Source organism: Juglans microcarpa x Juglans regia, chromosome 2D (genome assembly GCF_004785595.1).
Source record: "Juglans microcarpa x Juglans regia isolate MS1-56 chromosome 2D, Jm3101_v1.0, whole genome shotgun sequence".
NCBI classification, from domain to species: domain Eukaryota; kingdom Viridiplantae; phylum Streptophyta; class Magnoliopsida; order Fagales; family Juglandaceae; genus Juglans; species Juglans microcarpa x Juglans regia.
In genome coordinates this window covers 14,948,190-15,082,251 of record NC_054596.1, presented here as the reverse complement: position 1 = coordinate 15,082,251, position 134,062 = coordinate 14,948,190, and the positions used below count along the sequence as shown (strand labels likewise).

Below are 134,062 nucleotides of genomic sequence, written 5' to 3'. Positions count from 1 at the left end.
TGATTAATTTTTAAATACTTTTATTTTTATTTTCATAATCTCCAATAACTCTTTCATAAGCGATATTGCTTAAAATAAATAGATCTACTGCAGCAGTATTCACACCAGAATTATCAAGGTCATGTATTCACAAAAACTCATACTCAACTCTGTACATTTCAGGTCTAATAAAAAAACAAAACAAAACAGGTTAATCTCCAACGAAATGCAACTAAAAAACATCAAAACCAACTCTGTTTTCAGTATAAACAAAAGAGATATCAAACGAAAGTAAATAAATCTAACTCAAAGTTGAAACTAGGAAACCCAGTGGTTCATCCAGAGAGTGATCACATCTTTTATTTTTCTTTATTTTCCTCTGCTTGGAAGGAAGGAAAAGATAAGAAACAACAAATGGCTATAACACCAGGTGAAAAGAAGACTTGGAACCAAATCAACAAATTGTAATCGCAAGAAAATTGACCAGATCTAGACTTACAAATTGTTCCAACCAATCAACAACGAGATTTCCCAAGAAAAGCATCAAACACTCAAAAGCCAAGTCCTATTTTACAAATATTTGTAAAAAAAATTCCCTGATTCAATATGAAATTATATAAAGAACCAGGAAGATGGCTGTTGGTCATTTTAAAAGCTTGCTGATCTCCTCTGGATAATCTACGCAATATTGCATCTGTTCCTTCAATTTGGGCCCAAACTCTTTGTTGAAGCTATTGGCAACTACTGTTGCAACTTTTCCTCCACCATATCTTTGGGTGAAATCCTCCTTGATTTGCTCGAGGAAGGCAATTGGTATCTGCTGCCCAACAGCCTCAACAGCAACCACACAGTAAGTGAAGCCATTGTCGACGAGGTAATTGAAGATGTGGCCGTCGCAGTTGTAGGTGAACCTGTTGTTGGAAGCAGGAGTTTTTGAAGGCACTACAAGGCGATGCAGGTGAAGTTTTTGTTGAATTCCATGTATTCGGCTAGGATCACCGTCCCTCGAGCCACAAAGCTGTAGATTAACGACTACTGCCCCATCGAATTGATCACCTCAACCCTAACCCTAGGAAAGAGAAGTGAAAACAAAAAAAGAGAGCAAAGTCTCGGAGGGAGATAAACTCGATATCAATGGCTTGCATATCGACCTGCAAACATCTCGAAACGAAGCTATCGCGGATTTTACCAACTTCCAAAACCAATGCTTCTTGAGATAAAGAGGGAAGATGAAGAGAGAGAAGAGAAAAAAAAAACTAGAAGAAGAGAAAGAATGAAGAGACGCGAGAGAGAAAGAGAGAGGAAGAAGAGAGAGAGAGAGAGAGAGAGCTGCGGGAGAGTGGAGCGAAATTAATAAACAATTCATTTAGACTTCCAACAGTACTTTTCATATTTAGAAAGAAAGATAAAATTATTGTAGGTTATATTTTAAATGAAAAGGGTTTGGCTAATTCAATGTGCACCAACTTTTGATAAAATTGGTTAAATTTGAAGATGAAAAGTACTTTAAAGAAGCTGATGTAGATGCTCTAATGATTAGATAAGATGAATTGAGATAAATTTAAAATCCAAATTAGCCCGATCAACGCCAGCCAATATTTTAGGACCGAACCTGAAGAACAAATCTTACGCGGTTGCTTGCTGGCTGCTGCTGCATTCACAGACAAATTAGCTTAGACAAAATATCCATTCCATGTGATAAGGTTGGCCTCATGTCCAATGAAACGTAAAAATCAGTACCGCACCTAAAAGGCCTCTACCGGACACTGTTAAAAACTTAAAATAAGAGTACTGCTTCGTATATTTATAATTTTATTTATAAAAAACGTACAAGACTTAAAATTTTATTTATAAAAAACATACAAGACTTAAAATCTTCAGCATATCAATCGCTGGGAGTATCTACGCACTTTTTTTGAAAAAGTGAGAAATATAAAATTTATATGAAAAAATTGATTTTTTAACGGTAGATTCTTCTTTTTTTCAAAATGAGTACTTGATGCTTACAATCCATAATTATATTTAGCATTATTTTTTCTTTTAAGATGAACTTGATCCATGACCTCATCCTGACGACTCACCAAATTTTTTAATTTTATTTCAATAATAGTTCTACTTATCATCCTCACACACCACACTTATTTTAATTTTTTTTTCATTTTTCCTATAACATCTAGAAAGCTTTTTATAAAAAAATTTTAAGTACAATTAACATTTCTCTTAAAACAAAGGACAGACTAGTCTTTACAATTTGGAATTTTCAGCGAAAGGAACCCACGTTTGGGCTACTTGCTTGAACGCCAATACCCCAATGTTTTCCTCCTCGTCCACCTGCCTTGGTTGCTGACTGATTCAGGGTTAAAAAATGGTCTCATTTTTCTTAACAGACCACACAACTATTACTAATTTTTACAAGCATGAACACTTTTACCACACAGCAAAAGCACATAGTGCAGTTACACAATGAGCATTTTTAATGCTGCCCATTCATATTCCAGAGGGTGTTCCTGGATGGATCCATTTATATCTCAACCAAGGACAAAAAAAAAAAAAAAGGAAAAACAGATAGCATCCTGTCTATTTCATGCAGGAACTCGAAGAAGTCGAAAGTGATCACCAAATACAATTATCATATGCATTCAATCTCTAAAATCTCAAACCGTAGTAACATCAATGTTTGTGCATTTTTCTGAGCCACAACCATTTATTGGTACCAGTCCATGCTTAATTATGTGGTTCAAAATGAACATTTCACAGCTAACATTACACTGATCTAATTCTCCGAGTGTCACAATCGAATTTCGTGACAGTTGATGCAAAAAGAGGAACATAATGAACAATCCACCAACCCTCATAAAGGTACTCCTAGTCCAACCACATACTTACTTCTCAGGCATTTATTTAGATCATATCCAACTACCCAATGTCTTATTATTCGATCATATCTATTGTCACTCATGACATGTCTCCACTCTCCAGCCAGAGAATCCCCATGAAGAAGTCACTTCAAGAGAGTCCACCAAGAAGCCCTGGAAGTGATTCCGATGGCAATGACCAAGTTCATGACCAAAGCATCGTGATCCCTGGCAAACTCGCCGCCATGGATGATAGCTTTGAAAAGAAAGAACACTCATGGTAATAGAAAAGCTAGTTTACAATTGGCAATAAACACCATTTTCCCATTAGACATCCACAGCATGTTGTTTCTACAGAAATGCTAAGCTAATATGAGTTCTCTGGCATAGTATTTGGTTTTTACACATTTTCCCTCCAATCCTTTTTGTTTTCAGCTGCTTCTCATCTCTGCGTCTAATGTTATCTTCCTTGCAGGATTATCACTTCTCTAACGCCAACAGATTTATCAATTCAAGTTCAAGGAATCACCTTTAATGTTCACAAGGTAACTACCAACAACACAGAAGATACAACTCAATTTTCAAAATTCACAAAAACTCTCAGAAACTTTTTTCCAACAAGCTAAACGAAAGCTACAATCCATACCTTTCAAAAACAAAAATATATTAAGCATAAATACATGCCATCCTCACGCACGTTGGGATACCAATTTCACTCAGTCTAATTTGTTAATTAGAGGAATTGAATACCTTAACTGTGATATGAATGTATAAAAGTAGCACAATTACTTTTGTTGTTAGATAGATTTCATGGAAAATTAATGCTAAATATTTTTTTTTTCACAATTTTAAGGCGAAATTAATGCTATTTTTTTTTTTTTTTTTCACAATACCATACTTTTCCCTCAATGCTAGTTTTTCTTTGTCGGGGTTTGGATACGACTTTTTCATATCAATCGAGATGCCTAGAGGGAAGATATAAATAGCCAGAAGTATAAACTAATCTATTTCTTCCGAAACAGTATCCCTTGGTGTCAAAATGTGGCTACATACACCGATTAGAACTTCAGCCTTCGATCTCAAATATGGGGTATGACCTCAAGCTTGAAAACTTCCCAGGAGGATCAGAAACATTTGCAGTTGTTCTAAGATTCTGTTATGGTCTCCCAGTAGACTTTAATTCTACTAACATAGCCCCACTAAGGTGCGCATCAGAATTTTTAGAGATGACCGAAGAATTTGAAGATGGAAATCTCATTGCCAAGACAGAGGCTTTCCTCACATTTGTAGTACTTTCCTCATGGAAAGACACCATTACTGTTATAAAATCCTGTGAAACTTTATCTCCATGGGCTGAAAATCTCCAAATCGTGAGAAGATGCTGTGACTCAATAGCTTGGAAGGCTTCTAGAGAAATCTCAACATCCGGAGATGCAGTTAACGAAGAAGGCTGGTGGTTTGATTATGTGGCTACCCTTGGAATTGACCATTTCATTAGAATTATAGCTGCAATAAAGGCAAGAGGAACAAAACCAGAGATCATAGGTAAATGTATCATGCACTATGCAGATGGATGGTTTCCAGGTATGGACATCGAGTTAGGAGGACTAAGAGGTATTGGGTATGGAAAGAATGAGCTGCAGTTCAGTGTTTATGGTGGGAACGAGGAAGGGGGCATTGGACACAGCAAAGAGCAAAAAACAATTATTGAAAGCCTAATAAGTATACTTCCTCCTCAGCAAGAAGCTGTTTCATGTAAGTTCCTGTTCAAGATGTTAAGGTTGGCAATGGTATGTTCTGCAACACCAGCTCTGATTTCAGAGCTTGAGAAGAGAGTTGGGATGATGTTGGAAGATGCCAATGTCAATGATCTTCTGATTCCTAATTATAGAAATGCCAAACTGGTGAAGTGAGTATATTTACTTCCTCTCTCTTGTTTTGAATATTTTATTTTATTTTTTTATAATTAATAAGAGATTTTATTACCAAGAATAGGCATAGCTCAAGTACACAGGAAGTATACAAGAGAAAATACCCGTATACACTCAAGAAATTGAAAAAGACTAAAGCAAATCAAAAAAATTGTCTCCATTCGATACAAGAGCCTTAGCCCACAAACTCAAAAGTATTAAAGAAAAACTCGCCCACAAACTCAAAAGTATTAAAGAAAAACTCCCCAAGTTCTCCCATTGTGTTCTCTCTCTTCAAAACACATCCTGTTCCTCTCCAACCATAAGCACCACATCAAACACAAGGGGATCACCTTCCAAATGGTAGCAACACGTTGTTTTCCCTCAAAACCTTTCCAACAAGCAAGAAAATCTACAACTTGCTTAGGCATCTCCCAAGCAATTCCCATCCTACCAAAAATCTCATTCCACAAAATCTTGGCCACCTCACAATGAAGAAAAAAATGGTTAACAGATTCACCATCTTTTTTACACATAAAGCACCAATCTACTACACAAAGTCCACACTTTCTCAAGTTATTCATGGTCAGAATTTTTCCAAGAGACACCAACCAACAGAAAAATGCCACCTTACTAGGCACCTTAACTTTCCAAGTGCATTTCCAAGGGTAATGAAAAACACAAAGGCAGGTTATTAGCACCTTATAAAAGGAACTAACCGAAAATCTGGAATTTCCTGCATGAACCCACAGCAAGCCATCCTCCCTTCCCTGAACAATCTTTAAATCATATAATCTTCCAAAAAAATCTGAGACAACATTCACTTACCAATCATGCACATCTCTCACAAATTCAACATTCCATTGAGGATTATTATTCAAGAAAGAAAGGGAATCAGGCACTGCAACATCTTGGTCCCTAGCAATCCTGGAAAGGGAATGAAAAACATTCTTGAGGGCTGAATCCCCACACCAAATATCATGCCAAAAATGTATCCTTGTTCTATCGCCCACCTTAAATTTAATATGATTGACAAACTCCCCCCAACCCATCCTAATGGAATTCCACAAACCCACCCAATACACTCTTCTTACTTCATTAGAGCACCAACTCCCCCACATTCTCCCATATTTAACATCAACTACATTTTTCCATAATTCATCCCTCTCACAATGATATCTCCATAACCATTTCCCAAGAAGAGCTTTGTTAACGAGCCTCAAATTACGCACCCCCAAACCTCAACACGAAATTTGTAGACACACCCTATTCCAAACTTACCAAGTGAAACTTTCTTTCCTCCCCTTTACCTCCCCTTTCCGCCCCTACCGGCATAGAGAAAAGAGAAAGGAAATAAGTGGGAAGATTACACAACACACTCTTTATCAAAGTAATTCATCCCCCTTTAGAAAAGTAAAACTTTTTCCAACCAGCCAACCTTCTCTCAATCTTCTCGATCACCCCATCCCATATCAAAACAGATTTGTAAGGAGCACCCAAAGAAGACCAAGATACTTCAAAGGCAACGAAGATATTTTACACTCCAAAATGCTAGCCAAATCTGAAATATTGGACACGGAGCCCACTGAAACAATTTCAGACTTGGTTAAATTAATTTTGAGATCCGAAACTGCTTCAAAACACAACAACAAGGCTCTCAACGAATGAAGATGTTCTTGATTGGTTTCACTAAAAATTAAAGTGTCGTCAGCAAAAAGAAGATGTAATACTTTTAAGCTATTCTTTTTTTTACAAGTAACGGTAGTATAAATAAGTATAGGCAAAGCCCAGGTATACAAGGTGGTATTCAAGAGGTAAAACCTATCTAGTTGCTAGAAAAGAAAGAAGAAAATCATGTACATTTAGGCCATTAAAATCTACAGCAATAGCCCAAAGAAGTAAGGTACGGAAAAATAAAATTCTAAGATCCTCTATTGTCCGCTCCTTATCTTCAAATGTCCACTCATTACGCTCCCGCCAAATACACCACATAATACAAATAGGAACCATTTTTCACACAGCTTTGATTTGTGGAGTACCACTCGACAATACCCAGCTAGCCAATAACTCTACCACTATAGCAGGCATCACCCAATTTAACCCTAATCGAATGAACACATCGATTCTACTGCCGTTTCAATCATTCTACTCAAAGTATCCATGACTAGAATAAAAAGAAAAGGGGATAACGGATCTCCTTGTCTCAAGCCACGTGAACTATTAAAAACGCAACCGGGGTGCCATTCACCAAAATGGAGAATCTCAGAGTCGAAATGCAATGCTTGATCCACATACACAACTTCTTTCCAAAACCATATCTCCCAAGTAAGAACAAAAAAAAATCCCGACTAACATGATCGTATGCCTTTTCCATGTCCAATTTGATCAAAATTCCAGATTCATCCAATCTAACTCTACTATCCAAACATTCATAGCAATTAAGACTGAGTCAAGAATTTGTCTCCCCCTCACAAAGGCATTTTGAGATTTCGAAATAATTTGATCCAACACCATACTCATACGATTAGCTAGCACCTTGGAAATAATCTTGTACACCCCATTTGTTTTGAATAATTTGGCATTACAGTCTTGGAAAAATGGTACTTTCATCCTATCACAGAATGACATATCATCAAAAATTAGGACTCCTATAAGTAATTTTAATGACAAGGCATCGAATGATAGAATGAGGGTACCACATCAAATATACTCCAGGACTACCTAATAATTTTCCTCCAAGTTTTGTTTTTTTTTATAAGTGTTTTTCCTCTAAGTTAACAATACTTCCTTGTTAATTTTCTATATGGACTTGACTTATATATTTTCTCTCCGTACACTTTCTTTTTTCTCATTTTTGGCTGGTGATGCTGTTCATGGGAGGTTGAGTGAGTGATTCATTGCAAGTTTGAGTTGCATTCAAGTATGCCGAATGTTGTTGCTATTGATCGTAAGATATTTGAGGTTGCTAGAGATGGGCGATGGGTGACTATCACAGAAAGGGGGTAGTAGTTGGTGAGAAGTCTTCATCTGGAGTTAGCCATGGCACAGTGGTTCACCAAAGCCTTGGAAGACTGCGTGAAGGTGGGAAGGAAGGAGTTTTACTCAGCTCACAGAGATGGGGACAGGGGCCTCATAGCCCAAAGGTGCATTAACTCTCAAGGGGCATTCATGTCGTTGGTGGAGTTCAAACTGGGGGGGAGGAGAAACAGTATCCTCATTCCTGAAGGGAGGGATGGGAGGGGGTGGCGGAAATTGGTGGAGGTGTTGGAGGAGATCAGCTTCGCAGTTGGCCCTACGGTGGTTAAGACATCGGAAGTTCATCCCTCGACATCGTATCTGGCTGCTGTAAAAAAATCTTCAAGGGCTTTGGACCCATCCCATCAAATTGTCAGATGGAGAGGTAAGGCGCCGCTGCAGTCTGAAGAAGGAGTGGCCTCAGTTGAGGTCGTGGGTCAGAGTTTGGAGGGGGCTGATAGAGATATTGTCGGTCTTAATAAGGAAAGCCTTCTGCAGGTCGTGATGGAGATGTAGAAACAAATAGAAGATTTGAAGGCAAAATTAATTGGCATCAAATGGTGCGTTGAAAGAGAGGCAGAGGTGGGAGTGGGCGTGGGCTTGGGGAAAAGGGTTATGGAAGGGCCTCTGGGCCAGCAGAATGGGCCCATAACTAATAGGCAGGCCTTAGGGCCTTGGTCTCAACCGAAACAGAGGAGGCCTGTTTGGAGGAGACGTGTGTCGTCTTCCTCAGGCCCGTCGACGAGTGGGCCTCAGCCACCATCGTCGGCGAAGAGCCAGGTGGCTCCGACGAAGGCAGCGACCCCTCCGACGGTTGCTGGTAAGCCAGAAAACGCCGATAGAGAGGATGGAGGTCTCGGGGAAGTGTGCGATAGGTCATTCCGAGGAAGCGACGGCCGCAGAAACGCCAGTGATGACTTCGCCGGTAGCAGAGGCTCAAAACTGTATGGTCTCTTCCTCTAAAGTGACGCTTGCGATGGGGGGGACTATAGTGAGGCAGAATCTGCCAATAGTGGAAGAGGAGGAGACTCCTCCACTGCGCGGTGCGGCGGTGGCTTCAGCCACCCAGAAGGTGCCGATTTGCATGGTGGGAGAGTCTCCTCCCCAAATGGAGGCCCATGGCCATCCCGAGGATCATCTAGACAATATAGTCGCGCGAAGTCTCAGTTTTGAAGCTCATCCAAGTACTGAGGGGGCAGGGGTGGAGGTGATTGATGATGGGCTTTCTCAAAGTGAGGTAATGATGGTCCCTGAGACTCAATCTTCCATTAGTAATGTTGTGGTTGCATGGGAGGGTAGGAATTTATTTGGGGAGGAAGAAAGGGCGATTCCTAAGCTGCAATGGGTTTCCAGCGAGGGGGAACCGATACCGTTAAACAATGTGCTACCAGATAAGCCGAATGTTTCGGATTGGGTGTTTCAAAAGGTGAAGGATTTGCATCGCTAGATAGGCATGGAATGTGGGGGCTATGAAGAGCAGTTTATGGCTCTACTTACTGCAATTGAAGCGATCCATACACAGTCTAAGAAAACAGGGTCGAAGAAACAGAGGGAGCTCAAACGACTAACTTGGTCATTGAACTATGACAGAAGCTCAAGTCATGAAAGATCCAAAGGGAAGGGGCATGCTTATATTTTATGAAGCCGAAAATTGTGTCTTGGAACGTCCGTGGGTTGAATGAGGTGAATAAGCGGCTTCGCATAAAATACTTGTTGCAAGAATGGAGGGTGGATATAGTTTGTTTACAAGAAACTAAATTGAAAAGTGTTTCTCGAAGTCTAATACGTAGCATTTGGAGTTGCACTTATGCGGATTAGGTTTATTTAGCCTCGAATGGGGCTTCGGGTGGAATCATAGTGATGTGGGATAAAAGAGTTGTGGAGAAAATTGAGGAATTTGTGGAGGAGTATACAGTGGCATGCTCTTTTAAGAGCGTGGCAGATAACTTTGTGTGGGCTTTTGCAGGTTTATACGGTCCAAATGTAGACAATGACAAACGCTTCTTATGGGAGGAACTTGATGGACTACATAGCTGGTGGGAGCTTCCTTGGTGTATAGGAGGTGATTTTAACGTAATCAGATTTCCTAGTGAATGATCGGGAGAGAGTAGGCTACGACCAGCAATGACAGAGTTCTCAGACTGTATCTTTGATTTGAACTTGCTGGATATTTCTCTGCTAGGGGGCTCCTTCACTTGGTCAAATAATCAAACATGGTCACAGCTAGATAGATTCCTAATTTCACCGGAATGGGAGGTGCACTATTCGGAAATGTGCCAAAAGAGGCTGCCACATCTTTGCTTGGACCATTTTCCTATTATGTTGGATTGTGGTGGCATTCGAAGCGGACGTCGATACTTTAAATTTGAAAACATGTAGTTGAAAAGTGAAGGCTTTGTGGATAAGGTTAGGCAATGGTGGTCTTCTTATCAGTTCCATGGTAATCCCTCATACATCCTAGCTTGTAAGCTAAAAGCTTTGAAAAATGACCTTAAACTTTGGAATTCACAATCCTTTGGAGATATTGGGGAGCCAAAAAAATCCATGGTGGAGGAATTACAACAGTTTGAGCAATTATTGGAGGCTAGAGCCCTTATACCGGATGAGATATTGCGCAAGTCAAAAGTGGTCGCAGAATTAGAAAAAATACTATCACTAGAGGAAATTTCTTGGCGTCAGAAGTCGAGAGCTTTGTGGCTGAAGGAAGGAGACCGGAGTACTAAGTTCTTTCATAGAGTAGCTAACTCTCATAGAAGAACTAATACCATTGATATGCTAAACATTAATGGTATGGAATGTAAGGAGGCCCCTGTGATTCGTGACCATGTGGTGGACTTCTATGATCAACTGTTAACAGAGCGTGTGGGATGGAGGCCAAAACTGGATGGTCTTGTTTTTTACACTATTACGCCTCAGGAAGCCTCTTGGTTGGAAAGGCCTTTTGAGGAGAAGGAAGTGTATGATGTAGTCAAATGTATGAGTAAAGACAAAGCTCCTAGTCCAGATGGTTTCTCGATGGGTTTCTTCCAATCTTGCTGGGAGGTGGTGAAAGTGGACATTATGAATGTGTTTCAGGAAGTATTCTTGGTTGGAAATTTTGAGAAAAGCCTTAATGCTACTTTTATAGCGTTGATTCCAAAGAAGACGGGAGCGGTGGAGGTAAAGGATTTTCGACCCATTAGCCTTGTGAATGGGGTGTATAAAATTATATCCCAGGTCCTTGCTAACAGACTGGGGGCGGTTTTGAGCAAGATTATTTCGAAACCACAAAATGCATTTGTTAAGGGGCGGCAAATTTTAGATTCAGTCCTTATAGCGAATGAGGGCCTAGATAGCAGATTAAAGACTGGCTCCACAGGTATTATTTGTAAGTTAGATATGGAAAAGGCATATGACCATGTCAATTGGGACTTCCTCCTGTATTTGTTGGGGAGGTGTGGCTTCGGGCCTAGGTGGCGTAATTGGATTAGTTGGTGCATATCCACAGCCAGATACTCAGTATTGATTAATGGCTGCCCTACCGGCTTCTTCCGTAGCTCTCGAGGTCTAAGGCAAGGAGATCATTTGTCCCCACTTCTCTTTGTTATTATTATGGAGGCCTTGAGTAGGATGACATCGGCGGCGGTGATGCACGGGTTTGTGACCGGATTTACGATTGGTGATCCCAGTAGGGGTATTATTACTTTGTTTCATTTACTTTTTGCAGATGATACACTCATATTCTGTGCGGCAGATCAAAACCAGTTGAGGGCTTTGAAGGCTTTGTTACTATGCTTTGAAGCAGCGTTAGGCTTAAAGGTGAACTTTGACAAGTCAGAGGTAGTGCCAGTGGGGAACGTGAGTAATAATAGGCAGCTAGTTAGTATTCTAGGGTGCAAGGTAGCCTCTCTTCTGATTACCTATCTAGGATTGCCGTTGGGGGCTGCAGCAAGGGCCTCATCCATATGAGATTCAGTCATAGAGAAGATAGGACGGAAATTGGCAGGGTGGAAAATATTGTACTTGTCGAAAGGTGGCCGTTTGACTCTTTATCAAGAGTACCCTTTCTAACCTACCTACATACTTTTTATCTTTGTTTCAGTTGCCTGCCAAGGTAGCGGCTCAGATTGATAAATTGTACCGTGATTTCTTATGGGGTGGGCTAGGGGATGAATTCAAATTTCACCTGGTCAGCTGGGATAAGGTGTGTACACCAATCTTGTCTGGTGGTATGGATATCAAAAACCTGAGAATTTTCAATCGGGCCCTGCTTGGGAAGTGGTTATGGAGGTATAATAACGAGACAAAAGCCTTATGGAAGCTGGTGATTGACTGTAAATATGGAAGCATGTGGGGGGATGGTGTACTGAAGAGGTGTACGGGCCTAGAGGTGTGGGAGTTTGGAAACACATTAGGAAGGGGTGGGGGGATTTTAGTAGCCTTTCTAAATTGGTGTTGGGGAGGGGTTCTCACATTAAGTTTTGGAAGGACATATGGTGTGGGAATGAGGCCCTAAAGGATACATTTCCAGCTATTTTTCAATTGGCATGCAACCATGAAGCTTCAACAGAGGACCTTATGCTTCTAACAGGAGACCAAGTTCAGTGGAACGTCACATTTAGTAGAGCGGCGCAAGACTGGGAAGTGGACACCTTTGAGGCGTTTTTCAGCTTACTTTATTCCATGAAGCCGAATGGACAGCAACTCGATAGGCTGTGGTGGACGCCTACGGGTGAGGGCATTTTCTCAGTTCGATCATTTTATAAGTCCCTTTCCCAAGTTGCCAACACCCCGTTCCCATGGAGGAGAATCTGGAGAAATAAGGCGCCTCTGAAAGCGATCTTCTTTACTTGGACAGCAGCGTTAGGGAAGATTTTGACTACCGACAATTTGAGGAAGCGTAGTCATTCTAGACTGGTGTTGCATGTGCAAGAGAGCTGGCGAGACAGTGGATCACCTTTTGCTACACTGTGAGACTACTAGAGCCTTGTGGGTTGAAGTATTTAGTCAGATAGAGTTAGCCGTTGTTATGCCTGCAACGGTGGTAGATCTATTGGCCAGCTGGACACTTTCGAGAGGAGCTCAACAAATCAAGGCGGTGTGGAATATGATCCCGATCTGTATTATGTGGTGTATATGGCAAGAGCGCAATGATCGGACTTTCGAAAACAAAGAGCGGTCTTCAGAGGAACTTAGAACGTTTTTTTTCCGTACTTTATTTCTATGGGCCATTGCTTTAGATTTTAATGGCCTGACTTTTCATGACTTTCTAGTTTCTCTTACTTCGACCTAAATAGGTCTTATCTCTTGTATACCATCTTGTGTACTTGAGTTTTGCCTATCTTTATTAATATATCTTTGATTACTTATCAAAAAAAATTTTTCCATATGGTTGGTGCAGTTCACCAGAACAATGCGAAATGCATGATACAGATGTTGTGCAAAGGATAGTGGAATATTTTTTGATGCATGAACAGCAGCAGCAGCATCAGAAGTCTGGGAAATGTAATATTAGTAAGCTCCTAGACAATTACCTAGCAGAGATTGCAAGAGACCAAAATCTCTCCATCACTAAGTTTCAAGTTTTAGCTGAAGCATTGCCAGAAAATGCTCGAACATGCGACGATGGACTCTACAGAGCCATTGACACCTATCTCAAGGTTACCTGTTAACTTTTTCTCATCCTCCTTCTCTTATATCTTCTTCCTTTTGGGGGAGGAGGTTAAAGCATTTTTTTTTCTTTTGGAACTCTATAATATAATATACATTTCAGACTCATCCTTTACTATTTGAGCATGACCGGAGAAGACTGTGCAAAATAATGAACTGTGAGAAATTGTCTCTTGACGCATGCATGCATGCCGCACAAAATGACCGATTGCCTCTACGAACTGTTGTCCAGGTATAGTTTTTATGAATTCTAGATCTTTACTTGCATAACACTCATGTATTTCATTAATTCATTATAGTTAATCTCTTTTATATCCCACAAAATATTGATTAATTGGTTTTGAAATAAGCTATTTCGTCAATTGACAAAAGGAGCAGACTAGATACCAAGAACTAGCGTTAGATAAAAAATGATCATCAGGCCAAATATCATCACTCCTACAAAGTAATGCCAACAATCCTTTAGAGATACGTAGTATAGAAGACACCTCTGATAAATGGCATAATTACAAAAATCTAAGATGAATTTCAATACCTCATAAAAAGGTGATCATTACGGTTCTCTAGTTCTGCTATACAACAATCTATAGCTGTTACAAGAATGCATGCCAAAAGCAAAGCACCCTGCAGACATATCAGATATAAAAGATGCAATCCAAAAAGAAAAAAGGTCTAGTCATATAGGCACTCAACATATATAAAGCTCATGAGCTCAACGTATCAAACTTAACATGTCTCATATGAGGAAGAAAGATGAGCCATGCAGGTGCTCTTTTCAGAGCAAGTAAAGATGAGGGCAGCAATGGTAGAGAAGGAGCCAGCACCAAGTGGCAATATCACCGAACAGGAGGGAAACCAGTCATCTACAGACACAGAGATCAAGACTCTCAAGGCAGAGCTTGAAATAGTAAAGATGACAATGGCAGAGTTGCAGAGTGACTACTCTGATCTACAACGGGAGTATGAAAAGCGAAGCCACAAGCAAAAGCGTGTATCGGGTTGGAGTTCCAGTTGGAGGAAGATAAAAAATTCCTTCCAAGCAAAAGTGGATGGGGATGAAACTAGAGATGAACAGCTGAGACCCAAAGCCTTCAGACGAAGGCTATCCCTCTCATAAATTGTCTACCATCAAACATCCTGTACCATAGATGCTAAGTCCATCAAAAAGCCTTGTGAGGATTATGCATACTCCAATTCCAGATTCAGTGGGTTTCTTTATCCAAGGCGTAGAGAAAGATGATTATCTGCCTTATATAATGCTAGCCCAGTCGCAAAAAATATAGCAGATGTGCGTAAAATCGGATAGACAATGAAGAAAAGAAGATCGTAATTTTGGTCATATACTATTTCCAGATTTAATGCTTCATTGGTTACATATCAAGCAAAATGTTTGATCTGTTCAAGAGTAAATTTCAAAATTAAGTTCAAATTATGTATTTTTCTGTTTTCTTCATGAGCTTATCTCCTGATAATGCCGTAGAATTTGATAAAACGTTAGGAATTGCAAATGGCTTACACTCTTCAATCTTCAATATCACCCACTTTTAATGTATACTACACAAGCATGCATGTTCCGTTAGCAAAAACTCTGAGAGAAGCACCAATCACGCATGTTTCAACAATTTGGCATCAATATCAAAAGCAAATTTCTCTTTATCAAAATCTCAATGCTCCACGATCCATCTAAAGGCTTTTCTAACTCTTCTTTAGCCTTAAATAAGTTTCTTATTCTAATCTATGAAAGGGTTCGCAAATTAAAAACCATTAAACGACCACCATCACATTGACCATTAACCTCAACAGAACCATAAAAACATACAAAATATAACCTTTCACAACATTCTACCTCGCACTAGCAGCAGACCTCATACTGCTCCACGGAAACTTGGCCACGTCGCCCCGCTGGCCGGTACGACCTCGATTGCCAAATCTCTCACCCGCTTTCTCGGCCCTAGCCTTCTCATCGAGCCAGTGTCTCTTCCCCTCGCCCTCCTCGACGACGCTCGACTTGGACTGCCTGTTCATCTGCCGCTTATCCTCCTCGATTATCCGAATCGGGTACATCTCCGGCGAGATGGAGAGCGGGTTTCTCAGAGTCACGTATGCCTTTTTGTAGTCGGGTTTTGCGATCAACAGGCCGCCACGTTTCTTCTTCTTTCCCTCCATGTTAAGGGTGCGGACCTTCTCGACCTCGAAGCCGTAAAGAGACTCGAGGACGCGCTTGATTTCGATCTTGGAGGCTGAAGGGATGGTCTTGAGGGCGATCTCTTGGATGTTGGTAAAGGTGCTGGGCATTAGCAGCTTGATTGGTAGGTTGGCCATGTGGACCACTCGTCTTCCCAATCTGCTTCCCATGTTTTCTATCTCTCTTCTTCGTTCTACTGTGTATACGGGTTTTCGAGAGGCGGTGGTGATGAGCTGACGATGGGGGTAGAGCAGTGGCAGAGCAAGGAAGAGCTCTATCTTCTACACCGTTTGCTTCGTTTTACCAAAGGACGGAGGGGTTGCATTGGGCCGGGCCTTAGCAACAGTGGATTTACAACCTGTACTAGGGCACTTTTGTAGGATTTTGTTCTTGTAGGCTGCAATCCAACCTGGCTCTCTAAAATTTTAATATATAAAGATAATTCCCAATATTTATTCATAGAAAAATGTTTTAGCAATTCACAGAATAAACTTACAAATTCAACCAAATTATTAATCTTCTGAATTGCCAGCAGCTTCCCTCGCACTATGACGGTGACAATTCAAGATTCCTTCCTTTTAACTTGACACGTGTATTTGTGATATATTGAGGTGGAGTAATGTTGATACAATATATGATTCGTGTTTTTTTTTTTTTTTTAAAAGAGTGAAATTCGTTATTAAAAAAATAATATTTTTATGTTAGTTCTAAATTTATCTACATCTTTTTAAATGCATGTGAGTCTTAGAGCACTGCTAATAGGTTATGTAAAACCTATATTTCTATAAAATTTTAAGAAATTAGTCTAAAAGTGCCATCCAACAGATGATATATTTCATCTGTAATTTCCAGTTTGCTACAATATTACCACTACATTTAGCTTGCACTGTTCAACATCACATATCATTTTAAAATCATTTCTCTCTCATCTATGTACTTTCTTCTCTACTACTGAAATTCACTTTATTTCATTTTAATCCCTTTCAGCCTATCTGTTTATTTTGCACATCTTTCCTTCCTCACAGTTGGGGTCTACTCGCTCGTCTTCCATCAATTACAATTTGTGCTTTTTATTTTCATTCTATAATCTCTTCTTTTTATTGTTTGAATTAATTTATATTTTAGTTTAGCTTATAAATTTGAATTAATTTAAAATAGAACATAATTATATAACATTGTATATGAGGAGATATTGCAAATATCAAAAGAAATTAGGATATCATTAGTAGTTAAAAAAAATATTTGAAATGAATAAAAAATATTAAAAGTATAATATTTAAATGATATGAAGAAAAAATAGATAAGTTGATGTATGGTATATTGTAAAAGTTATTATACACAATAGAAAAGTAGAATTTGATAATGTATTTTAAAGATTAGAAAGAAGAATCTATTGGGAGTGCTCTTACACACTTTAAAATTACAAATACAATTTTTAAGTGCTACAAAGGATGAGTGGGGGAGCCAAAAAGAGATATAATGAAGGCGGTTTCCCTTCGAAAATGAACTGGCAGCAAAGCCGTTGCAAGAAGTGAAGGAACAACGACAAACCCTTTTCTACGATTAGTACCTTCATAATGATTTTCTTGATAAATAAAAAATTTGAGAAGAAGGATCCTCCTCAAGTCATTCCCACAAAAATGTCTACCAATTACATAGATCTGTGTGCCAACTAGTCAAAGCCTCAAAAGAATTGTCCAATAGTGTAATTTTAGAGAAATACTCTAACTACAAAGTGATTACATAAAAATAAATCCACAAACTGATGTAATTTGTCAAATTGTAAAATTACTTTTATTGTAAAGCAATTCTGACGAATCACATAAAATCATGTTAGTTTGTATGATTACTTTTATGTAATCACTTTGGGGCTGTAGCAATCCACATAATTTTATAGACACATATTATTAGCAGGAAAGCATATTACTGACCTAATAAGTTCTTATGGACTCAAGATAAGGAAAAAAACTCATTCTCAATTAACTAGTCAACTTGTAACTAGGTATTACACAGCTAATGTTGCATGAGGCTATATGATCACTACTTTTTAAAGTGAGAAATATTATTTGTAGGATTAGGGTGTATAATTCATGTGCATTCTGTTTAAGAAAATAATCACTACTTTTTAAAGTGAGAGTTATTATTTGTAGGATTAGGGTGTATAATTCATGCGCATTCTGTTTAAGGAAAGTTGATTAATTTGTGATCTATATGAAAAAAAAATATTTTTGTAATGGTGGACCTCAGCTTTTTGTAAAATGAGCTTGCACACCTTATAATTGTATCCAACATCTATTTTATAATTGTAGGTTTTATGCAAGATACACATACAATTCTTCACAATCCTTTATACAATTATGTTTTAAATGAGAGGCAAATTAACTTATAAAATTAACATCAATTTAAATAAATACCCTCATTTAAAAATAAGATTATATAAAAGGATTGTGAAAAGAATTGTACGAAGACTATACGCTAAATATTAGTTCATTATTAAGCAATCAAACTTGCATTCTTAACTCTACCAACATGGCTTGTAACTAGGCCAACAAGAATTTACTAAAGGAGAGATTCTTTAGCTACAAAAAGTAGTTAAAGATTTCACAAAATAAACTTCACAATTTTTTTTATAAAAATAAACTTATAAACTGACGTGATTTAATATGTAGTAGAAAATCAACTCACTAACACTATTCATGAAATAGTAAAATCTAAAAAAATACTATTCATGATGTGATAACCCGGATTTAGCCAAGTCCACGTCTATTACTTTCATTATGTTTAGTCTTGGTCACTTAGTTATCTGTATAAGTTTTGGCATGCATAAAACATAGAAAGCATCAAGGACTTTGCCCATCTTAGAGAAGAGGTGCCAAAGCCACTAAGAGGCCCATCATGGGCTAGTGAAAGTCAGTCACTAAGGGCCATGGGCTTAGAGAAAACCTAGATTTGGATTTAGGAAAAACTCAAATTTGGGTTTTGGCATGTGAGGCGTCTACTTGGAAGAGGAAAAAGCTTTTAGCTTTCCCTAGAATTCTCATAATTCGAAAACTAGGGAAGAAGCTTATTGGTTAGCACATTGATGCCATGTGACCAACATGCAAACCAACATCCAAGGTACATTGAACTTGAACATGAAAGTGGAAGAAGGGAAAGAGAGAGAAGATGGTTTCTAAACCCCAAGAGCCACACGATATGCACTTGTGTGTAAATTCCTAGAAGATGCAATGATATGGGGAGCCTAAGGAAGGTGCAAAATCAAAAGCACAAGGTTCTAAGAGGCTCTAGGGTTTTGGCCAAAGGGATTACACGCATAGCTATGAAGAGCCAACCACCATTTTGCCACTTGTCAAAACCAAGTGACTTCCAAATGGTTTACATGGGGAAGTGGTGCATAGGGGAGTGCAAGGGGCAAAGTCACAACCCACGAGGATTAGAGATTTGACTAAGGTGAGATGCACTTTGCGAAGTGTCACACATGTATTCGAGATGAGAGCTTCTAGAAAGAACAAATGATTAGGAGTGGAAGAGGCACATTGGGACAAGGCAAAAACCTAGTCCCTAGGTTCGGCCACACAAACGCACGCCACTCTCCCACACCCACACGCCACATGTCACTTGCTTAGGGAACCAACACACACACCCAACCCAAGTCGAGAGGAGATGAGAGGTTTCCTAGGGAAGAGTAAGAGACCTTGTGGGGAAATGAGAAGTTTCGGCCAACACACACACTCGCCACTTGCCAAGTGGCAAGCATGCACACGCTCATCCTCCCAAGGATGATTGAGTTTTTTATGTTTTGACATTTTTAGCCATCAGATTCATTGAACCTAGATGCATGAAGATGGGTACTTTTCGAAACTAGGGTTTCAAATGAAAGGTTTCACACACCACTTGTCAATGAGACTCTTGATTTTTCCAAAACAACACAATGACGAGAAAGATGAAGGGGTTTCGACCATTGTGCCACATGACACCCAATGCATGAGTCTCTTGCATTTCCAAGGTCAGAATGTGAGAGAAGAAAAGATGTCTATAAAATGGGAGGGGCCAATGGGTGAAAGTCTTTTTGGGCAAATTTCAAGTTCTCACTCTTGCTTCTCTTCTCCTCCCACACACCTAAGCCTTTTCTCACAATTTCTCACCAACCAAGCACCATATACATACCATCCACCTTCATCCAACCGATCTCATAAGTGAAGAAGGAAGTGGTGAATCCATAGAGAAAGGAAAACGCACGGTAAGAACCATACGCCAATCTTCATCCACACACACACGACCACTTTGAGTGAAGATGGTGATGAAAGAATTTGGAACCTTTTTTTTTTTTTTTTTTTTTTTTTTTTTTTGCACATGCACATTCGAGAAAGGCTAGTCTTCTTAAGGGAATGACTAATCCACCACTAGCATTGTACACATGAGCATGAGATTTTGGAAGGGAAGAAGGCCACAACCACTCTATTGAGTTTCATTTTTCTCTATAGAGCTCGGCCTTATTAGGGTTTTGCGTGTGTCTTCATCTAATATTGTTTAATATATTTTTAGCTTACTATTTGTTGACTCTTCGGATTTTCTATAAGTAGACTCTCAACCTACTTTGTATAATGTTTGTATATGCCGCGTGAACGTTGCATTCTTATTACTATCGTATGGACTCGTTGATTGATGATAATCTCTTGCTATGTAATCGGATTTACATGATGATATGATGATCTTGTCATGCTTACTTGTTTATGATGTTTTTGGATATACTTAGGGATAGTGGTTCAAGTTATTGGCTATAACATATTTTTATGAGTCTCAATGATTTGACCATGTCCATATTTATATGCTCAGATTTAAAATACTGTTTTTCCATTTTGGTATGTGTTGCGTACTTTGCCTATGTTGTAAACTGAGTATTCGAATGTTCTAATATTTTCAAACTGTTACATGAGATGTTCAATGTTTGATTACATGATTACATGACTCACAAAATTCACATGTTCATATGGTCCATGAAAAGAAAAGTGTTACAAGTCTTATGTCTCATGCATTTAGGTTATATATTGTTTTCGAAGATAAAAGTATTACATGTTTTTTAACGATCTCAAATGCTAGGACGGAGAAATGTCCTGGTAGAACTCCTCTGTTCATTCTGAAGTATTTAAATTGGAGTGGTAACCCATGGGTCGATAAAGTATCGTCGGCGGACCTTGAATAAATCATTCTGGAAAGGATACTAGAGCGGGGTAGCACCTAAAACTAATGGGTGCCTCACATGTGTTATATGCAGTGAATGTGAAATTGCGAACTGTCGCATAAGTTAAGGACTATGACATAGTCACCACGGTCAAGTGGGCCGTTGGATGATGCGGTAACTAGTGAGGAACCAACCGTACATAGGAAAGCCGTGAGGTATCAAACTATGTGTTACAAGAAGTGAACAAGGCAATGAGCTCAAATATATGTTACATCTACATTTTTCAATGTGCAAAGATGGAAAATATGCTTTATTTAAAAGTTAAAGTTTCATAAGCCAAGTTTTTGTATCAAGTACATGCACATGCATTCATTTCATGGTTTGGCTTTATATGCATATGTTATCTGTTGTGTGGTGTGTATTTACTTACTAAATTTTTTTGAAATCTCACTTGGTAGTTTCCGCTACCATTTTCAACTCAGAATGGTAGAAGTTGTGGCAGGTACGCAAGACCTTAAAGAGCAATGAATGAGATTAATGAGCTGATAGATGACAAGTTTATTGTAGACGCTCGTTATAATTTTACTGCCGCCATATTGGAGCTCACGGTACAACGTCTTAAGGATATTCTAGAAGCCTTTAATAAGGATGATCGCAAGACTAGGTCACACAAGCCCAAAGAGGTCTCTGAGTTAAAGGAGCATATGGATTTTGTGACGGGATATCTTAAACAAGCAACAAATTGTTCTATTGAGAGAAAAGAAGTTTCTTCTAACTTAGGACTTCTTGAGCTTGAGCCCCTGCAGACAATATGAATTTTCTTGAGTGTAACTAGCAAAATGACCTTAGTGTTATTAAAGTTTTATGTATCTTAAATTACAGTTTACTCTTAGAGATCCCTGGGAGATTTCACAACATTATTTGTTTTGAAGTAATCTGGATAAATGTAGTCTTTTGGGATAAATAGTTTATGGTACCATGTTATTTTGCAAATTGCTTTAAATTTTACTTAAATTTACATGAATTTTTACTGTGATTTATTGTATACTGCTAGAATATAATAGGTGTATTGCATCTTAACTGTTATGTATGAGGGTATGTAGTCTTGAGCTACATGTCTCGACGGTTCTCACTTTCCAATCCCAAGTGGGGGCTGGGGGCGTCACACATGAATATTGTGTCATCTCTCGCTTCAAGTTTGATAAAGTTTTGGTACCAAAGATAATTGCTAAAAATAAAAATCTTTCGATGTCTTTGACCCGACAGGTAAAAATGAAAGAAGTTGCTTTCAATGTTGGCAAGTCAAAAGGAGAAATAATTTGATAGAAGAAAAGAAAAAACCACAGCTGGAGGAATTTCAGAGCACTCACAATTCTATAAAAGAAGGAATTAATGAACAAATAGAGCAAGGCGAAAAATATTAGTAACCATTAGAGAATTGTAAAGAGAGAAAACTAGAGAGAGATCCTTACGTTTATTTTCTCAAGTATCGGGTGGAATACAAGTTGAATATTCAAAGTAATGCATTCAAGAGAAGTTTAAAATCGTAAGTAATCTTATTATTTTTAATAAAATTTATATTACAAATGATTTTCTTATTGCCAAATATATTTTTTATCTAATTAAAATAGATCAATATATATTCAGTTCTTCTACAGGTACATGGGATAGGATACACCCGGGGGGGGGGGGAATCAGCTGATGTGGCATAGCTCAATATTTATTATGTCACGTCAGTCGATATATTAAAAAAAAGAACCGAAAAACCCAAAATGCGGGAAATGAAATCGAAACCCAGATGCTCAAAACCCAGCAACGAAATCCCTTCACACTGAAAGCCACCAAATCCCATCGGTCATTGGCATCGTTACCGAATCCCTTGTTGCCGTCGTTGTGGGTAGCCACTGAGCCAAATCCCATGTCGTCGTCGTTGTGGGTAGCCATTTTTTGCCGTCGTCTAAGGCTCCATTGTATGTCTTGAGCTTAAATGAGTTTATCATTTCTCTATTTTGTTTCATAAGCATCTAAGCCTAACCAAAAACTAATCTTGTTTCGTGTTTTATAGTGCTTATTCTCTTCTAATGGGAAACCTATTACCTACCCACATTTAGTGTCTTAGATGAATAATGATACTGTATTTTTTGCTCAAATTTAGTGTCAATGATAGCAGAACGCGATACATAAATGTCACAAGTGTATGTAATCCTAAAACGCTGGACTTGAATCAAGTGGATTCTACCATTAATATTGTTTTATTGGTTCTTAAATTAAAGGAGGTTCTACCATTTGAGGAGTTGACATAATAACTGAACTGAATCTAGGATTCTGCAAAATTTAATTTTCTTTGGAGAGTTGTTCCATTTACTTCCTGCAGTTTATGGTATTATTGAAACTAAAGATCCATTTTCATACCATACAGCTAGAAAAAAATGGCATTAGGATTCAACTCGATATTGATGTAGACAGAATGCCCTTCTAAGGGGCACTTGTCAAATGACATTTTACACGTGGGACATGATACCCTCAAACCCCTAGAATAGTAGCTATTTGTGACTATTTTACTCGTAGACAGTGATGATGAATTATCTACTTAAGAGTGACTATTTGTTTCAGGGTCCTAGAAAGTTATCTTTTTTTTTATTGAAAAATGAGAAGAAGTGATAAGGACATACCGTCAATTTGTCCAAACTTCACAAATTACATGCACGGTTACTATGGACCAATTCCTGCGAGGTCATCTGCTTTTTTGCCATATCCAAATGGCTACCAATATCCAAACAACATTCAAGTGGTGATGCAACTGTGTTCATGTATTTCTTTTTTTAAAGTTGGATTTTTTTTTTTTTTTTTGTTAAAGTGTAATGTCATAAATTTTTTGTTCTTTTTGTAGAATATTGGTTATCCGACTCATCTCATAACTACAAGCTCCGCTATGAGTAAAATAGTTGGTGTAGAGGAAACACCTGAGTGTAGCGAAACTGATATTCCATGTACCTCCTCTAGAGTTGAAGATGGAGAAGAAACATAGACCAGATTCATGAGAAACTAAGGATGGCACTGTTGGACATCTCAGTTAGAGGATGAAGTTGGTGCTGATACGATTGAGAAGCTAAAGTCGGGGCTGAAGTTTAATTCTTTTGAATAAGTAGTAAGTTATTATAAGCAGTATGCTAAGAAATGCGAGTTTGGAGTGATGACAAGAAGGACTGAGAAGGGAGAAGATGACAATGTTAAATATGTCATCCTTAGTTGTGCTCGTGGTAGGAAGGCCCGTATTAGGACCTTGAATGTCGCCAGACCACGACCGACAGGAAAGGCAAAGACTAATACCTTAAAAGTTGACGGAAAGTTTAGGTTGACAACTGTTGATAATATTCATAACCTCGACCTCAGTCCAAATAAATCCTGTTTCTTTTGATGTAATAGAGAAGTGAGTGACTCCATAAAAAGAGTCCTAGATACAAACGATTTAGTTGGCATCCGGACGAATAAGAATTTTGGATCTTTTGTTGTTGGCGTAGGTGGATTCGAGAACCTCCCATTTTTAGAAAAATGATTGTCGAAATTACATCAACAAGATAAGACATCTGCGACTTGGGAAATGTGGTGCTGGTGTGCTTTGAGAATATTTTTTAAGGATGTAGTACAAAAATCTTGGGTTATTTACATTGATGGATTTAGATGATGATGAGAGGTTAAAGAATATCTTTTGGGCAGACCCCTGTAGTAGGGGTAGCATATCAGTATTTCGTTGATGTGGTCACATTCGACACCACATATCTGACGAATAGATATGGGATGTCCTTTGCACCATTTGTTGGTGTAAACCATCACAGCCAGTCAATTCTGTTGGGTGCAGGATTGATATTCAGTGAGGATACGAAGACGTTTGTCTGGTTATTCCAAACCTGGTTGCAGTATATGGATGGTGTAGCTCCGAGAGCTATTATCACAGATCAGGACAGAACGATGAAAAATGCGATTGTCATTGTATTTCCAGAAAATCGATGTCGATTTTGTTTGTGGCATATACTGAAAAAAGTCCCTGAAAAGCTTAGCTCGCATGCTTCGTACAAAATGGGATGAAAACTACATTAATGAAATCTGTGTATGACATCCAAAGTGTTGAAGAGTTTGAAGAGAGTTGGGATTAGTTAATCACCATGTACAACTTGCATGAGAATGTCTGGCTGTAAAATTTTGGGCACCGGCATTCTTGAAATACGTATTTTGGACTAGAATGAGTACAACACAGTGGAGCGAGAGCATGAATGCTTTTTTTTTTACTGTTATGTTCATGCTAAGACAGACTTGAAAGAGTTTTTCGACCAGTTGGATAATGTGTTGAAAAAGAAAATTGAGAATGAAACTACAACGGACTTCTACTCATTTAGTGTCACTTTTCCATATATATCTAGATCTTCAATTGAAAAAAAATTTAAGAGTTGTACACGAATGCTAAATTTAGGAAAGTTCAATAGCAAATTACAGGCATTATTGATATGGATCCAAAATTACTTAAAAATGATGATGTTGTAAAGACCTATTACATAGAGGATGAAATTTGTGTTGAAGAGTTCACTAAGCGGGTTACACACTATGTGGACTTTAGGGAGAAAGATACAGCTACAAAGTGTTCATGTGGGTTGTTTCAGATGATGGGGATATTGTGTAGGCACATTTTGGTAGTATTCAAATGTAACAAGATTAAATTTGTACCGGATAGATACGTTTTAGAGCGATGGAAGAATGACATCAAAAAAAGATACACGTTAATCAATAGCAACTTGATGCAGGGGATCAACAGGCAGATGCTAACCAATATTGGTTTGATTCGTTCTCTTCATTGCCGGTTTCAACATGTGTTCCTTGAAGGTAATATGGTGGCAGATTGGTTAGCCAAGGAAGGCTTCTTAGGAGCCGACTTGGCTTTTTCTAATAATTGTGTTTTGCCGCGGACTCTTCGGGGCTTGCTCCGTTTGGATGTCTTAGGCCTTCCTTCTTTGAGAGTTTAGTTTTTATTCTGGTTTTTGGTAGTTTTTGTTTAATTAGTCTTTTAATAAGTTTGTCCTAGATTTGTTATAATTGGTTGTGGGCCTGATGGGTTTGCCCATGGTTCTTTCTTGTCACCACGGTATTCCTCCGATATAAGTGAGGGCATTTTTTAATAAATTTGGGATCGGTCACTATTGGACATGTGACTTCCTGCTCTTTAAAAAAAAAAAAGATGCTAACCAATATTCAAGTCTATTGAATATTTGTTATAAGATGATTACTCTTGCAGTGGGTTCAAAAAAGCATACTGTGGATGCAACATATAAGTTATTTGCAATGATTGACTTATATGGTGACAACCAAGAACCCTCATCGATGACGGTCACGGGTTCCAATGTTGGTTGTAAGGCAAAGGACACAACTACAGATAGTAGCTCAAAAAAAGTATTCAGTCCACTAGCTATGAGAGGGAAATGCAGACCCCCATCACTAAGGAGAGCATTGGAGATGGAGAAATGCATACGAAAAGTTCAAGCAAAGACGAAGAAAGCACCAGTGAAGGAGAAATGCAAACAGGTAGACTTTTTTTTACTTTACATGTTTATTTGTAATTTACATGAAAATGAGTAATTTAGTACTGCCGAGATTGACAAATGTATTTTAGTTTTTATTATTTGCTTATTAGCAAGATAGAGGAGATACACCAACCATGACGACTTGCAGGAATTTATTTGGCACTTCACAAAGTGTAAGAATTCTTAAGTAATTACATATTTTTATAGTAATGTCGATATCATAATCTTAAATTAATATTATCTGTTACAAATGTAATTTAGATTGGATGAATCACAACCGGTGCAACTTGGGATGGATGAGCTCTCACCATTGCAACTTGAGTTCGATGAGACAACCGGCATACTGAGATAGTCCAATTTTGATATTTAGAATATTTATGTGTATTTAATATAATTCATGGACAAATGGCATATTTGTGATTTTGTGGATTTGGAACAAATTACTATATTATTTTGGACGATATGAGAGTTCGTAAAAGGGTGGAAATATGAAACTTGTTACAAGTAGATTTGTTGTTTATGGAATATTATAGAGCAGTGAGCATGAACAGATTTGTGTTTGTTTATTAAAATAGGAATTGGACATCGTTACCTAGTTTGTTTTTCTTCTAGAGATTTGATTTCAATGTTTATTTGTATGTTTATTTGGAATAAGAACATATTTGTGCTTTTTCTGGGTTAGGTTCTGAAGTTGGTTCCAAGTAGATTTGTTGTTTACAGAATATTCAAATCCTATTCATATCTTAAACTTGAAGTTTGTTGTTCATGTATTTCTTCAATAGTAGGTAAAAAGAATTAAAACCAAACAAAACTGTTGTCAAACTAGCATACTTCAGTTCTCATTACACGTTTCAATTTACAGAAATTACACCATACCACATTAGCTAATATTAGACAAATTTGTCAATACATACAATGAAAAACACGTCTCAGTTACTGCCGATCACTACACAACACTAATAGATAACATGACACAACAACTGAAAAAATTCAATACACCCAGAGTAGTGTTCTTGAATGTCATATTTCAGCTTTTTGATCCCGAACCAACATCTCTCTCTTCTTGATCTCATCCACACTCTTAAGGACTTCAATCTTCATCTTCTCGATATCGTCGAGTATCTTCTTGACGTGTTTTTCCTTCCTTAAACAATTCATCATTTCTTTCTTGAAGTTTGAACTCTTCTTTATTATTATTTGCCCATTTAAAAAATTTGCAGTACGGTAATTCCTGATCATTTTATACATATAAAAATGTTCGATGTACTATATATTAATCATTTTTCACAAAAAATGTTAGATGTACAAATGATGTAGTTACCTCTTTGTTGTACTTTGGACATCCTAAGAAGGGCTGTCCGGTATTTCTTCTAGTATTTGAGTATTTCGATGTGACTTCGACCTCATAGTAGCATAATGGTTGACTCGAAGTATGTTTAGCAGAAGATGAAGAAGACAATGATGATAATGATGACATTCTAGCTTGAACCAAAATCACAATCATAAACATGAAAAACCACTTGAATATTTTGTTATGTTGCGCACAAATGCCTGCAAGTGTGTCATAAAAAACCACTTGTATCATACAAGTTTTTTAACTGTGCATTGTCAATCATAGCGTTGGATGCTTTTTTTTTTTTTTTTTGTCTAGTAACAAATAAATCAAGTTTAATTCATTCCCATGCAGACACAATATTACCAATCTGATAAAGACTCAAGTCAATTATCAATGAAATACCACACATACAAAAAGTATTAAGACTTATTAATATAGTAGTTGTCAATCAACCAACATAAAGATTTTGTAACCAACTGAAAACCTACTTCAAAAAAATATCTCAAATCCTAATACCAATTTGAGGTCAGCCAATCCAAAGGTATCCACTTCAAAATCTTTGTATCCTCAGAAGATCCAACTTACAACCACGAAAAATGACCTATTCACCAACCACTGCAATGGCTCTTTTAGTCGAAAAATTAAAAAAATGTACCAACAAGATCACAGTATTCAACAACCAACCATTTTAGTTATAATTTGAAATGCATTAAACTAAACCATTTTAGTTACAATTTTAGAGACCTAAATTAAACATAGAAAATACCTGATCAAGTATCTTCAAGAAAGTAGAAGAATTTTTTAGGGAGATTTTTTTTTTTCAAATTTGCTAATTTTGTAGGGTTTCGGGTTTTGTGGGAAGGGTGAAGACGATGGTAGGGCACGGTTGGATCCACGACAAGAAGAACCCTTCACATTCGCCGAAATGAAGCTCTTTGTGGAAACTCTTCGTGGATTAGGGTTTCGGGCTTAGTGAGAAGGGGAAGACGATGACACGATGACGATGACGAAATACGAAGAAGATAAAGTTGTGAATGCTAACTTGTTTTCATGGTGAAGAAGATGGGAAGCAAAAGTCTCGCCGTGGTGAAGCTCTTCGTGGGTGGGAAGTAGAGAGGTCACGAAGGGTGACGAAAGGGAGTGCTCGCACGAAGGGAAATGAGAGTGTTTGCTTGGGATTTCATAACTTGAAACACATCGTTTCTTCTAGCATCCACGTGGAGGCCTATGTACGCAAGGTACCCTTCCGAATGCAAATAACTTTTTTTATATTTATTTAACAATAAATCTATCCCTAAGCCGGTTTAAGTCACCAACACCACACACCGTGACGTGGCGAACCCGATCTGGTCGCCACGTCACGATTTTACACTTCCAACCCAAATGATGGGGTTCGTCCTAAGCCGTTTCATTCCTCCCGTCTCCCTCAGCTTCCCTCACTTCCCTCTGTGTGAAATTGCACTCTCTGTGAAACGACCCGCACCCAACAAGCCTTCGTCCCCGTCTCCCTCAGCTTCATTCCTCCTGTCTCCCTCAACTTCCCTCACTTCCCTCTGTGTGAAATTGCCCCTGTGTGAAATGACCCGCTCCCACGAAACGACCCGCACCCACCAAGCCTTTGTCCCGTCTCCCTCAGCTTCCCTCACTTCCCTTTGTGTGAAATCGTCCTCTATGTGAAACGACTCGCACCCACGAAATGACCCGCACCCACCAAGCCTTCGTCCTCATCTCCCTCAGCTTCATTCCTCTCGTCTCCCTTAGCTTCCCTTTGTGTGAAATTGCCTTCTGTGTAAAACGACCCGCACCCACCAAGCCTTCGTCCCTTCAGAGAGTTTCCTTCCCGTCTCCCTCACTTCCCTCTGTCCCTAACCCACCAAAATCGCATTCCATATGCGATTTCTCGACCCGTACCCAACAAAATCGCAGTGTTCATTTCTCAACATTTTGCAGGGAACCGAAGTAGTTCATTTCTCAGCATTTTACAGGTTCTGACCATTTTTCCTTTCTCAACATTTTGCAGGTTCTCCAACTCCAAATCTCCCCCCTCCCTTTTTTGCCAGTCGAAAGAAACCCTAAACAGTCAATTCTTCTCCATCATTTTCATCTGGTGCGCATCTTTCACTCCACGACGGTAAGGTCATTCTGTCCGAATGTTCACTGCAGTAGTAATGCGACTTTTACTGTATGCCTTGCTTGCTACCCAATGATGCCGAAACAATGAATTTTATGGGTAACATGTGGATGTGCTTTGATTATTGAAGTATAAATTTTTAGATATGATTAACTCATGTTAATAGTAGTGTTTGTTCAAAATAGTGTAAATAGTATAAATTTGTTCAAAATACATTGGGGTTGGGGGACTCATATCAAGTGTAGAAGAACTCCTTTTGAAAAACCTGATTGGTGCTGGTCTGACCCAGCTGTTTGGTGTTACAAAAGACAGATTTGATTGTGGGACGGCTTTGATAGAGAGACAGATTTGTTTGGTGCTGGACTTTTGAACCAAAGATGCTTACAATCTTTTGAGAGAGAGAGACAAATATATATAGATAGAGAGCATCTGTACATATTACTCTCTTTTCCCCTTTACTTTGCGTTGAAAATGAAATTCCGATGTTTACTGCGGTTGTAGTTAGCCGCGAGAGGGGTTTTCTTTGTAGTAAGTTCATCATATTGCCGAGAATGTGATCAAGTTTTCTGCTGCATTTTTTGTACTGTTTGTTTGGGCAGGCCTTGACCAATGACTCTATATCTTATTATTTGAACTCACTAAAGAACAGGGTTTTTGTACTGTTTGTAACGCTAGATGTAATTTGAGTCTTAACTCTTCACAGAAATAATGTACATCATAAATGAAGACTTTGGAGTGGACACAATCCACTCCCCTAAAGCCTAAACATCTTTCTTCTCTCAAGTTTAGCCATAAATTAGGGGAGAGACACACTAAAGGCTGCTGGAGTTGTGCTTTGGTTTGTCTACTTCATGTCCATGTCATGAGTCTTATCTTTCTCCCTCTACATTTTGAGAGGCCGAGACTTAAATTTAACAGCATTGTGATGTAAAACAGTTGAGGCCTAAATGTAATCCTCCTTTCTTTTCCAGTAGTTCGTTGGATCGCATAGTTAAATTTGAAATGTTATGTTCATTTTATCTAATCCTCTATTTCATACTTAACTCGATGTTGATAATGGTAATGCTGATAAACTTGGTGCAAACTTACTTACCAAAGTAGTAAGTGGAGTACAACTGCAAGACTAGGAAGAGCCTTCAACTTCAAGGAGGTGGTTGATTCCTTTCTCATACGAACTTGAGTTTGAGTATTCTTCCTGGAAGCTGTAAAATTTAGAAACCTCTCTCTACACTTATCTGAGTTATTTCTTTTTTAGTAGATGTAGATGATACTTCATATTCCTCTGGTACTGCTGGCAGAATATGCGCATGACAATCTTGATAAACAGTGGCACTCACAGTTTTAACTTATTATTATTATTATTATTATTATTATTATTATTATTATTATTATTCCTGTTGTGTAGTAGGCCTAAACTCAGCTGTCCATATTATTATTTGAATATGCTCAATGTTCCATTTAGATCACTTATGGCCTTGAATCAATCATCATGCGTTGATGATGAGTTGCAAATGGAAGCACCAACTTGTTGGTGTGGCTTGAAAGCCCCATTAAAGACCTCCCATACTAGCAAAAATCCTGGAAGGAAATTTTACGCCTGTCCGAAGTATAACACGATAAAGCATATTTTTTTATCATAATTTTGTATTACTTTTTCTCTTTGTCATATTTAACGTTTGCGGAATTGACAATTTGTATACAGGGAGAAGCAAGATGTCAATTCTTTATATGGACAGATATATTTGCACTAGTATAGGAGAAAATTTGCACAAAAGAGAATGCAGCTCGAAAAAGGGAGGACGATTTATTGTTGCGTGAGTATGAAGTTCAGAAAATAAAAGATAAACTAGTTGAGAGAGAGTGTGTCCTTTACAAGCAAGAGGAGAAAATTGAAAAGCAGGGCGTAGAGAATAGATGTGCACGGATATTATTATGTACTTATTGGGTGTTATCAATTGTAATAATTTTTTGTTGGCTTTGACTATAAATGTATTTTGAACAAGTTCGGATTAACTTATGTTAATAGTACCTGGTTGTATTAATGAATCCCATGTAGTATTTTTTCAAGTATGATCCTTATTTATTCACAGGCTTACTTAAAGTTCACACAAACACTCACTTAAGGTCACCCTTGTCTAATGTAAACAATTTTCAAACCTTCCAAAATAACAATATATGCATGGCTGGAACAAATAACATTAATAAATCCCATGTATTTGCATACTTACCTACGAAAAAAAAATAAAAAAAATCACAATCTTGAATACATCGATAAAAATAAATGGCCACACCCAAAATCACAAAAATACATCACAGTCTCTCAAATTGCACATAAACCATCAGTCTCCCAAACATTACACATAAAAGTTGTTTTTCCTCCCAAAATACATAATAGTCTCTCAAATAACACATAAAACATCAGTCTCCCAAACATTATACATAAAAGCTGTTTTTCCTCCCAAAATACATAATAGTTTCCCAACCTACACATAAAACATTACAAAGACAAAACTACAATTTTGGATATTACAGTCTCCCAAAATACATCAGTCTACTTGGAGCACCTACTCATTTTCAGGTGGCGTTGGTTGTGCGACAGTACTGCATTGTGTTAGAACAACAAAATCATCATTGCATGCACTGGGTATCTTAATAAATTTAAGATACCAAAAAAAATAATCATTAGAAATTACTTATGAACTAAGTGGGAAGCAATATAGAATTTATACACAGAAAAATGTATTACCTGACCACTTTCTGGAGCTTCCGACACCTCACATTGCTCGGATGTATTATCAAATATTTTCCGGCGTGTCTAAATAAATTTCAAATACAGAAATACACATCAATTAGAAAGAAATATGAAAGTTGTAGGAAGAAATATGACGTACTTAATAGCAATAAAAATTTATTACCTGTTTCTTCTTTCGCCTAGTCACAGCCTTCTCCACAGGTGGAACCTTTCTTTTTGTTGGCGGCCTCCCTTTCCCTTGGACAACATGTGGGCTTAATATTTTCTTACCCTTGTCTGTCTGCACAGTCTCTGTTACTTTTGTTGAACTGGATTCTTGTGTTAATCCTTTAAATTTATTCTCAAACTCATCCAAGTGGAGCATGAATGCAGTAGCATGGGCATCACTCGACGATACATGGGTTGCTAATTTGGAACATCGTTTCACCACAAGCTCATACCTCCCTGAATCTGCATTTTGCCGTAAGTCATCGTAGCTACTTTTTACCATTGTGTATCTTCTCTTTAAGTCCTTCCTCCATCGATCCAAGACATACTTCTCCGATAGCGCATGAATCTTATTCATCTGACAAACGTTCAATGCATGTCTACAGACAATTCCTCTCATCTCAAACAACGCACAGGTGCATTTCACATCAACCTCCTCATCGTTAAAGTAAACTGTGTAGTTGATGCTCTTGACATGGTCTCATCATCAGTGGTAATTTCATCTAAAATATCGTAGGTGGGAATGCAACCTTCCTTGCTGATAAGTATGCAGTTACATAAAATCATTCCACACACCTCTCTTTAGACTTCTTTAAATTTTGCATTCGTATACACGGCTTGAAACTGCTTTTCAATGCGGAATGTGGAGGAACATGGGATGGTTTGGTTAGACAAATTGAAATCAGCTGTCGTCTCGAGCTCTACCTTCTTCCGCAGTGCATTGTCAAATTAATCGATGAATTCTTTCAATGTTGTACTAGAATGCACAAAAGCATCGAAAAAAGTATTCATGTTTTCATAACGCTGTGTGGTGCTCATACCAGCCCAAAAAACTCCCTTAAGGTAAACTGGTACCCAAAACGACCTCTCATTGTACAACCCTTGCAGCCATGCATTTTCACCTACGTCATACTTCTGAATAAATTGCCCCCACTTCTCCTCAAATTCACCACATATCTGTGAATCATATAGGGCATTCTGGATGGCAGTTTTCAACCCTGCATCGAAGGCAGCGTGAGATCCCAATTTCTCAGGCAGTTTTCGCATTATATGCCATAAACAATATCTATGGCGAGTGTGTGGGAAGACCACTGCAATAGCACTCTTCATTGCTCGGTCTTGGTCTGTTATGATTACTTTTGGAGCGCGACCATCCATGCACTCCAACCATGCGGGAAACAACCACACAAAAGTATTTGTGTCTTCGCTTGAAATCAAGCCAGCCCCTAATAATATAGACTGCCCATGATGATTTACCCCAACAAATGGAGCAAACGGCATACCGTATCTATTTGTCAGGTATGTCGTATCGAAGGTGATCACATCTCCGAAATACTCGTACGCCGCTCTACTATGTGCGTCAGCCCAGAACACATTTCTCAACCTCAACTCCTCATCCACATCAATCACATAAACAAAATTATCATTCTGCAACCTCATCCTCTTGAAGTACTCAGTAAGTGCTTCGCCACCACCTTTACCCAGCCTTAATTGTCTGGTTTTGTCAATAAAATTACGACAATATTTTTCTTGAAACTGCAGATTCTCGAACCCCCCCGCATCAACCATAAGTGCCCCGAAATTCTTGTTCATTCGAATACCTGCCCTGTCGTTCAAATCAAGCATCCTCTGGCTGTATTCGTCTAAACACTTATGAGATCTAAAAAATCTAGACTTTTGTGGGCTGACAGTACTATGATTATGGGCAATCTCAACAGTGGTCACCACCCAACTACCCTCCACCAAGTGAGCATTTATCCGTGCCTTACAATCCGTTTTAATAGTTGGGCGTGGCCTCGAGATATTACTATGGCTAGGATGGTACTTGCCACCTTGTGCACACCCAATCGTCAAATACTTCACCCTCCCATTAGCCTCTCTCTTCATCCTTTGTGTTATAACACCAAAACCTTGTTGTTTGACATATCTCATGTAATAGGCCATAAGCTCATGATCAGTGACAAACTTCATACCAGGTTTGGGCTCCTCCTCAATTCGGTCATTATCAGAATTTTCTTGAATTATGTCATCGGCTTTTGTCTCTGCACTACTTGGGGTATTTTCAAAGCTTCCCATGTCCTCTCCGGTACTCGACAAAGGGCTATCCATTTGTTTGGGACGGATCGAGTCCTCCGTATTAGTCGACGGAGGGCATGACGTTGTTGAAAAATGTGGCATTGGTGGGGGCTTCAAGCATGCACGGTGTTAGAACGGGTAACAATGCACACATACAAAAAAAAAAATTAAGAAATGAATATACCTGGTTCGTTTGGCCCGAACTCTCCGCATTAGTCGACGGAGTTGTTGGAAAATGTGGCGTTGGTGGGGGTTTCAATCATGCACGGTGTTAGAACATGTAACAATGCACACATACAAAAAAAAATGAATATACCTGGTTCGTTTGGCTCGAACTCTCCGCATTAGTCGATGGAGTTGTTGCAAAATGTGGCATTGGTGGGGGCTTCAATCATGCATGGTGTTAGAATGGGTAACAATGCGCACATACAAAAAAAAAATTTTAAGAAATGAATATACCTAGTTCGTTTGGCCCGAACTCTCCCCATGGAATTGTTGGAAAATGTGGCATTGGTGGGGGCTTCAATCATACACGGTGTTAGAACGGGTAACAATGCACACATACAAAAAAAAAATTAAGAAAGAAATATACCTAGTTCGTTTGTTGAATATGGCCCGAACTCTCCGCATTAATCGACGGAGGGTACATGAAAATTGTTGAAAAATATGGCATTGATGGGGGCTGCAATCATCTACGGTGTTAGAACGAGTAACAATGAACACATACAAAAAAAAAATTAAGAAAGGAATATACCTGGTTCGTTTGTTGAACATGGCCCGAACTCTCCGCATTAGTCGACGGAGGGTACATGAAAGTTGTTGAAAATGTGGCATTTGTGGGGGCTGCAATCATCCACAGTGTTAGAACGGGTAACAACGAACACATACAAAAAAAAAAAAATTAAGAAAGGAATATATCTGGTTCGTTTGTTGAACATGGCCCGAACTCTCCGCATTAGTTGACGGAGAGTACATGAACGTTGTTGGATACGGTGTCATTTGTGGGGGCTGCAATCATGCACGATGTTAGAACGGGTAACAATGTAGTTCAGGGAAACAATTTAAAGTTCACACATTTCTCAACCTGGCTACCCCATGCGTATGTATATGAATTCGGATATGCATTTGGATGCATCATAAATGGCAGATAGTAAGCATTTCTTGGATAGAGAGAGACCTACAATACACAAATAAAAATACATTAACTAGTTGGAATTGAGACACATTCCTTTTATGAATGACCAATGTATCATACATGAGTCGGTGGAATTGGTGTAGAAGGCCTGGTGGTCTTTTATCTTCCTCTTTGTCCATCACGCTATTTCAACTGAGTTTTTAGATCGACATTACAAGGAAAAAAAAAGTAATCCAACATTAGATAGACATTACAAGAAAAAAACAAAGCAATCTAACATTTATTAGATCGACATTACAAGAAAAAAAACAAAGTAATCCAATATTCATTAGATCGACATTACAAGAAAAAAAAAGTAATCCAACATTAAATCGACATTACAAGAAAAAAATAAAGTAATCCAACATTAGATTGACATTATCGATAACTCTCTCATGGAATGCAGAGCAAGAGAGAGCAAAAACTGAAGGGAAAACATCTCAAACTCCCATCTCCAAAACAGATCTTACTGATGTTTTAAATGCGTGGCATTCTGCAGGCTTCTACACTGGCAAGTAAGTATCTAGTTTGATGAAAACCTAGGTTCAAACACAACTAATGCTATGTGGGTTTAAGCTTTCCTTCTGCATGGAATATTTGTGCAGGCGTAGACCCCTTATTCTTTCACTTAAATACTTCTCAAAGTTTCTAAAAAGACTAAGTTACACATGAAGAAACAAACACCAAACTATGATTTGTACTGACCCCAAAAAAATACGAAAATAAAACTGACATCACAACATAACTCCCAAGATATTTATTGCCATTTTTGTAATTCCTTCGGATCTTTTCTTTGCCATTCCTAGTCTTATAGGAATGTTGTGTTTTACACGGTCTAGCCTCCAACTCCACATGTTTAAAGCAGTAAAATGGGAATGAATCAGGTCAAGGGTTTTTAAACCAATAAGACTGGAAATCAGATCAAGGTCATCGTCTAACAACGCCCAAAGAATTAATAACACAAACTACTTTCACATTTAACAGGATTATCAAACGAAAGCAGTAAATCGTGCATTACAACAAACACCTCGTGGGAACAGGACAATGCAGACGGCGGACGGCAGACGGCACGTTGCACGCCGCCGACGACAAGCTGCACACGAACGACAGTAGAAGAGCAACAGGAACCGAGCGGGAGGAGCAGGGGCGAGATGGAGGGAGACAAATTCGAAATAGAGCATTTGAGAGAAAAAGTCGGATTAGGTTTTGAGTAAAATGCATGCGTTTTACTGTAGCATCAAGAAAAAAAGAAAAAAAAAATTCCACGACAGTGCATGGTGTTGGGTACTGTAGCGACTTAAGTATAGAAGAACTCTTTATTTAAAAGTCATCTAACTAATAATCCCGTGATAAGAAGTAGGGAGGAATCGGGGGATGTAGCAAAAGAATGAAAGATACTCCGAATCCTTTTACTTTGCATTGGCGGCTGGAATCCGAAGACTAGATTCCCATTACATATCAGAAACCCTACATTTCAAAATATTATTATATTCAGAATAAGAATATTGTGAATCTTTTTGAAAACTGGACAGAATCAACGGCCGCGATTTAATATAAAACAAAAAATTCATTGTTATTCGCGCTCTGCATTTCTTTCTCTCTCGCTCCGAGTCTCCTACTCAGATAGAGAGGGAAGCCGCCGCAGCCAGCCAGCCATGTGTGGAATACTCGCTGTCTTTGGTTGCACCGAAAATTCTCAGGCCAAACGCTCCCGGATCATCGAATTGTCTAGGAGGTTCTCTCTCTCTGTTTTTTTTTTTTTTTTCTTTTTTGGTATATTTATGCGAGCTTATTTATTTTGAATGTGGACGATTCTGGTCTGGTTCAAAATGTACACGATTTTGACGTTTGATTCTATCAACTAAGAGTATGTTTCTATTATCCCAGAGTTTTGAGTCGTAATTTGGTGACTCGTGCTAATTGAAGCCCCACCATTTCTATCACTGCATGTATTGGAAAATGATTTACCTATTTTGTACAACACATCGTTGAATGAGGGGTATTTTTATAAAATTATGTTATTTTTATAAAATATTTTACAAAAATACTCCTTATTTAATACAAAATGTCATGGTATATCATTACTCGTATTTTTTGGGATGCAGAGTATATGGTTTTTCTACTTTTATATGAGAGAATGAAATGACTAATAGAATTATTTAAAAGTGTAGGTTGCGCCATAGAGGTCCTGATTGGAGCGGTCTGCACTGTCATGGCGATTGTTATCTTGCTCATCAACGATTGGCTATTGTAGACCCAACTTCAGGAGATCAACCACTTTACAACGAAGACAAGACAGTAATTGTCACGGTAAATCTTCTTTAAGAGTAATGTTATGTAGATTGCAAGCTCTCGGTTTCAACCTAAGTGGGTAGTGTTCACGTTTCTTGAATATAGTTTAAGCTCTTATTCTCTTTGAAAATTTCAGTATACTGTTTTATAGAGAGTTGGTGGAAATCTTTACTTAATTTTTAGAAAATCTCAGTTTAGAGTTTTGGAACTTCGTTCTTAGGTTAATGGTGAGATATACAACCACAAACAATTAAGAGAAAAGTTGAAGTCTCATCAGTTTCGAACTGGAAGCGACTGTGAAGTGATTGCCCATCTTGTAAGTAATTGAGAATCTCCTGCCCTCAGTACTTGGCCATCTTGTAAGCAATGAAAAACTTAGCTGCTTATCTTTTTCAGTATGAAGAGTATGGGGAAAATTTTGTGGACATGTTGGATGGCATGTTCTCCTTTGTCCTTCTTGACACTCGAGACAAAAGTTTTATTGCAGCACGTGATGCGATTGGAATTACCCACTTTACATCGGTTGGGGTTTTGATGGTATGTAACTTTATCCTGGTATGCGGAATGTTATTTTTCTCTTGAGATCGGCATCCACACATGGTGAATTATTGAATTTTCTGCTATCATACATCAGCCAGCGTCTTTTTGTATTTATGTATTGTTATTTTTTGTTTCAACACGTTACATATGAGAGAATCAGAAAAACATTTAACGTGTAACATTCTAGAATCTTATAGAAATATCTTGGGCAATGGACTTTTTAATTCCCTTACACGATTTCCTCATGAAGCTGGTATAATGAATTTTCAAAGCATTATATGATCTTGCTTGCCTCCCAAGCTTAAGGTGCTTAGAAATATTTTCTTTATTGCTAAGTTTTATTGTTGATACAGACTTACACCGATTACAATAAATAATCTGGTGTTAGACTGGTTGCATGCTAATGCTAGTTTATTTTATTCTAGTCAATTTGGATCATATAAGATCTATCTAGTATGTTTATTACCATTCCATTTATATGCCTCTGTGATTTTACTTATATTGGTGAAGCTTTGTTGATTTTAGAAGACTGTACTTTGTTAATCTCAAATAAGGGGTAGAATGGAGCTTTCTTTTTATTCTTCTACTAGTGTGAATGACATTTTTTATTAGCTAACTTTGACCTACATTTGTCCTGTTCTTGATCAACTATTTTTTTTTGTCTATTAGCTTTATTGTTTTTGGTGTAAATTGCAATTGAGTGGTTAGTCACAACCTATGTATACTTTGATCCTTTCCAATGAATGGTCATTTGACATACGTGATTGGGAAAAAGCACAATGCTTATACACATACAGATTTTTCATTTCCTTGGATTCAGTGAGATATTAATTAGCTATAATTAAAAGTCTAATTCAATTTGGTATAATTGATGATCTAATTTATTTTGTACCTTGTTATATGTTCTTTTAAATATCTTAATCAGCATGCCATTTCGTTTTTATATATTCTTTTAAATATTATTAAGGAATGCATACTGGAATTAATGTATTGTCTTCATTTCAGGGTCAGTATGGTTTGCATCAGAAATGAAGGCTTTGAGCGATGATTGTGAAAGATTCATGTCTTTTCTTCCTGGTCATATATATTCTAGCAAACAGGGTATGCATCTATGAAGTTAATGAATAGAAAAGTTTTTCTTTCTTGTTTTTCTGATGGTAAACAAAGCATTGGGTATGCATTCTCAAAGTTGATGGATTAGCCTTTTTGTTCTGGGTTGGGCCTAAATTCTCAATCGTGTCTTGGATTTTTTAAGACAGATGTCAGCTCCAAAATTTTCATGTTGATGAAGAGTTTATTAATATCTTTAACTGAATGTTCTGAGCAAGAAAAATAAGCATTTATGCCATGAATTGTAAAATTGTTATGTGTTTTATTCTGCAATGGCTTTAACATAACTTTATTTATTTTTTCTGCATAGAAATGTCATTTATGTCGATAGTAGAAGGAATCTTTTTTGGGACAAAATGTCGTGTGTTTGTAGTTGGTGGAATTTACCTTGGTGTTTTGGAGGGGATTTTAATCTTACTCGGTTTCGTAATGAGAGGTCGGGGGATTCAGTTTTTTCTAGTGCTATGGCTACTTTTTCAGCTTTAATTTTTTATTTAAATCTGATAGATTTACCTTTAGTGGGAGGAGATTATTCTTGGTCTAATGGTAGATCTTCTTCTAGGTTGGATAGGTTTGTGGTTTCACCTACTTGGGAGGCTCATTTTTCTGGTTTGATGCAGAAAGTTTTGCCGAGATTGTGCTCCGATCACTTTCCCATTATGTTGGATTGTGGAGGTATTGTGAGTAGAAGAAGTTATTTTAAATTTGAGAACATGTGGCTAAAGGTTGAAGGTTTTGGGGAAAAGGTAAGATGTTGGTGGAATTCCTATAATTTTTCAGGCACTCCTAGTTTTGTTTTGGCTAGAAAGTTGAAATCTTTTTTTTTTGATAAGTAGCTAGAAAGTTGAAATCTCGAGTTAGATTTGATGAGATGGAATAAAGAGGAGTTTGGGTTGTTGGATATCGAGAGGAAGCGTCTTAAGGAGGAGTTGCAAACTTTGGAAGAGAAGGAGGTGCAAGGGTTGTTTTCGGAAGAGGATAGAACCAGAAAATTATGGGTGGTTTCTGATTTGGAAAACTTAGCACTAATAGAAGAGATTTCATGGAGGCAAAAATCGAGGGTGTTGTGGCTGAAGGAAGGGGATAGGTGTACCAAATTTTTTCATCAAATGGCGAACTCTCATAGAAGATATAATGCGATTGAGTTTCTTCGTGACGGGGACAGGTTGATTAAGGACCAAGAAGATATTAAGGCCCACATTGTGCATTATTATGAGCAGTTGTTTTCAGAGAATTTTTCTTGGAGACCAAAACTGGACAGCCTTTTTTTAACTCAATAGAGCAGGTTGAAGTTGTGTGGTTGGAAAGAGAGTTTGAAGAAGAAGAAGTTCTAGACGTGGTAAAGGGTATGGACAAGGATGAGGCTCCGGGACCGGATGGATTCTCTTTGGCATTTTTTCAAGATTGTTGGGATGTTGTTAGAGATGATATCATGAAGGTGTTTGCTGAGTTTCACTCATATATGAAGTTTGAGAAGAGCTTGAATGCGACTTTCATTGCTCTTATTCCTAAAAATGCAGGGGCTGTGGAGATAAGAGACTTTAGGCCTATTAGTTTAGTAAATGGCATTTATAAAATCATCTCCAAGGTGCTGGCTAATTGTTTGAGTAGGGTGATGGAGAGGATAATTTCACTATCTCAAAATGCTTTTGTGAAAGGTAGGCAGATTTTAGATTCTGTTTTAATTGCTAATGAATGTTTGGATAGTAGATTGAAGTTGGAAAAAGCTGGTATTCTTATTAAATTGGATATGGAAAAAGCCTACGACCATGTAAGCTGGGATTTTCTTGATTATCTATTGAGGAGATATGGCTTTGGTGTTAAATGGCGATCGTGGATAAAACATTGTGTTTCGACTTCAAAATTTTCTATATTGGTGGATGGAGAACCGGCTGGTTTCTTCTGTAGTTCTCTTGGCTTGAGGCAAGGCGATCCCTTGTCCCCTTTTCTTTTTGTTATGATCATGGATGCCATGAGTAGAATGATTAAAAAGGCTGTGGAGGGTAATTTTCTGTCCAGTTTTGTGGTGGGTAATGAGATAAGGAATAATTTAAAGATTTCTCATTTGTTATTTGCTGATGATACCCTGCTTTTTAGTGAGCCTGATTTGGATAATATACGTGCTTTAAGAGCACTTTTGCTGTGTTTTGAAGCTGCTTTGGGGTTAAGAGTTAATTGATCGAAGTCTGAAATTGTTCCTGTGGGTGATGTTCAGAATTTATCAGATTTGGCAAACTTACTGGGGTGCAGAATCTCTTCATTGCCTATGAGGTATCTTGGACTTCCTCTGGGGGCTTCTTTTAAAGCTGTAAACATATGAGATGGGGTGATTGAAAAAACTGAAAGGAGGTTAGCTGGATGGAAGAGGATTTTTTTGTCTGAGGGGGGGTAGACTCACTCTTATAAAAAGTACTCTGTCTAACCTGCCCACCTATTTCCTTTCTCTTTTTCCTCTTCTGGAAAGGGTTGAAAGGAGAATTGGGAGTTTATTTCGAAACTTCTTATGGGGAGGCATAGGTGAGGAAAAGAAGTATCATTTGGTTAGTTGGAAGAAGGTTTGTCGACTGTTGGATCGCGGTGGTTTGGGGATTAAAGATATAAGGGTTTTTAATAGAGCTTTACTTGGGAAATGGCTTTGGAGGTATCAATTGGAGAGCAAAGCTCTATGGAAAAATGTGATAGATGTGAAATATGGAAATTTGTGGGGAGGTTGGTGTTCTAAAGCATCTAGTGGAGCTTACGGGGTTAATTTGTGGAAATTTATTATAAAAGGTTGGGATTCCTTCTCCAATAATTTCAGATTGAAGATGGGAGATGGAAAGATGATACTCTTTTGGCATGATCTGTGGTGTGGGGATACTGCTCTTAAGTTGGAATTACTTGCCCTTTTCAGAATTTCAAGGGATCAAAATGCAGCTGTTTGTGATTTGTATTGCAGTAGTAACAATAAGGTTGAATGGAATGTTATTTCTAAAAGGGATGTTAATGACTGGGAAGTGGATGAAGTTAAGGCTCTGTTGGTTAAACTTTACAGCTCAAAACTACTCCAAGATAGAGAGGGTTGTATGGTGTGGATTCCTGCTGGAAATGTTAAGTTTTCAGTTTCATCTTATTACAGAATTTTGTCAAGCCATAGTAGTTGTGTATTCCCTTGGAAAAGCATTTGGAAAGTGAAAGTTCATTCTAAGGTTGCTTTTTTCTGTTGGGTGGCTTCTTTGGGCAAAGTATTGACTACTTAAAACCTTAGAAGGAGAGGTTTGTTTATTGTGGATTGGTGTGTTTTGTGCAAAAGGGATGGAGAATCTGTAAATCACCTTTTCCTTAACTGCAAAGTGACAAGATTCTTGTGGAACGAGTTTTGAGTTAGACAGGATTACATTGGGTTATGCCCAGAGAAGTGGTGGTTTTATTGGTAGGGTGGAAGGGTGGAAGGGTGTGAAGGGCTGTAAGAAGGCGATGTGCATTCGGAAAATGATTCCTCCTTGTCTTATGTGGTGCATTTGGCTCGAAAGAAATGGGAGATGCTTCGAAGATAGAGAACGATCTTTGGGAGATCTTAGGGTTTTTTTCTTGAGTACTTTGAGTTCTTGGGCTAAAGCTTTTGTAATGGTGGATAATTTTCTGTATCTGTTTTAGCTTTATGGTGGTAGTTTTCTTTTTGTTTATGGAAGTTGTAGGTATGTCCTTTGTATACGTCCTGTGTACTGGGACTTTGCCTATTTCTTTGAATAAAATTTATTACTTAACAAAAAAAAGAAATGTCATTTGCACCCTGATAGAAACTGAAAGTAGAGAGAAAGGGTATGATTATGTTTTAGTTTCACATGGGGAGCTCAACATTACTCGAGATTGGGCAAAGCTTTTAAAGAATTGGTGGCTATGTTTTGAAAATATATTGTACTTTGTCTTTTTTGGTTTCGGCTGTAAAAATAAAATTACTTTTAATTATTGTCTTTTTAGATTTTTTATAGATAAATCTTAGAAATTCAAACCTTTTCATGCTTTAAGTTCTTTTTGATGTTGGAAAAACTGCTTATTGTATATACTGCAACATGTTTACAGGAGGCCTTAAAAGATGGTATAACCCACCATGGTATTTGGAGAACGTACCCTCAACTCCATATGATCCCATACTTCTACGTGAGGCCTTTGAGAAGGCAAGGTCCACACTTGTTCTTGCTTAAACTCTAGATCCTTCATATCAATATAATTTACTTCTTACGTATAAAAAAAAAAAAAAAAAGCTCTAGATCCTTTGTTTTTGTTTGTGGTAATTAGTTTATCCTTTTATGTTTTCATGGTTCTTAGATGTATAAATCTGGCATTGAAGTCTTTCCTTTTGATTGAGTAAACATTATTTTATACTTAGCCTTTGAATAAAAGGTGGGTTGGGTTGGATTGGATTCTTTGGATATACGCGTGTAAATGTATGTGGGCTTTTATATATTTATGCATGTTAATCAACTCAAAACAAAGCTTTGTAGCTTTTAAGTATCACATAATAACTTCTTCATTCAGTATAACTTCTATATAGAAAAAACTTCATTTAGTATTAGATATATATTCCTTTTGGTATTGCTTTCATGCATGCAAATCCTGATTCTTAAGCGCATTACTGTATCCCTATGAATTGGAGCTCTTTCAAGGAAGATATATGGTTACCATGCAATAGAATATAGAAAGGGGGAAAAAGGGGAAAAAAGAAAAGAAAAGGAAAGGAGAACCTTTGAAGCTAATATCAAGTTCTTTATCTCAAGTTTTAGTTGTTTCGGTGAGTGGGCCATATATGAATCTCAAAGGAGAACGCTTCAGTTGTCCATATGGAGTTACCGGTTAGATAGTTCTGTCTTTTTGTGCACTACTATCTAAGTTTGACAGTTCTTTCTTCCTGGCGGTTTTGTATGTTACTGATTTTCTGTTTCAACTGGCTGCTGTGCACCTCTGTTGTTGTACTCATTGGGTTTGCAATATTTTTTTTTTTTATAAGTAAGAAATTTTATTAATCATGTAATTAGGCATAGCCCAGGTACATAGGAAGTATACAAGAGGTGAACCTAATTACATGCTAAGTGCTGTGAAAATCAACATAAAAGTCATTAAGGCTAGTCCCATTCAATACAATGGCTGCAGCCCAAAGTAACAAAAATCCCTAAACCCTTCCATTGTCCGTTCCCTGTTGTCAAACCAGCGGCCATTCCTTTTGTTCCAAGTACACCACATTAAACATAGAGGCACCACATTGTTGTTATCTTGTATCATTGGGTTTGTAATATTTCTAACTTCATTCTTTGTTTTTCACTCTCAAATCATGCAGGCTGTGACAAAGAGACTCATGACTGATGTGCCATTTGGTGTACTTTTATCTGGAGGACTGGACTCCTCTCTTGTTGCTTCTGTGGCTAGCCGCCATATGGCAGAATCAGAAGCTGCTTGTCAGTGGGGATCACAGCTACACACATTTTGCATTGGTTTGAAGGTGCTAATACTTCTCACGTTAGATAACCATGTCTGGTCCATCCTTTTTCTTCGCCTTCTTCCTTTCTCCCAGGACATGCTTTGATGATTCTAGTTACACAAATATGTAGGTGAGAAAATAAAAATGAAATTCATTTAAGAGGACAGTATGCATTGTTGTTATCTTGTATTCCAATATTTAGTTATTTTTATTTTGTTTTTCCTTTTGGTAATGTATACAGACTGATTGGACAATCTCCTAATGTGATAGGCTGTAATCACTACGATAACTTCTAGGCGATTTCATTGTACTTGCAAAATTACATGGTTAATCTCGGGTCTTATATCAATGCTGATTTAATTTGATCCTGAGGTGTACCTTTTGCCATGACATGTAGTTTTTCATTGTTTGAGGGGAATTGTCACAGATCTGGGGTTCGAATCCTTGTAAGAGGTCTACTAGAGATCAGAAAATGTTGAGAATGAACAAGAATTTTCTTTTGTTCCTTGGAGTTTTCAGCCCTACCTAATTTATACAAGTTATGAAGTGGCATTGATGTTCTTAAAACTTTGTTCGTTTACACTGCTTAAATTGTTAGTAACCAATATTCATCCCTCTGGCTAATTGTTCTGTGTTGAGTTTGCGTACTTATGACCATTATGGATTTCACATTTGAATGTTCATAAGCTTGTTAATGAATTTTGATAAAGGTGGTTATTGTTTGGCTTATGCCTTATGGCTTCCACAATGTTTTGATGTTTTGACCAGAAAACTGGTGTCTAGGTGCTTCTAGTGCTATCTATAGATATACCTCTGAAGAGAGTGTGATTTGTATTTGGTGTGTGGCCTATGTATGAGCACAGAGTGAACTGACCTGGTTATTGATGCCTTAGTTGTTTGTCTGTCGTGAAGTTTTTTGTGTCTGATGCACAAAGTTGCTAGTTTATGAGTGTTTTTGTTATGTGCCAATTGGCTGTGTTATTGTAATCGCGTCTTTATTAGGTTTATATTTCTGGATTATCTTCTATTTAATTAAATGCTAGTTTTCCATATTCTAATATTCAGGGTTCTCCAGACCTGAAAGCTGCCAGAGAGGTGGCAGATTATCTTGGAACTCGTCATCATGAATTTCACTTCACTGTTCAGGTAATCCCTTATATTTTTCTCTGGAGAAGACAGATCTATCAAGTGCATTTGAGTATTTAAAGATTAAGTGCCTTTTCTCTTTGGCATATCAGGAAGGCATAGACGCACTTGAGGAAGTCATTTACCATATTGAGACATATGATGTGACCACTGTCAGAGCCAGTACACCAATGTTTCTTATGTCTCGGAAAATTAAGTCTTTGGGAGTGAAAATGGTTCTTTCTGGAGAAGGATCAGATGAGATTTTTGGTGGTTACTTGTACTTCCACAAGGCACCTAACAAGGAGGAGTTTCACCAAGAAACATGTCAAAAGGTATCTCATGCTCTGCATCTTTTTCAGCCTTTTGTATTGTATTATTTTGTGTACATTGCTGGATTATGTTAATTGTCACGTCATTATGCCGAGTTTTTTGATGGCTTATGATATTTCTACAGATTAAAGCTCTTCATCTCTATGACTGCCTGAGGGCCAATAAATCAACTTCAGCTTGGGGTGTTGAAGCTCGAGTACCCTTTTTAGATAAAGAATTCATCAACATTGCTATGAGCATTGATCCTGAGTGGAAAATGGTATAAAACTATCTGGTTCTACACTCGGCTTTCAACTCAGTTCAAGGATACTAACTGATCAGAGTTTAATATCTGTTGTTTAAGAATAGTGGCTTCCTACCTACAAAACAAGGTTAAATGGAATTTTCTCATCATCACTAAATAGAAACCTACTACTTGATAGTGGCCTTTGTGATTGCCAATTATATCTTGAGCCTTAGTGTGTATGTTAACTTGGTACAATGTTTGATTTACCCGGGTGCTTTGTGTGCCTTCTTTTGCCATTATTCTGGGCCATTATGTTTGGATATGCATCAGTAGTTCCCTTCATTAACGTGTCTGGGTTTTCTTTACTTCTAGGTCTAAGAATATCCCGTATCAGTGGTTGATTCAGTATTGGCACCTGATGCATTCAATAGAGTACAAGGGGTCTCTAGAAAATCTATTAATTGTGCTTATAGAACTGTGGTTGCTAAGAACTAATTGTCCATATATGATATCAAAATGAAATATTGTTCTGAATTTTTTAGGTTTGAATGTTTTTCACCTTCTTTGAATATAGATATGTTAGTTACCTCCACACGTGTAATGACAGGTTAGACCTGATCTTGGGAGAATTGAGAAGTGGATCCTACGCAATGCATTTGATGATGAACAGAACCCACATTTGCCAAAGGTTTGGATACTGTGCTTTTTCTACATTTGCATCCATTGTGCAGTCAAGCCTAACACAGACTACCTTGTTACATGTTTTGTTTGTTTCCTTTCCCCTATATAGCCTTTGGTATGGTGTCTCAAAGTTTACATGAGTACCCTAAATATTTAAATTGTGTATCCAAGGAAGAATTGTTGAAATTATTCTTTTTTTGGTTATAGCACATATTGTACAGGCAGAAGGAACAGTTTAGTGATGGTGTTGGGTACAGTTGGATTGACGGCTTGAAGGATCATGCAAACAAGCAAGTATGTGCTATTTGAACTTCTGAGATTTATGATATGACACCAATTTCTTTATCAGGCCATGTTTCTATATTTCAGTTCGGAACCAGAACTGTAGTTAACTGTCTGGCGGTACTGCTCACGAAACATAAGAGATGCTTATGCCTTGGTTACAAATGGCTATTTCTCATTTTTCTATGGTATTGGCCAGGTAACAGATGTAATGTTGATGCATGCAAGCTTTATTTACCCTGAAAACACTCCTGTGACAAAGGAAGCATACTACTATCGAGCTATATTTGAGAAGTTCTTTCCTAAGGTGGGACTTTTCTTGTTTTAATTGAATGCAAGTGTTGGGTAGATTCACATGTTTGCCCCTTTTGATCAATATTTTACATTATGTGTCAGAAGTTGGCTAGCTTTAAGTGTTCGTCTATTTTGACGGTAAATGTTTTTCATTTTTTATCTGCAATTGCTGAACAGAATGCTGCTAGGTCAACAGTTCCTGGGGGTCCAAGTGTAGCATGCAGTACTGCAAAAGCTGTGGAATGGGATGCCTCATGGTCAAAACATCCTGATCCATCTGGTCGTGCAGCACTTGGTGTTCATGCAGCCGCATATGAGGAAGAAGTGGATGTCAAGAATGCCAATCTGATAAATGGCTCCCCTCAAAAACTTGAAGGGTTTGTGGACAAAGCTACAACAGTTGTTTGATTGAGGACATACACGATGTTGGAACCCTAAGGTTGAAAGAGGAACATGAAGTGAGGAACTGTTGAAGTGATGCGAACTGGAAGCTTGCGGAACTGATGAAGGGTTGGAACTCAAAACGGCAGCATAGGTTGATCTCAAACGCACCGTTTGGGTTGTGTGGGGAAAATGCACCGTTTACTAGCTTTTTGATTATGTGTTGATTCTGTAGTACGCACTATTTTATATGTACTAAAACGGTGTGTTTTATTACTGTCTTTTATTATGTAGTGAACAGTGGTCAGTTTAGGTTAATTTCTGAGAGGTTGTTACGGAGTGTATTTGAGAGAGGAACGAAGTGTAGTGGAGGAGCTTTTGAGTATTTTGAATTTGGTAGTTTGTAATGGAGGTGGGGTCCCTCGAAGAACTCGTAGCTATGAATCAGTGGCTCTTCTGAGCTTTTTATCAAACATTGTCCGTGTATTCTATTTCCTTCTCCATACAGTATTCCTTACAATATATTACGCCAAACATTACATCCAATCAATATAGAAACATTTCCTTAATATTCTCTGGAAGCAGTTTACTACGTCACAACAGATTGAGTATATTACAGAGATTTACAAGGAGGATCCTAACAAGTGGTATCTTGAGCACCATTCCTGCCAAAGTCACCTTTCGCATCAACCAGTCCATACAGATTTTACATCCATTCCTATACCACATAGACCATACAAACCACATCTCCCAAAATCCCATAAACCCAGAAATCCTAGCAAACCAGAAATCTCAACCCACCAACATACTAGAAATCCCATAACCATCCCATAATCTAAAAATTCTAGCAAATCACAGGCATACCAGAAACCACTAAGCCTTCAACCAGGGCAAACGCTACTAGATCTAAACAAATGCAGCAATAGATCGATGCCTTAGAGGAGAACCATCAAAAAACCCAAACACACTTCACCACCATCAATGAGAGGCTAGACCAACTCATTGAAATGGTTCGAATCTTGGTTGCTCATCAGGGGAACATGGCACGAGACCTGCAAAACCAGCAAGATAATGAGCAAGGGATGCAAAGGGGGGCCAAACCTAAGAGGTATTCGTTTAGATTTTCCTCATTTTGCGAGTGAAAACCCATCAGCATGGATTTTTAAAGCTTCCCAATACTTTGAATACCATCAAACCAACCCTGCCCAAAAGCTGTGTTAACCTCATATCACATGGAGGGGGATGCCTTGGTATAGTACCAAGAGGCCTTAGACACAACCCAGTTTGTGAGTTGGGAGACTTTGGTGCAGGCTATGTTGGTTCGCTTTGGACCTACCGCCTATGACGACCCTATGGAGACCTTAACTAGGTTGAAGCAAATCACTACGGTGGCAACTTATAAGGCCAGCTTTGACGAGCTATCAAGCGGAGTACGGTGTCTTTCTGAACACCACAAGTTAAGTTGCTTTCTAAGCAGCTTAAAGGATGAGATATGGTTACCTCTTTGCATATTTAACCCACACAACTTAACGACAACATTTGGATTAGCAAGAATTCAAGAAGAATACCTTAATAATGCTAAGAAACCACTGAATTTAGCAAGTGAGAAGGGGCAGTCCAGTTTCAGTAACACTTATACTTCTTATGGGAATATGGGTGCTACGGGGACTAACAACCAGAAATACAACTCTCCTATCAAAAAATATTTTTCCACAGCGTAGGATGAGAAGCGGAAGAAAGGGTTGTGCTATCATTGAGATGAAAAATAGAACCCCAACCACAATTGTAAAAAATCTAAGGTGTACCATCTACAAGGAGTGGAGGAATTGGAAGGGACGGAGGAAGGTGATGAGGAAATTGATGTGGTTGTTGAATTACCTATTGAAGGGAACTCAAAACAAAAAGGGATTGTGGTTGAACCCGAGATTTCTTTAAATGCAATTACAGGGACCCCTAGTTCTAAGACTATGCGACTCGTGGGGTGGATTGGGAGTATACAAGTGGTACTTTTGGTGGACTCCAGGTCATAGTTTTTTGGATCCATCTATTACACGGGCTGCGAAGTTGGGTGTCGATGAGGGTAAGAAGATTGTGGTCAAGGTTGCAAATGGACAAATGGTGCAAGGTCTAGGCCACTGCAGCGAGGTTAAAACAAAAATACAAGGTATTCAATTTAACCATTCTTATTATATTTTGCCTCTTGGTGGTTGTGATGTAGTCCTTGGGATGGATTGGTTTGAAACCCTTGGATCAATTGTGTGGAGTTTTGTTGAATTGAGTATGAAGTTTGAGTACTCGGGTAGAAAGGTGGAACTATTGGGGCTGAGGTTAGATGGCCTTACAATTGAAAAAGGGGGAAAAGCCTTGCGTGCTTCGATGTATAAGGGGAAGGGGCTATTTTTGCAGCTATTAGTTGAGGAAGATATTGAGAAAACTGCAATTTTGGGAAAAAATATTCAGCAAGTACTTACTAAGTTTTTCCAAGTTTTTGAGGTACCAAGAGGGCTGCCACCTTCAAGGCCCTAAGACCATAGAAATCCCCTTAAAGATGGAACTCAACCCATGATGGCTAGACCTTACTATTATCCCCATTACCAAAAATCTGAGATAGAGAAGATTGTGGTGGAGTTGTTAGAGTTCGGGGTGATAAGACCTAGCACAAGTCTTTTCTCTTCCCCCATGCTCTTGGTTCGTAAGGCGGATGGGAGTTGGCACATGTGCGTCGATTATAAGACTCTTAACCAAGTGACCATAAAGGACAAGTTTCCCATACCCGTTATTGATGAGTTGTTGGATTTGGTGGTGTTCTCCAAGTTGGACTTGAGGTCCAAATATCATCAAATCAAGGTAGTACCTGAAGATGTGGCAAAAACAACTTTTAGGACTTACGAAGGGCATTACGAATTCCTCGTGATGCCCTTTGGGTTGACTAATGCCCCATCAACCTTTCAAGGATTAATGAATGAGGTGTTCTGACCTTATTTAAGGCGGTTTGTTCTAGTGTTCTTTGACGATATTCTAATTTACAGTAAGTGCTGGACAGATCATAAGGAGCATTTGGAAATAGTGTTGGAGGTGCTAAAGAAAAACCAGCTATCTGCCAAACTGTCAAAATGCCAATTTGGAGTTGCCGAGGTAGATTATTTGAAGCACGTGATTAATGAAAAGGGGGTGATGGCTAATTCCCGTAAAGTGGCTACCATGCTAGAACGGCCTTTACTGCTGAATGTTAAATCCTTGAGGGGTTTCTTGGACTTGACGGGGTACTACAAGTTTATTAAAGGATATGGAACAATTGCTACCCCATTAACAGATTTATTAAAAAAAATGCCTTTGTGTGGAATGATAGGGCAATGAAGGCTTTTAATAAGCTAAAGTTGGCTGTGACACAACCTTCGATTCTTAGACTTCCAGATTTTTTAAAACCTTTTACTATTGAGTGTGATGCAAGCGGTAGGGGAATGAGAGCAATTTTATTACAAGCTGGGCAACCCCTTGCTTATATGAGCAAGGCATTGAAAGGTAAGGAATTTCTTTTGTCCACTTATGAGAATGAGCTCCTAGCATTAGTGAAGGCTGTAAGGAAGTGGAGGCATTATCTCTTAGGGCATTCATTTGTAGTAAAAACGGACCAGCAAGCCCTAAAGTTTCTGTTGGAGCAGCGGGTGGGAACCGTCACTCAACAAAAGTGGGTAAGTAAACTAATGGGGTATGACTTTGCTATTGTGTACAAACAAATGAAGGAAAATGTTGTGGCGGATGCTTTGTCAAGAAAAGAGGAATGAGATGAGTTAAATGAGGGATCCTTAGCTATGCTATCATTTCCAACACTCGATTGGGTAGAGGAACTCAAAGAAAGTTATGAAGGGTCAAGTGAGCTATGAGAGGTCCTAAAAACTCTCAAGGAAGGCACGGTTCCTGTCCAAGGCTATAAATTACAACAAGTGTTAATTTTAAAAAAAGGGAGAATTGTTCTTGCAGTAGAATCTGCCTTTAAAAGAAAAGTGTTGCAGCATATCCATGACCATCCCTTAGGGGGGCACTCGGGGTATTTGAAAGCCTACCACCATGCTAAGAGGGATTTTTACTGGAAGGGTATGAAGAAGAACATAAAAAAATGGGTATAGGAATGTGAAACCTCCCAAGCAGTTAAGTACGAGACAACACCACCTGCAGGGTTGCTACAACCTCTACCAATACCTCAGCAAGCTTGGACCAATATTTCTATGGATTTCATAGAAGGACTACCCGTGTCGAGTGGGTTTACTGTGATCCTAGTTGTGGTTGATAGGTTCACCAAGTTTGGGCACTTTATATCCTAATCCCATCCTTATACAGCAGTATTGTGGCTAATTTGTTTATGCTTCATCTGTTTAAACTACATGGTTTGCCCCGTACTATTGTTACTGACTAGGATCCGGTCTTTGTGAGCTCATTTTGGCAAGCCTTCTTCTCACTGCAAGGTTCAGTTTTGAATCACAGTTCAGCATACTACCCTCAAACGGATGGGCAGATCGAAGCATTAAACAAGTGCCTTGAATCCTATCTAAGGTGTTATGCTAGGATTAAACCCCAGAAATGGTCATAGTGGCTTTCCTTTGCGGAATGGTAGTATAACACCACCTATCACACAACCACCAAAATGACACTGTTTCAAGCACTATACGGCTACCCTCCACCACCACTCATATCCAATATACCCGGTACTTCATCAAACTAGACAATGGACCAAACCTTGCAAAACAGAGACCAAATTCTAAAGTTGTTAAAGGAGAATCTCAAAAGTGCAAGGAACAGGATGAAGACACAAGCAGATAAGCATAGAACCGAAAGGAAGTTTGAGGAAGGAGATTGGGTGTACCTACGGTTGCAACCGTACCGCTAGAAATCCATGGCCCATCGTCGCAATATGAAGCTCTCTCCTCACCACTATGGACCTTTTCAGGTGGAGAAAAAGGTGGGAGAGGTGGCATACCATCTCAAGCTACCGGATACTTCTCGGATCCACCCCACCTTCCACGTATCTTGTCTCAAAAAAAAGGTGGGAAGCTTGATCCAGCCACTGGTGACTCTACCTCCGGTCGACACGAATAGGGAGGTTCGGGCTGAGCCTGAGTTGAATGTAGATCGGCGATTGCAGAAGGAAGGGAGCCAAGGAATTACAGAGGTATTAGTGAAATGGAGGGGAACAACGAGAGAAGAGAACACCTGGGAGAAATTATGGAAGCTCCACCAGCTCTATCCCTACCTTGTGGGCAAGGTGCTGTGAAGAAAGAAGGAGTTGTTGGAATCTTAAGGTTGGAAGAGGAACACGGAGTGAGGAAATGTTGAAGTAATGCGAACTGGAAGCTTGCGGAACTGATGAAGGGTTGGAACTCAAAACGGCAGCGCACGAGTTGATCTCAAACCCACCGTTTGGGTTGTGTGGGGGAAAACACACTGTTTAACTAGCTTTTTGATTATGTGTTGATTCTGTAGTACGCACCATTTTATATGTACTAAAATGGTGTGTTTTATTACTATATTTTATTATGTAGTGAACGGTGGTCAGTTTAGCTTAATTTCTGAGAGATTGTTACAGAGTGGGTATTTGAGAGAGGAACGAAATTTAGTGGAGGAGCTTTTGAGTATTTTGAATTTGATAGTCTGTAATGGAGGTGGGGTCCCTCAAAGAACCCGTAGCTATGAATTAGTGGCTCTTCTAAGCTTTTTATCAAACACTGTTCGTGTATTCCATTTCCTTCTCCATATAGTATTCCTTACAATATATTACGCCAAACATTACATCCAAAACATTTCCTTACTATTCTCTGGAAGCAGTTTACTACATCACAGCAGATCGAGTGTATTACAGAGATTTACAAGGAGGATCCTAACACACGTCCGCTGGATGCAATTTTTTTCTTGATGGGATAGGTACCCGATTTCTTGGTTGCTCTTCTATTCATAGAAATATACACAAAATCTACCTGGCTTTTTTCCCCGGTTAAGAACTAGGTTATTTATGCAGTTTATTGTACCAATGGAGCGTTTTGCATTAAGATTATTTAGTTAATGACACGTCTCTTTTCTGGTATTGTGATATATATTCCAACTGAGGCTTGTGGCAGTGCAGTTCTCGCTGAACTGTTTGTTTATTTGTTAAATTGGCTTCGCTGCGGTCTGTTGCTAGCCTAGAGTCCTGTGCTTATCCTTCCCTGCTTTTTCGTGTAGCATCCAACATTTTAAGGGTAACAAGTTTCCTGTTGTACTTTCGAAAACTTGAATGGATTTTTATTTTCAGACTTTTATGATTGTAGCAGTGAGCGATTATGGCTGGTCCAAACTACTACAAACATATTCTCGTTCCTCGTGTTCTTACATTTACAATTGCGTTGACGTTGAGATCTAAACGAACTCTTGATCTTTGTTCTTTAATATCCTTGGTCTTTGTTCTTTACTCACCACCTCTTTTCATTCACACGCAGCCCAGCCCAGAAAGAGGGAAGGACATAAACAGATAAACCTTACATTCCTGTCTTCAGAAACTGACAGATCCCATAGCATGGAAGTAAATGTTGACCTAAGAGATATAATATATAGATGTTATAATTAGGGGTGTAAATTCAATCTGAAAAATCAGTCCGGACTAGACCGGTTTTACCTGTTTTGAACCGGTCCGGTCCGGAACTTATTCTTAGAATGTAAAAACCGGCCAGTTCAGGTCTAGTTCCGATTTTAGGATTTTTTAGACCGGACCGGACCCGTTGATAAAAATATATATAAAAAATAATATTTTTATTATTGTATATATAAATTTTATACAAAACATTATATATATATATATATTAATATATATAAGTTTTATATATTATGTATAAAAATAAATTTTTATGTCAAATTTTTATATATAATATATATAATTATATATATTCACATATGAAATAATTTCTTATTATAATTTATAAATTATTAAATAAAATGTTAATACTAAATCACTAAAAGTTTATAACTAATACTAATAGTCTAATATAGACTAATGACTATAGTTATACTTATAATTAATACTACAAGTTTTTACTAAAAGTTTATAACTAATACTAATATTAAATATATAGTTTATAACTAATACTAATATATAACTTATAACTATATCAATAGTCTAATATTAATACTATTATATAGTCTAATATATTAATAAAAGTATAAAACAGTTTTTTTTAAATCAGTTTTTTTTTTTTTTTTATAAACAAATTTTTAATGACAAATTGTGAAACTTACATTTTAAAAAAATTGAAAAACCGGACCGGACCGGACCGAAAACCGGAAGTACTGGTTTAGGAGGGTAACCGGTGTGTAATCGGTTTTGAAAAATACAAAACCGGTATATACCGGTTCGGTCCTAAATTTTGTCCAAAACCGGATCGAACCGGACCGGTTACACCCCTAGTTATAATACTACATACTATCAACTTTTGGAAAACGCAAGCTTTCTAAATCACATGTTCGTGTGTCCAATCCATATAAACTACACAACATGTTGCTAGTACAACACCCCCAGGATGTCACTAACAAAAAAATGGAACATAGATGATACTTGAAAGGAAAAAAACCTTCCTTTGATAATGATCTTAACATGCGAGAATAACGAGAAATCAAACCTACTGTTTCTACCCACTCATTAAACTCTTTTCCTTTTAAGCCGAGGACTTTATAGTATTAAAGAAGACAAAAACACGAGCACCTGACATACCCAGAATAACCAGTCTGAGTCTCGGAAATCCTTACCTTATCAATCAGTATGCCATCAAAATCTGCCATTTACCCGGGAAAAAAAACTGGCAATTCAATGCATGACACTTTGTATATACAGGGGTGGACATGTATGCACAACTAGAATTTGGAGCATATCATGGCATATACAAAAGACCAACTCTCGGTTAAACTTGAAAATAACAAGCGTTATTGCAAGAGTACCAGGCTGCAGCCACCTGATTAACAGCCATTACAAAGAGCTTGAAGAGCACTTACCAACGGCAAATCCCAGGAGCCTCCATTCGGCTTAAAGAAAGTATTTCCTCATGCTTTGAAGCATATACAAAGCCCCACAACTGCATTACACAAAGAAATTATGGATTTTGTTTCTTTCATTATAGACGAGACATTGTGTCAAAATTATAAACGTACCCTATTTGGAGAGAGAGAGAGAGAGAGAGAGAGATGGTACATTTCTGCATACCTCAACTTCCTTCACTTCAAAGTCTTCGGATTGTGCAAGACAAGGATTACCATATGTTTCTGAAACAGAACTTGATCCGTTCAATCTTCAAAAAAGAAGGAATGAAACTGTTACAAAACTGATAGATCGCACAGATTCCTTTAAAAAACAGAACAAATGGGGCAGAATTCTTACAGATCACCATCCAAATACAGTGCAAAGTGTCCACCTCCACCCAATGCCAGAAATTCATTGGAGCAAAGAGTGAAATAGCGATTTAAACCTGCTCATAGGCAACAAGTCATTATGCCAAATCTAGTCTTGCAAACCAAGCCAAACCAAGCCAAGTTGGTAGAAAGCCTAAATTTTGTACAACACATTACTCTTTATTATAACATGTTAACTTCATTTACAAAGCAAGCAAGAAAAACCAAATTTGAGATCTTTTCCTTCGATTTCTGAAAATAAATATTCATATTCTTATCATGGCGTCAAGAAATTTTAAATTGGAAAATATAATTATCTGAAAAAAAAATCAGAGAACTGATGCTGGGAAAAGCTAAAATGCAGTAGTAAGTACCTGTGGGGCGGAATATAACAGGATCACCGGATTTAGTCGTGAAAACAAATGTACTATTGCTTCCCTGTTCATGTCCAGGGTCAACATGTGTAGAGTAAGATAGTTAATGAAATCCAAATAATTGTCTGTTGCAGCAACCTGATATTTTCTCTCACTGGTTGGTCTTAGGGGTGCCTCAACCAAGCCACCAAATACTGCACCTTTACGGTCCCCAACCACCTTTAAGAATATTAAAGATAATGTGATAAGTGCAGAAGCTTTATCCTCAAAAGATTTATAAAAATATGGATTTAGCTTAATAAAAGAGGTCATCTTTATCAAATGAATAGTTGTTTCAAAACTACAAGCCTCTACTTAATTTGCAAAATGATATTTACAGCTGTACCAGAGAAGTCAAACTTTTAGATTTAGTAAAATCCAATTTTGTCTATGAATTCTATTACAAGGAAAACATCTCCCAGTGCTCTGAACTTCTAAATAAAATCTTCACAATTCTTTTATTTACAAAATTGCAGATAAAAACATCTAACTTTCAAGTTAATCTCCACAAAAACAAAAATCTATTTACCAGCAAACTGAGTCCAGGCCAAAGCTTGCTCCTTCTGTATAGGGTTGAAAGTGATTTGCCATGCCTCCATGTACTACCGAGGACAAAAGATATATTAGACAAAAGTATCGTAATTGTTTAGTGAAAGCAAGACCGTACAGCTTTAGCAAGATCCAATTTCATACATGCAAATCAAATTTCACACCTATAGAGCAATAACCATTGCCTCCCCTGAACAAGTGCTGGAAGCGAAGCATATAGCACCCTTCTACTTTTCTCTGAAAAAAGCAATGAAGGTTCAGAGATGTCTGGGACTTTAACCAAGTCCACAGACTCTTTCTCATTTTCCATATGTCTCATCTCAACTCCAGCAAATTCAGCATCATTCCCATCAACATTCGCCTTCGAGTCATCCTTGTGATCTTGATTTCGATAGCCACTGATCCTTGCAGCCTTGTAAATAGCTCTACTGAGCGAATGTTTCCCCCTGTAAAATAAGCTTCTCTTCCCACTGCTTTCTTTCATTACAGGGTCAGATTGTAGGTCACCTGATTCTACTTCGTCATTCTGTTCATCTGACTTTTTATTATCTCCAGACTCGGAGGATGACAACAGAGAGTAAAGAAATGCTGTAAAAGACGAAGTATCTGGCCCATCAACTATGTCCCCAGAACTCTCTTCACTAGTTGACTCTTGTTGACTTCTTTCCATCTCGCTAGCATCTTCCTGTCAAAACAAAGACTAATGATGAGTCTGAAGTTAACCTTATTATAGTTCACCGTGCAAACAAAATTAATGTTTTTTTCTGCATAAATGGTTTTGTTTGTACGTGCATCTTTGGTTATAACTTAAAACTTGAAAATTCAAATTCTTGAATATTTCTTAGCTAATCATGGATTACCAAGTTATTATTGCATGAGAACTCATTATGTCAGTATGCTCCCTAGCTTTAGGCCCGACACATTGTATGCCAATCAGAGACAAAGGACATTAGGGCTAATGCTCCCTGGGGCTTGGTCTTGTCAAAGATTTACTAGTTAAGTAGGCCTGGCCGCCTGGTACCTAGCTCAATTTCTCCATTGAATACACAATACTTGGATTTCGGACTACTATCAATTAGACGATGTTCGTATCTACAAGATTGCTTCAAATCCACGCTCAAGCTACACTCCCCAGCCATTCGATCCAGCTTGCTTCAATGCACAGATCACTTTTGTCAATCATATAAATCCATCATGGGCTAGACTCCCGTTATGGACCCTAACCATTTGTTTTGTTTATAACGAAATACCTCCCATTTTCTGTTGATCGCAAGTAAATTGCCATAACTCTGGCCCCTCTCGAGGAATACTAAAAAAACCCATAAATTCTTAGACCCTATCAGTGTTCCATCAAATAAACAAAAAGGGGAAGAAGTGAAAAAATAAATAACAACGAAAAGAAGAAAAATAAAAGAAAGAACCAAGCCTTTTCAAGGCAAAGTAGAGGGAGAGAGACTTACAGCGGCTGGAGGAGGAGGAGGAGGTTGAGGTTTGGAGGGCTTATCAGAGATGGGGTTGAGGAAGACGGTGGCGATATCGGTCACAAAGTGAACTGCTTTTTTCCGCAGCGAGTACTGTTGTCTACCCATCTTCTGATACTTCAAAAAAAAAAAAAAAGGATTAGAAATCTTCAACACGTTTATATATAATCGGGGAATCTGTATTCCCACCTTTTCCCCTTTCATTTTGGCTTCCGCTTCTATAAACTAGAAAGTTTGCCACGAGCTCTAGGATAGCATTATAACCTCTTTATCTCTCTTTTCATAAAGGCTTTCCCACTATGCGTGATGAGGAAATGACCGGAGAAGAAAGAGTATGCTCAAAGAAACATTTTCTTTTCAGCAGAGGGTACTTTTCAAAGTGATTGTTGCCACCAAACCTCAACTTTGGCATAACTTACAACTCGGTGGGTGCGTGATGGACTCGGGAGGGAGGTCTTGTAATGGACGTCAATGGCGGGTTTTCTCTGCTGGCGGTCTAGACTGCTTCCAAGTTTTCTCATCAGTCATCACCTCCTGCATTTCATTTCTATGATATAAAGGAAAACACTACTCTGCACTCACAATTGTACCGCCAAGTTGACCGCTGGTCTTTTTTTTTTTTTAAATGATTAAGAAAATAATTTTAAATATATTGATAAAATTTTTATTTTTTAAAATATAAAAAATATATAAAAATAAAAAGTAAAAAAATAAAAACCAAAAAGTTTGAGCGACACACCAGCTGTAAACGCTAGCGGCATAGTAGCGTTGCCCTAATATGAAAAGAGTAATGATATGCATCAACTGTATTCTCTACACACTCAACGTGATTTTTTTTTCTTTTCCAATACGATATGTTACGACTACAACAACTGATGTAAATAATTTTTCATATAAAAATCTCTGCGTCAGAGTGCAGGATCACGAAGACTCGAGGCCTCGAGGGTGGTTCAACGTGCAATTTTGTGTTGAATAAGTTCCGTTTTGGATACATATCTATTTATTTCATTATTATAATTTTTTTAAAATTTTTATATAAAGTATATTATATAATTATTAATTTAATTTTTTTAAATCATAAAATAATAATAATATTAAAAAATTATATTTTATTTAACTTTTAACTTTAATCTCAACTCATATCATATCAACTCATTATTCAAACGTTACCTAAGAAATGTCACTTATTTATTTATTTAAAATTTCTTATGTTCTCAATTGTTTAATTGGATTCAAGAACTCATCTTATTTCATATCATCCCATTATTATAGTTTTTTTAAATTTTCATATAAAATATAATAAACAATTCAACTTTTTCAAATATCAAAACAATAATAATATTAAAAAATAATATTCTAATAATATTTTATTTAATTTTCATCTAAAACTATCTTATCTCATCTCACTATCCAAACCTCATCTAAAGCTGCTAACTTTTCACATAGTATCTATCTCATCTCATCTCATCTAATTTAATTATTACAATTCTTTTAAATTCTTAAATAAAATATAAAAAATAATTTTAACTTTTTAAATTCTAAAATAAAATTATATTAAAAAATTATTTTATAATAATACTTTATTTAAATTTCATCTCATCTTATTTATGTAACCAAACGAAACCAAATAACAAATAAAAGTTTTTGTATTGGTTTTTATTAGCATATTATTTCTAATTGTTAATGTTGTTACTGATATAATTTTTTGTGACACAATTAATCATAAGCACAGTTATTATTAATTCATTTTTAAAATTATATTTTCCGTCATAAGCAATAAGTTTAGAATATAAAATATATATTAGAAAAATAATTTAAAATATAAATCTTAGAATAATATATATCTGGTGATTGCAATGATAGGTTAATAATAGGTTATTGAAAATTAGAAGTTTTATAATCATAAAAAGATTTCACAAATTAACATATATTTATTTCATACGTTAGATTTATTTATAATAAAATTTTACAATTCAACACACTACATCAAATTATATTAATTTATAAATTTATTTTTATAAAACTTTTTATGACCAAAACATTTTTCAACTTAGAATAGCGGTCAACTAAACTTAATGATCGTTTTTCCTATATTTTGTTTCTCTCTATATTCTTTTCCTTTAATTTGCCAAAAGTCATCAAGTATGCATTAAGTGGGTTTTTCCCCTCCGTTCACGTGGGCATGAGAATAGCAATTAAGGGAATAAGAACTAAAAACTCAGCTTAGAACAAATAAGGTCTCCCACCCGACTTATGGGTAGGCTCATTTGGACGCAATCTGCATGAGGGAACGTGTTACAGGAAATGAGACTCATCGACTTGAAGACTTCTCGAGTAGTATCCAGTTCTTGAGTGTTTGTTCATGTAGTGGGTGTAATGTATAAGGGACCCTCAATCCTTTAACAGGAGGGACATCAAAAGAGCACCAAGGACGCTAGCGGGATGAAGGAAATCGGAAAATCACGCTGCATTAATGGCATCGTTACTCGAGCTACACGCCATATTAATGACGTTATCGCATAGCCACGCCGCATTAAAAGACTCTGACAAAGAGAACAATACGAAAGACACGGACTCCATAGGGGCATATGCGATCTATCCCCCCAGACTTATGGTATAAATAACAAGTGTCAGGTACGAGAAAACTCTCTCTGATCTCTAGACTCTCTCATTTATTTACAAATTTCAAATAGAATTTATTAACTTTGGCATCGGAGACTCCCGTGCCCCAAGATCGCCTTCTTCTAGTTGCCCCCTTTCTTATCTTTTGCAAACCCAAATTCTGAAGATATGAATTGTCGGAACCTGACTCAAAGACGTGCGAAACACGATGTTAACATATGCAATGATAGGTTATTGCAATGATAAGATATTGAAAATTAGAAGAGAAGCTCAGAAGTGTTACAATCATAGAGAGATCCCATAAATTGACATGTCTTCATATAATACGTTAGATTTATTCTAAAATAAAATTTTACAATTTAATGCACCACATCAAAATATATCAATTTGTGAATTTATTTTTATAAAATTTCTTTATGCATTTTTCAACTTAGAATAGCGGCCAACTAAACTTAATGACAGTTGTGTAGAAGCATAAAAATACAATGCAAAGTATTAATATCTAACAATGTAGTTAAAACAAGAGAGAAGATGATGATGATTGTGGTATCAATGAGAAGATAATCATTTTTTAAGGAAGAAAATGGTATTTAATATTACCGTTTTTCCTATAGTTTGTTTCTCTCTATTTTCTTTTTCTATAATTTGCAGAAGTCATCAACATATTCAATGATAGGTTATTGAAAATTAGAAGAGAAATGTTACATTCATAAAGAAATTCTACAAATTGACATGTCTTCATATGATACGTTAAATTTACTTTATAATAAAATTTTACAATCTAACACACCACATCAAATTACGTCAGTTTGTGAGTTTATTTTTACAAAATTTCTTTATGATTAAAGTATTTTTCAACTTAGATTAGAGGTTAATGCAAATGATGTAGTTAAAAAATATAATGCAAAGTATTATATAATATCTAACGATGTAGTTAAAAACTAGAGAGAAATAGAATAATAATAATAAAATCTAGGGGTCTCAAAGAGAAGATAATCATTTTTTCTCTAGAGGAAGAAAAAGGGTATTTATTATTATTGTTCATCCTATAGCAGCATAGCTTGTTTCTCTCTATTTTTGTTTTCCTTTAATTTGCCACAAGTCGTCAACATATGCAAATCTCATATTTTTTAGTATATTTGTATAACACAAGTAAACATATATTTTTTTTTTCATAAACTTTTATCTTTTCACATTACATCCATTTTCTTCGACTATAATCATGGTGACTAGATTCCACGATTTATTCTATTTTTTAAAATTCACAACTTAACATTCTCCTTTACTACTACAAAGGAAAGATGTACCATTTCTTTTTATAATGAATAAGGTATGTATATAATAACTAATTATTTATCATATTAATATAATATTTATCATCTTTAGCACAAGTGAAAAGTGATTGATGTTAATGCCACGAAATCTCTATATACTAAATTTGAAAACAATGGTTTGGATTTCAAATAAATTTATTGCTATAATGGATCAATATTTCTAAAACTTATTTCTGAATTCCTAAAATAAAATAAAAACACATATATAATTTATGTCGTTGAATATTTATTAAGTATTTCAATATCACCGATCGACGGACTGGTAAATAAAGCAATAAATGTAGTGATCTACAAAATGAAAACATACTCTACAATTTTACTTAAAAAATGGTGAACAATAGTACAAAATATAAGCTATTTTTTTATGGTTATCTTTCTAAGAAAATTAAATTGAATAAATGTGAGAACGTTCTATTTTATTTCAAATAGAATGTATGAAATTTTCATATTTTAAAACTGTATCTAACATTATTCGTAACGTAAATTTAAGATTCATATAAAAAAAAATTATTTTTTTTAATAATAAACTTTATTTTTTTTCAAATAGAATACATGTTATTTACGTACTCATGATTATATATTTAACATTACTCAAGCACTAAGACTAAAAGCACTATAAATTGAATAGTGAGGTAGCTAATATCATGAGCTGTCTTGCTCTGGAAGTACTACTAGTACGTGGCCATATGGTATAGGGTCCATAATATACCAACTATGCACGGTAGAAAATGTCACACCTCAATCCACGGCCGAAAACAGGTAAGAATTCATGGAGTAACGGACACTTCCATGATTTCTCCTTTTAAAAGTTATACATTTTGTTGCTATTTGTCAAATATTTATTCATTGCACTATAAAGACTAAAGGCTAGGCTCACACAAAAACCGAAGACATCACATTAGAGAGTGAGGGAGAGAGAGAGAATGGCGACCCTTAGAGTACCAGAAGTGGTTCCTTCACCATCCGAGGACGCCGAGCAGCTACGAAAGGCTTTTCAAGGTTCTTAGTTCAATCTGACTTTATGTCCAATCCACGTGTTTGCTAGTGATTCTGATAGTGATTATCTCTGTGATTTTCGCTGTCGATCAGTTTTTCCTATTATCATATCGTCTTGACCATCTACATCTGATCTGCTTTCAAAATTTTCCTCTTCGCTGAATTCTGTTCTTGGTTTCTTGTTATATAATTGCTTTTAGTTTTCTAAATCCGATCCGTTAATGATCGTGATGCATTGTTTCTTTTTGGTCATCATCAAATTTTTGTCGGTCCGGAGAATCTAGAAAGTAGATCAAACAGAAGCGTCTAAGGAAGGAACCGTTCTTTATATCTGTTCTACATAGTTTGGATACAGCATTGTTTGCATCGGTTAGTTGTACAAGATGTATGATCATGCCCCTGTCAACTTAGGGAATATTTTCTGGTTCACTCTAAATCGCTGAGTCAAGAATTCTAATCTTTCTGATGATAAATTTCCCTTTGTTTAATTGTTCACTTAGTTAATGTAAGCAATTCCTCAATATCTTGGATAGATTTATAATAAGCTGTCCACATAATATGTTGCAGGATGGGGAACCAATGAGGACTTGATCGTATCCATCTTGGCTCATAGGAATGCAGCTCAGAGGAAGTTGATCAGGCAGGTCTATGCTGAAACTTATGGGGAAGATCTTCTGAAAGCACTAGACAAAGAACTTTCAAGTGACTTTGAGGTCAGGTTTTGATGTTTCTTTCATCTGTTCAAACGATCATGTTATTTAAGCAGTCGTTTTATACAGCAGAATAAATGATCGTGCCAAGAGAGGCTTGGCCTAGTTTTTATTGTACCCTTGAGTTGAGGAGGGGAATTGTTAGGCTAATGCATTCTCTCGCTCATTTTCTTTGCATCAAGCAGAGGATTATACTGCTATGGACTCTGGATCCTGCGGAGCGTGATGCTTTTTTGGCTAATGAAGCAACTAAGAGGTTGACTTCCAACAATGGGGTTCTCGTGGAAATTGCTTGTACTAGGTCTTCTCATGACCTCTTTATGGTAAGGCAGGCATATCATGCTCGTTTTAAGAAATCTCTTGAAGAAGATGTTGCATATCATACATCTGGAGATTTTCGCAAGGTACATCCTTAAACCCGTAGCCGTCAGCAATTTAATTCAAGTTGCTGGACATTGAATCAGATTATGTATTATTTCATTTTGTTCCCCTAATATAGTAGGCTTATCTCTGTATATCATGTGCATAGCGTCTTTACGCACCAGTTTTCTAGTTTAAAACTTGCAGAAGAAAACTCTCACTGGACTAATGCATCTTTTGTAATGACCTGAAAAGATTTCAAACTACATTTGGACTTGTATGTCAGAAGTACTAGTCAATTTGAGCTCCTTGGAATTATTATAAAAGGGTACAACTTTTCCCTTACAAGTAATATGCGATCTCATTCACAACCCTCCTATATTCAATATGGGGAGTGTAATGTGGGCTTCTAACCCACAGGTCCCAAGGTTGATACCATTTGTAACGACTCAATGAGAACTCCAGTCACATTTGGGCTTATACTCTAAAAAGATTAGTCAAGGTTACAACTGGAATCCCTTAAAATCATTAGAAATCACAAAAACTTCTCTCCCAAGCAATCGGGGATCCCGTTTACCACCCTTTTATACTAAATCGGTCTATTACATCATTTGTACCTTGGTGGCATTAGAAGAATAGAACTCATGCAAAATCTCTCACATAATGTTAATATATGTGTAATGTGTTGATCACATAAGCGTGCTGACAGAAACTATTGGTTGGTATGAACCATGGAGAAGGTATGGCTGCTAGTTATCACAAGGAGCTAAAAATTGTGATTATGTTACTTTTTTATACCCCTTTATTTCGCTTTGTCGGTAGCATTTCTTCATTCCAACCTAAAAAAATCCAGTTTATATTTCCTATGACTGCAATATATGCATTGGCTGATAGATTACTGCTGCTTCTATCACAGCTTTTGGTTCCCCTTGTGAGTTCATTCCGATATGAGGGGGATGAAGTGAACATGATGTTGGCAAAATCGGAGGCAAAGATACTTCATGAGAAGATCTCTGAGAAATCTTACAGTCACGAGGAGCTCATCCGAATTCTGACTACAAGGAGTAAAGCACAGCTGAATGCGACACTGAATCACTATAACAATGAGTTTGGAAATGTTATCACCAAGGTATTTAACATCTATTATGTACATGTGCTGTCAATAGGATGTGTCAAGTTTAAATGCAGCATTCTGATTTTAGTTTCCAAATTCTTTGGAGATAAAATTTTGAATCGTACTTTTCCGTTCTGACTACCTAGATTTGTGCTTGTAGACAACTTCAGAAGGATTAGGCTGCTGAAGATGCTGAATGCTAATCTGCTGCTATTCAAACTGATGATGGGCATCTATTTTGCAGGACTTGGAGGCTGATCCTGAAGATGAGTACCTGAAATTACTGAGAGCAGCAATTCAGTGCTTAACCTACCCTGCAAAATATTTTGAGGAGGTTCTAAGGCTGGGAATAAACAAGATGGGGACAGATGAATGGGCTCTTACAAGAGTGGTCGCCACACGAGTGGAGGTTGACATGGAACGGATCAAAGAAGAATACTATAGGAGGAATAGCATTCCTCTGGATCGTGCAATTGCCAAAGACGCTTCTGGAGAGTATGAGAAGATGCTTCTGGCATTGATTGGACATGTGGATGCATGAGGAATGGCTGGCTGCTGGTTCGAGTGAAAGCCTGATATGAATGATGTTTCATTTCTTGCGATGAGAGTGTCTTTGCTTTTAGATGTGTGTTGTTATGTTCCCTGTGAATGTAGTTTGTGTTGCGTGCAATAAGTCGTCTTTGATTTGGATGCGTTATGTAATTTCGGACCCGAGCGGTCTCTTGTTCTCTTACTAATTACTGGAGTTTTCGTGTGAACAAAACAAACTTGGATTTCTGTTTTATATGATGGTGTTTGTTTTCTCTTAATCCATTATGTTTTGATGATTCTGTTTTGTATTCCCTCTTCTCTCGCGTTTTGATGATATGTATGCCGTTGATGACTGAAGAACCACAATATGCTTGCTTAGGCACTGAAGCCTGCTAGGCATCAGAAAGGATTGTCAACTATTGCTGTTTTTGGGTAATGAATCATGATCTTTATCTTGGGATCTATGTTCTCGAGAAATGATATGCTCCCCAGCGACAAGTTGGGCAGTGCTCGTGAAGCGTGCACAAAATGACATGGTTTTTGTAACTCCGAGTGGCTCATATAATCACTCGCATGGCCCAAACCGGTGCATCTGACGTTTGGATAATGCTCACAAGTAACTGGCAATCTGGCATACAGCTTTAAGTGCAATAGCATTGAATTCATTAAATTTATCTTTAAATTTTGATAAAAAATATATATTTTTATATATCTAAAATTTCTTTATTCATAACTTAATATTGGATTAACTATTAGATTTATCAAAATAATAATATAATATTATTTTTTTAATAATAATATTTTTTATTTTTTCTTTCATATTTTACAATTACACTAACTATATATTAATTAATAATTTAATTTGATACTTAATTATTATTTTTTAATTAATTTTTTTCCTCAACCTAATTATCCTATAAATACATTTTGACAACCCTTCTTCTATCCAATAATTATATATAGAATTTATTAAACTAACAAACACATTTACAATTCTTTCATCCAATAAACATATTGTGCCAATATATTAAGCATGAATTTACATAGCTCATCAGATTAGATAGAAGGCCCCAGTTAAGTTAGGATCTACTACCATTTCCTCAGTCACTCTAATAAGCACAGAAACAACAATTCTTTAATAGACAACAAATCGGATCGATGAGAGCAAGTAAGATTAGTACATTGAGCGTATTGCACTTATAAAAGATGCATAGAAAGGACAGTAACCAATACCTGGTTCATTCTCCAAACATCTGACAATAAGTTCTTCTGATTCTCTAAGAGAAAGAGACAGACACAGAAACAGAGAAACATAAAGGTCTAAGATGAACCGCATTGCAAATGTTAGCCAAGATTTAGAAAATAACACTTACCAGAATCAATAGCTTTGATTTCCCTCATAGTAGCATCAGCTGACATCAAAGGTTTAATAAAGAACTGAGCAAACCTGAGCAGCAAACATAGACATATACAAGTGACATATACCCAATTCAAAATTTCAATGTTTGCTAAGTTAATCCGTATATAAACAAAATCCTTCTATAGTAAGTGACATATACCCAAAACAGAGCAATGTGCACATGTTGTAGTTCATTATCTTCAATTTCACATCAGAAGCTACGAGCATTCGTTGAACAGCTTTCAATTATACAAAAAATATCACCTTACTGGCTCGTCATCTTCTTCGACGCCACCCAGCTCCACGACAAGACAGAGCTCCATCTCAAGACCCTCCACAGCGAGTTCGCCCTCCTTGCCAACTCCTTCATAACCAACAACCAGGACCCCGAGTCGCCTTCCCATGCCAAGCTCTTCTTCTGCGACCTCGAATTCAAAGAGTCACAGTCTAGCTTCGGCCTCTTCGGCGTCAATGCCCTCCCTCACATCCGCCTCATCGCTCCGCACCAAAACCCCAAAGAATCCCATCAGATGGACCAGGGAGACTTCTCCAGACTCATCGAATCGATGTCCGAGTTCATCGAATCGAAGACCAAGTTTGTCTTCGGCCCGATCCACCGGCCACCCATGCTTTCCAACAAGTAATTGATAGTCATCGTCCTTGCCATTTTGATTTGGTACTTATAAAAAAAAAAATTATACAAAAAATATCTGTGGGTATTTATTTAAAGAACAAGGCCACGGAAAAAACTTACAGAGCCACATTGCAAATTTGCAGTAAAGCAAGTAGCACCGAAACTAATAGTAAAATAACTTGAGGACCTCAAGGGAGTTCTTGAGGACGGGCCTTCTATACTCCCTCTTGTCAGTCCTCGCCTTGAATATCTCCACCAGCTCTTCGTTTGCAACCGCCATGACTGAATTCAATTTTTTGGTGAGTCCCTTCCTTTCAGCATCTCTGGTACTATTGAGAAGATGGCGCCGAAAACCCAAACCAATGAAACCCAAACTAGAAACAGGCGCCAAAATCCAGAGGACTCAAAGAACTCGGGGAAAATCAACACCGAAAATCACAAGAGACATGCAGATGGTGCCGAAAATTCAGAAAGAACTCTAACCAAGAACCAACGGCTGCGCCGAAAACTGCAAGAACCCAGACCAGACCAGACCAGAATCGAAAAGAAATTTTAGGAAGAAAGAAAGGGAGAGGAGAGGAAGAAAGAAAGGGAGAGGAATCGAAAAGGGAATTTGGGATTTCGGGATAGAGGAAGAAAGCAGAATAGAGAGGGAAGAAAGAACTTTGCGTGCGAAAGATTATTTTCGTAATAAAATAACGCGATAGATGTTGAATAGTAGTTCATCAAGTTTGGCGATAAAAGGGACTCCATTGTAGCTGAAAGTTTCACATTTACATAAAAGGTGAATTCAATATCATGTGTTTTGAGCGAGATTCATCAAATTTTAAGCGTTGGACTCATCAAATGAAAGCTTTGGACTCATCAAACGAGTCCAACGCCAGTGCTCTAACACAGCTACCGTGTGTATGATAGGATTATCTCATTCATGTTTTGAAATTACCTAATAATTAGCTAACACATGGCACAATCTTGTTCATTGTTGCAGTTAGCAAGCAAAGGAGTGAAAGTACGGCATAAAATTATAACAGAGAAATCCCATTAAAATATGGAGAAATTCCATTAAAATATTTTTAAATAAGTTTGTATTTTTTTTAAACATTTAAAAGGATTTATATATATTTTACACTTTTCGATAAAAATTCTTGAAACTACACATCGGTAGGCCTAACAACTCTGACACTCTCTTTTTTTTATTTGTCTGAAACCTGAGGCAACAACTTGAGAAATAAATTCAATAGCTAATCGAGGCACCTCCTACGAGATATAAGAAATTTGTGAGTATAAAACCACATCGTTTTTAAGTCAAAACCCCTCCTCCACTAGTTTTTCTTCTCGTTGTTGTCTTCTTGAAGCGTGGCCGTGTGTTTGAGTTTTTTGTTCAGACCCACGGCCACGCCGAGGTCACTTTGTTGGTCTTACTGTGGCCGTGATTTTTTTACCGTGTGTTTAACTCATGTTTGTACTTTGTAATTTCTTAGATTTATTATTGGATGATAGATTTGTGGATTTTAGGAATATTGGTTTTGTAGATTTATTGTTGTTTTAGACTTTTTTGGATTTTTTAAATTTTTTTCAATTGTATTTTGTCGTGGGTGGGCATTAGGCGAGATGGGACGGACGGACGACTGTGGGAGCCAATTCTTTCCCCTAGCATCTGGATGGGGCCACCCATCCACGGAGGGAGATACCAAAATCTGGTAGCCTAAACTGTCCCCCGCCCATGCGGAGGCGGGATAGGGACACCCCCCCATAATTCGGGGGGAATGGGTAACACTCCTAAGTATACTACATGGTATCCTTTTCCTGCATAATATATAAAAAGAAAAATATTTAACCTTTGAATTGCATGAAATGAATTTACGAGATCATGTCAGGATCATACCAAATTAACACAAGGCCACCTCCAAATTCTTGAAGGGGCCATATATATCTAAAACGACCCTTAGTCGCAGCAGTATTGGGCTACACTTAATGCCGTATCCACCGTCCGCACTCAGGCAGAGAAAATAAATAATTTATTTGCCAACACTCGATGGATGCTTATCTGCTTAAGTTTTGCCATCCAAAATTGTACGTGGCTCTGATGTGGCTTGATTTCTTTCATTTCACTTGAAGAACTCTATAGAATGCTTTGTAGCCGATGTTAATTTTTTGTACTTGTTTTTAAGTATTAATTACACATTTTTACTGTATAATTTCCATTTTCTTTTCGTACTTCGGTTAAGTTAGTACTGTATATTTGACTGTCACGAGATCTGCTGTATTCTTTAGATTTACTCGAACGTGCAGCCAACATGCAGCTTATATGTGATTTGTACGACGTTGTTCTTCGGGTCTTTCGAGGTACGTAGTATGAAAATTTTGGAAAAATTATATGATCCTTGGCCACTGTACAAGACATGCACCAATTGTATATGAAAAAAGAGGAGATGAAAACTCCTTATGTCTTTTTTCTTTTGTTATATATTGCCAAGAACATCAGAACAAGGAGGAATTGTTTGATGACAAATCTCATAAGAAATTGCCTGGCCCTGTAAAAAGTAGAGTAAATGACAACAATCAACTCCATTTCCTTTCTTCAAGAGTTGTAATATTATAGATATCTCTATATACAAAATTCCATGCAAATGTCGACACCAATCCCTTTACATTTGTTATTGCATGCCAACTTCCACTGCGCCTAAAATTATAGGCTAAAACGCCTCCAAAGCAGCCGCTAGTGCAAAAACATCGTAATCTCGACAACTACAACCGCGACCATCTTTGCACCCACACCCACAATCGTCCCATTTCTTAGCCTTCCCATTGGTTATTCTCCTTCTATCATTTTCGGCCATTGCAGGAACTTGAACTTTCATCCCCACTTGCAGCTTAGGTAGCTCGACATCTTCAACAAGCACTTCTCCACTGGTGGGAATCATCGTGACCCAGTAGAACTTCTCCATTTCCATCTTTGGTGACTTGAAGACTTCTTTCCATGGAATCTCTCCCCTCCCCAAGAGTTTGGATCTAACGATTCTCCCAAGAACAGGCACTTTGTTCCTCCACCGGAGCTCGAAAACCAAGTTTTCTTGCATTAGGTCTCCCATGGAGTCTTGGGTACCAACGCAATCCAACAATAAGGACTCGTTCCAAGAGAGGAAGGACCTGCAGGAGATTTCTCGGCTGTTAAGCCGAATTCTTTTGTTGTTTCCTGCAGAAAGATAGCATCTAACAAAGAGGGTACCCTTGGACTTGAATTCCACGTTTTTTGCTTGAATGATACTTAATTTACAGCTAAGAGAAGAAAACTGCAGATCAGGAGCACCCATTTGAGATCAGAGAAAGTGAATTGAAGAGATGAGGGTTTGTTTGACGTTGGTGAAGAAATTAACTTATGTGTTGTGGGTTGGAGACTTCGGCCTTTGGGGGATGTATATAGTGTTTGCACATTGGAAGGAGAGTGATAATATTGCTTTTTTTTTTTTTTTTTTTTTTTTTGAGGATAAATATGTATATCAATCTCACCCAGGTGGCCAGCTAGATCGTTTTTGTACCACTTTGATCTTTATGCTTTAAAATTTTATACAAAAAGATGGAAGTGGATCCTATGAGATTGACTCAAAGATTGTCAAATTAAATTAATAGAGAAATCCCATTAAAATATGCCTCTTCAGAAACTTGAAGGGTTGGACTAGAATCTGAGAGTCGCATGCTGCATGCTTGCATGCCCCGCCCTTATCCCTCCCTGCCTTATAATAAGTTGCCTTCATGTCATTATCATGATTAGCTCATCACCTATATATGGAGATGATCTGAATTATCTCGTTTCAAAGTTTTTATTTTTATTTTTTGTGTTTTTAATTTAAAATTTTCAGTATTTTAATGAAATGACATCCTGACGTTGCTAATACAATATATATCTGACAATTAGCACAGCAAACATTAATGGTATGTGATATAAATATGAAAGACTTGGAAAACAAATTAATCTGAAATAAAATTATATTAATACAAAATCATTATATATGTAGTGCCACAGACGTGGTAGTTATCCTTACATTCAAATATTCCTATAAATATTATGAAAAAAAAAAGAAAGAAATTCCAGTAAAACATTTTGGTCATGACCTACACATGCAGCTCATACGTATACGTGCATCCATTTGTTCTTCTCTAACAATTAATTTGCATTTTCTTTTAATTCGTCAACATGCAATAGAGAACGCGCGTACGTTAATTTGAATTGATGCTTTTTGTATACTTTATCTTAGAAGAAATCTTAGGAATTCGTGTATAATCACGCCTAAAACTTATCTTAATACAATTAAACTCGATCTTAAATTAATGGCCGTGAGCTGTCCGTATATTAAACATGAAACTAATTAGGGCTGGTTTGGGAATACAGTACGTATTTTTAGGTATTCTCATATATTTTCTCTCTAAATATCACTCAAACACAAAACATTTTCCAATTCCATGTATTCAACTTTCTCATCTAATAATTATTTAATCATTATTATTTTTTCAAATTTTTAAACAAAATACAAAAAACAATACACTTTTTCAAACTTCAAAACAAAAACAATATTAAAAAATAATTTTTAAATAATTTTTTAACTCTATAATAGTTTTATTCAACTTTTTCTCTCTCTCATTTCACAAAACTCAATAAACAAAACATTTTAACTCAAATCATTTCACTACTATTTATAGATGTTTTGAGATGTTTTAAGTGTCCAAACAAGCACTTAATTATTTGGCAAAATAAAAGTGCAAAAACATGAAGCTTGTATGTGTGTGCATAAAGCCTTTTATTATGGTTAACTATATATTCTATCCACTCTGTGATATTAGTGAACCTATAATCATGAAGATTAAATTGGTCAAATTATGCAATTTTAATTCCTATGCAATGTTCATGGATTTGTGTAATATATATATATATATATATATATATATATATATATATATTATATATGTTAAGAGGTGGCTTGAATCTAGTTGAAATAGTGTCTCTGGTGTATGTTCGCTCGAGCAGAGGTTCTTCAGCTCGAGCGAAATGCAAGTCCAAGAGTTCCCTCGACATTGCTTGACATTCAGCTCGAGCGAAATGAAAAATATCTTCATTCGCTCGGCACCCACTCGAGAGTTCGCTCGAGCCAATGTTCTCATAAGTGAATTTGCACTGTTTTCTATAAATAGCAAACAGCGCCTCTTATTTTTTGATTTTTCATTAGTTGAGTTTTAGAAGAGTGATTTAAGAGAGAGTTGAGAGCAAAGTGAGATAACTTCTTAGAGAGAGAAGTTTTGTATTATTCTCCTGTACTCCATCTTTGTTTATAATGAAAGCTCTGATACCGACCCCACCAGTGGATGTAGGCTCACTTTGAGCTGAACCACTTAAATGTTGGCGTTTTCTGTGTGTGATTGTCAGTATTTTCGTTAGCTTATTTCCGCTGCTATACTTCAAGTTAGTCTTCGATATACAATTATTCCCAACAAACTGGTATCAGAGCTGTGTGAGATCTGGTGAGATGACTATGGCTAAGTTTGAAATAGAGAAATTTGAAGGTCAGAACAGTTTCAGTTTATGGCGCATCAAGATGAAGGCTTTACTACGACAACAGAGCTTGTTAAAAGTATTAGAAAAGAAGGTGTCTGATAATTCTCCGGTTCCTTCAAAAGAAGAAGAAGAAAAGGTACATAGTACTATTCTTTTGTCATTATCTGATGGAGTTTTAAGGGAGGTTGCTGATGAGGAGACTGCAACTGGTCTTTGGTCTGCACTTGAGAATCTGTATATGAAGAAATCTTTGACCAACCGTTTATAATTGAAACAACGGCTATACACTCTCAAAATGAAGGAAGGTACTCTTATTTCTGAACACCTAAATGAATTTAATAAAATTATTATGGATCTGAGGAATATTGACATTAAGCTTGAAGAAGAGGATCAAGCATTAATTGTTTTGTGTTCATTACCCATGTCATTTGAGAATTTTGTGAATTCCATGTTGTATGGTAGAAATACAATTTCCTTGGTAGATGTGAAATCTGCTTTGAATTCTAAGGAATTGAGGAATAAATTGAGTGTGAAGGGCACTAATGAACAAGCCAGTGGTTTGTTTGTTAAGGGTTTCTCAAGTAAGGGTATCCAGTGACAGGGGTTCAGAGACAAAGTGGGGTAAATCCAAGGGCAATTCACAGTCAAAATTTAACAAGAAAAATGTTAAATGTCATTACTGCCATAAGTTTGGTCATTATAAAAATGAGTGTCCAAAACTGAAAAACAAAGAGGAAGGCACTAGTTCCTCTAATGCCATTAAAGTTGCTGATGAAAAGTCTAACGACTCAGATATTGTTTTAGCAATTAGCGACTCCAGTAGTCACTTCAGTGACAAGTGGGTCATGGACTCAGCTTGTACATTTCACATGTGTCCCAAGAGGGACTGGTTCATTAATTATGAACCAGTCAACGGTGGTTCCGTTCTGTTAAGGAATGATATGGCTTGTAAAATTGTTGGGATTGGTTCAGTCAGGATAAAGATGTTTGATGGGATTGTCAGGACATTGTCTAACGTCCGACACATTTCAGGCACTCTTGTCTAAGGATTTCTGGGCTGAAGCAATCAACACAGCCTGCTTCTTGGTCAATCGTTCTCCAGCCACTGCTATTGGTTTGAAGACTCCAAATGAGGTATGGTCGGATATTCCTGCTGATTATTCAAATTTGAAAATTTTTTGTTGTCCTGCATATTTTCATGTTAATGATGGAAAACTTAAGCCAAGGGCAAAGAAAGGCATATTCATTGGATATGCAAATGGGGTGAAGGGATTTAGGTTGTGGTGTACTGATCCTAAATCACCTAGGTTTATAATCAGCAGGGATGTTGATTACTGTGTCTACAGGTAAAGAACAGGATATTGGCAAGAAGGTGGAGTTTCAGGTGGAAGCGCCACAAGGGTTGCCCAGTGGCGCCCAAGATCATGCTATAGCAGATGAGCATGACTCTGATTCAAATGGTGGCGCACAAGGTAAGCAAGACTACAATATAGCTACTGGTAGACAAATGAGGCAGATTAGACCACCTCGGAGATATGCTCATGCAGATATGGTGATGTATGCTTTTACTACGGCAGAGAATATTGTTGGTCAGGAGTCTTCCAGTTATTCAGAAGCTGTCAAGAGTGAAGAATCTGCACAGTGGTGCGCAACTATGATTGAAGAGATTGAGTCTCTTCACAAAAACCAAACATGGGATTTGATTATGTTGCCAAAGAAGATGAAAACTGTTGGCTGCAAATGGGTCTTCAAAAGAAAAGAGAGAATCCAAGGTGATACAGATGCAAGATACAAGGCACGCTTAGTTGCTAAGGGTTTTAGTTAGAGAGAAGGCATCGACTTCAATGAAGTTTTCTCTCCAGTTGTGAAACACAGTTCGATTAGAGTGCTACTTGCTATAGTAGCATTGTATGACCTAGAACTACAGCAACTTGATGTTAAAACAGCATTCCTACATGGTGAGCTTGACGAGACCATTTACATGCATCAGCCAAAGGGGTTCATTGTTGAATGTAAAGAAGATCATGTGTGCAGATTGAATAAATCATTATATGGTTTGAAGCAGTCTCCAATAGTATAAACGTTTTGATTCCTTTATGATTGATCATGGTTATTTAAGAAGTAACTATGATAGTTGTGTTTATCATAAGGAGTTATCTGATAAGTCTTTCATTTATTTGCTACTATATATGGATGATATGCCTATTACTGCTAAAGGCATATCTGACATTGGTTTGTTAAAAACTCAACTTAGAAATGAGTTTGAAATGAAAGACTTATTAGGTGCTGCAAAGAAGATTTTGGGGATGGAGATCCACAGAGATAGGAAAGCTGGAAAGTTGTACTTGTCCTAGGGAAAGTACATTGAGAAAGTTCTTCAGAGATTTGGAATGTTTGATTCCAAACCAGTAAGTACAGCACTTGCAACACACTTTAAACTTTCAGCTTCCCTATCACCTCAGACAGACGAGGAGGAACGGTTCATGGCTAGTGTTCCTTATTCCCGTTCAGTTGGCAGTATAATGTATGCAATGGTTTGCACTCATCCAGTCATTTCACAGGCAGTGAGCGTTGTTAGCAGGTATATGGCTAATCCAGGTAAGACTCATTGGCAGACTGTGAAATGGATACTCAGGTATTTGAGATGAACTTTGGACTTTGGCTTAATATTTGATAGAGATGTTGATTTCAGTTCCAGAGTTATTGGTTTTGTTGATTCTGATTATGCTGGGGACTTAGATAAAAGAAGATCATTGACAGGTTATGTTTTCACTTTGTGTGGGTCTGCTATCAGTTGGAAAGCAACACTGCAATCCACTGTTGCTTTATCAACTTTAGAGGCAGAGTACATGGCAGCAGCAGAGGCTGTTAAGGAGGCCATTTGGTTGAAAGGTTTGATCAATGACTTGGGATTACAGCAAGATAGGATCTCAGTATTCTGTGACAGTCAGAGTGCAATACATTTGACCAAAAATCAAATGTATCATGAGAGAACGAAGCACATTAATGTAAGGTATCATTTTCTCAAAGAGATTGTTACAGAGGGTGTTATATAGATTCTGAAGATTGTTACTACTGAGAATCTAGCAGATATGATGACAAAGCCAGTTGCAGTGTACAAGTTCAAACTCTGTTTGGACCTGATTGTTGTTCGGAGTTTGTGATTCCCTTAGGGGATTTGTAGGGGGTCGGTTCTGTAGTCAGAGGTTTTTTGTGATGAGGTTGGTAGAGTTCAAGCCAAGGTGGAGATTTGTTAAGAGGTGGCTTGAATCCAGTTGAAATAGTGTCTCTACTGTATGTTCGCTCGAGCGGAGGTTCTTCAGCTCGAGCGAAATACAAGTTTGAAAGTTCGCTCGACATCGCTCAACATTCAGCTCGAGCGAAATGCAAGTCCGAGAGTTCCCTCGACATCGCTTGACATTCAGCTCGAGCAAAATGGCAAATATCTTCATTCGCTCGACACCCGCTCAAGAGTTTGCTCGAGCCAATGTTCTCAGAAGTGAATTTGCATTGTTTTCTATAAATAGCAAACGGCGCCTCTTATTTTTTGATTTTTCATTAGTTGAGTTTTAGAAGAGTGATTTAAGAGAGAGTTGAGAGCAAAGTGAGATAACTTCTTAGAGAGAGAAGTTTTGTATTATTCTCCTGTACTCCCTCTTTATTTATAGTGAAAGCTCTGATACCGACCCCACCAGTGGACGTAGGCTCACTTTGAGCTGAACCACTTAAATGTTGTTGTTTTCTGTGTGTGATTGTCAGTATTTTAGTTAGCTTATTTCCGCTGCTATACTTCAAGTTAGTCTTCGATATATAGTTATTCCCAACAATATATACATTGTTTTGCTTTTGCTGAGCACTCTTTGTATTTAATTTCAATAGAAAACCTGATCATCATGATCCAAACCCACAAAAGTCCAACGAGTATTGATCTTTTCTTTAGATTTTCTTTGTACATGTGATGTACTAGTATGAAATGCCCATGCATTTAGTAAAATACTTCACCAGTACTACGCGTTTGGACAAATTTTGTCGAGCAGGGCTCTGGGTCGTTGGGTTTCATGTGCGAGGTTAATTAGGGAAACGAAGTCTCCTTAATATCACCCTTTCATCAACACCTCAAGTTGAGAAGAAAATCAGTCTTAAGTTTTACTACAAGTGGAAACGATAAATTGAGGAGATTTCGCATCTTAAAGGACGTAGACTTGAGCTCAAAACCCAAACAAGCTTAGCAAGATCATCAGAAGATCATCATGTCACTTTTGGTTCTGCTTTTGTAATATTAACGAGTTTATAACTAGAAAGTGGGATCTGATTTCTCCGTCTTTTATTAGTTTTTTACTTCCAAATTAAAACGTGTTAACGTCCACTAGAGAGAGAGATCCACACTAGTTAAGAAAATAATAAATTAAATTGGAGATTGTGATCCAAAAGTTGATAAGAAAGTCATAGTTATGGTGCCTCATACTTATCTCTGTTTATCCCGCTAATGCGTTGATACCACTTTTACCGCCTATTGGTCCACCTTTCCATGATTATAACCTTCTATATAGGAACTTGTGAGTAATTAGATTGAGACAATCTCATTTTATTGTTATAATTTTTTTAAATTTTTATATAAAATAAAATAAAAAATTTAATTTTTTAAATCTCAAAATAATAATAATATTAAAAAATAATATGTTAATAATATTATTCAACTCATTTAATATAATTTCATCTCATCTCAAAATCCAAACGTGTCCAAGTAGAAAACTAAGATAACAATTATCTCCGATTCTCCCGTACTACTTTTTTGTTATTTTCTTTTTTCAGCCGAAACGTGTTATAGCCCGAGAGAGACAGTGATCCAAAAGTGGATAAGAAAGTCATGGTTATAGTGCCTGCTGCAGCGATGCTTATCTTTATTCGGCTAGTAATAATATTGTATTAGAAATGACATTTTCGAAAACTTTGCACAATTTTTTAAAAAAATATGAATAAATATGAGACTTATATAAAAAATTAATTAATTTTTTAATAATAAATTACACTCTTTCTTAAAAGCAATTGCGCATAATATCGTCCCATTGTCCATTTGCAAATTTCTCAGGGATACCGTTTTTATTACCTGTTGGACCTTTCCACAGATTATAACCTAATAATATATATGTGAACATGTGATCAGTAATTAGACGTCTCCCCAATACTTTTCTGGTTAAGATGGAAGCATATATAAGCAAGAGGAGCTCGTCCTTGTGACGTTGTCCATGGACCCTACAGTTTCCAGCTTCTAACTCTCTCTCTGACACACACCAATTTCACCCTCCATTATCAGTGAAGCATATTAAAACAACTCCATTACCAGAGATTATATACTAATTATATAAATATAATTATATACTATATAGTAACATGTGAGTAATTAGATTTAGAACAATATAATACCAATCTCAAAGTACTTTCTGGTTAAGATGGAAGTGTACATAAGCAACAAGACCTCGTCCTTGTAATTATGTTGTGAGGGGCCCTAAAGCTTCAAAGTTGTAAGTTTTTCTCTATCAATCCAGTTTCACCACGCATTATTAGCCTAGCATATTCAAATAAAGTTATGAAAAGATAAACATTTTATATTTAAAAGGGACAGTTCCTTTATTTAATATAATGTATTAAAGTGTGAGTCATTTAAAAGTAATTTTGACCACGATTCACAGCCAAGTGGTGGTAGCACTATACGACGCCTATTTCATTAATGGCCGACTTTAGTACAATAAAAATTAAAAACAAGTTGTCTGCCTCGCTAAGCCGTAAATAATGGGTTGATGTGAGCTAAAACACATGATAAGAGTAATCAGCAATCCATAATTATGACAAGGCTACATAGATTTTTTTTTTTTTTTTTTGGGGGGGGGGGGGGGGGGGGGGGGGGGGGGGAGGGGAACACGAGGACGACTTCATTAACCCAACGTTCATAAACAGACGACCACAAGTAATATGGGGGACATTGGAAGTTGCAGGAAGGAAACAACGCATGCACAAAATGCCATATGCTAATGGCTATTTCTTCTGCAATTTTATTAATGGGGGGTGATCAATAATCTATATATATATATATTTATATATATATATCGAATCATTACAACATATGACTGATTGAATAGCTAGCTGAAAGGGCAAAGGTTGAAAAAACAAAAAAGAAGAGAAGAAAAACTGTACAGAAAGGACAACGTTATGCTACAGAAGCTAGGATACGCGACTACTATTCAATCTTATTATTATATCCGCTATTCAATAGTTTCTGAGCTTGGATTGATCTGTGGATGCTTTGGCCCCTCAATAAGTATGAAGCACAATAAATGGTGGCGGGTATTTGCCAGAAGCTAGGCAGAAACGAAAGATGAATATCTACTTTTGGCTTGTCCCACCACAAACGCGTAAGAATTAATAATATCTTACACGGCACATAAAAGGAAGTTGGATTGCAGATACTAGCAGAGTCGCGCTCAATTCTTGATTAATCGAAGTTCCCAGTTTCCCTCACCATCAATTAGCCGTAATTCCGTGGAATGGAAAGGTATTAGGGCTGGACGCTGCAGCATATATATATGATAGTGACATCAGCATAATGAGAATTAGAGGGGGAACGCGAAGATATGCTTAAGGTGGCATGATGAAAGGGAACAAAGGAACACGAACATATGCATAATGCTAGTACAAGTCTCAAATAGATAAATCCCGTGCAAACCCCTTATAAAAAAGTGGATCCTACTAAAAAAGAATAGTTTTTTTTTTTTACAAAGGTCTTCACATGACTTGTCTATTTGAGACTTTTACAAATCATTTCTCCAATAGCCAAACTAGATCCACTTGTCAATTAGATCTTTGCTCAACACACGTAAATTGACTGGTGTCAGCATGGTCAGAAAAAAATGCATGACTACTTGTTTTTTAATTTTTTGATATTCTATTCAATAATATATATATATTTACTAAAACTAACACAAAATATACACAACTTATGAACGTAACATATATACATGAAAAAAAATGGAAGGGGCCAACTAATCAATAGATTCAATAGGGTGCATCTCGAAGTACAACAGTGTCCCAACTCCCAAGTGCATCTCTAACAGTGTTGGAAAACTTACTTGCGAGGATGTAACAACTGTGATACCCAAATTCTTTGCAAGCCTATAAAGGTGTTCTTCAACATCAACACTTGTTGCGCTGCAATTTCAGAAAAGATAAACATAAAACCAAGATATCAGATAACTGGCAAACATTTCTTTTAAGAAGAAGTGTGTTCCGTAACATACTTGGTACATTCATCAAGGATGCCAAACTTGGGCTTGTGAAAGAAAAGGCGTGCCTGGTATAAAAGAATATATCATGTCAAATAATAAAAATTCTTGGCAGTACTCATTTAAAAAAGTGACTTGTAAATATCTGACTCACCATGCCTAATCTCTGCTGTTCTCCAAGAGAAAGAATGTCCTCCCACTTCAAGTTACCATCCCAACCACCTTCGTCTCTTTCCAAAAGATAATTTAATCGAACATTCTCCAAAATAGTTTTCAAACGCGAATCCAGTATGTTCTTGGCGTCAGGAATGTTTTGACCTGAATTTTCACAATAACAATCCTCAACCTAATAATGGCAAGAAATAGACTAATGACACCACTGCTTAACTAGAAGAATACATACATATATGCGTGCGTGCGTGCATTTGTGTGTGTAAGTCATGTCTGGTTCACACGTATATGGGATAAAAGTTCGCTGATAGCAACTTCTTTGAATTTCTTGATGCAGAAAGAACAGACTTGAGCATCGTTAAAATCACCCAGCATGCCACCATGAAGCAGTTACCTAGGGCTGGGCTCCGACTCTGACGGAGTCGGAAAGCCCAACTTTGAACTCTGACTCTGAATTTTATTGGAGTCAAACTCCGATTGGAGTTGCCGGAGTCGGAGCATCGGTGCCACATGAGAGGGGGGGGGGGGGGGGGGAGGGAGGGGAAGAGAGAGAGAGAGAGAGAGGGCTCCGTTGGCAGCCGTCGTCAAATGATGGCATAGTCGATGCTGCAAAAGCCACTGTGATGATATGGATCCTGTATATTCCGGTGAATGGTATACATGTGCTCCGCCAGTGCATTTCTTCCTTCATAAGATGCTCCACAGAAACGTAAGAGGAAATGGGACTGGGAAGAGAGTAGAGGCTCGGTGTTGAAGAATGAGGAGGAGCTTGGATAAAGAGAGACTAAAAACTAATTATATATATGTGCACTGTTACCACTATATTCAAATGAGCTGTCGATATAAAGGAATGAGCGGTCAGGATTGGATCTCGAAACTAACATTCACCGCCCTTAGACCAAAAGTAATAAAAAAGGGGAAAATTAAAAAAAAAAAAAAAATGCTGACAGTGATCTGAAAAGTGAAAACTCATAAAAAGCTAACATCACTCCTCATGGGGCACTAGAACAAAAATTAAGAAAAAAAAAAAAAGCAAAAAACTGACTGATTTAAGAACTAAAAAATCTACAAGTCTACGACTCTCTACACCACCCCATGAAAGAAAAATAGAAACAACTCTAAAAAATAAACGACAGTGAATTGAAAATAGAACCCAAACGTAAACATAAAAAGCAAACAGAGAGACAGAAGACAAACTGACTGGCTGACAGACAGAGACAGACATACTGAGACAGACCCAAAAAATACACTAAAAATAATATTGACTCCTCTTCTTTGTTCGGAAAAGCAATAAAAATCGCAGCAGAGTTTTTGTTTTTCGTTTTTTCAGTCGGAATCGGAGTTCGGAGGTCAGAGCAAACATCGACTCCGACTCCAACATAAATTTTCGGAGCAACTCCGACTCCGATTCCGGACTCCAATTTTTCCAACTCTGCTGGAGTTGGAATCGGAGCGAGCATCGGCAGGAGTCGGAACCGGCAGTAGTCTTGCCCACCCCTACAGTCACCCATAAAATGCTAAAGATGGAGCCTGATGAATTTGATTGGGAAACCACAGCAAAGTCGAGCAGCAGGATCCAATCAAACATTCAATTTCATCTAGACGTCTTCAAACTAAGCACTCTTGCTGATATGTTTATGCCAAGAACTTGAGATATATTTTCATGGGGCAAGTCTGGGCAGGGTTTTCCAGACACATTCATGCTTTGGGATGGCCAAATCAATGAGACCCTGGGGGCTGAGAATCTGACATCGCTTCAAAAGATCGAATGTGCCACTGAAGTAAAGGGCACTTTACCACGATCGTACGAATCTACAACTGTGGGTCCCGCGGGGTAAAATATAAAATCTAGACAAAATAGGTGCAATTTCAGGTGAGCTGGGTAATGACCCAAAAAGACAGATATAAAGCCTTTTTTCTAAAACTTCCACAAGTATTTCATCAGGCCTGTGGTCCACCGGTATTTCAGTCATGAAGTAGAAAACATAAGCACGTCAAACATTTCGACATATAAGAGAATGGAGACTTGTCTACCATGTACTTGCAACGACAATAAAAAAGAAGAAAAGGACTTGCTAATCACATCTGTATGGGAATCATAAGATGAAAAGTGCAAAGTATAACGCAGGCATGCTAAACGAAGCAAGAAATTCACCTTTTCCATATAACTTTAGTACCCTCAATTCCGCTTCTTCACAGGAGAGAGGATATATAATTTGATCCCTCAGAGTTCCTAAGCACGTATAAGGTCGCTGAGGAACATAAAAAATACCAGAACCAGATCCTGCCAGTTCATCAATATGTTGGGATGGCTTAGTGAGTCTTCCGCTTACAATGGGCCATAGACCTCTAAGGACTCTGAAGACCGAACTTTTCCCACTCCCGTTCGGACCTGAAACAATGCAAACTTGTCAGATCTATATTTACATAAGAAGATAAATAAAGGAACTTACTTCACTAACCAGTAACAAGCAGGCTTTCCCCGGGTACTATATCACATCTCAACTGCCTAGCCAACATTTTTTGTGCTGGGGTAATGATATCCACCTCAGAGAAGGAGATGGTCTCTTCAGAGAAGATATCTCTCCTGTTTGATTCTGATTTAATATCAGACATCGAATTTGCTGCAAGGTCAACAACTCAATTAGCATGAACATGTACTCCTGATGACTCGATTAAACAAAAAACAAGCAAGAACAATTGCTATTGACATACAATAATTTCAATACTAACTAACCTATATACGTCAAATAAGTTTAGTTCAACTAATCAATCCATTGGAAGAAAAACATCTTGACATGGAATTGGCTTACATTCACAAGATTGAAGAGAGACTAAAACTAAACCTTAATTCCTGGAAAGCTCAGTAACTAATGTCAATATGTAGAGATATTTATTTGCTCCCTTCTAACGACCTTGTAGCCTTTTCAAAGGGTTGGCCACACTGTAACCGGCATCATCATGTCCAACTGTCTCAACAATCTTATCTCATTATAGAGAAAATTCATTCATATCTGGTGTATATCACAATTCTCTTGTTCAATTATGAAAAATCTAATATGAGATCCTATACAAAATGAAAAGTGTATATGATATGTTAAATCTAATCCAGACTTAATTACTTACAAGCACTTTATCCACAAGTAAACCACATATCAGCTTCCCTTCTTATTTTCTAATTCAAGTCCACATTGCTGGCACAAGTCAAAAGGAGCTACAAACAACCTGACAACTTGATACCAGCGTAAAATATATTACTTTGTCCCAACCAAGAGGGTCTTCCAGCCACTAAGGAATCACATAAATAACTCTTAACTAAATTAATTAGGATCCTCAAAGCTTCCAAAATCTCATAAGCCTTTGTTTTTCAGTTTTCATCTTTTCCTGCTCATTGGCCTTGAGTCACAGGAAATTTGGACTGAGCTCTTTAAAATGGTCCAATAAAAATATTACTTAGAAGTCTAAAAGGAACAAAGAATGGCGTACCAGACTGTGCAGCATGTAGAAGCTCTTCCAGCTCAAAAATTCGGTTAATGCCACCAGAGAGCTCAAGAAATGTTTTATGCAATTCAAGGATGTCACCAAAAGCTAAAAAGCTTTGAGATACAACAGAAGCTAAGAAGCGCAATGCATGTGCCAGCTCACCTAGAAAAGATATAGTCATACATGTATATGAGAGAATTATAATAGCAAGCTAACAGAGCTCAAAATCATTGTTGCGATAATCATACCTTGAGTAGAAACCAATGCTCGGTCACCCTTGTGTTCCATGGCATATAACAAGCTCAACCCCCAAGTCACATTATGAGGGAGTTGCTTTGTGATAAAATCATCAAGTATGCCAAACAGCCATTTCTTTTTCAGAAGTGACATGGAGTGAGTCAGAAGCTCCCTGAATCTTGACTCAATCATCTGCTCAGTAATAAGATCGTATAGATCCACAGATCAATAGCTAATGCCAATTATTTCAAAAATATTGAGTGCATCACAAACAAATTTATTTGGCTATATTGAACCATAACGCCTATAGGAAAATTCTAATGACTAGTTTCATTACTGCAAATGAAAGACAAAAACAAGGTCTTGAGCCATTGTGGTTCAATTAAATCAATAGTTACCACATTCTTGAGAAGTGGCAGACAAGCATGAAAACTGCAGGCTGCTACAAGGAGCGGAATGATAACCCAGCATATGGGTAAGGAACAAACAGGAATAGCATAAAGAATGTGTCATGTAAGGAAAACAACTGTAAATTAGGCAACTAAGCATTTTCATTGCCTCAAAAAGAATGGGTCTGATGAACTTCAAGCTGATCTTCCATAGCATGAGAATAAAATTCATGTAGACATTATAATGGAAAAAAATACATAACCAAGAAATTCTAAGATGTTAACAGATGATCCTTGAATGCCCTAACTTCAAAAAATATTTTGAGGCGTGTATGATGTGGGTTTGTGGAAATCTATTTGGAATGGTTGGGGGAATTTCTTAACCATGTTTCTTTTAAGGTGGGTGGAGGTGATAGGATTCAGTTTTGGCATGATCTTTGGTGTGGGGACATGGCTCTTAAGAATGCTTTCCCTTCTCTCTTTAGGATTGCAAGGGACCAAGAAGCTACAGCGGCTGATTCTGTTATTTTTTCTAATAATATCCCTCAACGGAATGTGAAATTTATTAGAAATGTTCATGATTGGGAAGTGTCCGTTGTTTCTGATTTTTTCAACAGGCTGTATGATATGAAGATTGTGCAGGGAAGGGAGGACAGATTGCTGTGGAATCATGCTGGTAACTTCAGCTTCACTGTTAGTTCTTTCTACAAAGTGCTGAATTGCCATTGTGCCAATCAATTCCCTTGGAAGTGCATTTGGAGATCCAAGGTGCCTAGTAAAGTGGGATTTTTCTGCTGATTGGTGTCTATTGGGAAGATCTTGACTTCGGATAATTTGAGAAAGCGTGGTATTATCTACTTAGATTGGTGTTACTTGTGTTAAAAGATGGTGAGTCCGTTGATCATTTATTTATGCATTGTGAGGTGGCCAAGACCTTTTGGGATGAGATTTTCAGTAAGACGGGGGTATTGCTTGGGTGATGCCTAAAAGGGTGGTGGATCTATAGGCTTGTTGGAAAGGGTTTATGGGTAGCCGTCGCATTGCTGCTATTTGGAAGATGATTCCTCTATGCTTGATGTGGTGCTTAAGGTTGGAAAGGAATGGGTGGTGTTTTGATAATAAAGAACGTTCATTGGGAGAATTCAGAGAGTTTTTCTTTCTAACTTTGTCTTTGGGCAAAAGTTCTTGTATTGAATGGGGATAATCTTCATGATTTTCTTTTAGCTTTTTCTAGCTCCTAGCTTGTACTTAGATGTTTCCGCTTGTATACTTCCTGTCTAAATAAAACTTCTTATTATTTATTAAAAAAAAAGTAAATAAGTTCAGGCAACCATTGACCAGAAGATTTGCAAGATATCAGGTATTACCAAGTACAGTGTCTCAAACTAGAATATATCTTTATCCTTTTTATCTTTAAATATTACTAACTTTGAATTTTCTTGATTCCCATGTCGTGGCAAAGGTTGTACCTCAGAAAGTCAGTAAGGCTAAGGTTTCATATGTGTTATATCCTTTCGATTGAGCAACAAATTCTAAGGAAGGCCTTCATTGCCCTCAGAACCCAAAAAAAAACAAAAAACAAAAATAAAATACCGCTAGGGAAAGACCAATGGAAAGAGAGAAGGTTGCAGAGAAGTGCGTCTAGATTTCATCAAGCCAAGAATTCGCCAGGTTCTTGCTCTTATTCCCCTTTTAGTAATTTCTATAACTTAAAGTAATTACTTCTTTTCACTTGTTTAATCCAGTCCTCAACATTTAGGGTAATGGCTGACAACCCATATTTTATGTCAAATTGCATACGCCATGTCCATGTTCAAAGATCAAGGTCCAGAACTTTAAGTAACATCAATATTTATAATCAATGGAAAACAATTTAGCACCCATATAAAGAGAACATCATGAATTTCAGGTCACTTACAGCTTTTTCTCTAGCACCACCCCCAAAGAAAGCAACAGATTCAGCATGAGTACGCAGTCTTTCATGCATGAACCTGATTTATGCATAATGTGTGAAGTCAGGTTGATGTTAAAAGTAATATTGCCCAAGCATCAGTGACATGGTAAGGAGGAACCAACAAGAGGTTACCTAAACGTTCCTTCAAGTTGTTGCTCTTGACTTGCCAAATCACCAAAATCAGGAGCAACAGTTCTTAGGAAACCCAGACCCAGTAACATATAAGCGTACAATATGGCAACTCCCCTCTGACCAGTTAGCAGCTTCATTCTCCACGTGAACCTTGAAAATAGCAGACATTCACATGTATCAATGGAAAAGGCAAAATAGCAAGCGGTAATTGAACCTCTTATCAAGCTCCTACAAAGACCAAACCCCCGACACCATGATAACTAACTCAATGAATTACTCACCAGAGAATGTCCACAGATGGCTTTACCATTCCCGTAACTAGTCCTGACAAATCAGTGGTCAACTTTTCCAGATCATGAGTTATTCTCTGATCTGCATCAATCTTTTTGCTTGACATGTGAAAGACCTACAAATATGCATTTTCAAATGAGTTTGGCTTTGATCCTGAATGTCTCATCAAAGAGCTTAAAAATAATCCAAATAGTATTTCGTGATCAGACAACAATTCTAAAGAATAAACCCACCAAGATTTTGAATATGAAGAGCAGAAATTTTCCCATAAAGGTTCATTCGTAACATTAAAAAAATTGTAATATATCAATGGGGTAATATAAAAAAAAACAATGGGAGTGAATTCATAGACAAAAGAAATATAAACTTCTAATGAGTCGGTCACAAACAAAGAAAATTGATTTGTTGGATAACAAAACAGATTAGAACTATCTAAATATCAAACATGCAGCACATAATTATCACAACAAGAATTGTCCATACTTATCCATATCACAAGGGATTAAACGATTCTTTTTTTGTGAACTATGACAGTGTCAGTTAATGAAAACAGTTAATGAAAATAGCTTTTATTCCAAACACTGCAATGCCTACCAAGCGCATTTATAGGGTTCATGCAAGATAGGCATGCCAAAAAGTCAAATTTACACTTTAACATAATTTTTTTTATATCAGTGAATTCACACTTTAACATAAGTACCTTGTAAAATGCATTATTTCTCAAATAGTTCTTCAATAAATGTTGAGTCAAACGGATCCTCCACCCAAGGGCCAGCCTGGCTTTCAAGTGCCTATAAAACAAACATAATCTAATTGATTGTTGCAAAATGAATGACAACAAACTATCATTTAATTAACCTTGTCTTCATCGTACCACTCAGATGGCTAAAAGGGCAAGGGATGCAATCAACAGTTTCGTGATGTATTAGAAAATTTATAGGAACACAGTTTATCTGAGGTGGATTTTTATTCATCAGACATATCAGATGAACCATTACAAATGACCACGAGAATTCCCACCAATATGCAAGGCATACAACATTAAGTCTATAAGGATAACAGGCAACTAGTACGATGAATTGAAGCAATAGAGATACCATATGGAACCCCACCCAAGAAAATTACCGCAGATGGAATATTACTAGACCTTTCTGGAGGAACAAGGTCTAAAACTCCAGATTTGACTGCCCACCCACCATTTACCATGTTAACCTCCAGAATTGCAAGCTCTAAAACTCATGAAGATGTGAATAAGCACATTTCCATTCTATTGTCCCCAGCACTCAAACTGGTTTATAAATGTACTGAATTCAACACCATTTGACTGCCCACCCACCATTTACCATGTTAACCTCCGGAAGTGCAAGCTCTAAAACTCATGAAGATGAGAATAAGCACATTTCCATTCTATTGTACCCAGCACTCAAACTGGTTTATAAATGTACTGAATTCAACATAAAATGTATTCCACTAGACAAACAAAATTACCTTAAAGAAGGTGCAATAAAAGAAGATGCAGCACTTTGAAGAACACTAACACCAATTAACCGAATAAAGGATTCCTTATCCTGCTCCAAAACATACTTCACAGTGGTTCCTGTGAATATTGAGGCATTTCAATAACAAAGACAATATCCCTAAAATCATCAAATGCTAAGGAAAAGAAAATACCATTCAGTGAGGCAATGCGATCTGAGATCCATGTTCTTGATACAACAAGCAAAGCAACTGCGAGGAATTGAGCTCCTTGTCTATCAAGTAATGTTGGTACCTGAAAACCAAGCAGTTTGAATGCCAATAAAAGAACTTTAGGAAACTTACAGTGATGGTCGAGAGAGATACAATAAAAGACTGATAATGTATTAACAGAAAACATCAAGGTTTTATAAATGTTGAGGAAAGGAATAGACTGGATGTATTACGGATAGTGTCCATAACATGACATATATTACACCTAAAAAGGTTTCCATAACACAATATATTATACCTAAAAATGGTAGGTAGTGTATGGGATCCCACATTGCTTGGGAATGAGAGGTTCTTGCTCTTTGTAACATAGTTTTCAATTTCGTTCCGTTCTGGCCATCCTAGCCGGAATTTTCCGTTCCAGTGTAGTACCGGTACACTATTCACTCGTTTGTATTCATAACCCATCTCAATTCATCTTAACTCATCTCAACTCTTCTCACTACTATTCAGCAACTTTAACTCACAAATCTCAGTACTATTCACAACCCATCTCACTACTATTCACAACCCATCTCAACTCATCTTCGAATCCAAACGATACCTATACCTCCTTGTTCTATTCTGTTCCAAATTCTAGCCGGTTTCGGCCCGTTCCAGTCAAATTCCAGCCATTCCGTCCGGAATTGGCATTCCAGGCCCTATTCCGTTCCAAATTGTTTTAATGGCAGTTTTGTAATTTTCTTGAGTTTGGATGACACTTTTGTAAATTTTAAATCTAGATGGTATTTTATTAATTCTAAAATCTAAAAGATATTTATATAATTTTAAGTTTTTTGTAACTTTAAATATGTCTCTTCATTCTCTTTTTTTTTTTAAATATCATTATTTTTAATAATTTCTCTACTCGTTTTTTTTTCTTTTTTCTTTTTTGTCTTAATTCAAGTTTGTGATATTTTAATATTATATTTTGACACTAATATCTCTATTTTTTTAATGTTTTCAACACATGCATTTTATAAATCTTCAATTATTCCACATCTATACACACACACATGATGCACACTTACATATACATGTATTTATTTTATTAGTTATCAGTTTATATATATATAGTTAATCCTGAAACGGTACACCGGAATGCACTAGTACCGAAATATTTTGTTCCGGTACTTAAACCGGAATAATCACCGTAACAGAATTTAAAACATTGCTTTATAATGTTCCAACGGGGCTCTAATTGTATCATTGACTAATCCTTTTGGACTATAAGCTATGTAGCTTAGGCCGAGCATGATAAATGGTATAAGAGCCTATCACAACCAAAAATGTAAGAATTGAGTTGTGCCATCTACAACGGACTGGCCCGGCGAGGACGTCGGGAATATAAAAGGTAGAGATTGTGATACCTCATTCTGATAAATGATAAGAGTAGGTGGTGTATGGGATCCTACATTACTTGGAAATGACAAGTTTTTGCTCTTAAAAAATGTTATTCGTAAACATAAATCTCCAAATTTGAGATCATGAAAAGATTGAACTGTGCATAAGGAGCAAAACTAATAAAAATATAATTTTTTTGGCACCGGGTGTCCGAAACAGCGTCCCGACTAATCCCAGGGGTGCACAGGCCCTCGGCAAGGAGTTTCCCACAAGTGCACCTCGGGTAATTTAAGAGGAAAATCCCTCAATCCGATGGCCCCAAGAGATTCTTTGCACCCAAGAGGATTTGAACCTTAGACCTAGAGGGAGCATACCCCGCTGCCCAAGGCCTTTACCACTTGAGCCAACCCCTAGGGGTTAAAAAAATATTAAAGCTACCTGAACTGAATAGATTTGCCCACAAACCACGATAAGCAGCAGACGAAGACAAATATCAGCAACAGGATAAAGATATTTGTTCCATGGGCACACAATCCTTTCTACTCATCCCTCAGACTTAGAAAAGAATCTCTTAACATCAAAACCACCAAAACTCTCACCATCAAGTAGTAGGCTGCAAAATTTTGTTTTGATAAGTAGAAAAATCTAGAGGTTAAAACATAAAGTCACAGACTGCCACTGATCTCATGGAAGTCTGTAGTGGTTCCTTGCAATGGAATGTTAACTTTTCTAGGGCAGCACATGACTGGGAAGCGGATGCCTTCACAGAGTTTTTCAACCTATTGTACTCCTCAAGAATGGCTGCGGGAGGTGCAAACAAGATCCTTTGGCACCACTCAGAAAATGGGAAGTTCACTGTTGGATCATTATGTCAGGTCCTCATCATCCAAGATACTATCTCCATTTCCTCGGAGGAACATTTAGGAGACTAAGGCCCCCTTGAAAGTAGCTTCTTTTTTGTCTGGAAAGCGACATTAGGAAAGATCCTCACTATAGACAACCTCAGGAAATTTCGGTTCATTCCCAAGTATTTGGGCTATGATTAGTTCTCATCAATAAAATTCTTATATACTGATCAGAAAAAAGGAAACTGCCGGTTCATTGTGATGGACTGGCATTGTATGTGCAAAGGGAGTGGAGAAACTGTGGATCATTTGCTATTACAATGTGGGGTAGCCAAGACCCTGTGGGATGATTTATTTGCTTGAATGGGGTTAACATGGGTTATTATGCCTACAAGATTGGTGGGCTTCCTAGCAAATTAAAGGGACTTACATGGTAACCCACAAAATGCAGCAATATGGAAAATGGTTCCCATATGTTTATTGTGGTGCATTCAGAGGGAGAGGAATGAGAGAAGTTTTGAAGGTTGGGAGAGGAAAGTGGATGAACTTAAAGTTTTCTTTCTCAACAAGTTGTTCCTCTGGGCAAACACAATAGATTTTAATGGACAAGTGTCCATGAGTTCCTTGTGTCAGCTGTAAATTCTAGTTAGGTGTTTCTCTTGTGTGCATTCTATGTACTAGGGCTATGCCTATTTATTAAAAAAAAAAAAGTTGCAGACTACAGCCATTGTACATTGCCACACAAGTAGAAGTTAGAGCAAGTATGTGAAGCTCTCAACCATTATAACTTGAAAATCATCAGGATGCAAAGTTTGCATGAATACCATGGGACTCGATATAGAGAACTTGGAAAGAGGAAAGAAATGCAAAATTACTAGGGCCATCTAGCCATCAGAGCACCCAAAATCAAGAGCTGGAACATGATAAAATAACCCCAACTATGAAACTTAACCACAACACACTAGTCCAGCACACTAATGTCATGCCAAGAATATAAAATAAACAAGACATGAACAAAGGTGTCACCAAATGAAGAGACACACCAGTATTTTGAACATAGCACCCACTCTAAGTGGCAAGACTCTTGGAGCCGTTTGGAGTTGTGGAAAAACTGGCAAGGGAACTGTTTTAACCACAGGAGGAGACACAGCGATCACCTTGGTGATGTATGATTGTGCTTTGGAACTTGAGAGAGTAGAATTCTGGACAAAAAGCATTGATGAGAGTTGCAAAAAGTACAATGGTAAAAGAAAAGAAAACAACCACATCAGCAACTGAAATTTGAATTTTAACCTTTCCTGCTGCAGAAAATGCTTGTTGCACTACCATTGCATCACTCTGGCGTTCTTTGTCAGAACTCTTCATCATGGTGATCTCTGGTTGGCTAACGACTGGAGAATCCTCCCTTGAGTCACTGACAAATTTTGGTAAACAAATGTCTTAAATCTTAACATAACTAACAAAAACATTGAAAATTAATGAACTTAGAAATCCAACCTTTTATAATGAACACTCCAGCCTCCTTCACCATCCAAGGACAACACCACATCATGAAATGCAACTAGTGCTGGTCGATGAGATATAGTTATGCATGATGTTCCCATTGCTCTAACTTTAGCACAAAAGCGTTCCTCCATATCGGTAGTGACGGCACTCGTGCATTCATCAAGAATTGCAAATTTAGGCTTATGATAGAACAGTCTGGCCATCCCCAATCTCTGTTGCTCACCCAGAGATAGTTCGTCTCCCCAGTTTATCTCTTTCTCAGGTGGGTAGCGCTCTAACAGGTACTCAAGGTCAACCTTAAAACAAAATCACAATTCCTACTCCATGAGTCATGTTTAAACATCAAAGGGTGCTCAAAAGAGAACAAGAGAGAAAGGGTAAGATCGAAGATTTACATTTTTCAATAGTTCCACCATTCCACTAGGAGTGAGAGATTCAACCTCTTGATCGACGGTAAGAGGATAAATTAACTGATCCCTCAGCGTTCCCACAGCAGTGTATGGTCGCTGTGGCACATAGAAAATCTCCTTATTAAGATAAGAACCAACCCCAGGTTTCACGATGTGGCCAGATACTAGAGGCCAGAGGCCGCCTAAAACTCGGAAAAGTGAGCTCTTCCCACTACCATTTGGACCTTCAGCAGAAATTAATAAACATAATCACACACTGAGGTGGAATCTCAGAAAAACAAAATACACCTTTTAGACCCATTCATACTAAAACAGCATTTTTTTTTTTTTTTTTACATTTTGATTTACAATTACATATACTCATGGAGGAAGGTATAACACCCAGAAAGCATTAATTGTAAACAACAAGTGTGATACCTCATATGATAAGGATAAGAGTAGGTGGTATATGGGATCCCACATTGCTTGGAAACGAGAAGTTCTTGCTCTTTATAAAGTTCCAATGGGGCTCCAATTGTATCATTGACTAGTTCTTTTAAAGTATAGGGCATGTGGTTTGGGACTTCCATTGGGGCGTTACAAATGGTATCAGAGCCTATCCCAATCAGAAATATGGGACTTGAGCCATGCCATCTACGACAGACTAGCCCGACGAGGGCGTTAGGAATTTAAGGGGGCTAGATTATGATACCCCATATGATAAAGATAAGGGTAGGTGGTGTGTGAGATCTCACATTGCTTGGGAATGAGAAGTTCTTGCTCTTTATAAGGTTCCAATGGAGCTCCAATTGTATCATTGATTAGTCCTTTTGGAGTAGAATAAATCTATTCATCATCTATTTTCTTATCATCCCATGATGTGGCATTAAATGATAGGTTCACAAGTAAAATATAATAAATAGTCTCCAATCATCTAATTTCACATCGTGGGATGATGGGAGGATGGTGAGAATTGAGATGATGAGTAGCATTACTCTTTGGAGTATAGGTCATGTGGTTTGGGCCTTCCATTGGGGCGTTACAACAAGAGTTAGTGACTATGTTAACAATTGAGATAATAGTTATAAACCTTTTTTTTTACACTTAAGGGTGGTGGGCTCAATGGTCCTTGGGTTTGGCAAGTACTAGGTCCTGCGTTCGAATCAACTTTCTCTTCAAAGAATCCATTCCTTTCAGGGGGCACGGGCACATCCCCTGAACCCCCTCCGAACTGACTTGACTGCTTTGCGTATTGGTATTAGCTGCCCAAGTATTCATTGAATTCCCTCATAAGGCTAAGGTATAATCTTGGCTCAAACCCAGCTTGAGGAAACGCCTGCGGTTCTTGCTGTCTAAAAAGCCCCTTCTGTCCAATTCTCAACGGGTAGAGTGCTACTATAGTCACCCCTAGGTAGGGAAGCCACCTCCGGCTGCCCCCTCCTACCCTTTTTATTCGATAACCAAAAAATTACAATCCTTTTTAATGTAAGTTTTCAACAGCCACCAATGATGCCCTCTATGGGCTATCATCTAATCACAAACGATGCCTATATACATTCACAAATGGGGATACTAAGTATAAATTTTTTTGGACCTAAATTTTCCCATATCACTTTATTGAACTGCTCATGCCTAAAAGGTGCATTTGATTGCATATCTGTTGCTTGGTTATAGTATTTCTTGGTTTATGTTTGTCATTTCCTATTCTGCTGTCAAGCAGTAGCTTGTGCTCTGTACTTACTGGTAGCAAAATATTCATTTATATTGTTAGTTTGTATTTCTTGGGTTTGGATTTGTTATTTCTGATTTTACTGCAAGCAGTAGTTTGTCTTCTTGTACTTATTGGCCAGTAAATTCCATTCAATAAAAAGAGCAGGAATAAATAGTTGAGAACTCAAGCTTCTGCCCCCCAAAATACACATATTTCCAATACTAATGTGCAGCAAAACATTTGCACACCTTATAGATTCCAGAAGAAAGTATATTTGTGGATGCGGCAGCCACCCATTAACAGCACAATATCTTTTTCTAAATAAGTAATTCTTTATTGATAAGCTCAAAAGGCGCAACTCAAGTACACAGGAGGCATACAAGAAAGATACCTACCAAGAAGGTGAAAAAGATATATTAACAGCACAATATCTTCTGCAACAATATGGAAAACTTAAAGACATTTCAATCTTGGAAAAGAACCATCACAACCAAGTAGGTTGCAGAATTCTCAACCATGCAACTAGCAGAACAAATTACCACCTTCCACACCCCTGCCATCATTGGTATCAGAATCATTGACATTAAAACCAAGACCATCATCCCCTAACACCCATTCATCAAACATAATCACCATTCAATATCATCAGCTCCAGCTTAAACTATATCTCCATATGTCAACCACTCTACCATCTTAAAACCACAGCCAGCACCAGTGTTAGCTCAAACACGCCACCACAGGAACCATAGCATCAGAGGATAGCATTGATGCTACCTTGCCTCCACCATCACTCCCAGCTACATCATCCCCACTCCACACCAAATCAACAAATCCCCCAGTTCTGCCACACCACCTAGCTAGCTTGCGTGGTCTCTAGATTTAAAACACAGCATTTTACAAGCCATAACCTACCAATACTCTGAAGACCATGCCAAATTAACCTCTTAGTTTTGAAAATATATACTAAGAACTGTTACACTAAGAACTTTCCATCATTTAGAATCAAATTTTTAAATATATATATATATATATGCACACATAAAGTTCATAGAATAATGCTCGATGGGCAAGGACACACAAAGCAAAGAAAAAATACAATGAAATTCACCAAATAAAGATGCTCTTAAGGTACCTGTGATCAAAAGATTAGATCCTGATTCAACCCTAAGAGTCAAATTATCCACCAAGACATTTTCAGAGGGGGTAACAACCTGAAAGACACTTACTGTGAGAACACAGAAACACAAAAATGAGAAAAAAGATTCAGGTAGATAATTGTATAAATTTCACAAACCTTGACACCAGCAAATTCAATGTAATTAGCTTCACTAATGTAGTTGGAGCTCCCATCTCTCTGCAGAGATGATCTATCGTTAACTGCACTTAGCTCTCTTGATATGACGATTAACTCATGAATGCGGTCAGCATAACCACTGTAAACATAGAGAAAAACCTCAGAATTTTATTCAAGATGTCACAAGAATTTAGTGCTATAAATGGCACCCAAAAGACCTGTAACACTGCAGTTAGAATGATACTTATAATAATTATAATAAAATGCCTCTTTTATTTTTTGCAAGTGCTGCAAAGAACGGATTGTATAATACCTGAGACGATTAAGTCGCCTTGAACTTATAGAAAGAGTCCCAAGAGACTGAAATAGTGAGATTATAACACTAGTATGATATCTTAAATTGCTCAACATCTCTGCACGACCTATGGTTGAAGTGTCAGGTCGTAGATGGCCAGAAAAGAAGGGCTCAATAATCAAGATAACGGCAACAGTAGCCCCAAGATACTTCAGCAAGAAGTCCTGAATCATGCCAAACCACCAATGATCGTGAAGGACAACACTCATATGCCTAACCAGGGTTTTAAACCTTTGCTGAATGTGAGATTCTTCTCTCCTTTCTCCACCATAAAATGCTATGCTTTCTGCATGTGTCCTTAATCGTGAATGAAGTTGCCTATAATCTCCTTCCAATTGTTGTTCTTTGGACATAAGTTTCCCAAAAGAAGGAGAAAAGTTTCTGATCATGGCCCCTGCTCCTGCTACATAGGCCTGGAAAAAAACGTAGAAGGTTGAGGTTGCATACCATTAACTGTAATAACTATTACAGTAATCTACACTATCAGAAGATAGTCTGCAAAACAACTGTACCATAACATCTAAAAACTGAAAGATTTTACAGATTAGTAGTGCAGACAACAGTTTGAAAATTACCAATATCCAAAACACATATTTAGGGCTGGCATAAGAACACAGGCGCCAAGTATAGAGCAGACCATCAGTCACTGCGGTTAGATCATCCTGTACAAGTTCACTCAACTCCGAACAGAACCTAGGTACATCACTTGCAATTCGTTGTTCAGGATTATTAATCCGTCCATCAACATGTGATATTTTGTAATACGCCATATTCTGGAAAAAAAAAAAAAAAAGATTAATGAGCAATAAATAGAGCACACTGTTAGAACAGGCAAAACATCATCATGCATTCATTAGGCAACTTTTTTGGTGGGTATTCATTAGGCAACTCAAATTATTAGAAAATGCTTTTTCTTGTGTTAACAGTGAAAAAAAATGGAGAAAATTAGAGCAAGGACGGGATGTGTGCATGGTATATGTTGGACCCTTGCAGAAAGACACAAGTTTGTAGTGAAATCACATTTTCAAGTTTTAACCTGTTTCCTTGGAAGAGTATCTGGAGAGTGCAGGCTCTTCAAGAGTGGCATTTTGTGTGGAAGAAAACTTTGGGAAAAATATTGACGCTAGATAACTTGAGGAAGTGTGGAACATCATTGTGGTGAATTGGTGTCGTGTGAGAAGTGTAGGTAGTCCATTGATCACCTTCTTCATTGTGAAGTAGTAAGGAATTTACAAAGTTCTCTCTTTATGTTATTTGGTGTTGATTTGGGTTATGCCAAGACGGGTGCAAGAGTTGGTGAGTTGGGTGGACAGGAGGGACGTCATAACATTATGGAAGTTTCGAGGTTGGCTCCTTAATGTTTGATGTGGTGTATTTGGAGAGATTGGAATGCATGAGCCTTTGAAGATAGAGCAACTTCAGTGGTTGAGCTGAAAAAGAATGCTTTGAACTCCCACACATGGATAAAAAAATCACAAAAAGGTTACACCTAAAAATTGCATAAGATGTTAACTATGAAAAAAGTCCCTTGATACAGCAATCTTGCACACAAAATGGTGACCATGGGTACCTCAAAATAATGAGCATGGATAAGTCTTGTCAATATTTTTCTGAATCGCAGACTTAAGGTCCCTGTAATGTAATTTGAAGTTGAATGCATGGCTGAAAGGAGGAAACACAATAGAATATTTTCTGAAATCAACCGGAAAAATAATGGTACACGTCGAAGAAAAGCAGCACGAAATAAAAATCCTTGTACTTTTGCCAGCCTGTTGCCCAAAGCAGTTCGAAAAACCTGAAACAGTGGAAGAATGGTTATTAACAGAATGCTACAAGAACCACTCTTGGTCAAGTTTATTTTTTGATCGACACCTGGTGTCCAAGAACACACTCTTGGTCAAAGTTTTGTCCATTCCTTATAAGTAAACAATTGAAATTCTAAAATAAGTTTTGTGATGCATATAACTTCTAGTTTTAAAAGTTCTCTTTTCCCTTCTCTAAGATACCGAGACAGACGATGTATAAAATCCTTCATTTTAACCTCTACCCATACAAATATCCAAAGTTTAATATAATGAAAATGAGGAAACCCCAGAGAACATTAAAATTTTTGGTTCTTCCATGCTAAGTAGTGACATGTTGCTGCGTATTCAAAACCTGTTATATCCCACACAGAATGGCTTGTCTTCTCACTTCAAATAAGCCTGATAACAAGCATCATCATCATAATTGATTTTTAAGAAGAAATTGTTAATATATCAACAATCTAACAAACTGTATTTGATCCTTATCCATTATCCATCAATTAAGAAAAAATTAATTATTTTTAATTAGGGGAGAGACAGAGAGAGCAATTCAATCGCGATAAATTGCTTATTATCATAGATACAAAATTAGATTCAACCAGATTTCATTATAGTTTGAATATTAAAAACTCTCGGGCCATAAAGAACAAGTGCAGGGATTCAAGTCTAGAGAGCAGCTATTTCATGCAAACGTTTGAAGGGTAGGACCATATCCAAGCCATCCTTGCAAGATTGCACTATAGTAGAACAAACATTTGGGTAATGACCCTTTATATTTAGAGATTTGATATGTTTAACCACTGCTCTAAAAATTGGATTGCCCAATCAAACAAGGCTCTAATGAAAACAGTCATCTTGAACCACCACAATAAAGATTCATCGTGGCAAAAATTTATTTTAATGCTCTTGGCTTGCAGTGGTTTGCACTAATACTTACAAGAGAAAACAGGAAATAACAACAAAATCTTATCAAATCCCACATCTCAAATCTACACAAAAGAGGCTTACCACTATAGCTGCTAAAGCTAACAGGTCCCTCGTACCCATTTTTCCCATCTCAGACAGTAGAACTCCAGCAAGGACTTGAAGTGACTTCAATGCTCCTTTCTTTCGGGTTGTTTTCTTTACATTATTATCCTGAACCACTTCTGAATTTTTATTAGTATCATCAACCCCATTATGATGACTGAAAGAGTCAGGCTTTCTACAGCTGAACCGTGATTGCACATAGGCAGCAGTTCCTCCAGCAACTAAGATACCAGTGGCAAGCAGTAGAGTTCTCCTGTGGGACAACAATAATAATAACATAAGCTGCAATGCAAAGAGAAGAAGCAGGGGATGCACACATTGTAGTAAGCTGAAAACCAATCCATCATCCATCTCAGATCCAGCTACTTGAAAGAAAATAAAAGTGCAGGATAGTGTCTTTGCAGCATTGTGTCTTTAATTTAATTGGAAGAAAAAAAGGTGATGAATAAATGCACAGCATATCCGGCTATATTTATATTCCTTATTAGTTCTTTAGTATTATTTTTTTTATGGGTAAAATAAATTTTTACTGAAACAAGTAAAGAGTCATAGCCCAAGTACATAGGATGTATACAACTGAGAACACCTAGTTACAAGTTAGGAGCTAGAAAGTGACACAAAATAGTCATGAAAGCTGGATCCGTTGAAAACACTAGCAGAAGCCCAAAGAATAAAGTATGGAAAGAAACTTCTAAGCTAATCTAGATAGGGCTATTTTCAAAGCTCCGGTCATTCCAAGCCAAATATACCATATGAGACATAAAGGAATCATTCTCCATATATTAGCAATATGGGAATTCCCTTTCCAACAAGCAAACAAGTCCACCAGCTCTTTGTTATCTAATACAGGCCCTCATTGTAACCAGACATCACGTCCATTATTTCAGGGATTATTTTTTATAAGTAAATAAGCTTTATTAATAAGCAAAATAGGCACTATCCAAGTACAAGGGAACAATACACCAAATAAACCCAAATGAAGTAAAGGCCTTGGTGGTTTGCTCCCTCCAGGTCTAAAGTTCCAATCCTCTTGAGTGAAAACAATTTCTAGGGGCCATTGGACTAGGGGAACTTCTCCTTGAATTACCCAAGGTGCACTTGTGGGAAACTCCTTGCGTAGGGCCTGTGCACCCCCAGGATTAGTCGGGATTTTATTCTTGGGCACCCAATGCCAATCAAAATAAACTAATCCAGGAACCTAAAGCTAGAGAAACATAAGTGGGTGCAGCCATATTCAACATAAAAAAGCGTACCGTGAACACCATGTTTCTAAACACTTTAAACATTGAGTGACTATAAAAGTCTTTATTAGTAATAATTTCAATGAAATAAACTTCAATTGACCAAATAAACTTCCCCTTGAATTACCCAAGGTGCACTTGTGGGAAACTCCTTGTCGAGGGCCTATGCACCTGCAGGATTAGTCGGAATTTTGTTATCGAACACCCAATGCCAATCGAAAATAAAAAATCCAGGAACCTAAAGCTAGATAAACATAAGTGGGTGCAGCCATATTCATTCGACATCAAAAAGCGGTAAACCTAGCCTGTCTCTTGGGATGTAAGGTATCTACTTCACCCATGAAATATCTTGGCTTGCCATTAGGTGCTTCCTTCAAATCAAAGGGAATTTGGAATGTTGTGGTTGAAAATGTGGAGCGCAGATTCGCTTCTTGGAAGAGGTTTTACTTGTCTAAAGGGGGTAGGCTTACTTTGATTAAAAGTATTCTTTCTAACCTACCAACCTATTTTCTGTCCTTGTTCTCGCTCCCCACAAAGGTTTCCAACCATATCGAGAAGTTACAATGAGATTTCTTATAGAGTGGGATGGGGGAAAAGTTCAAATTTTATCTAGTGAAGTGATCAATTGTTTGCACATCAATATCTAGGGGCAGATTGGGGATTCGTAACTTGATGAAGTTCAACCAAGCTCTCTTGGGTAAATGGTTGTGGCGGTACCAACACGAAAGGGGGCCTTATGGAAGTCAATTATAGCTTCGAAGTTTGGGGAGGCTTGAGGAGGATGTTGTTCAAATGAGCTATGTGGTCCATATGGGGTGGGTATGTGGAAAAACATTAGAAAAGGCTGGGAGATCTTCCTTTTTTTTTTTTACAAGTGGCTAGGAGATCTTCCTAAGACATGCACATATTGTGGTGGGTAACCGCTCTCATGTTAAATTTTGGTACAACAAATGGTGTGGTGAACAAAGTCTCAAAGACACATTCCCTACCATTTTTGAGCTTGTACGAGCGAAGGACGATCTCTTGGCTCTCTCGTGGCTCCCCTCAATGGAATGTAGATTTCATTAGGGTAGCACAAGATTGGGAGTTGGATGTTATCACCGAGTTCTTTGCTTTACTATATCCGTCCAAGCTCTTTGCTTTACTATATCTGTCAAGTGACTGAGGGTATCATAGACAAGATGGATTGGAGCCACTCCAAGAAAGGTAGATTCACAGTCAGATCATTCTACCAAGTTCTAACGATCCCGGGTATGACCATTTTACATGGAAGAATATATGGAAGACGAAAGCTCCTCTAAAAGTATATTGTTTTGTTTGGACAACTTCCTTGAGCAAGATTCTTACTACAGATAATTTGAGGAAATGTTGGGTAATGGTGTTGGACCGGTGTTGCATGTATAAGAAGAATGGTGAATCAATAGATCACCTTCTTCTACATTGTGAGGTGACCAAAACCATGTGGGATGATTTTTTTGCAGGCATTGGATTATCATGGGTCATACCTCTTAGACTGGTAGATTTCCTAGCAAGCTATAGAGGTCTCCAAGGTAATCCTCAAGTGGTAGCAATTTGGAGAATGGCCCCTATATGTATGTGTTGGTGCATTTGGTGGGAGAGAAATGATAGAAGTTTTGAGGATCAAGAGAGGACAATGGATGAGCTTAAAGTTCTTTTTTTTTTTAAACTTTGTTCTTATGGGAGGGGGTCTTTGATTTCAATGGACTAAATGTAAATGATTTTCTACTTTCGGTTGTAAACCCTAGTTAGGAACTTCTCATATATACTTCTGGTGTACTTGGGCTATGCCCTTTTCTCTTATGAATAAAACTTCTTAATTACCTATTAAAAAAAAGGTACCGTGACCACCATCTTTCTATACACTTTAACCATTGAGAGACTATTAAAATCTTTATTAGTAATCATTTCAATGAAATAAACTTCAATTGACCAAAAAAATTCTTATGTTTATACATTTTATTTTTTAATTTTTGGTAAGTGAAGATTTTATTAAAAACACAAAATGCTCAAGTATACAAGAAGTGTACAAGAGAAACACCTAATTAGAAATAGGAAAAGAGAAGAATATTGTGAAAATAGCCCATTAAAGTCCGCAGAAGCTGTCCAAAGGAATAGAGTATTTAAAAAGAAAGTTTTAAACTCCTCTATCATCAGCTTGTGGTCCTTAAAATCTATATCATTCCTTAAGGGCCCTACCACCACACCACACATCATGCCAAAATCTAATCTTGGCATCATCTCCCACTTCAACGCTAACACGATTGGAAAGCTTTCCTCATCCTTTTCTTATGTTCTTCCATAATCCTATCCCAGAAGGTCCTTGGACTTCATTAGAACACCACCCAACCCACAAACACCTATATATAGTGTACAAATGACCTCCACAATGCTTCTCTCTCATTATGATAACTCCAACACCACTTCCCTAAGAGTGCAAGATTAAGCAATAACACATTCTGAGCTCCTAAACCAATGTAAAACATCAGAGAACACATTTTAGCCCAATAAACTAGGTGAAATTTGACATAATCACCTAACTCATCCCCAAGGAAGTCTCCCTGTAGCTTGTCAGCCTTTCACTCTAAGAAAAATTCCAAGACATGATTCTTGGCATCACAAGTATTCTACATGCATGTACCCTCATCTATGCCCCTATTCGAGCTATACCTTCTTTGAGATACTAATTAATAGAGCTAATCAGTCGCTTCAATTCCCTATTCCTATTTTCACCTAAATTAGGAGTCGAATCCTAAGCTTGTTGTTGTACTCGACTGACTTCAATGGCTGTAAAAAAAAAAAAAGCAAACAATTCACCTTTGAACCCATCACAGGACAGCCCCAAAATTATGTCAAAGTTTTCTAGCATCTTTTGTCAATATCGGCTTTTTGATACATCTTGGGTATTCCTATGCTCGATTAATTTTTCCCCCAGCCTCATTTCTCCCCTCCTCTACATTGCCCGAATTGCCCCCTACATCACAATTCGCCAACATCGCCACCTTATTGGCAGCCAATGAGTTCAATAGAGGGAAACTCCCTTCAACTGCTGATTCTTCAGTTGCACCCTTGACAGGACAAGACTCAAACTAGATTCTCCCACAGCTTCTGACCCAGATGCTGTTGATTGTCGTAGAGAGAGGCCAGTATATAGTCTGAACCAGACACAATCCAGACCTGCTCCAATATTACCTAAATATAATTTGAATGAACTGTGATTTTAATGAATATTGACTAGCAAATTAATTAGGCTTGTTTATTGCACACTAAACAACCAATTTTGTATATATCAAAATTGAACATTTTAATAGACTACAATATTACTAATCATGGCAATGGGAATAAAGCACAAATGCAAGAACCAAATCTATCAAACAGACAACCCAATTTTATTTGGTTTTTCTGATCAGGTAGCAAGATTGAGTATCAGCAGAAGCATGCATATAAGGAAGTTAATACCTCCTTGAAGCCAGAAAACTTCGACCATGCTCGGTTAATTGCAAAAGTTGAAGAGAAGGCATGGCTCAAAGTCAACCTTCCCCTATCAACAAATATCAGCAACTATGATAGCTTCCTCTTATCTCTAGGAGCCAAAAATTCTTCAAAACATCAAAAGGAATTGAGTATGATAATCTGCAGTAAAAAATAAGAGAGATCAAAAGGGTTTTGAGGGAGAGAAGTAGTAGGAACACTCAATGCATTAAGATTGTGAGCTCTACATACCAACACCATCAAAGTGGTAGCATGAAAATAAAAGTCAGAGAGACGTATTTTAAAGGAAATTATGTTTTATTTTGCATCACTCATGAAATTTGGTGCTACCCTTAACCTTATATTTAGGAAATAAAATGAAGATATATGACAGTTAACACAATCATATATCTAAATAGGGCCATAGTAACTGTCAAAGTGCAGATTCACCTTTCCTTTTCAATTTATCACTAATTCTTGGACCAGTATTCTACATCAGGCCCTATCACTATGCTTTGAATTCCAACCGTGGAACTTAAAAGAAAAAAAGCATTTTCAATATACCTCTTTTATTGCAAATTTTCAAATTTCTACAGGCCTAAAATGAGTTAAGACACAACATGGCTACATTTTTCAATGTGTTTCATGATGTGTTGCCTAAATTAGAAATTGGGTGCAGACTTTATCCCATTTAATTAAATGGAATTTTTTCTCATCTCCTAACCCTCCCCACAAGAAGTCAAGGTAAATCTTCTTCAGTCTATTTGCCACCCCTGCAGGCAAAGGGAACAAAGATAAAAAAGTACGTTGGAAGATTAGATAATGTGGTCTTAATAAGCGTGGTTCTACCGCCTTCAGACAAGTAAATTATCTTCCAACCCGCCAGTTTGCATTCGATTTTCTCAACAATCCCATCCCACATTGCCTTAGATTTATGAGGAGCCCCCAAAGGAAGTCCCAGGTACTTCATAGGCAAGGATGGCACCTTGCAGCCCAAGATGGCAGCCACTTCGTTAAATTATTAACCAAGCCAACTAGAACTATTTCGGACTTTGATAAGTTCACTTTAAGACTGGAAAACAAAGAAGGAGGGCTCTCAAAGAGCGAATCTGGTCGAGATCTGGGTCACAGAAAATCAACGTATCATCAACGAAAAGGAGGTGAGCGACCGATATGCTACCATGCGAGGAACCACCCACCGAGAAGCCCGAGATGAAGCCCTTGTCCACCACCTCGTCCAACATTCTACTTAGCACATCCATCACAAGAATGAATAACAAGGGGGATAAGGGGTCCCCTTGTCTCAAACAACGAGAACTGTTGAAGAAGCCTTCGGGAGTGCCATTGATCAAAATGGAGAATCTAACAGTTATGATACAATGTTTTATCCACCGACACCATCTTTCCCTGAAGCCATGCCTACCAAGAATATACAACAAGAAATCCCAGTTCACATGATCAAATGCCTTCTCTATATCCAATTTACACAAGATACCTAGGATGCCATCTCTAACTCTATTCTCCAAGCATTCATTAGCAATAAGAAATCTTGCACCTCCACAGACCTCGCCCTTTTTGCGATAAGGGCAATGAAAGAGGCGTTAAGACTTCTCTCAAATTTCATAAAAGAGTGAAATTTGAGAAAAACCTTCATGAGATCCTCCTTGACAATGTCCCAACAAGTTAGAAAGAACATCATTGTGAAGCCATCTAGCCCGGTGCTTTGTCTTTATCCATCCCTTTAAGCACGCTAAGCACCTCGTCCTCTTCAAAGGACCTCTCCAACCAAGCCGCACTTGATTGATCAATTAAATCGAAAACGAGTCCGTCTACCTTGGGCCTCCATTAATATTGCTCCGTTAACAGCTTGTCATAAAAGTGGACAATGTTGTTCTTGATAGCAACTCTATCCTTCAAAACCCTGCCTTCCGAATGAAGGACCTCAATGGCATTGTTTCTATGATGGGAATTAGCAACTCCATGGAAAAATTTTGTGCTCTTGTCCCCTTCCTTCAACCAAAGGGCCCGAGATTTTTGTCTCCAAGAGATCTCCTCCATAAGAGTGATTTTTTCCAGCTCAGCTACTACAATCATTTTCCCTGCCTTATCATCTGCTGAAAGAGCCTCATCCACTTCTTTATCACCAAATTGTTGCATCTCCTGAAAGAAAGGAAGCCGCTGGTCATTAATGTTCCCGAAGACTTCCCAATTCCATTTTCTTAGATCGTTTTTCAAAGCTTTAAGCTTCCCAACCAAAACAAAACTAGGGGTGCCCGTGAGTTGATAAGAGGCCCACCACGATCTAACTTTCTCCGTAAACCCGTCGACCTTCAACCACATATTCTCAAATTTAAAGTATCTTCGTCCGCCATGAAGACCCCCGCAATCTAATAAGAGGGAAGTGATCAGAGTAAAGCCTAGAGAGCCTTTTTTGGCAAAGGTTGGGGAAGTGAACCTCCCAGGAGGGAGAAACAATAAACCTGTACAACTTAGACCAGGCCCTCCCATTAGATCAAGTGAAATCTCCCCCCGCCAAAGGTAGACTCAAATATAAGTGCTGAAAAGTCAGCCATGGTTGTACCCATTCTAGAATCCCTTGATCTTTCACTCAGGAACCGAGTGACGTTGAAATTGCCTCGAACATACCATGGAATATCCCACCAACTACACAAACCAGTGATCTCATCCCAAAGGAGTTGTCTTTTGCTATCGACATTTGGCTCATAAAATTTGGCCCGTAAACTCCTAAGAAGCCTCAACCGAAACCATCTTCTACAATCGAGAAAGATCATGCTACCGAAAATTCGCTGACAAAATCCTCCACCTAATTAACTACTCTCTTATCCCACAACACTAAAATGCCCCCTGAAGCACCCTTGGAGACAAGAGCGGTCCATCCCACTAGGGGCAATTCCACATGCTTCTTATTAATTGTCTGTCGATAGACTTCAACTTAGTCTCCTGCAAACAAATCACATTTGCTTCCATTCCAGTAATAAGTTCTTCACTCTAAGGTGCTTGCTCGGGTCATTCAGTCCCTGAACATTCCATGAAAGGATCTTGGGCTTCATGGAACGCTGAGGTTCACCCTATCATTGTGTCTGCCCCTGCTCGCACTTCCTTCCCTTGCATCATAGTTTATGGAGCAAACAAGCCTCTTAAGCTCCCTATCCTTTTTAGTAGTAGATTTGGCAAGAAGTGGATGTCCAACTGCCATGGCAATGAGAAGAGCTTTAAACTAGTCCTCAAATCCTTCACATGAAATCCCAATGTAGTGACGAAGTTCATCTACCTTTCGTAAAACCCAAGTGCCAGTGGCAACGAGCATAAAGGACTAGGTACGTCTCCAGAATCCCCCAGTTTCGTGTCAACTCCAAACTCCTTACAAACTAACTATAAATCAAACCCGAGTGAAGATTCAACATCCCAAAGAACCCCATCATTCGATGACTCATCATCCCCTTTTGCCACTGTGCACAAAACCCTTGAGGGGGTCTCTAATTCACAAAACGATGGATGAAGGCCTTGGGCCCTAAAGAGAACCTCTAAGGGCTGAGAGGGACCAGATTTAAGCAAAGGGTCGTCGTAGCCTTCAAATCGAGGCAGCCCAGTAGAGGATGACGCCTCCTTGCAGAAGGCTCTTCTTGGAAAGTGGCTATGGCGGTACCATCAAGAAAGGGATGCTCTTTGGACAAGCATCATCGATATTAAATACGGGAGCATTTGGGGGGTTGGTGTTCTACTGCAGTAAGAGGGGCCTACGGGGTGGGTGTTTGGAAATTCATTCGGAATGGATGGGAAGATATACTCGGTAATTTCAGACTTGAGGTGGGAAGGGGCATGCGAATCAGATTTTGGCATGATATTTGGGGTGGTGATGTGGCCTTGAAAAATGCTTTCCCCTCTCTTTATAGGATTGTGTCATATAAGGATGCTTTTGTAATATGAGCATCTCCACTGATTCTCTTCATTGGTCCGTGAGTTTTTCTAGAGCTATACAGTATTGGGAGGTGGACGACATTGCTGACTTCTACAATGTTTTATATGCGCTGAAAATGCAAGCAGGAAGGGAGGACACACTACTATGGACACGTACAGGGAACAAGAAAATTTCAATCCGCTCTTATTACAAGGTATTGACGGTTCACCCCTCCAATGCCTTCCCTTGGAAGAGCATTTTGAGTTGCAATGCTTCCCTCAAAGTTGCTTTCTTTGGCTGGTTGGCATCCCATGGGAAAATATTGACTATCGACAAGCTGAAAAAGCGCGGCTTTTACTTAACAGATTGGTGCTTCATGTGTAAACACAACAGTGAATCAGCAGACCGCCTGCTTCTCCATTGAGAAGTAGTCAAGGCTTTATGGGATGACATCTTCACTAGGCTTGGTATCACATGGGTTATGCCTAGGAGGGTGATGAATTTATTGTCATGTTGGAGAGGGATTCGGGGGATTCAGGGCCACCGTCATATTGCAGCTGTTTTGGAAGATGGTGCCTCTATGTTTAATGTGGTGTACATGGATTGAAAGAAATGGTCGATGTTTTGAAAACAGGGAACGCTCTCCGGATGGTTTTAGGGCCTTTTTCCATTACACATTATTGCTTTGGCCTTCATCTATAGTATTGAATGGAGCGAGTAGTTTGTAAAACTTCTTTTATGCTACTTTTCGTAGCATAAAAGAAGTTTTAATGACTAATTTAATTTGTAATGTCTAATTTAATGACTTTTATGCTACTTTTTGCAGCGAGTAGTTTGTAACTAGGCACTTTCTTGTATACTTCTTGTGTATTCGGGCATTGCCTATTTACATGGATTAATAAAACTTCCTACTTATCAAAAAAAAAAAATAGAAATCTACACAATTCCTCACATACTCCTAGCGATTAGACAGCACCCAAAGAGACTTTCCCAGGATGTGTTGCCCAAATTAGAAAACCGAAGCAATTCCTTAAATGTGCCTAGAGATAAGTCAAATGCTCAAAGAGCCTAAAACCTTATTGCGGAGAAAAATGCTATAAATACTGGACTTAAAATCAGATCATGTGAACTACATGTAAGTTGTAGAGCATTTATATCGCCATCCGAGAATCATCTATATCAAGGTTTGCATAAAATCAGATGAACCATTCATGCAACTGGTTCTTTTTTTTCTCCCTCCCTTCCTCCCTCCGTTCAATCCAGTTCTTTTTTTCCCCTCTTTGCTTTTAGGATCGAATTTCAAGTTGAATGTCTTATTACTAGATTTTTCCTCCTTTTTTTTTTTTTTTTTTTTTTTGCGTATGTACATGTTTCTTGAATATTCATTGTTAATTAAGCTGGGCATCGCACGGCCATGCCTAGCATATACCATTTCCGAGATCAAGAATCCCTTAAACAATACCAGACACCTAAAAGATATAATTTCAACAATATAAATTGCCACAAAATAACATCATCCATAATAATAGCACAAAAAACAGAGGAATTCAATTCCCACGGTCCATATGAATTTGAAGTTCCAGGAAAGTATGCCGGTACCTCATTATTCATCGGCAAGAAACAGAAACGCCGTCATAAGAAATGGAGCTCCTTCTTCTCTTCTATCTAACTCTCATCTACCAGTCCAAGCCAAACGTCCGAGACACTAAATCAGGCGGACAAGGAGACCTTTCCGATCGAAAACCCTAGGATTTCCCAATCCACAAGAAGCCTTTGAATAGCTGGTAAAGAACCGGACATCCGAATCGAAGAGCGGAAGACGAGAGAAAGAGTAACTTCTACTGCCACCATCCACTACAACGATTTTTCTAGCAAAGATAGCGGGCGATGATAAAACGAAGCGAGGAGCCTTCTCCCAGTCCCAGCAAATTTTTCCGTCCCTCACACACTGGGCAATATTTATTTTATTCTGCTCTGCTTATACTACATACATGCATATGCATTGGGATAATAGGCTATGATTCTCAAAGGACATGGCAACAATTTCTCTTTGTACTTTCATCTCCCTATGACACGCTCCTTTGCGAAGAATATTGATGCTACTACTCACCTATGCCTACTTATCAACCACTTAATCTAACCGTTAGCTTTTGATCTTATTTTGGCTCAAATTGCGAGTGAATTTTAGTTTGTTTTATTTCCATCGGAAATTGAACATAGCTAATTTAATTGCTATATTGGATGATCCTGATACTACGCTGGGTCTGACCATTCACACCAACCATGTGTGCCGTAAATTTGGCTACTTTTGTTCATGTATAAAAACTATGTTGTAGAGGACCAAAGAAAACAAAATTAATCGAGAGAAAATACCACTCTTTGTCTTATCGCAAGAGACTATATTTACAGGCATGGATGCATTTCATGTCCTATGAATTCACTAGGTAGAATTTACTCTTAAAAATTAACTTATAAGGAAATAGTATTTAAGAACTTATAAAGTACCAACTAATAGTATTTAGAGACTTATAAACTACCAACTAATCTCATATTTAGTCGATGTGAGATCATAACAACATTTCGTAGTCGACTTCCACGGTGGTCCCGGCACTCACACGAGTTGGTTATGCTCTAAGTCTTTCTGAGTCCCAAATGAACATTGTCATGTCGACATCACCTCCTGTATCGCACGATTGCAATCGTGTCAACATGGACTGCATATGTGGAGTAGCCCTGATATCATTTGTTATAAACCCATTAAGTATAACCTACCTTTAAAAATCGACTTAAAAAAATAGTATCTAGGAGCTTATAAACCACCAATTAATCTCATACTTAATCGATGTGAAATCATAAAAAACCTTACAAGAAAATGATACTTAGAAATTTATAAACAACTAATTAATTTTATATTTAATCGATGTGAGATCGTAACATCATTATAAAATTTGAAATACAAATATTTTGAGGAAAACATAGAAAAGAGAAGGTGGGATTGGAGACATATTTTGTAAGAGGTTTCAAATTGATTTATTCTTTGAATGCTAAAAGTATTTTCATAATATTTATAAATAATAATGATATAATTTATGAATAATAATAAAATAATAATAAATTATTTATAAATAATAATAAAATGATAAAATAATCGTATTCTCAAACATAACTTGTAGTCGAAGAAAAAGGCCACAATGATATAGCGCACTTCCAACTTTCAAGTCTTTTGACTATGAACAGTCAGTCAGCCACACGTGCAACCCGGGGCTTGACTATGCACAGCTACTGTGCAACTGAACAATTTTAATTCAGCTCACCATGTAGGCTTGGTTTGACTTTTCAATTACTCTCAATTTATTTTAATTTATTATTATAATTTTTTTAAATTTTAATATAAAATATATTAAATAATTTATTTTTTTTAATTTTAAAATAATAATAATATTAAAAAATAATATTCTAATAATATTTTATCATCTCAACTCAATTCAACTCAGTTTAATATTTAAATATAGTCTTAATATTTACCTGAACAATTATTTTTGTCCAACTCTTTTTAAAATAAAAAATTCATTTCCTTAACCATTATTTACTATCATATATTTCATATTTTATAAAAAATTATAAGTATAAAAAATATCTTTATAAAAAAAATTATAAGTATAAGATATGAGGATAAATAGGTATTAATGTATTTGTTTTTTCTTTTAAAATTGAATAAATGTATTATCTTAGTTGGGAGTTGAGGTGGGTGCGACTGCGTTGTGGGGCATTGCTTTTATTTGTCCCTATTTCTTTGAGGGTACGATGCGTGTATGTAGCACGGCGCTTCTTACTTCTTTGTGAGGACTGAGGATGATTTTAGTCGGATCATGCTACGGCCTCCGCTGGAGCTTCCCGCTGCGAGCTCCCGCTGGGGGTGTAGTATTATTTTATGTATTTTTTTAAAGTAATTTTTTATATAAATTTTTTTAATATTTTTAAATATTTTAAAAAAATAAAATAAATTTAACATATTATTAAAAAAATATTTTTTTAATCAGAAAGTAAAAAAAGAAAATTATTAAAAAATATTTTTTAATCACGAAATAAAATAAAAAATTATAAAAAAAAATATATTAAAATATACTGCTAGACCCCAACAGAGAAGTTCCGGCGGGAGGTGTAGCATTTTCCATTTTAGTCAAGTCTAGAGACTGGTCCCGTACCCGCTACCCGGAAAATCACATCATATTTGCTGCGTCTTTAAATATTGGATTGAACCCCTCATTTATTTGGATTACGACCTCTACCGGTCTTCGCCCCTTCTACCCTTTCCTCATTGGGTTCCTACAATCTTCAATGTATTTATGAAATGGATTCTTTAATACTCTACCGCTATCACCTTCTGCCAATATTAATATCTCCTTTTCAACCAATTACGAATATTATATTATATATATATATATATATATATATTCCCCGGGAAAATAAAATCAAGAATACAATTCTCATATGTGCACGTGCAGTCATTAAGATTGTATTAAGATGTTAAATCGAATTGAGATGAATTTAAATTTTTATAAATAGTAATAAATTAAAATTGTTGAATGAGTTTAGTTAAATCCATTTAAGATGAATTTAAAATATATTTAAATGTTAAAATGAATTAAAATATATTTATAAAAAATATAAAAAAATAAATTTAACTATTATTTTATACTATTCACCTGACAAGAAAAAAGGAAATTGTCTAAACAGCACAGCAGTCATTCGTGCCAACGAAAGCAACAGTCAAAACGTAAAGAAAGTTAAAAACAGCCGTCGGTTTTTTTTTTTTTTTTTTTTATGTTTTTTGCATTTTCATAATATGCACTATTCACAATTCCGTTTCCTTTCGTATCGTTTTCATATTACCATTTCACTATTTATGTCAACTTTTCATTATTTCTATTATTTCTTATTTATGATTTGAGTTAAATGAGTAATACCAAGTACCATTATAGATCTTTCCTATAGTTTTTATTTGATTATATAAAATATGATTGATTTTGTTATTTTAAATTTTTTAAAAATAACAAAATTAATAAATAATATCACTTTATTATTTAAATGAGTCAATGCATGTAAAAACCGAATTTCCACTACATTTTGTATGTAAATTTTATGTTGAAATTTTTTTAAAAAAATTATTCAATTATTGGGGAAAAATACTACTAGGAGCATGGCCACGTTTTATTCAATAATTTATTTACATATTAAAGATCAATATATAGAAATTAAGTGTCTCCAATATATAATCTATTATTTCATACTGACGTAACCAGAAAGATTACAACACCATGCTAGCAATTAGGTGTTTCCTTGTTGACCATAGGTATGCTCCCACATAGGTAATGCAATAGCATATCTAGTTGCACTCATCGCCCGTGCCGATGCAGTCGATATGTCAGGAACATGAGATTATTCACTGGTGTTCTGATCCACATTCATTCTTGGATAATCATCGAGATTGCTATATGATAGAAAATCCCGATCATTAAGTATAACCATGCGAATGAAGTTATGGATCGTATAACATGCAATAATAAGATATCGTTGCCGAGTTGGAAGGTATGGGAGCATTAAATTTAAAATTCAAAAACGCTTGTTCAACACATTGAAAGTTCATTCAATGACATTCCGAAAGGATGAATGTCGATAATTAAATAGATCTTTATATCCTTGAAATGTACGATTGTCATGATGTTCAGACCTGTAGTACCTTACCTTCGGATACAATGGCATAAATCCTTCGGTACAAGGAAATACCGAATCTACTAGATAATAATAACCTGAAAATTTAGAATACAATATTAATCATTTATAATGTTTGAATAATCCAAATTATCTCAAACTTTCAAGGTACAAATTAAATAATGTGTAAAAATTACCGTATTTAGGCCAGGAAAAATGGTTTCCCAGATGGCTTAACGTATCGATTAAAACACGAGCATCATGGACGATACCCTCCCACCCGACGTATACAAATGTGAATTTCATATGGAAATCACAGACACACAAAACATTTTGGGTAACCCGGTGATACCTATTTATATATACGTTTGAGTTGAGAGATAAAAACATCTGCCAAAACATGTATTTCCATCATATTTGGAAAACAAATCCAATTTCTCACGAACATGGGAGTGTATGAAAGCTTTATTAATCATGTTTATAGGCTTTTTTTTTTTTTCTAATAGCTGGTATAATTTTCAAGTTGACGATCTCTGTCCTCTTTAAAGAGAAAACTGAAGCAATAAATAGGGAAGCTTGGGTTAATGTAAGGATGGAAATGCAGGCAGACAGACAGATATTTCAAAATCCACAACAATGGAGAGCTTCCTGAACTCTTTTAAAAAAAAGTGCAGAAATTTTCTCACCTTAATGGAAAAAGGGTTGCAAAAAGTTGTGTGGAACAGGTCAATATCACAAGGTTTAAAAGAAATCATCAGTACCTTTCTTCATTATTTCCAGGCTGGGGCCATTTTAGGGGTGCTTTAAAATAACAAACAAACAAACAAACTTGAACAATATTATAGTAGGCCCTTGGAGCAGCACGCCGACCACCTCTGTGGACAACATGATTGCTGAGACAAGTTTAACAAAACCTCTGTCTTATGCAACAAATCTAGTCGATAATTATGGGTAGTCAACCATTGTTCTAAGCTCTAACAATATAGTATTAACACATATAACAAATTTCCTTCCTAATCTCACTTTTAAATGATGCCATGATTGTTCATAATTAGTTTTAAAAAAAAAATTATGCAGAAAAAGTGGTTGAAAATTGAGGTTGTTGGGAGCTTTGATTAGCAGTGCGATCAAAGGCTTTTAAGTTCACACTCCCACCAGCTTTCACAGTGTGAAAATTAATCAGAGTACCAAAAACAAACTTTAACGAGAAAATATAAAACTAAAAAGTAGACAAGAAAATAAAAAAGAGTTGGAAGAGTTGGAAGAGTTGGAAATGAAAACTCTTATGAAGAAGTTTATAAATTATATTACTTTTGTCCTGTATCATTAATTTCTTGGCCCGAATCTCTCACTTCCAGCTCTCACCTTGAACCATGTGGAAACCCTGCCCAACCCTATATATCCCACACCAATCATAGCCAGCCAGAGTTGGCACCAAATGAATGGTCATCATCCTAAATGGCATTTTCTCGTTGGGCCAAGCATGTATATACATATGTAAACAAACTGACGGGCCAACCTACCACTAAAGATATGTCTTGGCATATAGTTATTTCGAGGTATCCAAATAATTTTGTAGCCCTCCACTTCGATAGAGCATTACTGTAATTGCAGCAATAACACTTTTTCTACACAGCTCGTACTAAGGTCGTTATAGATATTTAGTGGGGGGCGTGCATCAAGTAAAAATCTCAGAACTCTGCTATACTAGAATTATGTGTGCACTTGTATAAGTCAAGTATGCATGCATAAGATTAATATCTTTTTCTATGTTTGTACCAAGTTGCCATCTCAAAACTAATGACGTTTAGATATATAAAATCAGTTCCAAGTAGGATATAGAAGGTCAGGTCAGAAATTTAATTTTCGTATAACAAGGAGCAAGATCCCCTGTTCATTGTTGGCTCCAGAAGTGGGATTGAACAACAGGAGAAATATATGTGCATAATTTAATAACAATTCTTTAGCCTATCGGCAAGGATATTGCAACAGCTATATGACATTCACCAAGTACCATGATGTTTGCACAAGGAACATGTAATTAAGGATTATGTTTTCAGTGGGCAATCACAGCTATATGACATTCACCAACAGATTAACATATATAAGTGTTTACTTGTTCATATATTCGGTGATACCAATCTTGCATAAGACTTGGAAAAATTGCACTCCACGTGTTTGAGTAAATTATTCTGAAATGCATGTAGTCAAATGCTTTCTAAAAAGTTGAGATCGTTGCTTACCCGATACGAGCGCATCCCACGACCTGTGATTGCTGATCTCTTGAAGGTAACCCTTTGGTTGATCAGCTTGACCGTGGAGAACCTTTGCTTCCGTAGTAAAATGGTGGTGGTTTGGGCTGATATCGGCATGAGAATTATATAGGAATCTCAATACGCAAATAAACGAATAGGGGCATAGAGGAGATGCTCACACGGGTTTACAGTAACACCTATGAGTTGAGAGATTGGAAAGAAAGTTTTTAGCAGAGGCAGAGTTCAGTTTGTAAAAAGGAACAAGTTTATTCTGATCGGCATTGTTTATTTACCATGCCGAAAGGATGTAAGCCAGAGGGCTGCAGCGAGTTTAAAGTAGGGAAGAACAACCCCTTCAAACTTCAATCACTGTTGGAGCACGAGGGCTGCAGACGTTGGAGGAGTTGACAGTGGCACCTTTTCCATTGAAACAGAACATCTCCTTCTCCAACTCGTCGACTATGGGGATGTGGTAGGACCCCATGTTTTGTGGCCCATGGCCAAGCCACTAGCCATGTCAGTCACATGCCTGCCAGCCGTGCCAACCATGCCTATAGCCCATGCCATGGGCCAGCCTAGGCTACCAAGGGCCAAAACATGTCACGGGCCACATTGGTCATGCAAGGCCTTATTATTTTATCATTTTTATTTATTTATTATTTATTTTATTTAAAAATATTCCAAAGGGCCTATTGGAAGTTTCCACTTTGTAATCTCTATAAATAGGACTCTTAGGCATTGAGTTGAGAACTTTTGATCATTTGACACTTTTTCCCATTGTGGACGGTTTAGGCTTGTTCTTGTGAACACTTCGGTACTTTTGCACTTGGGCTACTTGGGTGACATTCGTGAACCCCAAGGTATGAAGTATGAAGTGTCACCATAGAAGGCAGACAGATAGACAATAATCCAAGCAAATCAGAGTACATATTTCTCAGCTAAAAACTTGGAAAAAAATATAGCCAGACATTATCATCCAAAAACAGAAAGATGTAATTCAAATTCAATAACCCCATGGTTTCGTATGTACAAGCCTCTTAAATCACTCGAAAAGCTTCACATAATTTAGACCCAGTATTGCGCTAGACTCCAAATCTCATCATTTTTCTACAGTTGAATTATAACATGAAAAATTGGTCAAAGAAAAAGATTTTTTGACAATGAAACAAAAAAGAAAAGACAGACCCAAACAAGGTTTTACTGTCAAACACAGTGACCAAAAAGCATATTCACTTTCCAGCCTACTTGATATGAGGCATCCAGAACCGCAGAAGACATACTTGCCAATGTATCAAGGTGGCAGCAATAGGTGTTGAACATGAAATAAAAAAATAAAAAAAACTAGAGCTGCTTAATTCACGGTCTTTTTCAGCCACAGTAAGTGTTTCCATTTGATGATGGCTCACTCATGGTTCATCCCCCGCAAGCTGCACCTTGTATCCATGCTTTATATCTGTTCCATATTCAAGCACAGCATTCAGGGTCCGACAGGAAAATATGTAAAAAGAAGAAAATGAGCACAGGATAAAAACTTCGCAAGTGAAAGGTTCAACTGAAGAAAAGGGAAAACAAAAATATAGTAAGGAATGGGACATTTGGAGGAAATAAACAGATAAAGAACAAGTACAATGGAGACTGTAGCTGCCTACAAAATGGACTGGTTTGGTTGCAATATTAATAGATGTTATAGTATTAGATTTAATGTTACATTATAAATTTAGATCTACATTTAAGTGAATAGTTATCCTGTCAAATCTTATGGTCCAAGGTCTTGATCACAGAGAGGAATATTTTCTAAACTATTAGATAAAATCTTAATCAATTCAAGACAAACCTACTTTTTGCAGAACAGCCTAGTTTTAAAGACAATAACCAAAAAAAAACTCAAATTTCAATTTTACACTTTATAAAATGGTAATTAAACCATCCACACCCAATCATGGAATTAATACCAATCTATAGCCCAAAAATAAAGTCGAAAAAAAATGACATCTTTAATATACTTTTATGATAATTGATGCTGCAAACCTTTCATTTCTCCAGGGTCCTTATGTTAGTTAATATAAATCATCAATCTTACCGTCAATAAAGTAATGCAAGTATTAGAACTCTATGTGTCTTCACCAAAAGGTTTACTAAGTCTCTTTTCGAAAACTAAAAAAGCAAAGGAGGTACTAGAAAATAGCCTAAAAAAGGGCTAATATTATTTTTGATAGGTAGAAAGGGCTAATTGTGTTGATATCTACCTTAGCTAAATAAATTGAGCATTATAGTCAGAGAAAAGTCTAGTAATAATTTCATGAGCTATGTAAGAAATGATTCTCTCTCTGTTTTCTTTTCATGTTACCAGAGAGTCATTAGTTTCTACAAAACCATTTAATCTAAATATTCCTGAGCTTCACATGAAGCTTTGGCGAAGCATTTTCAAAGATCCAAAATGCCAAGTAAATGAATATACTAATTCTAGACATCTCAAACAGTACCTTTTATTGAGGGTTTATCGTATATATCTTTCTCATCATTCTTCCATTCACTATCATCATCTTCATCCCCCATTTCATCCCTTCCATCATTTCCTATCTCACTTTCACTAGCTGTCTCCCACTCGGAATCGTCAGTACCTTGGCCATACATGCCACCGGCATCACCCTCACAGTGGACACCCCCATGTTTGATAGCTGCCTCCCTAAATAACCAAGCTGCACGCATCTGCTTCTTCACTAATCGTTCAGCATAGTCAGGAACCTTATTTTGTCTCAATGATAGATCAGGGTCATTTGACTGAGAGCACTCATTTATGAACAGAATGGCGTCCAACAAGCTCTCCTTAGCTATGCCCAGCATGTCATATGCCTGAGCTCTTCTCCATAGGCTTTTTGCATGACAGTTAAGAGGGTTGTGAAGACAAAGAGCACGTGTAGCATCACTTATGGCAGCCAGGGGCTGTTGCAACAGAAGATGACACTGAGCACGATTACTGTACAAAACAACTCTCTCTTTTTTAGATCTCACTGGACACAATGCCAATGCTTCTGAGTACTTTGATGCAGCTCCAGATATATTTCCTGATGAAAACAGGGAATTTCCTTCAAGCTTGACCACTAGTGCTGCAGCCTGTTTAATGTGGAGATCTTCTTTTGGCATACTTTTTTCCCATTTCAATCTCTGCTTAGAATTTAGTAGTTCCTCAATCTGTTCTTTTGTGCGGTTGCTGAGAGAGTTGCGTCCAGTCCCTTGGGACTGGATGCATTCCTGAAGAACATTTACAATGGAATCACCAAGCTTCTTGTGATCGCCTAGTGCTGATATTTCTGCAAGGTCTACGAGTGCTGGTACTGCCTTATCTATCACCTGAAAAGCAATTTGGGAAGCATTAAATGGGCGGATAATAGCTGAGTCTATATCTTGAAGAGCAGAAAAATCAGAAGTAGGTTGCTTTCTTCCTAAGAAGTTCCTCTTATCTTTTTTTCTTTTGTTTTTCTTGATGAGTAATTGAAGATTTTACTAAGAAGTTTCATCTTGATGTTCACCTAATCATATCCTGTGATAGCAGGTGGTCCAACCTGCTTTTTACAGCAGAAATTTCAACTGCAATTTGAGTAGGCCTACTAGTTCTAACTTTCAAAATTCAATATGCATGAAAAGATTAATGTGATATACTGGTGTTTTATTTATGTACATTTAGCTACTAAATCAAACAAAAACAACATCAAAATTACAGCAACTATAAAAAATAAAACCTCATAAAGATAACAACTGAAGACATGCCCATCCAAACAATTTGAGAAAGCTTGACCATCTTGCATCACTCATGCAAGGAATACCTATCATGACAATAAAAGTGATCTATTCCCCAACAACTACATAAAATGATATGCTCCTACATGTGAAGGACTTTCTAAGAGAGAAATAATACGTTTTTTTTATAGGTAAAGAGAGAAATAATATGTAGCGATAAAAGAATAACACGACACAAATTGTGCTGAAAAAATTCAGGCCTTCAAAATGATTTACATCTCGTATTGTTATAGGTCCAAACAATGCCCATGATAAAACTGAACTCAAGCATCACATGTGATGTTTTCAACATAACGAATAAGCATAAGAGAAGTTAATTTAAAGCTTTAGTGGAAGGTAATTTCTACATCTAAAGTTTATGAGAACGAATGTTAAGCATATGAGGACAAAAGAAAACTTGATAATCATCATTGGAAAATAAAATTGGATGCAGGGTCAGGTATAAACAACACAGGTGAAAATGATATATACCTTATGACATGTACTGGAATCTTGTAGCAACCAGAGAAGACAATCTATAGCCATATATTGCCAATCATCTGAAGATCGCGCAATATTGCACAAGGCTTCAATGATGCCAGGACAGCTAGCAACAGGTCCCCTGCCCAGCTTATGATGGCAGATTGTTCTTAATAAACCAATCCCAGCAGGTGAGTTTTCATTAACAAGTCCACCCCACATGCCTGGTAGCTTTATTAAGAATTCAGGCTTACATATAGTAGGGAGAAACTCTGGTTTAAAAGCAAAGCAATTAATGAGCTGAAGGGACCAGCACTGTAACTGACTTGCCCATTCCTCTGCCTTCCTGGACTCCATTTCAACACCACCCATGCCACGTGTAAGAAGATCACAGTGATAGCTGGGTCTTCTATCGATGTACTGGTAAAAGTGTGAGTAAACTATTTCCAGGGAACTCATTGCTAGTTGAATGGAAAGCTCAAGAATCTCGCCATGACTTGCTACAGCAGGAAAAGTGCTGGAATATGTAGCCAAATGTCCTAAAGCTCGAACTGCTACTCTTCGTTCAACCCAAGTCAACCTACCTCTCAAAAGTTCAACTAAGGGAGGGATCACTCCAGCATGAACAGAACTTTCGGCAAACTCTTCCATGTTCATAGTATAGGATCCAATAATATGAGCTGCATAATAAGGAATATATATGTTTTGGTCATGAGAAAGCCAACGGCGATTTTTTAGGCCCTTCCATATGAGTGCAGCCATGCATTCAAAAATTCCCAACTCGATGAACTCTGGGTCATTTGGATGTGCCATAGCAGTGTTCCAAAGACCACTGATTGGGAGAACCTGACCGTCATCCTCCTGTGAAGGAAGTTCTCTAAAATACTTCAGAATACTTGCTCTGCGCTTACTCGGATTCCCTTCCTTCATAACGCAGAAAAAGCATCCTGGGTACGGACAGTCAGATGATACTTTATCCATGCTTAGTAACTAATTATTCGGTGTTCATAGAGTTGACTAGTTAATTCCTTTTCAACTAGATGAACAGAATAAATACTTCAACGCTGCGTATAAGTGATAAATTGGATTAGTTTGTGCAGGAAATCAGCTTCTAATTAAAACAATAAACAATCCAAATGCTACAATTCTGAGCACCATAAACGTGTGGCAAGAGAACCTGTTACAGGCACTGAGATGAAAGATCTACATAAGAACTTAACCACAATATTACTCATAATACAGATTGCGTTCCTTTAATTTGCGAACCGTTTGACAGGTTTGAATAAAATATCCACTTTTACTAAATTTTTCTCAAGGCATTATTAGAAAAATACAATTTGGTTTTCCTGACATGACTGCACAACTTTACTTTTAAAACATGTCCCAATGCATATTTCCTAACACTAATAACTCTCAGACTTGAGGGCTATAGGTGCGGAAAGAGAAAGTTAGACATTCCATCCAATCGTATTCATAATTTGAGATTGAGAAATCAAATTTAATAACCTGTTAACTACACAAACTACAAGAAAAACAGGTGGATTAAGCAATTTATGCTTCTCATGATTATTGAATCCATACAAACCATAGAAATCAGATAAAATGTATCATCAAATCGATATATGGCACACAATTTGCATGCAGTGCAAACAAGTTCACAATTCTATGTATTCAAAAGCCCAAATTGCCAAAATTCTGAAGCAACGTCATCTTGCGTGAAGAAAGATAAATCTTTTGTCTTTATAGAAGTTCCGTTTCCAGGTACTTTAGTCAATTCAACTAACAAGGAAAAGGAAAAGGAGAACAACAGAGTACATAATATAAAGTAAAACAGGAAATCTTCATCTGCTTAAATCAATAATGAAGACGTCGCTAAATCAATCAAATAAACAACGTCAGAGTTCTCAATTGAGCAAAAAATGCAAGAAAATTGAGGTGGCCACTCTAGAACAAACAAACAGTACTACCTGAGCTACATTTTCCACATCCATTAGATCTAAAGGATAAACTCCTATCAATGAAAATAAAAACTAGCTCGTAAATAAGATCCAAAACCCATGATGCTCAAAACCACAGTACAATTCAACCCACAACCCTCAGACCGAACGGACCAAAAAAAAGAAACCGGAACAACAACCTTGGACATGAACAGTGAGATAAGTAGAAAAACACATGTGAAAGCGGAAACAAAGACGGTGGGAAATGAAAAAGGAGATACCTCGGACGAACCCGTTTCGTACAGAGAAACAAGTAGAAGAAGGAACTATAAAAGGAAACTCCTTAGCCGAACCGAATAAAAGGGGAAAACACGCTTTATGTGTATATATATTGCTTTTCCTGTGATATTGATCCTTGGTGTTTCTGCTTAGTAAAGAGAGAGTGAGGTAGGAGTGGCCGGCACTGGCAGCAGTGGTGCTTTGCCTAACATAAAACGGTTGTTTTTGCGCCTGTCTTCGGGTCTTGACTCTGACAGCCAACAAGATCTTGCCAAAAAAAAAATCCACTGTTTTAACGCCACCCCCGAAACGCTTATTTTTTCAAGTTTCGCCGAGAGAAAAGATCCCGTATTCGGTTTTCCCACGCGCCGCACTCACCAACCCCACTCACGTAAAGATTAGATGGAAAACGACTCTTTTATCTTAACAATTTATTCACATTTTAATAAGATTATTTTAAAATAGTCATGTTATCCTTTATTCTTAATATTCTCATAAAACAAATATTAAGGTCTTTTAACTTTTCTATTTTATTTAAATTTCTGTATTACATGATTGTCCTCCAATTAAAACATAATTATAAAAAAGTTGTGTCCGAATTTTGATCATACCATTTGATATAATTACAATAACAGAATTTAAAATGAAAAAATTTGTTTTTTTAATTAAAATAAATTATTTTTTAATTTTAATTTTAAAATAATATTTTATAGTGAGTTATTCTACTCATTAACTTTACATTACTTACTTGCTAAAAAAATAAAAATAAGTATATCATCTAAATATGATAAATAAACTTTTTCTTTCAAGTAGATACAAGTTTCGGGTGCACCAAGTCTATACAAGAGTGTTTTTTTACACAACTTCAAGCGGTAATTTCAATTAGGATCGTTGAATTACAATTAAAATCATGGAATTATAAATACAGTTGGATTTAACGTCATGATGGCCTGATAGGGAAACTAAATAAGGAAAAAACAATATTCGAAAAAAAAAATAGAGGAAATAATTATGTAAAAAACGTGAGGCCGGAGAGCGCGTGGGAAAGAGTTATGAAAGTAAAAGGATAATGAGAATGGTCCTGGACCAGCTTCATTTATGATTTGCCTTCGGGTTGGCCCAGTTTCGTACACGTGTTTTTTTTTCACCTCCTTGGTTTGAATTGGAGATAACGAAATTACGTAACAGTCCCCCTAATTGTTGCAGTTAGGAACATATAGGGACAAAATTAAATCTAATAATAGCACGTGTCAGCTATTTATTTGCACAGAGCTCATATCTGAATAATTTTAAAAGAACTAGTATTTATCTTATTATAAAATATGAGATATTTTGATACTTATAAATACTCTGAAAAAATATATATATTTATGTTATTTATTAGGAATTAACTTTAATTATATCCAAAAGGGGAAAACAGCACGAAAACGTCTCTATATATTGTTTTTTGTGCCTTTCTTTGTGGGTCAAATACGAACTTAAAAGTGGTCATGTAGTTTTCAATTATTCCTGTGATTGCAAGAATGACTAAAATGATAATTCCATCAAAATTTGGTTGATAAATCGTAAAAAAAAAAAAACATGTCAACATCAATGATCGATCCATGATACTTGAGACATGTCTAGTTTATTTTTACAATTCCTCTCAATGTATCTAATCTCTTCTCATTTAATTATTACAATTTTATAAAATCATCACATAAAATAAAATAAATAATTCAATTTTTTTAAATATCAAAATAAAAATAATATTAAAAATATATATTCTAAAAATATTTTATTCAACTTTTAACTTTAATATCAACTTATCTCATCTCATCTCATCTATAAAAAAAGAAATGAAACAGGTACATCACGTGTATACAAATCTTGATATAAAAACTTGAAATTAGAAAAAACTCAAAATGTTTTTTAAAAAAATTAAAAAATACATCAAACGTAAAACCAGAAAATCAAAACTACAAAAAACATATATACACAAAATAAGATCTAATTTTATTTTCTAAACTAAAAGGTCTTTTTCTAAAAAAAAAAAAAAAAACCTAAAAATGAGTCATTTTGAAAAAACAAAAAACAGAAAACGCAATAAGAAAAAAAAAAAAAAAAAAAAAAAAAAAGAACACGAATGAGCTACACATCCTTGTAATTGTCATTTCTATATAAAATATGGTGATCTTGTATCAGTTTTTACATAATGATATGGTATCACGGAAAGGGAATAAAAAGCTGCACCGATACCTGCCCTATATTTTTGACTTAGTAGCTATGATTAGATATGTGTGGTAATATGACACGTATCTTCATTAGCCCATACATCAACAAGTGAGGCGTAGTCTTTAATTCCCATAAATCTAAGGATTAACAGCATAGGTAATTGGGGCCATAATTTAATGCAGAGAGTACTAACCCATAAACGGCCCCATTTATTTTTTGGTTCATGAACGTCCATTATTATGTACCATTATTAACCTTTTTCTTTTTGGTCGGACGTACTTTCAGAAAAGCAAGGTGCCTTTGGACGCTTGCAATTTTTTTTTTTCAAATTATATTTCAAACTGCATAGTAAGCAAATGAAATGCGGGGGGTTTGGATAGAGAATTCAGATTAGATGAGATGAGATGAGATATTTTGTTAAAAATTAAATAAAATATTATTAAATATAAATTTTTGATATTATTTTTATTTTTAAATTTTAAAAAAATTAAATTATTTATTATATTTTTATATAAAAATTTAGAAAAATTATAATGATGAGATGAAATGAGATTTGTGTATCCAAACCTACCCCAGGCTTGTTTGTAAATAGATCTCATCTCAAGATTTTACTCTCATCTTATCTCCTTTCTAAAATATAATTTAAGTATAAATATTTTTAAATTAATCATTATAATTTTTTTAAACTTTTAAAAAAGAATAAAAATAAAAACTCCTTAATTCAGAGCTGCTCAAACATTTCTCAGCAGGAGTTTGAGTGGCTCCACCACTCCCGTTTATTTGAGAACTCATATGAAGTAGAAACCGTGCATGTGTATACTGTATACAGATCAGTGCAATACACGGTGGGATAAATGCATGTACGGGTTTCCAAGCGGACAAACAAATGTGGAATGCGTGGGGCTATTTTACAGTAATAAGACACCAGAGCTTGGGAACAAAAGGGGCCCAATGGTCGGCTATCAACAACTTCAGCAGAAGAGATTGGGATTTCAAAGCTCTGAAGGGGTGTGAAAACATAAGCATTAAAACCAAAAAACATTGATTGCTGTCTCCGTTACCCAGATGGAGCTTGAGTAGTTCTTCTCCAATCTAAAACCAAAAAACATCGATTGCCGTTACCAGGCCAGACGGTAGTTCCACACGCACAGAGTCTCATGAGCTGAATGAATCAGAATATGTCATTAGATAGGTGGAACAAAAAACAAAAGTTTAATGATGGACCATCAATAATAAATAAAATAACTCAGCACCATTTTCACCTGCGGAGAATGACTTCTCATGGAACTGTAGTACTTGACGAAACACCATGTCATCGAGATTTTATAAATGGCCTCAGACTCTCAGGTGCAATCCAAAACGAACTTCTCATAAATTGTAACACCTACTTTAAAAGTCACCGATTACTAATTGAAACAGTACGTAGTTGACATAGTGCTGTCTAATCAAATGCGTAGATATTCTTGCCAGATCCATCCTAAATACCATGATGGATCGATGGAACTGATTTCCTCCTGACAACTAACGAGCAAAACTGATCATCAAGAATAAGGGATAGTTAATTTGGCAAATTAAATTGCACCAAACGTTTTCATTTACATTGATTTTTTTTGTTGGAAGGCACGCATAATTAACCTAGATCTGTTCGCAGAGAGAGTAGGTGAAGACGTCTGACTTGGTGCCAGATACCTGTACTTAGGAGAATGAATCAATTTGCACGGCAGATGCATTGGAATTTGGAAACGAGAAACAGAGAAATGACTCTTGCCATTTCCACCGAATGCATATATCATTTTCTTCACCCACGAATATATTAGTTAGTCTGAATCTTAAATTTAAATAATCACCTGTAAAGTTGGTAATTGGAGAAAATAAATATGTGCATTGTATAAGAATTTTTTTTTTTTTTGGGTTTGGGGGAGGAGGGGGGGGGGGGGGGGGGGTTACTGTTGAAATATATAAATAGTTATTTGTAAATAGAATTTTGTAAATATGTACTTTAATTGTAAGTTCATTTTGTTACACGTGCTGCACATGTATACGGTTTCTTCTCTTGTATATATACACGTAAACTTAACTCTGTACTTTACTTTATCAAAAAAAAAAAAAACTCTGTATTTTACTTTTCACTTTCATAATGATAGTGAATATAGTTTCCAATTTAGAAGAATTCTTGGACTTTTTTAAATCGTCTTGCACTTTTGGGTGATTGGATCATCCAAGATCAATTTTCCTACGTGGTATCAGAAGAAATTTTTTTTTTTTATTCTTGATGGCTTCTTCTTCTTTTGCGACGCTCGCTGTGAATCTCATGGACAATTCTTCAAAATCCGTATTTTTTCATCATAGCGAAAATTCAGGAATTATTCTTGTTTCTCAATTGCTGGATGGAGATAATTACAATTCTTGGAGTAGATTTATGAGGATTGCTCTAAAGGCAAAGAACAAACTAAGGTTTATTGATGGCAGTTTGAATTTTCCTTCAAATTCCTCTGATCTTGTGCATGATGCTTGGCTTCAATGCAATGATATGGTGTTTTCATGGATTCTCAATTCTGTCTCGAAGAAATTAACAGCAAGTTGCATTTACATTTATATAGCTGTTGCACTTTGGGCTGACCTCAAAGAGAAGTTTTCGCAGTCTAGTGGGCCACGAATTTTCCAACTTCATAAGGATATCTCATCTTTACTTTAGGAAGATATATCTGGAAGTGATTACTACACTCAGTTGAAAATCTTATGGGATGTGGACCAAATTTAATTGTGGTGTGTTGAAAAGGTTACTAGAATATCAACAACAAGAATGTCTGATGAGATTTCTAACGGGGCTTAACAATACCTATTCTCATGTAGGAGTCCAAATTCTCTTGCTAAATCCTTTGCCACCAATAAATAGGGTTTTTTTTCCCTAATTTTACGAGAGGAAGGCCATCGTAGCCTTAACATTTATAAAGTCTCCAATTTGAATTCCGCTACTTCGGCTTCTACTAGACAAACATCTGATTCTCATAAATATGTTCCAAGATCCAAGTTCTATTCACAAAAATTGAAGCCTATTTGTAGCCATTGTAGAGTGGCAGGACACACAAAAGAAAAGTGTTACAAACTACATGGGTATCCTCCTGGTTACAAAAACACAAAGCCTAGAATAAATTATGTTGATGGTAACTCGTATGATATTATTTCACAGGATAAACAAGTTAGAGAGATACCTCAATTACCATTTACTCAAGAACAATGCCAACAATTACTTTCTTTGCTTGAGATACACAATTCATTTGAAAAACCTGCCTTGGCTCATTTAGTAGGTACCACATCTCATCCAAATCTTTAGTTCTATTTCAATCAATCAGGTAAATTCTTGCCTACTGTGAATCTTGATCCTTGTTTGTTAAACAATATCATTCAGATCTTGATATTCCATAGATTATCAACACTGGAGCTACTGACCATATGGTTAGCTTAGTGTCATTTTTCCTCTTATACCATTGCTCATTCAACTTTTCTCACACTACCAAATGGCCATCAATTATACACAGGAGTTGTTAAAATTTCAGATTCCTTGGTTCTTAACAATGTCTTGTGTGTTCCTTCATTTTCTTTTAAATTCTTGTCAACTAGTCAACGTGCCCATTCTTCTAATTGTTGCCTAATCTTCTTAAACAAATTTTGCTTCATGCAAGACCTGTATGCATGGAAGACAATTGGTCTAGGTGAAGAAAGAAGTGGTCTTTACTATGTGCTGCATAATAAAGCATCAATCTCTTATATATTTGATTCTAGTATATCTTCTGTTGTACCTTCTATTTGTACATCTATCAATTTGGATCTATGGCATTATCGCTTAAGTCATCCTTCTTTTCTCAAACAAAGTTTTATACATAAACTTTTTCCTGTTGTAACTCCTTCAAGACATACAAACTGTGATGTATGCCATTATGCTAAGCAGCCTAGATTAGTTTTTCCCAATAGTGAATCTCATACTTCTTGTCCCTTTGAAATAATCCATTGTGATATATGAGGCCCATTTTCTACTCCTACTCTAGATGGCTTCCATTATTTTTTTAACAATTGTTGATGATTTCACAAGAGTAACTTGGGTATACTTAATGAAAACCACATCTGAAAACTGATCCAAACTCATCTCTTATATTGCTATTGTAGAGACACTGTTCAGTTCTAAAGTAAAATCCTTAGGAGTGATAATGGGTTAGAGTTTGATATGTCTACTTATTTCTCTTCTAAAGGTACCATTCATTGAAAGAGTTGTGTAGCTACTCCTCAACAAAATGGAATAGTAGAAAGAAAACATAGGCATTTACTAGAAGTTGCACGTGCCTTAAGGTTTCAAGCATATTTACCTCTTTGTTTCTGGGGTGATTGTGTTCTAACAGCAGCTTATATCATAAATAGGTTGCCTACTCTATCCTTTCTAACAAATCTCCCTATGAACTTCTATTTTCTTAAAAACTCACTTATTTCCATTTAAAAGTGTTTGGCTGTTTATGTTATGCCAACACTCTTGTTGCTCAAAGATCAAAATTTGATTCTAGAGTTAGAAAATATATTTTTCAGGGTTATCCATTTGGGGTAAAATGGTACAAATTATATGATTTCAACTCTAATTTTTTTTTTTTTTTTTGTTTTGTTTTGTTTAGAGACATAGTCTTTTGTGTTGTCTATTTCTGCTTCAAATACACATGTTGTTGTCTTATACCCTGTTGATAATGCAAAAAATTCTCATCATTTTGTACCTATTGATCAGTCACACTAAGTTTCAGATTTTAATCAGTCCATTAGTAATCCTTCTGGCAGAAGGTCAACTAAAATCAAACATCCACCACAATATTTGCAACAATATCACTATGATTTAATCATTTATTCTTTGTCAAAAATTGAATCTTCCATTGCTACAGCTTCTTCCAAGGTAAGTACTCCTTATTTTTTGTCTACTTACCTTTCTTATAACAAACTCTCTCCCACTCATCGTGCTTTCACCATTACTCTCTCATATCAATTTGAACGTAAATACTACCATCAAGCAATTAAATTTTCTCATTGGCAAGAGGCTATGGCAACATAATTATCTGCATTTGAGAAAAATAATACTTGAATTCTCACTGACTTGCCTCCTGATAAACACCACATTGGTTGTAAATGGGTGTACAAAATTAAATATAGATAAGATGGCACCATTGAAAGATATAAAGTTAGGCTTGTAGCTAAATGGTACACTCAACAAAAGGGGTTGGATTTTATTGACACTTTTTCTTCTGTGGCCAAACTTACAAGTGTTAGATATTTGTTAGTTGTTGCTTCTTCACATAATTGGTATTTACATCAATTAAATGTAAATAATGCATTTTTCCATAGAGATTTGAATGATGAAATATATATGACACTATCTCAAGGGTATGACAAAAAGGGGGAGACTCAGGCATGCAGATTAACCAAATCACTATATGGCCTAAAGCAGGCTTCAAGCCAATGGTATTGTAAAGTCACTAACTATCTTTTATAGCATGGTTTTACATAGTCTAAGTGTGATTATTACTTGTTCACTCGACTTTTTGATTCTACATTCCTTGCCCTCTTGATATATGTTGATGATGTGATTGTGACTAGCAATGATCTTAAGGCTATCCAAGACATAAAATCCGTTCTTCATAATGCTTTTCAGATTAAGGATCTTGGAGATCTTAAATATTTCCTTAAATTAGAAGTGGCCAGATCTTGTAAAGGAATTTTACTATATCAAAGACATTATGCCTTAGAAATACTAGCTGATACTAGTTTTCTTGGCTGTAAGCCAGCTAAAGTCCCTATGAGTTCTAGCCAACGTTTGGCCAAGACAAATTCTACGTTGTTGGAAGATCTTACAGTATATACAAGGTTGGTAGGGAGGCTGCTTTATTTAACAATAACAAGACCTAATTTGGCTTATTTTGTGCAAATCTTAAACCAATTCATGGATAAACCTGCCCAAATACATTTAGATGCTGCACATCATGTATTAAGATATCTAAAGGGTAAACCTATTCAGAGCATTTTTCTTGCATCCTCTTCTTCATTGCACTTGAAGGCCTACACAGATTCTGACTGGGCAACTTGTCTAGACACCTGAAAATTAGTAACTAGCTTTTGTGTATTTTTGGATGATTCTCTTGCTTCTTGAAAATCAAAAAAACAAAACACAATTTCTCGATCTTCAGTTGAAGCTGAATATAGAGCATTGGCTTCCACTGCTTGTGAATTAACTTAATTGCTTTACTCCAAGATTTTGGCATTTCTCATTAGTATCCAGCATTATTATTCTGTGATAGTAAAGCTGCACTCCATTAGCAGCAAATCTTATTTTTCATGAGAGAACTAAGCATATAGAAATTGGCTGTCATTTGGTGTGTGAGAAGATACAATCTAGTGTACTTCGAACTCTACATGTTACTTCTCAACACCAACTAGAAGATATATTCACCAAAGTCTTGCCTCTTACTCAATTTCTTTATCTTCTTTCCAAGATGGTTGTTCTTGATATTCACACTCTATCTTGAGGGGGAGTATTAAAATATGTAAATAGTTACTTGTAAATAGTTACTTTGTAAATTTTGTAAATAGTTACTTTAGTTGTAAGTTCATTTTATTACATGTGTTGCACATGTGCACGGTTTCTTCTCTTGTATGTATGTGTAAACTCAACTCTTTGCTCAGTTTTCACTTTCATAATAACAGTGAATACAGTTTCCTCTTTAGAAGAATTCTGGGACTTTCTTGAATCTTCTTGCATTTTCGGATGACCGGATCATTCAAGATCAATTTTCCTACAGGTACATTGTGATTGACACTTTCTTTAGAGTCGATTATGCTGCCTCCAAATCTTAACATGCACAAAAATTCTTGACAATCTACTCTTAAGATACAACAACGTCAGTTCCCGTTAATCTCATTTTTGGTGCACACAAAAAGAGATTTTCAAACTCAATATAAAATAATCACAAAGAAAGAAAGACATAAAATAAAGGATGAATTGTTTCTATAAACTTTCTATAGAATTTAGAGTGATTAAATTCGTGGGTGAAGTTTCCTATTTATAGAAAATAAAATTACACTTGTGAAAAGTCATAACTTTTCAATTCGCAGTGAACACATTTAAAACATTTTTAATTAACCAAAGGTTGCAACATTTTGTGTAAAGGCCCCCTTTTTCAAGTGTTGTGCATTGGTTCAAATCATCATGGTGCCAATTCGTGGGACTTGAATCGGGACTATAAGGAAGAACCACAAGGCCCGAATCACTGAACCAATGGATTGGTTCATGACATTCGAGCACATATTGATCCTAAATATGGTTAAAATGTTGTAATCAATTAACTGTAAAATCAACAATCCCCCACTTGATTGAAATATTTAAAAAAAAAAATTTCAAGCTAAGTATACATCAATAAAGGTAATTTGCGGCTTTGAACATCTACCTAGTGTTAGCATGTTTCCATCTAAAAGACTTATGGTGAGCCAAAATCTTTAAACTCAGGCTTCTTTAGACCTCACATATAGTATGACATATATTAGGATCCTATCAAAGTGGTGTATAAATGTTGTGCATTATATCTTGGACTCATGAGCACTCTAAAAAATAGCCCAATTACCATAGACTGTAGCCCCACAATCACAATCACATATGTGAGTCTTCCAAAGGTACCTGCAATTCATTACCCCGTCGTAGTCTTAAACTCATTCAAAATATTTACCTTTTTCTTTATCAGCATTTGTAGCACTCACACCCTAGGGATGTACTAATAATAATATTTTGATAGTGCTCTTAGTCACTCAAGTAACTTGTTCTTATCATTGAATCTTCTTCTTGGGATCTCTAGTTAGAAAGGTTGGGTTTCTACTACTGATGGCCTAATTCATGGGTTTTCGCCATCACCTTTGATGTATGTATAACCTTCGACTTTGCCAGTCATTTCGTCAAATTATTTGCTAAGTTA

General features: G+C 37.0%; 10 protein-coding genes and 1 long non-coding RNA gene across 17 annotated transcripts; 3 read left to right on the top strand and 8 right to left on the bottom strand.

Annotated features, from left to right (window-relative positions):
* The first annotated feature begins 2,817 nt into the window (after positions 1 to 2,817).
* LOC121249957 (BTB/POZ domain-containing protein DOT3) lies at positions 2,818 to 14,958 on the top strand. 2 transcript variants are annotated; one of them, XM_041148842.1, is made up of 7 exons: positions 2,818 to 2,838; positions 2,959 to 3,114; positions 3,310 to 3,379; positions 3,857 to 4,743; positions 13,140 to 13,398; positions 13,512 to 13,640; positions 14,188 to 14,330. In XM_041148842.1, exons 2-7 carry the CDS (start codon positions 2,972 to 2,974, stop codon positions 14,194 to 14,196), a joined length of 1,497 nt encoding a protein of 498 aa, XP_041004776.1. In that variant the 5' UTR covers positions 2,818 to 2,838; positions 2,959 to 2,971; the 3' UTR covers positions 14,197 to 14,330. The 2 variants fall into 2 exon arrangements, with proteins under 2 accessions (XP_041004776.1, XP_041004775.1); XM_041148841.1 differs by having other exon boundaries at positions 2,821 to 2,838; positions 14,175 to 14,958.
* LOC121249958 lies at positions 13,987 to 15,945 on the bottom strand. Of its 2 annotated transcripts, none has more exons than XM_041148844.1 (2): positions 15,255 to 15,945; positions 13,987 to 14,032 (listed from the first exon to the last, which is right to left on the bottom strand). In XM_041148844.1, the coding sequence occupies exons 1-2, from the start codon at positions 15,761 to 15,763 to the stop codon at positions 14,002 to 14,004; spliced, it is 540 nt and encodes a 179-aa protein (XP_041004778.1). In that variant the 5' UTR covers positions 15,764 to 15,945; the 3' UTR covers positions 13,987 to 14,001. The 2 variants fall into 2 exon arrangements, with proteins under 2 accessions (XP_041004778.1, XP_041004777.1); XM_041148843.1 differs by lacking the exon at positions 13,987 to 14,032 and adding an exon at positions 14,808 to 14,996.
* Positions 15,946 to 32,134: 16,189 nt separating this feature from the next.
* Positions 32,135 to 33,236, bottom strand: LOC121248863 (protein FAR1-RELATED SEQUENCE 1-like). The gene is made up of 3 exons (XM_041147464.1): positions 32,728 to 33,236; positions 32,559 to 32,627; positions 32,135 to 32,460 (listed from the first exon to the last, which is right to left on the bottom strand). Exons 1-3 carry the CDS (start codon positions 33,169 to 33,171, stop codon positions 32,377 to 32,379), a joined length of 597 nt encoding a protein of 198 aa, XP_041003398.1. The 5' UTR covers positions 33,172 to 33,236; the 3' UTR covers positions 32,135 to 32,376.
* Positions 33,237 to 33,260: 24 nt separating this feature from the next.
* On the bottom strand, positions 33,261 to 36,019 carry LOC121248862 (protein FAR1-RELATED SEQUENCE 5-like). 3 transcript variants are annotated; one of them, XR_005937528.1, is made up of 4 exons: positions 35,932 to 36,019; positions 35,602 to 35,855; positions 35,307 to 35,367; positions 35,163 to 35,232 (listed from the first exon to the last, which is right to left on the bottom strand). XR_005937528.1 is itself a non-coding variant. In XM_041147463.1 (3 exons), exons 2-3 carry the CDS (start codon positions 35,731 to 35,733, stop codon positions 33,501 to 33,503), a joined length of 1,590 nt encoding a protein of 529 aa, XP_041003397.1. In that variant the 5' UTR covers positions 35,734 to 35,855; positions 35,932 to 36,019; the 3' UTR covers positions 33,261 to 33,500. The 3 variants fall into 3 exon arrangements, 1 of the variants encoding a protein (XP_041003397.1); XM_041147463.1 differs by lacking the exons at positions 35,163 to 35,232; positions 35,307 to 35,367 and adding an exon at positions 33,261 to 34,958; XR_005937529.1 differs by lacking the exon at positions 35,307 to 35,367 and having other exon boundaries at positions 35,164 to 35,232.
* A 1,523-nt stretch (positions 36,020 to 37,542) lies between these two features.
* On the top strand, positions 37,543 to 54,800 carry LOC121248527 (asparagine synthetase [glutamine-hydrolyzing] 3-like). The gene is given in 16 exon segments (XM_041147011.1): positions 37,543 to 37,756; positions 38,193 to 38,331; positions 38,534 to 38,629; positions 38,710 to 38,821; positions 38,824 to 38,850; positions 39,859 to 39,954; positions 44,026 to 44,120; positions 45,278 to 45,439; positions 46,484 to 46,564; positions 46,657 to 46,878; positions 47,001 to 47,135; positions 47,710 to 47,790; positions 47,991 to 48,077; positions 48,265 to 48,372; positions 48,537 to 48,783; positions 54,624 to 54,800. Coding segments are annotated over 15 exon segments (1,752 nt in total). The 5' UTR covers positions 37,543 to 37,676; the 3' UTR covers positions 48,768 to 48,783; positions 54,624 to 54,800.
* On the bottom strand, positions 45,321 to 55,326 carry LOC121248530. Its single transcript, XR_005937468.1, has 2 exons — positions 55,108 to 55,326; positions 45,321 to 45,528 (listed from the first exon to the last, which is right to left on the bottom strand). It is a non-coding gene; the product is annotated as an uncharacterized LOC121248530 (long non-coding RNA).
* A 1,138-nt stretch (positions 55,327 to 56,464) lies between these two features.
* LOC121248528 (TLD domain-containing protein 2-like) lies at positions 56,465 to 60,120 on the bottom strand. 2 transcript variants are annotated; one of them, XM_041147012.1, is made up of 9 exons: positions 59,776 to 60,120; positions 59,566 to 59,703; positions 58,270 to 58,790; positions 58,086 to 58,158; positions 57,656 to 57,736; positions 57,518 to 57,581; positions 57,133 to 57,220; positions 56,959 to 57,043; positions 56,465 to 56,830 (listed from the first exon to the last, which is right to left on the bottom strand). In XM_041147012.1, the coding sequence occupies exons 1-9, from the start codon at positions 59,788 to 59,790 to the stop codon at positions 56,747 to 56,749; spliced, it is 1,149 nt and encodes a 382-aa protein (XP_041002946.1). In that variant the 5' UTR covers positions 59,791 to 60,120; the 3' UTR covers positions 56,465 to 56,746. The 2 variants fall into 2 exon arrangements, with proteins under 2 accessions (XP_041002946.1, XP_041002947.1); XM_041147013.1 differs by lacking the exon at positions 59,776 to 60,120 and adding an exon at positions 59,099 to 59,414 and having other exon boundaries at positions 59,566 to 59,698.
* Positions 60,121 to 64,141: 4,021 nt separating this feature from the next.
* Positions 64,142 to 67,531, top strand: LOC121248529 (annexin D2-like). The gene is made up of 5 exons (XM_041147015.1): positions 64,142 to 64,541; positions 65,106 to 65,251; positions 65,434 to 65,652; positions 66,525 to 66,737; positions 66,967 to 67,531. Exons 1-5 carry the CDS (start codon positions 64,466 to 64,468, stop codon positions 67,261 to 67,263), a joined length of 951 nt encoding a protein of 316 aa, XP_041002949.1. The 5' UTR covers positions 64,142 to 64,465; the 3' UTR covers positions 67,264 to 67,531.
* A 4,451-nt stretch (positions 67,532 to 71,982) lies between these two features.
* LOC121249291 lies at positions 71,983 to 72,600 on the bottom strand. Its single transcript, XM_041147999.1, has one exon. The coding sequence runs from the start codon at positions 72,598 to 72,600 to the stop codon at positions 71,983 to 71,985; it is 618 nt and encodes a 205-aa protein (XP_041003933.1).
* Positions 72,601 to 80,898: 8,298 nt separating this feature from the next.
* LOC121248525 (ABC transporter D family member 1) lies at positions 80,899 to 111,629 on the bottom strand. Of its 2 annotated transcripts, none has more exons than XM_041147010.1 (26): positions 111,020 to 111,629; positions 105,490 to 105,663; positions 100,751 to 101,024; positions 99,508 to 99,732; positions 98,513 to 98,710; positions 97,896 to 98,350; positions 97,583 to 97,721; positions 97,421 to 97,499; positions 94,584 to 94,822; positions 94,180 to 94,484; positions 93,976 to 94,087; positions 93,726 to 93,884; positions 90,440 to 90,539; positions 90,257 to 90,365; positions 89,469 to 89,559; positions 88,759 to 88,883; positions 88,478 to 88,627; positions 88,310 to 88,382; positions 86,014 to 86,194; positions 85,769 to 85,927; positions 84,745 to 84,906; positions 84,438 to 84,674; positions 82,266 to 82,429; positions 82,127 to 82,179; positions 81,959 to 82,037; positions 80,899 to 81,400 (listed from the first exon to the last, which is right to left on the bottom strand). In XM_041147010.1, the coding sequence occupies exons 2-26, from the start codon at positions 105,549 to 105,551 to the stop codon at positions 81,314 to 81,316; spliced, it is 4,017 nt and encodes a 1,338-aa protein (XP_041002944.1). In that variant the 5' UTR covers positions 105,552 to 105,663; positions 111,020 to 111,629; the 3' UTR covers positions 80,899 to 81,313. The 2 variants fall into 2 exon arrangements, with proteins under 2 accessions (XP_041002944.1, XP_041002943.1); XM_041147009.1 differs by having other exon boundaries at positions 93,976 to 94,096; positions 111,020 to 111,627.
* A 7,028-nt stretch (positions 111,630 to 118,657) lies between these two features.
* LOC121248524 lies at positions 118,658 to 124,106 on the bottom strand. Its single transcript, XM_041147008.1, has 4 exons — positions 123,863 to 124,106; positions 121,657 to 122,708; positions 119,871 to 120,738; positions 118,658 to 118,840 (listed from the first exon to the last, which is right to left on the bottom strand). Exons 2-4 carry the CDS (start codon positions 122,623 to 122,625, stop codon positions 118,794 to 118,796), a joined length of 1,884 nt encoding a protein of 627 aa, XP_041002942.1. The 5' UTR covers positions 122,626 to 122,708; positions 123,863 to 124,106; the 3' UTR covers positions 118,658 to 118,793.
* Between the last annotated feature and the right edge of the window lie 9,956 nt (positions 124,107 to 134,062).

Excerpts from the sequence above, each read along its gene's own strand:
- LOC121249957 (XM_041148841.1), top strand. The coding sequence starts at position 2,972 with ATGAAGAAGTCACTTCAAGAGAGTCCACCAAGAAGCCCTGGAAGTGAT. Across the intron at positions 4,744-13,139 it reads AGAAATGCCAAACTGGTGAA|TTCACCAGAACAATGCGAAA; the intron begins GTGAGTATATTT and ends TGGTTGGTGCAG. Across the intron at positions 13,399-13,511 it reads CCATTGACACCTATCTCAAG|ACTCATCCTTTACTATTTGA; the intron begins GTTACCTGTTAA and ends TATACATTTCAG.
- LOC121248525 (XM_041147009.1), bottom strand. The coding sequence starts at position 105,551 with ATGCCTTCTCTTCAACTTTTGCAATTAACCGAGCATGGTCGAAGTTTT. Across the intron at positions 97,722-97,895 it reads AGGCGACTTAATCGTCTCAG|TGGTTATGCTGACCGCATTC; the intron begins GTATTATACAAT and ends CTATGTTTACAG. Across the intron at positions 90,540-93,725 it reads GTGCTATGTTCAAAATACTG|GTACCAACATTACTTGATAG; the intron begins GTGTGTCTCTTC and ends CTTGGTTTTCAG.
- LOC121248862 (XM_041147463.1), bottom strand. The coding sequence starts at position 35,733 with ATGTGTTCGTTGTTACCCGTTCTAACACTGTGGATGATTGCAGCCCCC. Across the intron at positions 34,959-35,601 it reads ATGTTCAACAAACGAACCAG|CCCCCACCAATGCCACATTT; the intron begins GTATATTCCTTT and ends GCATGCTTGAAG.
- LOC121248529 (XM_041147015.1), top strand. The coding sequence starts at position 64,466 with ATGGCGACCCTTAGAGTACCAGAAGTGGTTCCTTCACCATCCGAGGAC. Across the intron at positions 65,252-65,433 it reads AACTTTCAAGTGACTTTGAG|AGGATTATACTGCTATGGAC; the intron begins GTCAGGTTTTGA and ends TGCATCAAGCAG. Across the intron at positions 66,738-66,966 it reads TTGGAAATGTTATCACCAAG|GACTTGGAGGCTGATCCTGA; the intron begins GTATTTAACATC and ends TCTATTTTGCAG.
- LOC121248863 (XM_041147464.1), bottom strand. The coding sequence starts at position 33,171 with ATGAGAGGAATTGTCTGTAGACATGCATTGAACGTTTGTCAGATGAAT. Across the intron at positions 32,628-32,727 it reads CTAGGCGAAAGAAGAAACAG|ACACGCCGGAAAATATTTGA; the intron begins GTAATAAATTTT and ends AAATTTATTTAG. Across the intron at positions 32,461-32,558 it reads AAGCTCCAGAAAGTGGTCAG|ATACCCAGTGCATGCAATGA; the intron begins GTAATACATTTT and ends AAATTTATTAAG.
- LOC121249958 (XM_041148843.1), bottom strand. The coding sequence starts at position 15,763 with ATGGGAAGCAGATTGGGAAGACGAGTGGTCCACATGGCCAACCTACCA. Across the intron at positions 14,997-15,254 it reads AGGTCTGCTGCTAGTGCGAG|AGTTTTTGCTAACGGAACAT; the intron begins GTAGAATGTTGT and ends TGCTTCTCTCAG.
- LOC121249291 (XM_041147999.1), bottom strand. The coding sequence starts at position 72,600 with ATGGGTGCTCCTGATCTGCAGTTTTCTTCTCTTAGCTGTAAATTAAGT.
- LOC121248524 (XM_041147008.1), bottom strand. The coding sequence starts at position 122,625 with ATGGATAAAGTATCATCTGACTGTCCGTACCCAGGATGCTTTTTCTGC. Across the intron at positions 120,739-121,656 it reads ATTCCAGTACATGTCATAAG|GTGATAGATAAGGCAGTACC; the intron begins GTATATATCATT and ends ATTGCTTTTCAG. Across the intron at positions 118,841-119,870 it reads CGATAAACCCTCAATAAAAG|ATATAAAGCATGGATACAAG; the intron begins GTACTGTTTGAG and ends AATATGGAACAG.
- LOC121248528 (XM_041147012.1), bottom strand. Across the intron at positions 57,582-57,655 it reads CCAGTGAGAGAAAATATCAG|GGAAGCAATAGTACATTTGT; the intron begins GTTGCTGCAACA and ends GGACATGAACAG. Across the intron at positions 57,221-57,517 it reads TGTTATATTCCGCCCCACAG|GTTTAAATCGCTATTTCACT; the intron begins GTACTTACTACT and ends GCCTATGAGCAG.